The sequence below is a fragment of the Diabrotica virgifera genome, chromosome 7 (genome assembly GCF_917563875.1).
Source record: "Diabrotica virgifera virgifera chromosome 7, PGI_DIABVI_V3a".
NCBI classification, from domain to species: domain Eukaryota; kingdom Metazoa; phylum Arthropoda; class Insecta; order Coleoptera; family Chrysomelidae; genus Diabrotica; species Diabrotica virgifera.
In genome coordinates, this window is record NC_065449.1 from 249633670 (window position 1) to 249777848 (window position 144179).

Genomic DNA, 144179 nt, shown 5'->3' on the forward strand with positions numbered 1-144179 from the left:
ATTTATGCCTGTATATTGATCAGTTTCTTCTTCTTTCTTTCTTCTTCTTCTTAAATTGCCCTCTCCTCATTGGAGGTTGACTACTACAAAATTGTAAACTCTTCTCTGTCTTCAGCTGTTCTTATTAGCTGTTCAATATTTTGGCCCTGTCCATTGTCGGATGTTTCTTAGTTACGATAGTCTTTTCCTTCCTAGTCCTTTCTTTCCCTCGGTCTTTCCTGTCACTATTAGTTGAACATATTGGTACTTATTAGTATTTCTAAGTATGTAGCCTATATAGGTATGATGTTTCTCTAACTTTCATTGTGTTAAAAAGTTCTATTCTATGCAGCGATTCTTCGTTTGAGGTATGCGATGTCCATGAAATTTTGAGGATTATCCGGTATATCCACATTGTGGATCTTGTGGATCTCCACATGTGGACAACCATAAAGACCTCCAATTTATTTACGTTTGATGTTATAAGGGCCCACGTCTCAACTGCATAGAGAAGAGTCGACCATAAGTAGCATTTTGATAAACATGGTCTAATTTAGAGTTTTATTCGAGAATCACATAGCAGTCTTTTGATTCTTTCGAAAAATTTTGTGGCCTGTTCTATTTTCAATCTAATTTCTAGATCAGGATTTAGGTTGCTATCGATCCAACATCCCAGGTACTAAAATCTATTGATCTGTTCTAAGATGTGCCGTTTATTGTGCAAGGTGCAAGGATCATTTAATGATCAGGATTTATAAAATCTACTAAAATATGCATAATATATCTTTTTGAACAACTTCCTTTAAAACCACTGACGAAAATTTTTCCAAAGATATTATTTGATATGGTCTTTCTGATGGACCCAATCTTGATGGAAGACCTATCACACGACTTGTAAATTTAACAATTCTTACATAAATGACGTGTAGCTTTGTCAAGACCCTTAAAGTAATAGCTATTTCTGTTTGTAGCGATCATTTTTGGTTCTGTTTTCTGTTAGAGCATGTCCATAATAATATAATTTCTCGTTTCTAATGATACTAAAATTCTAGACTTTTCCTTTAATATTCTTAATATTACGTTTATATCTCTTGTTTATATTAAGTATATTTGTTTTGAATATTTCATTTCAGGAAGATTGCACAATTGCACAATTATTATCAAATATATTAATTCATTGAATTATGTAAATCATCATTTTCAAAACACTCAAGTACCGGGTATCTTAATAACAAATCGGTAAGTATATGTATTATCTTTACCCATTTTGAAAATAATTTTAAAATTAAATTGCTGTAAACAAAAAATTAAATCTCCAATGATTTCGCCAGTTCTAGCGTTGGTTTTTAAATCTCCCAACGGTTCATGATCAGAGCAGAATGGCTGCTATTAAGCAATCATATCCAGAGCTTTTATTGTTCATTTATCTGAAATATCTGAAATAAAGAAAAATGCAAAAATGAACAAATGAATCCTGCGAAAAATGCAAAAATGAATCATTCTAATACCGTGTCCATAGAAAGGTCTTTAATTTTATATGATATTATGAATCAGCATTCAAATATACTAAAAATTAGACAAAATTACTATTTCAACTAAATCTCTATTAAACATCGTTATCAGTTTAAATATAATAAACTATATAGACACTATAACATATATCAAATTTCGGGACCAACAGCGACATTATCAAATTTGAAATGGACACCAAAACACCCGAAAAAATTTTGATTCCAACATATTATGAACCTACAATAAAGGTTTATTGGAAAAGATGGCTGATACTATTGATGTATATTGTGTCAGGTATTCTGAGCACCTTCCACTGGGTCGAATACTCGATAATTACTAATTTAGTCACCAAGTACTACCATCTTAGTACCAGTCAGTCTGATTGGACCTCGATAGTTTTTGCTTTCGTATGGCCGTTTTCTATGATACCGACGTGTTTCATCATTGATAAAATGGTAAGTTTTATTTTATTTTATTTATTCATTGCTAATTTACAATCTACTTCAATTTTTTTTATCATTTTATTAGGTGCAAATTTACAATCTACTCTAATTACAACACTGAGTATTTAGCAAATAGTACCTAGCAAAGTTTCCTGTAATCCTGGCATGTTTTGGGCACCATCCATCGATGGTTCTCCAATACACCTAATCATTTAGGTTCTCTGGCCATGTCCTTTTTATTCTTCTTCCCACAAGTGGCGGCTGGTAGAGTTGTTGAATAGTTTGGCTTTCATGGGCGGAATTTCTTTCTTGGGCTTTGTTTGCGTGTAGTTTAATAACATCTTCGATTAATGGTATCCCAAGGTCATTATGGATAGTTATATTGGAAACGTACCATGGTGCATTCGCTATCATCCGCAGCGACTTTGATTGAAAAGTTTGCAAGATTTTAGTGTTGCTCGGTTTGCTGCAGCCCCATAACTCTATACCATAACTCCATATCGGCTTTAGTATAATTTTGTATAATAATACCTTGTTTTCTAACGATAACTGGGATCTTTTACCTAGCAGCCAATACGTTTGTCTGACTTTTAAATTTAGTTGAGCTTTCTTGGTTTTGATATGGTTCTTCCATGTCAGCTTTCGGTACAAATGGAGTCCCAGGTACTTGACATCTGATTTTAAGGGGATAGGAATGTTATTAATATGAACCTGTGGGCAGTCGATCCTTCTTGTTGTGAACGTAATTTGTGAAGACTTTTCACCGTTTACTTTAATCTTCCATTTTGTTAACCAAGTTTGAAGTGAATTTAAGTAGTTTGGCAGTTTGTTAGAAGCTCTATCTGGGTTTTCGTCTGATGTAAGGATTCCTGTATCGTCGGCAAATGTGACCATAGTAATGTCATCATCAGCAGGTATATCAGCAGTGTAAAGGAGATAAAGGAAGGGACCGAGGACCCTACCTTGAGGTAACTTGAAAGAAACAAATATAGTCATTTGAGTCAGATAGGTGGGAATATAACAAAACTAATAAATTGAGGTAAAAATAAAATAAAAATCTGTGGCTAACGGACCCGCATCCAAGCCATTTTTTCACATACACACACATACACATACCTTGAGGTACTCTGGATTGTATAGGATAATATTTGGAAAGTGAGGTATTTACTTTGATTTGGAAAAATCGCTCGCTGAGATATGATTTTAATATCAGGTATATTTCATTAGGCATATTCTTTTTCACTTTATAGAACAGGCCTTTATGCCACACCTTATCAAACGCCTTTTCCACATCAAGGAATACTGCTGCACACATTTTCTTTCCCTCTAAAGTTTCTTTTATATAATTTACAATCCTATGGCACTGTTGTATTGTTGAGTGGTTCTGTCGAAAGCCAAATTGATGGTCAGGAATTATGTTATTTATATTTATTCTTTCGAAAATTCGGTCTAAGAGAAGTCTTTCGAAAATTTTTGACATTATTGGTAGAAGGCTTATAGGACGATAGGAGGAGGGTTCTGTAGGCGGTTTGCCCGGTTTCGCAAACATAATGATTTGTGCGTATTTCCATTGAATAGGAAAGTGACAGTCTTATCATGCTGTTATATACAATAGTTAGCAGGACTATCGCTTTTCTAGGCAAATGCTTTAGTATATCACCATTAATTAAGTCATAACCTGGAGCCTTATGAGGGTTTATTTTATTTATCGCCTTCCAGATCTCTGTTGGTGTACATGGTTTCAGTGGTAATGATAATTGACAAGGAGCGTCGAGAAATGTGTATACTTCTTCATCTTCAGCATTGACTTCTGTATGTAGACTAAAAATCTACTTCAATAAAGTAATAAGTAAATATGAAGTTTTTAGCTTGTGGCAGGTGTCGTCCATTGACGACTCTCTGGAATTCACCTAACAGCTAGGTCTTCTGGCCAAAGTCTTTTGCGTCTGTCAATCAGTGGAGGGTTGAATAATTCATCTATGAGATGGTTTGGATGGTTTGTGCTGCGATTCATGTATCTTCTGTAGTGGTCAGCGATCATATAATTGATAAAAGAAATGCCGAGGTCTTCTTCTTCTTCTTCTTAAGTTTATTGGCCTCCACCTACTTGGGTATTTGGCCAGCTCATCGTCGTGAAATAAGGGAAAAATCCCTTATTCACTTACAATTTGGAGTTAGTACATTGTACAATGTGCTTCCTTATCTTCATCTTCTTCTCTTCTTCTTTAGTTAACTGGCAATTTTGGTTGGTGTGGGACAAACATGACAAGATAAAAAAAATTCACGCTAGGGGTAACTGTCTATCAATACACAATCTTCTTTTTCTTCTTTGCTTTAGTAGAAATTTTGAGTTGGCATGAGACAAATACAACAACTAAACTTTTTTTTCAACGACATTAAACTTTTTTCTCTCGGGGGCAACTGCCGACTACTACACAATCTTATTCTTCTACTTCTTTTTTAGTTTACTGGCAATTTTGAGTTGGCATGGGACAAATACAACAAAGACACAAACTTTTTGCTCTCAGGGGCAACTGCCCAACATTACACAATCTTATTCTTCTACTTTTTTTTGAGTTTACTGGCAATTTTGAGTTGGCATGGGACAAATACAACAAGATACAAACTTTTTTCTCTCAGGGGCAACTGTCGACCATTACACAATCTTATTCTTCTATGTCTTTTTTACAGGCAATTTTGAGTTGGCATGGGATAAATACAACAAAGGCACAAACTTCTCTTATATAGGGCAACACCTGACCATTACACAATCCCATGTTGTTGCCTCAGAAAGGTAAAGAGAAAGACCCAGGTGATTACAGAATATTTATAAAGAAAGAAAAGATTATATTATTGGGTTATATGAATTATATTTTCACGTGTACTTTTGACATATTTTTCAAATGATTTATTATTTTATATTATCTATTTATTTTCAATATTTTACTTTCCTCATAACTTAATTTTGTGTATATTCAAAAAATGTATTAAAAGTTTAATAAGAACCAACTGCGGTTTATAAAGAAGAGTTGTAAGGGATATGGGTGTTGGGCACCCATTTTTAGCTAATTCAGTATATAAATCAAAATTTTGCACAGTGTTAATAGGGCATTCAAGAATCACATGTAAATCTGCTAATTGACCACATTCACAATAAGGATGTTCTACTATCCCCATTTTAAATAGGTGATTTGGAACCAATCAGTGACCTGTACGCATTCTGATAATAGTTGTTATATGTCTTCTATCTATGTAATTGACATTGAGATACCAAGGACTATTTTTCGAAACTGGTTGTAGCTGTTGATACCAAATACCTTTATATTTAAAATATTCCTTCCACTCGTTTTTAAATTTATCCCAGTACATTTTTTAAAAAAAGGGAAAATAGTCATCTTTCTCCACCTTTATGTTTACTGGACAATTGAGACAACGACCTCCATTAGCAAGTGAATCAGCTTTAATATTTCCTAATACCCCGGAATGCCCTGGGATCCATGCAATGATAATATCTAAATATTTTTTGCTTCTAATATAAGTCTTTTTGTCATTCCTGAACAACCATTTACTACTTTAAAGTTTTATATTAATTTTCTGGATAGCACTTTGGGAGTCTGTAAAAATGACAGCTTTGTTAATATTTTTTTTCTATGCAAATTGACTTTGCTTGACTGCTTTATTTATTGCGATTATTTCAGCATTGCAAATTTGAGTATGGCTGAATAACTTGGCGGAAAAATTATACTCTAAAGATGGGATATGTACACCCATACCTGAAGTATTTAATATGGGATGCACTGAGCCATCAGTGTAAATCCATGTATATGTATGATATTTTTCACAAAATTCATTATAAAACTTTTGTTGACTATAAAATTCTGTTTTGGTATTTGGTAACTTTAGATGATATAATATTGACTGGTTCTACAAGATATTTTAATTCTATTTCATAAATATGATTTATTTCTGATTGTTTAATATTTATAATTTCATTTTGGGAATTAATGTTAGCTTCTATTAAATATGGATATTGTCTATATTTCCAATAGCCAATATTTGATATACAATAATTTGTAATATTATTAATTGTTTCCTCTGATGGATTACCCTTTAGTTCTTTAATTTTAAGTAACATTTTCATAGAAAGAATTTTTCTTCTATATTCTAGAGACATTTCATCACATTCAGATAATAATGCATTTGTAGGAGTTGAACGCATACAACTAGTAACAATTATTAAAGCTTGAAATTGTATGGAATCCAATTTTTTTAAAACAGTTTTGTTTCCAGGTGTTAAGATACTACCAGCATAGTCTAGATATGATCTCACTAAACCTTTATAAATGGTTATTAGGGTCTTAGAATGCTGAGGTCTGCATGACGGGTTTTGTTTGACACGTACCATGGAGCTTTAGCTAACATACGAATAGTCTTTGACTGGAATGTCTGTAGTATTTTGTCTACTTTATTTTATTATATCCTTTTATATTATACATCTCTATCTTACTACATATATTTATCTTTGTCTTTGATATGTTAAGGCCCAATTGCAGATCGAGTATTTGAGCCGTATAAGATCAATCAGCTCTGCTTGAAGACTGTGTCATCTGCGAAACGTAGGTTGTTTATTTTATGACCATTTATTCAGATCCCCCTTTTCCATCCTTCAAGTGCTGTTCTCATAATATGCTCCCCATATATATTAAATATTTGAATAATTGTGGAGTTAGTATACATCCTTGTCTGGCCCCCCGTTCTGAATGAAATTCGTTCAAAAGTGTGTCAAACACTTTAACTGTGCTCCAGTAGCTATTAAGAGACTCATTAATACCTATTCAGCTCAGCGGAGTGGTATTGTTCGAGGTGTGAAATTACATAAACAAGGGATCATTTCATAAAACAGGTAGATTCCTTGTTTATGGATTCCACACCTCGAAAAATAGCACCCCACTGAGGTGACTATTAATGATTGTCTTAGATAGCTGGTAGGTACTACTATACAACGTTTCTCTCGAGTTATTTCCTATGCTTTAAGTGAGGGCGTACGGGGACTAATCCATGGCTCTAGCCATGTATTCAATAATTCTTCATTTATTGTTTGTTCATTTAGGCGTTAATGCTATTAAGATTAAATGGCAACCTCATATTCAAAACCAATCTGCATAGTTACCCAACCTGGCTCCAACGTGTTTCACCTATTAATTTTTTTTATACCGCAAAATGTTAATATATACATTTGCAATATTCAATAAATCCATTACAATAATTTATCTTTTGTACAAATAGTATTTACAGTAATAAACGGACAAGGAGTTACGCAATAAAATTATTGTACATTAAGGTCACTTTCTTCGTTTATGTGCCTACAGGTTTTCATAATGTAAGTGTGCACCTGAAAATGTTTATGCAAAATGATGTTTATTCATAGTTGTTTTGTCATATGTGTATATAAAATATGTTTTTCTTCTTATTCTTAAGATAATAGCTTTATGTAAGTTAATATTGTTAGAGTCCATTCGTTGAGCTCGAGAATATTATGTTGACAGACTCATAGTCGGAAACCTACAACACAAAAAAACATTCCTATCTAACACTACTAATAGCTTAAATAAACTTACTATTGCAGATTAAATAATGGGAGTGTATACTAAACCAAACCAAAGAGATAACACCTTTGAGCTAGATGTAATGGACAGAATGAGTAAATGATGGACCAAGAATATTATAGTATGAAGTTTATTCTGAAATAACACAGCTAAAGGATGGCAAAACTGCAGGCTCCGATAATATACAAGTAGAACTACTCAAACTAATGGACAACGAATCAATAGAAATAATCACAAAGATACTTAACAACATAACAACTCTGGAGAAATACCAACAGCATGGCTGGAATCTGAATTTATTGCACTTGCAAAAAAACAGGAACCAAAAAATGCGAAGAATATCGATAATACGATAAGTCTTATAAGTCACCTCCTAAAATTGTTCCTAAAATTTCTTCTAAAAAGGAAACAAACTACAAACAGCGCTAGTGGACGTTGAAGAATGGTGTATTAAATGGAAAATAGCCATAAACTCAGAAAAAACATAAGCGGTGCTATTCAAAAAGAGAAGACAAAGCCCAGAAGAACAACTGACGGTGCAAAACAACCCCATCGAGTGGAAATATTACGCGAAATACCTAGGAGTCATAATGGACAAAGGCTTAACATTTCAAAAACACGTAGAAGCCACACTTAGAAAAGCCAATATGGCCAAAGCATCACTAAGAGGACTCGCAGGTAGAAAAAGTAAATTAAGAACTAAAACGAAGATAAGATTAATCAGTAGCATAATAATACCAATTTTGACATATGCATCTCTCGCGTGAGGACACGTATGCAAAACAACAAAAAAGAAGATCCAAGCGGCACACAACACCAGCCTAAGGGAAGCAGCGAACGTCCGAAGATACGTGGCGGAAAGACACCTATTCAGAGAACTCCAACAAATCAGAGTGACCGAAATAATGACGGAAAGAGCCAGGACAAAATTCCCAGCACTGGAAAATCATCCAAGTCCCACACTGCGAGAGATAATGCGATACGACGCCTTCCACCGATGGAAACAACAAATAGTGGATTAAAGAAAATAAACATCAGACATAAAAAAGAAATAAATTAAATGACAGTAAATAAGATATAAAATAAGAAATAAAATAAAAGTGGACAATACGTGGCTCTATCAACAACCACAAGGCAATTAGTGTGGGCCCCATATTCGCTAATTTTTACTAATTAAGATTTTATTTTCAGGACATCCTACAAAAAAATATAAAAAAGCCCAAAATAATCGGCCTCGGTCAAAAAAAAAAAACAAAAAAAAATTACTAACACCGGCGCAAGCCAACAAAAAAAATTTCTAACAAAAAAAAACACAAAAACCCGGGCAAGTAGGGACCAACCCTTGAGCACCAGGTCTTTGAACCGAGCTTAAGTCGGTTCAGAGGCCTGGGGCCCACGCAAGCAATTTTAGTACCGCGGACAAGTCACAAGAAGATAACAGGCATATAGCGCTTCACGCTGGCCTGATTTGCAAATCGATTAGGGCACCACGTTGGTATTCTATTACCCAGGATTCCCACGTGAAGAGCAGTTGGCTGATAGTTGTGCCCCTATCGCGCATCAGCGTGCTATAGGGGGGAAAGGGATGGCCTGGAGCATTGGAGCGCGGTGGAGTGACTCTTAGACTCGGGTTAATACACCTCGCTCCAATGAATTGTTACACCCGAACGTACTTCCATGGCTCCAGTACACGTTGGGCCAACTAGTTGGCCAATGAGTTGGGCCAATAAGTTGGGCCAAGTAAGAACAGTGAATACATGGTGATTACACGTTGGTGGAGTTATCAGTCTGCATTAACCTTTCTTAGTGGATAAACAAAAAACAAACTCTGATTATGGATATGGATGTGGAGACTGTAGCAGCTGCCGCAATTAATTTGTACAATGCGTTCAATGCTTATAGAAAAGTGTACCAAACAAGAGTGATTAAAAAACAATGGCGCAAACGACGGTGCTTTTACACCGAAAAAAGTATTCATATTAAAACACAACCTTAAAATTAATACTGTAAATTAATATACTTAAAATTAATAAACAGTATCAGTATTGTGAGAAGAGAAAACAAATATTTAAACTCAACGACAACAACGTGTTCAGTATTCATAACCAAACAGCTGTTGGGCAGATCGCGCAAGTCCCAAAAATCCTTTGATTTGTGTACCAAATACCGACAAGATTCGGTTTGTAGACCAACGCTGACCGCCAATTGCAAACTCATGCCAAGTGGTCCTGTACACGTTGGCCCAACTCCTTGGCCCAACTGATTGGCCCAACGTGTACTAGCCCCATTAGGGGTGAACAAATCTCACGGGTCGGGTTGAATCAAATTACTTGCTTGTTAATAAATGAAGAATGGACCAACAACCAAGAGATATAGACCAGGGCGCATCTGTAAAAATATTACTACATTTGGACGTTGAGAGGTGACTCACATTTTTTTGCAAAAATTGCTTAGAATTAACTCATATGATAATAATTGAGTTATCCTCCCACTCAAAAAGGCCCGGAACATTGTTTAAATAATCAAAATGTCAAAAAATGAATAAAAAATTCGATTTTGTTCTTCGTTTTGTGATTATAATTTTAAAAGTATTAATTTCCGAGAAAAGTTTTACTGACAGAAAAGTTGCGTAATTAAATTTCCTACAATATAGCATTAGTTAAAAATTTTAAAATCTGTCACCCTTGTTGCCAAATAGAAATAATTGCGAAAAAAACATAAAAAACAGGTATGTATTCGCATTTTAAGTTTTTCAACAATTTATGCTACACATAGGACCTTCACGATTTACCCAGAAAAACTATATGATATAATAAAACAATACTGTGAATTTCATTAAGATCGGTTTAATAGATGTTGCAAAATAAATTTTGCAATCCAGCTTTCGCAAAAAATATTCATATTTTCAAAATGTTGCAGGACTGAAAATAAAGCAGACAGCAAATTGAATTTCTTTTTACATATAGAAGAATACCGTACCTTTCATGTGCAATTTGCAAAATTAAAATCGGTTAACTACCACGGCGTCAGAAATTCTTTTAAATAAACATTAATTTTTGGTGCTACGCGCAGGACAGCGGATACGTTTGCTCTGATTGGGCATCCCAATGACCTTTGATAATGATTGATAAATTTTAATTTTTAGTAAATTTCGATGTAAATAAATAAATTTGTTTATTGCAAAATAAAAACACACACTCTGTCCTTTGAAATAACACTTTTCTTAGCAAAAACTTTCTTTGTTCATAAATTTTAACTTGCAGAATAAAAGTTTATTATTTTTAAACACATGCAATTGTTTAAACAATATTTCACAAACAATAATCAAATTAGTTTGATTTTTGTGGACTTAAAATATTAAAATACAACAAAATATAGAGTAAGAAAATAATATATTAGATAAAGATTAGCAAACATTTTGGTGGAAATCAACTTGTGTGAATCAAACACCGCTATCCTGCGCATAGCACCAAAAAGTAATGTTTATTTAAAAAAATTCATGACGTTGTGGTAATTAATCGATTTTAATTTTGCAAAATGAAAATGAAAGGTACTGTATTCTTCTATATGTGAAAAAATTTCAACTTGCTATCTGCTTTATTTTCAGTCCTGCAACATTTTGAAAAAATGAATTTTTTTGCGAAAGCTGGATTGCAAAATTTATTTTGCAAAATCTATTAAATCGATCTTAACGAAATTTACAGTATTGTTTTAATATATCATAAAGTTTTTCTGGGTGAAATACGAAGGTCCTAAGTTTAGCATAAATAATTGAAATACGTAAAATGCGAATACTTGTTTTTTATGTTTTTTCGCAATTATTGCTATTTTGCAACAAGGGCGACAATTTTAAAAATTTTTAACCAATGCTATATTATATGAAATTTAATTACTCAACTTTTATATCGGTACAACTTTTCTCGAAAATGAATACTTTTAAAGTTATAATCAAAAAACGAAGAAAAAATCGAGTTTTTTTCTTCATTTTTTGATATTTTGATTATTTAAACAATGTTCCGGACCTTTTTGAGTGGGAGGACAACTTAATTAATATCATATGAGTTAATTCTAAACAATTTCTGCAAAAAAATATGAGTCACCTCTCAACGTCTATCTCAAAACAGATGCGCCCTGGACTAATAAGAGCGCGCATTAAAAAGCTAGATCCACCTTCAACCGGATGGGGGCCTTCTTTAAGAGCAAAAACCTCTCTCTTGGTATAAAAGTAAATGCTGCGATGCTGTTTTTTATGGTGTTGAATCGTGGACTTTAAACAAAAATATTTGCAGAAAATTGAAAGTGTTTGAAATGTGGCTATATTAAAGAATACTTAAAATTCCGTGGATTTACTGGGTCACAAATAAAGAGGTCCTCAGAAGAATGTACACGAGCTAAAATAGATGAGTAAGTGATTTTTCTTAATTTCAAGCTAAACACAAGATGCTAAAAATGGTAGTGTTAGAGAACATAGTAAGCTCCCAATATATCAACCTAAAAATGAATATAACAAAAACAATGACAAACAAAGACGATCCCATATTTATGTATAACTATAAACAAGAATAAAAAACGGCTAAACGCCGTAAAAATGAGTGGCGCATAAAATATTCCAGCTACAAAAGATCTGATATGAATGTTACGTGGCGCGAAAATGGATTTTCATTTGATGCAAAACAAAATTCTAGTTTTATTTTAAAAGATTTTTCCATAATATTTGCTAAATTTGAAGTAAAAGTGCCACAAAAGAGTAACTTTGATACAGTTTGAATTTTGAAACTCTTTTGTGGCGCGTTTACTTCAAATTTAGCAAATATTATGGAAAAATCTTTTAAAATAAAACTAGAATTTTGTTTTGCATCAAATGAAAATCCATTTTCGCGCCACGTAACATTCATATCAGATCTTTTGTAGCTGGAATATTTTATGCGCCACTCATTTTTACGGCGTTTAGCGGTTTTTTATTCTTGTATCAGGAGTTTTTCAAAGTTATTTATAAATTAAATGTATGAAGTTGAATGCAATGTTCCTCTATTACACGTCAAGCTTTATAAATGGTCACCTTTGTTGCATTATCTCCCAAATCATCTAGTGTCCATCGAATGTACACTAGATTTTTTTCTATTCGAAATAGATTGAAAAAAAAATATATTGAGATGGCCGGTAAATGAAGTCGGATTGCCGTTGCCAGATCAAATTTAGCGTTGTAACCACTACAACTCATAATCCATTTGGGGAATAATCGTTAATTGGATTATACTTTTGTATCTTAATAACTTCTCTAAACGGCTTAACCGATTTTGATCAGTAAACATGAGTTTGAAACGTATTGACCAGTAGTATCTGATGGATCTAAGGTCAAGTATGATAACTGAAGCTATTAGGTACAGGAATTATTTAGCTTTCGAAACCGTTTTTCCCATAGAAAATAGATTTTATCATATTTATGAAGCCTATAACCTAAAAATTTGAATTTTCCCGGATATGAGGTATACATCGTTAGATTCGTCTTGAGTCCTTATACAAACGCTAAGTTATTGGCACAATTCGTACGTTGAAATGTTGAGTAATTGTCGAAAAACCAAAATTTTCAAAGTTTAGTTTTTCAGTTTTTCGGCTATACTGAGCCGTGTGTATGTCTGATCCTGACGGCTTGGACACCATTTGAAAGCTTAAGTCAACACTATTGATTTGATATATTTACGGTTCTCATGCCTCTTCTTGATCCGAATATATATACCCCCAAAAAATATGCCGTTTTGTACCTACAAAGTCCTATAGCTGGCTTATGGGTGGTCAAAAGTCACAAACTACACCGGTTCTAAATCGGCCCTGACCCCCTCTTTAAATACAGAGAAAAAATATCAAATCGGTTTAACTTTCAAACACACATACATACATATCCACAAACATTTTCCCTTTTTTAAATAAAAATTGAGTCACACTTCTAAGCTCTATAACTTTTGAATGGTATAACCGATTTTCAAAATTAGACATGCGTTGGAAAGGTAATGATCAGTTCTATTAGAAACCGCAAAGGTTGGACTTAAATTTTCGAAGTTTTTGGGAGTTTTGGGGACCAGAACGAAAAACAGACCCTAAATAGGAAGGGCCGTAAAATCGACACCCTTGGACCAAAATGGATGGTTGACATATGAATGGGTGAGTCTTTTTCTGAACTTGAAGATGGGAGTTGGCACAATTTTCAATTCAGTCAGATTTAGAAAATTGAAAATTTCGTGTATATAATAGTGTCGCGTGTAGGGGGGTGTATTTCTGCGCCACTGGCGAGAACTGCCGTTATCTGGTAATCTTTCCGATATAAAACTAACAGCTTCGATAACTAATAAATCGAAAACTATTAATTTTATCAAAAAAATGTATAATGAACATTTTTTGTTTATAATTAATATTTTTACCAGCATTTGCGGTCAAAATATAAAAAAAATTTCCACCCTCGAGATGAGGTGGCAACTACCCCCTTGGTAAAAGCGTCTTTCGGCATCATATAGATTTTGATCCTTGGACTATCCACTACTTATTGTCAAATTTTTAAACAAATCTATCCATTCTGTAAAAATTGCGAAGTGAAAAATTTCAGTTCCTGGACTAATTATACCTTTGGAGCTCTATAATTTCTGAACGGCTTACCTGATGTTGATCACTAAACATGAATTTGAAACGTATTGACAAGTAGTATCTGATGCATCCAAGATCGAGTATGATAACTGAACGTATTACAGGAATTATTGAGCTTGAAAAACCGTTTTTCCCATAAGAAATAGATTTGATCATACTTATGAACCCTATAACTTAAAAATTCGAATTTTCCCAGATATAAGGTATACACCGTTAGACGCGTCCTGAGTCCTTCTACAAACGCTCAGTTATTGGCGCAATTCGTAGGTTGAAATTTTGAGTAATTGTCGAAAAACCTAAATTTTCAAAGTTTAATTTTTCAGTTTTTTGGCTATGGTGAGCAGTGCGTATGTCTCAGCTTGATCGCTTAAGGGCCATTTGAAAGCTTAACTCAACCCTATTAATTTGGTGTATTTGCGGTTTTCCTGCCTTTTCTTGAACCTAAGATATATACGCCCAAAAAATATGCTATTTTGTATTTACTTAGTCCTCTAGCTAACTTACGGGTAGTCAGAAGTCAAAAATTAGACCGGTTCTGAATCGGCCCTCACACCCTCTTGAAACACAGAAAAAAAATTCAGATCGGTTTAACTTTTCCACATACATACTGTTATATTTCTATTTGATATGAAAATTAAATTTTGATAATTATAAACAGAATTCAATTTAATATAAAATATTTTCAATTTTCTCAACCACGGGCATATAAATTTAGAACAACCTGTATACAACAAATTGTTATATTTAATTTTAAGAAGTGATTAAACGAAACTCGGGACAATGCGCTTAGAACAAACAAAGTGAATGGCGCGTACCATTATCGTTGTTCGCGGAAGGTTCGATCATTAGCCTATGCTAAATAAAACTCAAGTGAAATCGATAATAGGTCATTATCGTTGTTCGCGGAAGGTTCGATCATTAGCTTATGCTAAATAAGACTCAGTTGAAGTAGATAATAGATCATTAAATTTTGTAAATAGTAGAAAGTAATTTTAGAATGGGAATTAACTATTTTTTCTTGAAATCCATTAAGCATATTTAGAAAGATTAAAAATTGGTTTTGAGGAATACTGAGAATGAGAGTTGGTGGTGGAAGGTTGATTTGTGAATCTGGAAGGGATATTTAGAAAGTAGGGGAATGAATGACAAATAGAGAGCAGAATGTTTTGAGCTGTCGAGAAGTGAAGTCCAGTAGTAGACGGTAGTGTACGGAGAGTGAGAAAGCCGGTGTAGTTCCGTGAGTGTGGAGTATCTATCGTGGAACGAGAGGTAGGTCAGGTTGAGAGTAAAAGAACCTCCTTGAGCCAAGAGTTCCCGGTAGTTGATTGCAGTTTCGAAAAAGGTAGAACACAGCATCACGACAGAAGCAGGAAACGAGAGCTATACGAGCTAGTTTCAAAGGAGAACATTACTGGAAGCCAGGACGAGGTTTTGATTGCAGCCAAGGATAGCAGGAAACGGGTCTTGTGTGAAGACATTCTCAGTTCACCAGAAAAAGGTCAGTCTCATTTGTTTGGACATGAATGTATGGGTTTTTCGTATTAAATACCACATTTAAAATTGAAGAAACATAATCAATAATATCAGAAAAGCTTCATCAAACTTAAATAGGATTGTTGCTAATAAATCATAATAGTTAAATGTTAATAAAAACTTTCAATTGGAAACCAAAAGGAAATAAGATTCCCATGTGTAAATGTTATGTTTAAGAATAATAAGATATAGCAAATTTTAAGCAGTGATTGCCATTTAAATAAAATAAACAATATTTTGATTACAATTGTAACCCATATGTGTTATTATTTTACTCTTTTCTTTCCTATCCCGATTAGGAACCATTGAGAAATACTTAGAAGCCACGTAAGTAAGTAATTAATTTTATAAAAAGCCCTGAGTGATCTGGTAAATTAATTAGATTATTATTAATGCATTGCTTAAATTAAATGACATATAAGAATATTATCTCATATCAATAATAAAGATCACAACAACTGTCGTCCAACGTGGAAAGCATTGTAAAGTATTTCTAGTGGCAAATTTGAAGGATAGAAAGAGTAAAGCCGGTATTTGAAAATGTATATGCCTGTGGTAAAAAGTGAGATACTTACATTTGATAACATAAAATTTTAGATCTCTTTAGGTACAAATTTTACATAACTGATATTACATAACTTAATATTTTATTTTTACGATATTTACATTTGATATATTTATTGACAATTTATAATATTTGGGTGAGAAAAAGTCGTCTTGGTAACATACTAGTAAAATTTCATATTTGGCGGGGACAGTATTTCTTGAAAACAAATGTCTGTGACAAGAAGCCAAAGCAAAGACAACAAAAAACAAAAAGAACATTCAGACCAAGAAGATATTTTAGACACGACAATCATGGCATCAGAACAGCAAGAATTATCAGGAATAGATAAATTATTACAACTAATGCAACTCCAGTCAAAAAAAATGGATAAAATGCAAGAAAATCAGGAAGAAACATAAAAAAAAATGGATGAATCACAACAAAAAATGGAACAGAAAATGGATAAAGTGGAGAAAAAAATGGATGACAATCAACAGGAAACAAAACAAGCGATAGAAGAGAACAATAAGAAAATAGAGGAACGCATAGAAAAGTATGAAATGAAAATTAAAGATCACATGCAAAAACAAGAAATGAGAATGAAGGTCCACATGAAAGAACAAGAAATGAAAATTCAAAATAAAATGAAGGAGTTAACGAATTGCCAGAAAAAAGAAATGGAAAGTTTGGAAAACAAGTTGCAAAACGCTATTCAAGCAGACATAGAAGAAGTGGAAAGAAAGATTGCGGAAATCAATACTCAACAGAATGTCGGAGAAAGAAGAGAAATGGTTATACATAGCACAGATGACGTGAAGATAAGGTTTGGCGGGGATGTAAGAATATTACACCCAGTGCCGTTCATAAATAGCCAAAAAAAGAAAATACAGCACATCGGAAATTTCGAAACAGCAAAAGAAACTATCAGAAACCATCTCAAATATGAAGCAAGCCTATGGTTCGATAGTAAAGAAGAAGAATTCGGCAATTGGCAACAATTTGAACAAAAATTTTTGAATTATTTCTGGGGAAAAGTCCAACAATTGGAAATTAACAAGGAATTGCAAAATGGGAAATACAATGATAGGATGGGGGTATCAGAAAGGACATATGCTTTGCAAATTTACAATAATGCAAAACATTTACAATATAATTACTCATCGGAACAATTAGTCGAACTGATTGCAAGACATTTCGAAGAAACGCTGGAAGACCATATCACATTGCAAAACTACAAAGACATAGATAGTCTATGCCAATTCTTACAAATAAGAGAATCACGTCTAAGAGAAAGAAAATCAAGAAGGTCGCGAGAAGATTACAGGCCCCGAGAAACACAAGATTACAGAGATAGAAATCAAAATAGGAGGGACTATACAAGACGAGATTTTAATCCCAGAAGGGAAAACGAAAATAGAGACAACGGAAGAGGAAATTATGAACAAAGAAATAGGCAATGGAATGAGGACAGAAATCGAGAATACCAGAATAGAAACACCACACGCTCAAATCAAGAAAACAGAAATAATGGCAGACAAAATGAACAGGGATATCGAGAAAAACGAAACAGATCCGACAGACCAAGAGAAAATAGAAGAGAAGTAAATAATACCCAGACAGATGAATATGACGGAGAGAGACATTATGACGAAAATATAAACAACGATGAGCAACCGGCGTCTTTTCACGACGGCGCTCACTAAAAACCAAAAATCAAACAGGAATCTTTTGTCACCCCAAGGAGTTTATTAAATTGGCAAGAAACAACGAAAAGAAAAATGGAGTTAATTTAAAATTTGTGGATGGATTTATCAACGAGAAACCAATTAAAATTATGATAGACACTGGATCTGAAATAACATTGGTCAACAGAAAACTAATAGAAGAAGTTAACTTAACAAATTTAATTTACAAAATACCTAGGGTAAATTTAGTGGGCGCAAACAAACGGACATTGGCAACTACAAATGAAGGCATACGAGTAATGGTACGACTGGGTAAGAAGATGTATGCACTACAATGTGTAATAATGCCAAACATGTCACATGACATGATAGTAGGAGTTGACGAATTGGCAGAAAAACATGTAGTGATAGATTTTAAAAATAATACGATGAATCTAACAGAAGAAAAAGAAGAAGAACAGGACAAGGAACAGGAGAAACAAAATACGGACGAATCAGGTAAAGAACAAACATTGGAAATGAATTTGGCAACGAAGCACGGACAAAGAAGAAAAGGGAGAAAAAGTCAGAAAAAGACAAAAGAAAATGAAACCTGTGGCTCCTCAAAAGAAGAGTTGAGCCCAGAAGAAGAAAAATTGAGAGTATCAAAACCAAAAGAAAACTGGGATTCCTCAAAAGAAGAGATGAGCTCAGGAGAAGAAGAAATAAAGATAACAAATGAAAGCGAAAAAGATATGATCGAAACAGTGGCATTTGAAGAGGAGGCATATGAAAACGAGGATGCAGAATGCACGGTAAAAGTATGTGAAAAATCTGAGGAAAAAGACAGAAGATTGATATGGGAAAAAGGGAAAGACAACATAATAGCCGACACTCTAACACAGGATGAGGTCACTAAAAATAAGGAAACAATTACTCTACAGGTGGGACTAATTAGAGTAATACAAGAAGAAGGGGTATAAGACGTAGATTAAAGTAAGGAAATATACAGGGAGTTGGTTTTGCCTCGAGAAAATTTATTTAAAATTGCAGATAAATTTTATCGAATACAAGGCGGGGATTTGTTATATTTCTATTTGATATGAAAATTAAATTTTGATAATTATAAACAGAATTCAATTTAATATAAAATATTTTCAATTTTCTCAACCACGGGCATATAAATTTAGAACAACCTGTATACAACAAATTGTTATATTTAATTTTAAGAAGTGATTAAACGAAACTCGGGACAATGCGCTTAGAACAAACAAAGTGAATGGCGCGTACCATTATCGTTGTTCGCGGAAGGTTCGATCATTAGCCTATGCTAAATAAAACTCAAGTGAAATCGATAATAGGTCATTATCGTTGTTCGCGGAAGGTTCGATCATTAGCTTATGCTAAATAAGACTCAGTTGAAGTAGATAATAGATCATTAAATTTTGTAAATAGTAGAAAGTAATTTTAGAATGGGAATTAACTATTTTTTCTTGAAATCCATTAAGCATATTTAGAAAGATTAAAAATTGGTTTTGAGGAATACTGAGAATGAGAGTTGGTGGTGGAAGGTTGATTTGTGAATCTGGAAGGGATATTTAGAAAGTAGGGGAATGAATGACAAATAGAGAGCAGAATGTTTTGAGCTGTCGAGAAGTGAAGTCCAGTAGTAGACGGTAGTGTACGGAGAGTGAGAAAGCCGGTGTAGTTCCGTGAGTGTGGAGTATCTATCGTGGAACGAGAGGTAGGCCAGGTTGAGAGTAAAAGAACCTCCTTGAGCCAAGAGTGTCCCGGTAGCTGATTGCAGTTTCGAAAAAGGTAGAACACAGCATCACGACAGAAGCAGGAAACGAGAGCTATACGAGCTAGTTTCAAAGGAGAACATTACTGGAAGCCAGGACGAGGTTTTGATTGCAGCCAAGGATAGCAGGAAACGGGTCTTGTGTGAAGACATTCTCAGTTCACCAGAAAAAGGTCAGTCTCATTTGTTTGGACATGAATGTATGGGTTTTTCGTATTAAATACCACATTTAAAATTGAAGAAACATAATCAATAATATCAGAAAAGCTTCATCAAACTTAAATAGAATTGTTGCTAATAAATCATAATAGTTAAATGTTAATAAAAACTTTCAATTGGAAACCAAAAGGAAATAAGATTCCCATGTGTAAATGTTATGTTTAAGAATAATAAGATATAGCAAATTTTAAGCAGTGATTGCCATTTAAATAAAATAAACAATATTTTGATTACAATTGTAACCCATATGTGTTATTATTTTACTCTTTTCTTTCCTATCCCGATTAGGAACCATTGAGAAATACTTAGAAGCCACGTAAGTAAGTAATTAATTTTATAAAAAGCCCTGAGATTGAAAACATATTGATATGTGATCTGGTAAATTAATTAGATTATTATTAATGCATTGATTAAATTAAATGACATATAAGAATATTATCTCATATCAATAATAAAGATCACAACAATACATACAAACATACATATCCACAAACATTTTCCATTTTTTAAATAAAAATTGAGTCATATTTCTGAGCTCGATAACTTTTGGATGGTACAACCGATTTTCAAAATTAAACATGCGTTGGAAAGGTAATAATCTATGCTATCAGAAGCCGCAAAGGTCGGGCTTAAATTTTTTAAATTTTTGGGAGTTTTGGGGACGAGAACGAAAAATAGGCTTTAAATGGGAAGGGCCGAAAATTCCACACCCTTGGACCAAAATGGAGAAGTAACATATGGATGGACTAGTCTTTTCGTAAACTTTAAGATGGGATGTGGCCCAATTTTCCATTCAGTCAGGTTTAGAAAATCGAAAATTTCGTGTATATATAGTGTCGCTTGTAGGGGTGTTGTGCGCCACTGGTGAGAACTGCCGTTCTCTGTGGATTGCAATGAGATAGAAAAAGTCCAAAAATAAGTAAATCTAACTAGGCCAAATTCTGAAACTTGACAAAGATAACCAAAGGCAATCACTTAAAACCACGACTGGCATGGGCAGGATTTCAAAAACCCAGTTTAATATTTAAGAACCGCAAAATACCTTAATACTTAAAGAGCAATGTTGTTAACCAGTGCATCCTTCCTATCATGACAAATTGATGTCAAAGTTGGACCCTGACCCAGGCAAATATGAATAAACTAGCCTCAACAGAAAGAGCGATGTTAAGTATACGACTGTAACAGAAAAAGGAGGAACACTGCGTAAGATCAAAAACAAAAGTTCAGGATATCACATCAAAATTTTGGCTCAAAACTTAAATGGAGCTTCGCAGGCCACACAACTAGATAGAAATTCCAACGTTGGATTGCCACATTAGAATATTGGAGATCTTACAAGGATAGACAACCAAGAGGAAGACCAAAGATGAGATGGGTATATGACATAAAAAAAAAACGGAATAAATTGGAAGTATGACGTATGTTGCTCAAGATATAGAACGATGGAAGGAGTTGGGGGAGGCCTATGTCCAAAAATTGACGACAGAAGACTAAGAAGACAACATGGAAAACTATTTTATTATATTAAATAATAGACCAGTGCATACTCCCAAGTCTCACATACGCATGACAAATATGGAACTTGACCAAAGGAAACATGGATAAAATAATGAAGACGCAAAGACCCAAGCAATGTTAGGAGTAAAATTAAAGGATAACTGGATAAGAAACAAAATAAAAGTCAAAGACGCAGGACAGCATACAGACAAATGGACAATAGGTGGAATACCACGATACAACAATGGAGACCATGGACAGGAGAGAGAGCAAGAGGACGACCCAGATGAGATGGGGGGATGACACTAGAAAGATAGGAGGAACACACTGGAAACAGAAAGCACAAAACAGAACAAAATTGGACGAATTAAAGGGCAAAACAAGAAGAAGAAAAAATATTAAGTAAGTTTTCTCAATTTGTGATCACACAAGCTACAACTGTCCGTATTAAATTTCCTATTAAACAATAAACAACACACTAATTATGACATTCTTGTTTTGCGATATAACCAGCCACTACAAATAAATACGAACTTTTTACCTGCCCCCTGTAGCTATTTTTAAGTAAAACTACTTACTACGAAATCAATAGGCAAAGCCAAGACTATTTTATAACCCAAAGATCACATTATAATTGTACATGAGCTAAAATAAATGAGTAAGAAGTGATTTTTCTTAATTCCAAGCAAAACACAAGATGCTAAAGAACGGTTGTGTTAGAGAACATACTAAGCTTCGTTCTGAAAAACCAGATATACGGGTTTATTGGACTCGATGGATGATATTATTTATTTATAATATGTGCGCCTGTTTAAGTACTTTTCAGTGGATTCAGTACTCTATTATTACTAATGTTGTGCTAAAGTACTATCATGTTAGTGAAAGTGAAGTGGACTGGAGTGCCATGTCTTTTAGTGCCATGTGGCCGTTGACTTTTTTTCCCGTGTGCTATATTATAGACAAAACGGTAGGTTCAAAATTTATGGCAGTATATTTAAATTTAATATAGGTATGATTCATTATTTTACTTCATCTGTTACTTTGTTCGATTATTTGTTTCATTATTTTCAAATTTTTTTTTTGAAACGACGGTTATTTAGCAAAAAAAAAACGTTTCTGTCTCTATCTAATCAGCTAAAAGCTTTCATCTTTGGCCATAGACCTCCCCCTCTTTCCATCATAGTTCTCTATCCTGTTCTATTTGTATCCCTCTTGGTCCCTCTTTGTCGTTTGTAATGCGTTAGGTTCCAGTGAATAAGCATTTTGTTCTATCTGTCATCTTTATGTCTCAGGGTATGTCCATCAAATTCTTATTTGTTTCTTCTTCTTCTTTACTATCTTTACTCACTATCTTCACTGACGTCAGTCAACTGCTCGCATCACTTGAAAATGGTTCGGTGATCCCGTACCATGACCAAAATTTATATATTTGTAACGTCTAAGGCTAAGTGGTTGTTCTTACTGTTTTATTATTTTTAATTAAAATCCAGTAATCCAAGAAAAGTAATATTTCATCATCCGGAGTTGCACAGCAGACCAATGTTCTTAATATGCAAACACCTAAAACCCGAAGTAGCCGGTACTTTTTTTTGTTTATACATACTTTGACCATTAGCTCTGATGATGACACATATGTCGAAAGCGCTTAGCTAAGGAAATTAAATATATTTACACATTTTAATATACTTTTTTTACTTTCTTCATTCATTCAAGTGTGTACAAAATTTATCAGTCTTTCAACTAGTTATTAATATTCTTGGTATTTTTCATCTTTCATTCTTTTTAAATGTCCAAACCGTCTCAATCTTAATGCTTTTATTACTTCTCATATCGCAGGATCTTTAAAAAGACTCGTGATCTTGGCATTAGTTTTTTTTTCTGCATACCTCCGCTCTTGAATACCTTCAAAAATTCTCAATATTTTCCTTTCCATTTCAATAACTTTTTTTATATTTCTCCACCTTTCGTCCATACTCCATTTTTCTTCTTTAGCTGCCTTATATTTAAGGTTGCTTCTAGGGTTAGGTTACTTTTACTTTTCTTTCAAATCAAATCTCTATCCGCCTCTGCTGCTCTGTAAGATCTTGTATCTGTTACCATCTTCTCATATTCTTTTTGAATAAGCACATGATTTATTTGATTGATATATTTACCATTTGGAGCTAGCCAGGAACCCTCATGGACGTCTTTATTGGCAAACTTCCGGCTTATAACAGTCCTTCTGTTAGCCTACAACAACGTCTCCAAAAGTCCATTTATTATTAACAGTAGTTTTTTTAATATCCTGTCATTTTACACTCAGCAAAACTTGGACTTAAATTGAATACATTATCAGATAATAGTTCTTTTCTTTGTACCTATAATTGAAAACAAAAAACATGAAACAGAACAAAAAAAATCATATAAAAATCCACGCACTACAAAGGACAAAAATTGTAATCAAACAACCAGATCCTATGTACCAGATAAGGAGTGACTTTTATTGATTGATTACCACAGCCAAAAATAAAGAAACATTAAAATAAACTAAAATTTACAAAGCCGCAAGAAAAATGGGTTGTAGAAATAAAAGCTATTTTCATATTAAGAACCACTGTTTTTATTGTGGGAAGAACCAGCAAGAAAAACTTAGAGGAAAAATAGGAGAAATATTTTTCTGAAGGCTTCTTTTGAGGTCTCCTTGGTTTTTTATACTTTTTTCTTTTCTCTATTTTTTGTTTCCACCCTTATTTGTCTGTGGCTGCTCTTCTCCATACACGAGCTCCTAAAAGGACTTGTGCATCGCTGCTTACTGTGTCTTCCCAGCGCTTTCTTGGCTTTCCAACCGGTCTCTTTCCCTGCATTAAAGCGTTCAGTGCTCTTTTTGGTAGTCTATCCTCTCCCATTCTTATCAGATATCCGGCCCATTGCAATCTTTAAATACAATTGTATTCTAATGAAGTCTGACAGGGGTGTTTCCAGGGGTGTTTTGAGGTCTCCTTGGTTTTTTACACGATTAGCTGATATTACTGTATCTATATTTATCATAAATCACTTCTAATGATCTATACATAAATATACATGAATAGTCTTATAAATATAATTATTATAAAAATAAATTACATAATTGGCAAATTTATAAAGAAGTCAATGATTACATTAACCAAACAATAGATAATTATCATATTAAGTCCGATTCCAATAATAATTATTGATCGGAAAATGGAAAATCCCGCTATTTAAGATAGTATCTCATATGTAATCGATAATATTATATCAAGTGGAAACTACTAAAAATGCTAATACTGGGAAGTTAAGAAAATAGTAATCTCAAATTCTAAATTAAACTATAAGGTTGTATTTTTGTATTTTAAACAGATTATGAGTCATATTAACGAAATAATTAAATTACGAGAGACACTTGAATGGTTGGTTTTCCATGAATATTTATCTTATAACGATAGCTCTCAGTAAAGACGATATTTTTTTAATTCATGGTGTCTTATGCTATACAAAAGATGGGACGTGATGAAAAGAATACTGAAAGAAAGTTATGATTTTCTATTCAGCCCGAACGCTTTATGCGAACGCCTTATCGCACTCTTCACAAGAAATCAGGATAAACGGTCAAAGAGTAAATAACATCCGCTATGCAGATGGCACTGTTTTAATGACTGATTCGGACCATAGTCTCCAGAAAAAACCAAAGTTATGAAAATATTAAGGACCAAAAATGTACCCCTTCCAATATATGTGAACCACCAACAGCTTGAATACGTAAATCAATACAAATACCTTGGCTGCTGGTTTAACAATCAACTTAACAAGAAGTAAGAGCGAGAATAGAGGTAGCCTGACAAGGCTTTATCAACATGAAAAGCTTATTTTGTAACAGTGGCATTAATATCAGCCTTCAATGTCGTTTTCTGCATTGCTATGTATGGTCAATACTTTTGTATGTAACGTAGGCCTGGACCCCTGGACGCTCAACATAACGCTGATGAATAAGTTAGAAACCTTTGAACTCAGGCTTTATAGGAGAATCTTGAAAATTTCTTGGACAATCCACACCACCAACGAAAATGATCTGAGGAGAATAGGTACAGACAGGGAGCTGCTGAAGATCATCAAAATTAGAAAAGTTAGCTACCTGGGACACATAATGAGAATGAGAAACGAAAAGTACCGCCGCCCTCAACTGATCATCCAGGGTAAGATTGAAGGAAAACGGGGTCTCGGTAGGCGTCAGATTTCATGCCTTAGAAACATCCGATAGATTGATAGATCATCAGAAAGACCGATAAAGACGTACACAGCGGAAACAAGAGCAGATACGGCGAAAACATAAAGACTGCTGGAAACAGCAGAAATGGCACTTACGCACGAAGTCTTACGAAAAATAACAAACCAAACTCTAAAAGACAGATAGTGAGGAAATACGAGCGAGATGTGGTATAGAGGAAATTAACATGTGGCCAAAAGAAAAAAGAAATAGAATGGAATCCACGCATAGAAAGAATGACAAAAAAATAGAATAGGGGAGAGTCGGCTATTGGTGCGCACCTAAGGCAAATTCAGGATATTTCACAAACTTAAAACATTTCAGTTTCCAAATTTTTTGAAGAAATACTTCAAAGGCTTAGGTATATTGGTAGGCACCGCATTTAATGAATGGTTGAACAGTAGAAGAGTGTGAGGCGAAATTTCCAATTAGTGTAATGCGCACAATTGCCCGACCTATTCGGCTAATGGTGCGCATATGTCGGATAACTGTGCGCAATAATAGAACTTACAAATAACCTTCGAAAATGTAGCTTATTGAACATAAATATTAAAGGAACAAACAAATATGTGGAAAAAGATAAGAAACCAAGTTACAAATATTTAAAAAAAAATGTAAGTATTGCAGAAGTCATAAATATATCCTTCTGGACCTGGACTATCCTGTCGTATACACATGGCATGAGACCATTGACAATATATCGAACATTTGCACCATACCTCGTCTTTTTTGCTACCATCACCACAATACGCAGAATTCATTTTGGTCTGACACGAGATCGTCCAACTCATCATCATGGCACAGTTCACTTTCTGAAATAACTTCGGAGCTGTTGTGTTCAAAAATTTTCCTTTTTGTAAATTTTTTCAATTTCGTGGTTTTCTCTTTGCCCCTTTCTCTACTTTGACGGTTGTTTAACGCTTGTTTACGTTTTATGACGCAGTCACAAAACGTAAAAAAAGCCTTTATATACCTTGCCGGCTAATGGTGCGCAATGCGCACCATTAGACGACGTTGCATTTCACATAACACAAAATTTGGTAAAAACAAAAAAGAATCGAGCAAAACTAACTATAGTAGGAAAAATGAAAGATTACCCATGAGCGATCATATTAAACACATCTTTTTTATGTTCCAGAAAGTAATGAACCAGTACCAGTATTATAATAACAGTTCATATAATTATTATTACATGTACTTGCGCTGGCCAATTTTTTTTGTGGCACGGTGACAGGAAAATATAGTGTGTTTTATATGTTCGTTCATGGGTAATCTTTCATTTTTCCTACTATACAGGGTGTTTGGTAAAGAATGGGCCATAGCTTAACCTCAGGTTCCTGAGGTTAAAATAGGCCGATTTAAGCTAACTTAGCTTAGTACAAAGTTTATAATAACCGAGATACAGGGTGTCAAAGTTAAACTTTTTTTTATTTATTATTGAATATTTCCTGACAGTTATGAGATAACAACATGAAATTTGGTATGTGAGGGTTTTTTGGGTCGAGAAAACTAAATTCCCTACCAAAAATTACGTATTGCCCAGAGGGCGCCACATACGCCTTTCAGCACTCATTTATTACGTTCAAATTTTTTTATCCCTCACTCTGTATAATTTTGACATTAAAATTTGTATTCTCCTATTAGTTTTACTTAAAAAAGGTATACTTTTTTCATCTCCCTAAACTCAACCGTTTTCGAGATAAACGCATTTTAAATCTGCGATACACCATCATTTTTAGCATAATATCATTGTATGTAGTTCCACCCGAAAAATAACTTAAAACCTGATTATCAATTAAACATGGGAGGTTGATAAATTGTGCTCCTACGCCATACTTTTTAATATGAAATGCCATACTATAAATGAAACGCTTTATTATTGCTTAAACGTTTCGGCTATTTGCCATTTTCAATAAGCACCTTAATAATTGTACAAACATTACACAATACACTCTATATTTTATATGTACATCTGAGCTGTAATGCGAGAATGATATTTGACCCTAAAGCCACATGAAAAATATGTCAAATATGGTTGGTTGAGAGCCGTCTTTAAAAATACCTGCCAATGATGCATTTACAAAATAAAATCAATTTTTCAAATTGTGATATAATATTGGAGAGATACTTGATATTGGTCTTGTTATTGATACAATTTTGATTTTTCTTTACGTGAATCATCTCCAATATACATCTTTTGTTATAGTTATGTTCTTTTTCTAAAATCTGTACATTTTAAAAGCCAACAGCATGATTATTTTTCATAGAATATTTGGCTTAGGCTGTAATGTTTAATTTATTAGTTTGTACACTATGTTTGCGTGTAACAATCCTTCTATGTAGATATTGGTTGGTGTGTTTGCCTAATATATGTTTAAATTTCATTTGGTTGTTTGCCCAATGAATGCGATGTTATAGATTTGAAGAAGACAAACAACATATACAATTTTCATTATCATGATATAGTGGAACCCCGATAGGTCGGCCGCCGATAACCCGGAAGTCCGGCTAACCCGGACCGATTTTCATCAGACAAAACAAACAGTTTTTCACTTTGACTGAGTTTTTTATCAAGAAATAAACAATACTGTACAGGGTGAGCCAAATAAAAGTCCTATTAGAAATATCTCGAGAACTAAAGGAACCAGAATCATGAAAATTGGAATAAAGGGGTTTTGAAAAGTGATCTCTTTAATGAAAATATTTTCATCGATTTTCTACTTCCGGTTATACCGAAAGTGGCTTATAACTTCGTTTTTTTAAATGAAACATCCTGTATATTTTTATATTTTTGGATTCTCCTGGATGTCTTCTTTCTTAAAATATGAGGTTTTGTAATGTTATACAGGGCAGTTTAAAAGATAATTACGTTTTTTTCTTAATTTCCTAGCATTATTCACACCCTGTAGAATTGTAGTAGTTTGACATAAAAAACTCTATTTATGTTCAAATGATTTTTAATATAGTCTACTATTGTTAAAACTTGTTAGTATAGCTAAATGTTGAATTGTACTATACAGGGTTGGTCGAAACTCGGAAAGAGTATTTTCTGAGTTTTCTTAAATGGAACACCCTATATTTTACTATCGTAATGAAATGATATTTTATGCTACTTTTTTATTTCTTAAGCATTTCCTATACATAACTGCTTTAATTTGTGAGTTATTGGTGATTCAAGCCAAACATTAATTTCAACAAAAAATACGTGAAATTTTATTAGGTTGGCCGTGAAAATATTCAATCACAAATAATTTTTCGGAAATAAATACATATTAATCTTGACTGATCTTTAAAATTGCCAATAATGGTTGAGCTATCAAAATACCTACGTAGTTAACATTCTTGGCGCGATTAACAATTAAGCACAAATTAAAGCATTTAGGTATAGGGAATGCTTAAAAATAAAAAAGTACCATAAAATGTCTTTTCATTGCAATACTAAAATACAGGGTCTTCCATTTAAGAAAATTCAGAAAATCCTCATTCCGAGTTTCGACCAACCCTGTATACTAAAATTTAACATTTAGCTATACTAATAATTTTTAATAATAGTAGACTATATTAAAAATTATTTTAACATAAATAGAGTTTTTGATATCCAACTACTACAATTCTACAGGGTGTGAAAATTGCTACGAAATTAATGAAAAAACGTAATTAGCTTTTAAACTACCCTGTATAACATTACAAAACCGCATATTTTAAGAAAGAAGACATCGAGTAGAATCTAAAAATGTAAAAATATGCAGGGTGTCCCATTAAAAAAAAACGAAGTTTTAAGCAACTTCCGGTATAACCGGAAGTGGCAAATTGATGAAAATATTTTCATTAAATAGATCACCTTTCAAAACCTCTTCATTCCAATTTTCATGATTCTGTTGCCTTTAGTTCTCTAAATATTACTAATAGGCCAGTTATCTTAGGCCTCCCCTATATACAACTGTACGTAATTTAGATGTACTGTGCATATGTATTTCATGTTTTTGCAATTATAATGTGTATTTGTTTATTATTTCTATGTATTTTATTAATTTTTACCACATTCTCCGGCTAACCCGGATTTTCGATAACTCAGATCGGCCGCGGTCCCGATTAATCCGACTTATCGAGGTTCCAGTGTACTAAAAAGAATGTGTGTGTACTTTGTAGTCACGTAAGAAGTTATACTTCTATTATTATGATTTCAACGAAATTAATATACTTTCAACAGGTTATTTGTATTTTATTTAAATATTAAACTAACTTTCTTATCTACCACTTTTAAAATTTTTGTATTAAAACGATACCAAAAATTAAAAAAAAAAGAATATGAATCGTCCGGGATTTGAACCCGGGACCTCTCGATCTCCGGTCACACGCTCACCCACTGAGCTATATTCCCTTCGCTTTGACAGGTTACAAGATTTCTCATACATACTGACAAATTTAATAGACCAAGTGAAGTATACAAAAATACTTTTAATATACTTACTATTATAAAATATCTTATTCCCGAGGAAGACAAATCCAAAGACACGGAAATTATAATAAATAATACATTTACTAAAAACACTAATATATCCTTTTAATGACTTACTTGCGCTGACAGCGCTGATACATACATATCTTGAAAGATTAGCAACGAACTACATACTGTCTGTGTGCGCATGCGCCCGGCATTATAAAATTTCACTCTCGATCGTAAAGAACTATAACTTAAAAAATTAAAAGAAGAAGTTCTATAAACTTGATGTTTTCAAAAATTTAATTTTTTTATTATTCTAGGGTTTAAGAGTCGCAGCCCTCATAGGAGCCGTCCTAACTTTGTTAGGAGCTGCAGTCAAAATATTTTCCATAGGAGAAAACCTATTTTGGGTTGTTATGATTGGACAGACCATAGTTGCTGTTTCGCAGATATTCATCTTGACATTACCGTCCAAACTAGCTGTTACGTGGTTTAAACCACAGGAAGTAAGTTAGTAAGTCGTTCATCATCATCCAGAATCTTTAATTCACTGCTGTAATATGCATCTCCCATGATACTGCGTGTTCACTTTATAAATTTTCCAGTTCATCTTTCATGCTTCGTTCATATTTCCATAAGAATCTATATTTCTAGATTAACATCAGAAGACTGTGCAATTTTTTACAGGAAACAATAATATTATAAACTAAAAGGGTAGTTCCCTGGGTTTTCTGTATACCATATAGTTAAACAAACTCTAACATGAAGTAAAACCACTTCCATGTAATAGGTATATTTACTAAAATATAAAATCCCAATGGATTGAATAAAATAGGTTCATTCAGAACGTTTTCGGACCTATCAGTCCATCATCAGTGAATTCATATATACTTGCTAACTAGCCCCAGAACCAAACAATGGTTGTACTTATAATTCAATCTACATTATAGTATTGTAAAATTGAAAAGGCTAAACGCATATGTTAAAAGATTACATCCAGGAATATGGTGAAACTCTAAACGAGAACCCTAACCAACCATCTTGGGCCAACGAGGTCTGCCAAGTCTCGTTGGCCCAAGATGGTTGGTTCATTTTAACCACAGCTATAATACAGTTCTAAAACTCTGAAATTATTTTAATAATTTCGCATATGTACATGACTTAATTGTACAAGCATGTTAATCTAGTATTGTAAATTTACATAATCTACATATACATATAGATTTAGTGTTTCACAGAAATATTGATTTTGTTATAAAATATTTTTGAAATGCAGGTATCGACAGCTTGTTCTCTAGGACTCTTTGGCTTGACGTTTGGCAGTGCCTTAGGATTCGTAATTCCACCGATGATAGTACGAGATAGTGACAATTTAGCCGAGATTGGCAATAACTTCAAGATCATGTGTTGGGCATTAACATTGGCTATGGCACCAGTTACACTAGCTATATTCTTTTGTAAGTAGTTCAGATCAGTCATATATTTATTTAAAGTAAAGAGTAACGCATATATGTTGACGAATCTATTCATCTAAAAATGGGCCTCATCATTGATGACTTCTCGATGAACATTGGTGTTAGTTTCCACATGCTTTAGAGCGTTCTCAGTGAACATTCATCCTCAGAGAGTAAAATTGAAGGCAAAGAGGAATAAAACGCAACAAAATGTCCTGCTCCGAAACATAAGGCAATGGACAGGGATTAATGACATACAATCTCTGATACACATTGCAAGAGACAGAGAGTTAATGGAAAATGTGATCGCCTACATCCATTAGTGGATTTGCATCTGAAGAAGAAGAAGACCCTGTTTTTAAACCAGGAGATGTAATTCAAATTTACCGCGCCATAACACTTGTTTGTAATTGGTCCAACCTCAGGCAAGTTTACTCCACTGTTATGAAATTTTGACACTATTGACATTTATGAAATTTTGACATTATTGGCATTTCATAAGAAGTTAAGTGATATGGTGATTTTTTGTGTTATTCCTTTAATTTTTAGATTTTTAGTTTACTTTTATATAAAAACAGTTATTTTTAGAACTCTTTAGCGACGTATTAGTATAATATAACGCTTGTTTCACAAACAGACACTTAAAAATTTCAACTTTTTCGTCATATGAGTCTACCAATAACGTTTTAGTTTTTCTACTAACCTATACCATATGTTTTATTCTTCGTTGATTTTTACTAATTTATGCGTACTTTCGACAAAATAATCCTAGATATTACGAATTTGTTTACTAATTTCTTCTCATTTATTATTTTGTTTGACGTCAATTACAATGTTACAATGTTAAAATTATCAAATATCTTCCATATATTTTATATTACGTTATATCAGGTTTATTGTTATATGGCGGCATTTCTATTATTCTCTTTGACAAATAAATCTTGTTGAAATAACTACCAAATATTTATATAATATTTAGGCTATGTTTTTCGCGCACCACATATTTTTTGTGTAGGTTAAGGATTATATGTGTCAATTCTACAAGGTAATCTGGTTTGTATTAGGTCTAATAAATACTACAACGAGAGGATAATGTCTTGTCTCCCTCTGACAACTCTTTTATTTTAAAGATAAAACAATATCCCTCGAATACGTCGACTTTTCTATATCTATCTATCTATCTATCTATCTATCTAGAAGTGAGGTTCCTACAGCCTCTGCCGCTTTTTGCATTTCGACCGCCATCGTTTTCTGTCCATCCATTCGTCTTCTTTGATGGCTCTGTCTCTCATTATGTGCCGTACATTTTCTACCCAGACAACTGAAGGCTTCCCCTTCTTCTTCTTTGTTGTCGTATGTAATTTAAAGCTTTCTTTGGCCATCTATCTTTATTCATTCGTTTCACGTCACCATACCACATTATAGTCTAAGAGCTAGTGAACCCTTCGACTAACGGTCGTCCTGTAAGGCTAGAAATTTTTCTAGTGATAATTCATAGCACACCAAGGCTAAAAACCATGACCTGGCAGGCCTCAGCGGTGCACGTGTATCTACCAGGTGAATCGAAAAGTGCAAATTTAGGGGGTGAAATAAACTTTCTCCTGTAAGGTTTAAATTTAAGTATGTGTTTGAGTAAGTCATTTAAAAGAAATGTGTACAATGACAGGCGATTCTGAAGAGCATAAGACCTTGCCAGGCGACGGGAAAGATTAGGGATTTTTCCTAAAATTATTCTTTTTGCATGGAACAATTTTTTTTTAGGTTTTTTGAATCATTCCAAACAGAAAAGGTCCTTAGTGATTTTTCTCTTAAGTTAATATTTTTTGTTATATAAGCGATTGAAAATTTTGAAAATTGCGAAATCGACCATTTTTAACCCTATATCGGACATTTATCTAAAAATTTCAAAGTTGCCAAGGCAGGTGGATATTCTTTAAACATTTACTGATGAAATCCCAAAGAGTTTTTTGCAATACAATATCGGAAACCCCTTTGTTTTTTAATTGCTAATCAAGCGGACGCGACACTGTAGTATAAGTGAGGACGTTTGAGTTGGCATAAATTCATTAGCTCGAGAATGGGCAAATTTCAAGAGCAATCCTCAGACAGGTCGATTTTTATTTTTAAATTAGGACTTTTTGGCATATATATAATACTAGTGACGTCATCCATCTGAGCGTGATGACGTAATCGATGATTTTTTTTAAATGAGAGTAGGGGTTGTGTGACAGCTCATTTGAAAGGTTATTTAATTCTCTACTCACTAATATAAACATTAACATAATTATTTATACAGGGTGTACAAAAAAATTTTTTTTATTAAATTAACTTTGATTAAATTTGACAAATAGAAGAAAAATTTTTTTCTGTACACACTGTATAAATAATTATGTTAATGTTTATATTACTGAATAGAAAATTAAATAACCTTTCAAACGAGCTATCACACAACCCCTACTCTTATTTAAAAAAAGCATCGATTACGTCATCACGCCCAGATGGATGACGTCACTAGTATTATATATATACCAAAAAGTCCTAATTCAAAAATAAAAATCGACCTGTCTGAGGATTTCTCTTGAAATTTGCCCATTCTCGAGATAATGAATTTATGCAAACTCAAACGTCCTCACTTATACAACAGTGTAGTGCCCGCTTGATTAGCAATTAAAAAAACAAAGGGGTTTTCGATATTTTATTGAAAAAAACTCTTCGGGATTTCATCAATCAATGTTTAAGGAATATCTACATACATTGCCAATATTGAAATTTTTAGATAAATGTCCGATTTAGGGTTAAAAATGGTCGATTTCGCAATTTTCAAAATTTTCAATCGTTTATTTAACAAAAACTATTAACTTAAGAGAAAAATCACTAAGGACCTTTTCTGTTTGGAATGATTCAAAAAACCTAAAAAGAATTTGTTCGATGCAAAAAGAATAATTTTAGGAAAAACCCCTAATCTTTCCCCTCGCCTGGCAAGGTCTTATGCTCTTCAGAATCGCCTGTCATTGTACACATTTCTTGTAAATAACTTACTCCAAACACATACTTAAATTTAAACCTTACAGAGAAAGTTTATTTTACCCCCTAAATTTGCACTTTTCGATTCACCTGTTAGATACACGTGCACCTGAGGCCTGCCAGGTCATGGTTTTTAGCCTTGGTGTGCTATGAATTATTACTAGACAAATTTCTAGCCTTACAGGACGACCGTTAGTCGGAGGGTTCACTAGCTCTTAGACTATTAGTTTTCTCATTTCAATTCTATCCACACTGGAATATACAGTATTTGTCCTCCTTCTAATATTTTCATTCCTGATGTGATCTTTTCTGGATATACCACACGCTCTCCTTAGATAATTCAATTCTACTACTTCTATTCATTTTCTATCTCTTTTCGTGATCTGCCAAACTTCTGCTCCATAAGTTATAATAGGCTCTACCAAGGTTTGATACATTGTCAATTTCGTTGTTGGTCTAATATCTTTAGACCATAGTAGAGAACTTAGAATGTTTACCGCTTTTTTCCCTACTACGTTTTGTTTTCAATGTCTCTTTTGGTAGTGCCTTCTTTAGATATTATAGATCTGAGACTATATGCTTGTTAACAAAAGATATCGAAATAGTTTCAACAGTGTTAAAACCTACCAGGCGCTGATATTCAATCTGACCACAATACTTTAGTGGGCATGCATAGAACCAAGTTAAAGAAAATACGCGGAAAAACTGTAAAAAAATGACATGAGAAAACTGAAATGTAGCGACGTGAAGGAAATAGTCAGCAAAACATTAAATAGAAAATCCCGGAACGGAAAGCACAGAAGATAAGATGAATCCCTTAATAAAACGATAGACGACATTAAAGACAATTTTATGAAGAACGAAGAAGGTAATAATAAGACATGGATGACGACAGAGATTCTGCAACTAATGGAAGAAAGAAGGAAAAACAAGAACGATAACTCCATTACAGCGAGAGATACAGAGAAAGATCAGAGAAGATAAACAGAAAGAACTGGAGAAAAAATGCCAAGAAATCGAAATTCTGCAAAGTAAATACGACGCCTTCAACGTGCATAATAAGGTAAGAGAAATTACAGGCAAATGTAAAAACAGAAGAATAAGTAAACTTGTTAATGACAATGGAGAGATAATCGTGGACAAAGAGAGTATCGATAATACCTGGGAAAATTACATACGAAATTTATTTTTTGATGAGAGGGAGAACTAGTCCCCAATACCTACGGAAACAGGACCACCTATACTAGTGGCAGAAATAAGAGCAGCCTTAATATCACTAAAAGAAGGTAGAGCTCCAGGACCAGAAAGAGTAAAATCTGCATTTCTTATACTTCTTGATGATGAATCTTTACGAATACTATGTAAAATCTTCAATGATAGCTAATAAGTCTAATGAGCCATACATTAAAACTTTTTCTTAAATTTATACAGCGTAGAATATACAAGCTATGCGAAGAGAGAATACAAGATACACAGTTTGGATTCATGAAAGGCGTAGGTACAAGAGATGCACTGTTTAGTCTACAGGTTTTATTTAGTTTTAGTAGGTTTTAGTCTACAGGATTTATTTCAAAGATGCAGAGATATGACTTGCGATATTTACACCTGCTTTGTGGACTACCAAAAAGCATTTGATACAGTTCAACACCGAAAAATGATGGATGTTCTAACAAAAGCCCAAATGGACGATAAAGACCGATGTATAATACAAAATTTATACTGGAACCAATCAGCCACAATAAGAACGAATCTTGGAGGTGAACCAGCGGAAGCGATCCAGATTCTAAGAGGCGTTAGACAAGGTTGTATACTTTCACCTATATTATTTAACCTATATTCAGAGGAAATATTTAGTGAAGCCTTGGCAAATAGCGAACATGGAATACTTCTAAATGGAGAACGCCTAAACAACATCCGCTATGCAGACGACACCGTTATTTTTACCCGTGTTGAGCTGGCCCCCCCCCCCCCACTTGCAAAAATTAAAAAACAAATAGCCCTGATTTATGAGCTATTTATGAGCTCTCATATTCCGCAAACTAAAAATTTTGAGCTCGTTCCACTGAGCAGGAATTTAATACCCTAGTGGGGGGGCTGAGTCAGCCCCCCCCCTCTACTTAAAAATAGGAATATTGAATCGGTTTTTGCGGCAGAATTACGAGCTATTTATGAGCTCTTGAAATTATATAGTTTCGATTTTTGAGCTCATCCCCTTCACCCCCAAACAACCCTTTAATTGATTTAACTTAAGAGAAAGATGCTGAGAAAACTTAAAATATATCGTATTGCGAATATAATTCCTATAGCTTATATACTCTAAGAATAAACTATTAAATCAAGAGAATTTCGATTATTGAGCTACAACCCCTTCGCCAGAAAACCACCCTATCTTCCCGGCTTAAGAGAAAGTTGTATTTAAAATGCGTTAAACTAATTATTTGGCGACTACATATCATTTAATAATTTATAAGCTTCCAAATTACGCGCATTTAGATCAGTAAATTGCAATTTATTTTGTATAGTGCAGTCACTGAAGGTAAAAATCAACGATTACTTCAATTTCAGTGAACCTTCATCGATTTTCACGAAAATTGGTCAGTGGTTAGAGGATACGTCAAGAAACAAAGGTGACATGGTACCACCTTGCGCCTTTACCCTGAGGGTGGATACCGCCCCTTCTCGGGGGTGAAAATTATTTTATAAAAAATAAATGCACAAATCAATAAAAGAACAAATTAAAAGCAAAATTTATTATATAAAGTTAATAAAATAAGTCAATACTTTTTAAGTTATTAAAGATCAAAGATTTTAATTATTTGTGAAAAAAATGCATGTTTTGAAGAGGTTTTTTGTAAATCACTGAAAAACTGTAAGTTTTTACAAAAAAGTTAATAGTAGTTTAATTCGTATAGCTTATATTCTAAGAATAAACTCTAAAATCACGCGCCTTTCGATTATTGAACTTCAACCCCTTCGCAAGAAAACCATCCCATATTCCCGGCTTAAGAGAGGGTTGTACTTAAAATAATTTAAATTAATTATTTGTCGACTATATATTGTTTAATAATTTATGAGCTCGCAAAATATACGCATCTCAATTATTGAATTGCCATTTTCTTTCTATAGTGCAGTCACTGAAGGTAAAAATCAACTATGACCTTCGATTTCGGTAAATCTCCATTCATTTTCACGAAAATTGGTGAGCGGATTTTGATACTATCAACTTTTTCTGGATCTTATTTTTCATAGGTATTTTTAAGTACTTTGACAAGTATTTAGTACCTAAGTGTTATAAAATGCATCTCTTTCCCGTTATTTAAGCTTGAACCCTTAGATTTGAACAGTCGCGGAAAAAATATACATTTAATTGCCAATAACTTACTTTAAATTAACATTAAAGGGTTTTTCAAGTAAGCAATTTATTATATTTTTTATTAGCTTCAATTTTAGTAATGAAAACTTTTTTGTAAAAATTTACAGTTTTTGAGTCATTTATGAAAAATCGCTCTAAAGCATTCATTTTCTTTCCAAAAATTAAAATATTTGATCTTTAATAACTCAAAAAGTATTGATTTATTTTAATCACATTATATAACAAATTTGGCTTACAATTTGTCCCTCTCTCGATTTGTGGGGTTATTTTTAATAAAGTAATTTTCACTCCCGAGAAGGGGTGACATATACCCCAGGCTAAAACCCCAAGTTGTTATTGTCAATTCGTGAAAATAAATGGCGATTTACCGAAATCGAAGGTAATAGTTGATTTTTACCTTCAGTGACTGCACTATAGAAAGAAAATGGCAATTCAATAATTGAGATGCGTATATTTTGCAAGCTCATAAATTATTAAACGATATGTAGTCGCCAAATAATTAATTTAAATTATTTTAAGAACAACTCTCTCTTAAGCCGGGAATATGGGGTCGTTTTCTTGCCGAAGGGGTTGTAGCTCTATAATCGAAAGACGCGTGATTTAAGAGTTTATTAGAATATAAGCTATACGAATTAAACTACTATTAACTTTTTTGTAAAAACTTAAAGTTTTTCAGTGATTTACAAAAAACCTCTTCAAAACATGCATTTTTTTCACAAATAATTAAAATCTTTGATCTTTAATAACTTAAAAAGTATTGACTTATTTTATTAACTTTATACAATAAATTTTGCTTTTAATTTGTTCTTTTATTGATTTGTGCATTTATTTTTTATAAAATAATTTTCACCCCCGAGAAGGGGCGGTATCCACCCTCAGGGTAAAGGCGCAAGGTGGTACCATGTCACCTTTGTTTCTTGACGTATCCTCTAACTACTGACCAATTTTCGTGAAAATCGATGAAGGTTCACCGAAATTGAAGGTAATCGTTGATTTTTACCTTCAGTGACTGCACTATACAAAATAAATTGCAATTTACTGATCTAAATGCGCGTAATTTGGAAGGTTATAAATTATTAAATGATATCTAGTCGCCAAATAATTAGTTTAATGCATTTTAAGTACAACTTTCTCTTAAGCCGGGAAGATAGGGTGGTTTTCTTGCGAAGGGGTTGTAGCTCAATAATCGAAATGCTCTTGATTTAATAGTTTATTCTTAGAGTATATAAGCTATATGAATTATATCCGCAATACGATATATTTTAAGTTTTCTCAACATCTTTCTCTTAAGTTAAATCAATTAAAGGGTTGTTTGGGGGTGAAGGGGATGAGCTCAAAAATCGAAAGTATATAATTTCAAGAGCTCATAAATAGCTCGTAATTCTGCCGCAAAAACCGATTCAATATTCCTATTTTTAAGTAGTGGGGGGGGCTGACTCAGCCCCCCCCCCCACTAGGGTATTAAATTCCTGCTCAGTGGAACGAGCTCAAAATTTTTAGTTTGCGGAATATGAGAGCTCATAAATAGCTCATAAATCAGGGCTATTTGTTTTTTAATTTTTGCAAGTGGGGGGTGGGGGGGCAGCTCAACACGGGTGTTATTTTTGCAGACAGTTTGAACAGTTTACAGCAACTACTAAACAAAGTAAATGAAGTAAGTGAAAGAATTGGACTTCAAGTAAATATATCAAAAACTAAATTTATGTTCATCATCAAAAATAAAATTAGAGACGACCAACTACTTATCAATAATACATCAGTGGACCGAATAAAACAGTATAACTATCTTGGAAAAATAGTAAACAAATAGAGAAGGCTAGGAGTGCATTCAATATCTGGAGATAAAAATAAGGCTCCTACGATGTTATATCTTCTCAATATTGTATTACGGAGTTGAATCCTGGAAACTCACTGAAGCAATGGAGAAACAACTTGAAGCCTTCGAGATGTGGCTATACAGGCGAATCCTAAGGATATCATGGACGGACAAGATAACCAACGAAACCGTATTTGGACGAGTGTGCAAAGAAAGAGAGGTGATGTATACCATTAAAAGGAGAAAGTTAGAATATCTCGGACACGTAATGAGAAACGGCACTAAATACAGGTTACTGAAGGTAATCCTTCAAGGTATAGTATTTGGAAAGCGAGGAATTGGGAGAAGAAGAATATCATGGTTAAAGAACCTGAGGAAATGGTTCGCCACAACAACTAATCTACTTAAAGCATCAATTAATAAAATAATTATAGCCAAAATGATCGCCAATATTCGAAACGAATAGGCACTAAAAGAAGAAGAAGATCCGAGATATTTATATTCTTTACATGTTTTTGTGGTTTTAATTTCTAAGTCTGGAGCTTCATCCACTATATTAAGATACTCTGTCTTTGACATATTCATGTCTTTTTCATGTCGACTTTTAAACCTTTAAAATCTAACGGTACCTATTAATTTTCCATCGAATTCTTAAAATATATTAAACTAATAGTAAATTTTAATAAATTTCAATATTAAAACATCAATTATTTCTTTTCCAAAATTCCGTAACATTTCTCAAGTTATGTTGTTACATTCTTGTATAACTCTCACTAACATAGATCAGCAATGTTTTGTCGATTTGTGTGGTATACCTTGATCTTTAGATAACCCCACAAGAAAAAATCTAATTAGGTAAGATCTGGTGATCTCGGTGGCTACTTTATGGGCCCACGTCGTTCTATCCATCATCCGGGAACTGCTATGTTAAATTATTGATGTAGGTATATTATTTTAGATCTGAAGAAGAAGAAGCAGTTACTTCTTTAACTTATAGGGCTAGTATCAGAAGACATGAATTGATCTATTCAGACCATTTTTAATCAGTTTTTGTGAATCATGGCACAATTTTGAAATATATTTGAGATATTTTATTGTAGATTTTCCAGCGGAGCCTCCGTATCCTCCAAGCCAAGCTATGCTGGAAGAACGACAGAACCGACAAACAGTTACGTTCCTGTCTTTCATGAAATCGATAAAAAGTCTACTTCAAAGCAAATCCTTCCTGTTGCACAATTTGTGCTATGCCTGTAATGTAGGCATTTATTGTTCGATTGGTACTTTACTAAACCAATTAATTTTAAGTTATTTTCCGGTAAGTTTATATTATTTATTTCTTTTATATATTTTATTGATTGATTTGACTTTTTGGTGTATTTTAATTTCAATTTGATTACTTACTAGAATCATAACACAACTGTTACTACTGTCGAACCCGCTTATTATGATGCCGGTTATAGGAATATCCTGGTTTAAGGAGTAGAAATTTGAGGTTTTCGAAACGTCTTCATTTACATCTTGATTTTATCCGTTTTGATAAAAATAGTACTGGTTAACAAAAATTTCTCAGGTAAACGAATAACTTTCGATGTACAATTTCTTAAGAATTTAAATGATGTCTGGTTTATTAGGGCCTGTCACGTAATAAATACTTTATTATTTCGTTATGAGCACCAGTTCGACCCTTCTCCGAAACATCCACAGGTCATAAAGTACTTTTTAATTTGTCTAAATATTTCTATTTCCCACTCAATTCGTTAACAATATTGTATAACAAAATTCAAAAATCGATCTGGTCCATAAGAATAATTTCGACAGGGCCGCCGCTACCATGTGTACAAAGTGTGCATCGCACACGGGCGGCCGATTATAGGGGCGGCCAAAAGCAGTCCACTGATGATATTTTTTTTTAAACGAAAATAAATTCAAAAAACAAATAGTAATGATTCAGATACTTCTATAAACTCTACAAACAATCTAAACAAAAATGCCAGAAAATGTTATTTATTATATGAACTGCCCTTTTGCAGCTGTAGTCATAAAGTAGTTCCGGGAATGCTTTTTAATTCAAAGTAGCTGGCGGTTTTCGGACTTGAAGGATATTTTTATCTACGTGGATCATATGCGAATTTTTCAAATTCTGAACATTTATATTTTGTTAAGAAAGTACGACACGACAATAGGATACTTTCCGAGAATTTAGATAAGTGCTTGTTAAGTTGCTCTCATTGAGTAATAAAAAAGTCTTTTTTATTACTCGATGGTTTAAAAACTCTTTTTTATTACTCGATGGTTGCTCTGTTATAATATTGTTCCTTTATGCTTATAGCCAGGGAGGTAGTGTTAAATTTGACCGGAGCATTTTAGCATGGCTCGTTTCTTATTATTTAGGTAGGTGTTCCAAAGCTTATTAACAAATGATGTGTCAGCTGGCCCAAAACCAGGGATTTTAGGCAAGAAAAGCTAAAATATGAAAGTTGATGGACCAACGCTACAGCTTAAATGTCAAATATTTATATACGTTACTCAGAACATTTAATGGACTTGCTTACTTGGCACCTACCTTTCACTCAGAAGATCGGGGTTCAAATCCTGGCTCGGAAAATTCTTTTTGTTTTTTAAATTGACATTTTATTTTGAAAAATATTTATTTTTATAAGACCACGTTTTTATTATTTATACGAGACAATATAAAAAAAATCTGTATGTCTTTTATATAATTATGCATAGAGCTTATGAAATAGCATATATACATTTGATCATAAATATTATGATTGATATGTTGTATCTTTCGGTTCTACAACATATAAAATTAAGAAAAAACAGTTTGTCCAAAAAAATAACAAATAATATCTCCCTTTTCACTTAGATTGTTGGTCTTACCAACTCAGGAACCTTCAGGGGTTCATGTAGGTACAACAAATTTGCTTATTAAGATCAATCATAATATTATGACCAAAAATGCATAGTTTGCGATTCTATAAAAGACATACAGATTTTTTTATATTGTCTCGTATAAATAATAAAAACGTGGTATTATAAAAATAAATATTTTTCAAAATAAAATGTCAATTTAAAAAACAAAAAGAATTTTCCGCGCCAGGATTTGAACCCCGATCTCCTGAGTGAAACGTAGGAGCCAAGTAAGCAAGTCCATTGAATGTTCTGAGTAACGTATATAAATATTTGACATTTAAGCTGTAGCGTTGGTCCATCAACTTTCATATTTTAGCTTTTCTTGCCTAAAATCCCCGGTTTTGGGCCAGCTGACACATCATTTGTTAATAAGCTTTGGAACACCTACCTAAATAATAAGAAACCAGCCATGCTAAAATGCTCCGGTCAAATTTGACACTACCTCCCTGGCTATTATGTATGGTTATAAATGGGTTATAGTTCAGTCTAAGTTGAGAATTTGATGATTTTAGACACGCTTTTGATAAACGATTTTGTTTATAATAGATGTATAGTAGTGTGACCGTTTCTTTTGCACACTACTGTATTTCAAATAGGCCTGGAACCCGCGTGCCAAAAAAAGTCGATTAATAGCAAGCTGAAAATTTGTTAATAGCTTAACGGTGTCTAGTCGTGCAAAGTTTGATGTACGGGAACACTGGAACATGGGAAGTTTTAATTGTGGAACAGTTTAAAAATTTGGAACGTCAGATTACGAAAACCTTCCATGTATTTTGTCGGACATAACTTCCAATTGATTTGTTACCACTTCATTAAACTCTCATGCAACAATCTCAGACTGGTGTTTATCACCAACTGGGCATTTTAATGAGTGGAACACCAAGAACATGTCAAATGACAGGAATCGTGTTGGCTAGTAATAGCAGTCTGATTTTTGCATGAGGGTTTAATGAAATGGTAACAAATCAATTGGAAGTTAGGTCCTACAAAATACAACGTATTCGTAGTCTGACGTTCCAAATGTTTAACCTGCTCCACAATTAAAACTTCCCATACATCAAAGTTTGTCCGACTAGACACCGTTAAGCTATTAACAAATTTTCAGCTTGCTATTAATCAACTTTTTTATAACCGTAACCATAACTTACCCGTTATGGTTACGATGTATCTCCTGCACATTTCTTTAAATACTAGTACCTATGGTGAAACGACTAAAGTGTTAAAAGGGGGGCGGCAAATATTAAGTTGCACACGGGCGGCCAACACTTTAGCGGCGGCCCTGAATTTCGATACTAGGTCTTCTGGCGATTCTTCATCTTTTTATCTTTCACTTCTTTTTTCTAGTCTACAAAGTTTTTAAAAAGTAAAATGTATTACAAAAACGAAATATTTTAGGGGGAACAAGAAGAGGCTGGCCGAATGGGACTAGTAATGATCCTAACAGGAATGGTTGGGTCCATTTTAACGGGTATTGTCTTGGACAAAACCCACAAATACAAGTAAGTTCACTACGAGAAAGTGTTTTTTTTTATAGATGTAAACAATTGTATTTTTTTAGGGAAACTGCGTTTATCATTTTTGTGTTAACTGCTCTTTCCCTGGGAGGGTTAACGCTAGCATTGGAGATGAAATCCAAATGGATGGTTTATCTAGGAATTGGTGTATTTGGGTAAGTAGCGGTAAATATAAAAAATAAAAAAATTCTATCAAAGTAATTGCACTGTCTTATTAAAACCTTTTTATATACCTACTTGGCTTGGTTGGTGTCAGGGACTCCGCAAATTTTATAATCCATTTTAAAAATAGTTCTAGGCTACCTAGACACCTGAAATTTTCAGGATAGCTTAGAACTAGCTAACAATGCAATAGTTTACTGCTATTATACAGGGTGATTAATAATTAGTGGGGTTAAGCTCCGTAGATCCGTTATAGTAATGTATAGCGATAAAACTTAATAACAAAAATTGTAGCGAACTTTGAGCTTCACATTACAAAATTAGTTAGAATGTTACAGGGTGTTCGATAACATAGTGGCAGACCAAACTTATGTTTTTTTAAATAGAACACCCTGTATTTTATTTTATATTATAAATCTTCGTAACTTTTCGATTACAAAAATATAAAGGTTTGGTATGTTATACGGGGTATTTACAAAGTTATAACCCATTTTATATGAAAATCGTAACAAGTTTAACTACCTGTATAAATAAAAGCAAGCACAAGGTCAATGGTTTATTAACGTCATATTTTTTATTTATTGTCAAAATTTTCGAAAATGGCTGTTTTGCTAATTTTCCTTATATTGAATACAGGTGAGTCAAAACGCAAGTACATTATTTTCTCAGTAATTTTAAATAGAACACCCTGTATTTTATATCATTATCGAAAAGTACCATTACCATACTATAATTTTTGTATAACATTCCCTATGCGTAAATTTATTAGTTTTCGAGATAATATCATTTTTCAGAGCAAAATTATTAATAATTAGGGGTCTAAATCTTTCCAAATTTTAAGTGAGCCATGACTAAATAATTGTCTAAAACTTACAATTTACGATTGCTGATTATCAATCTGTAATCAAAGTTGGCTACAATTTTTGTTATTAACTTTTATTACTATCTATTACTTATAACGGATTTACAAAGCTTTATCCCACTGACCAATCAGACTGTATGGATAAATCGATTTTTTTATTTCAAACTATTTTAAAAATGTGACTAATGCAATGATGCATTAGTCTGTGCTTAGTAATTAGCAGTGGCATTAGACTGCAGATCGAGAGGTCCCCAGTTGGAACCCGGCTGTTGCGTATCTTTTTTAAAAATTTTTAATAAATACCTAATTAAAAGTTTATACAGGGCCGCGCCGTCCACGTGTGCAATGTGTGCGGCGCACACAGGCGCCAGCAATTACGGGGCGCCACTAGAGTTGTTACAAAAATTTTACGCAGATCAAAACAACCCGTTTACCGACCTTGCCACCCTGTATATCTCAGTTAACTAACTTCGTTAGCAAAAGTTTACAATCAAAAACAATGAATATGCAGCCTGCCTTAAACGCTTCACAAGAGTTAAGGGCGTAGGCGCAAAATTTTGCGCCAATTGTGCGCCAAATTTATTAACTTCTTTCAAATCCTGAGAAAACTAATAGCTATTTTAAAAAAATTTAAACCCAGAATGAAACATTGCATTATTATCGAGGACCGAAAGTCCCTGAAAACTTCTATAATGTTTATTTTAATAAGTTGCCATAGTAAAAAAAAAAGAGAAAATTTAGTGTGATTTTTAATTTCAAATATCTCATTCAAATAAAACTTTTTGGTTATTCTCCTCGGTAATAATGTAATCTTTCATTCTGTGTTTAAATTTTTCAAAAATACTTTTTAGTTTTCTCATGATTCGAAAAAAATGAATGCATTTAAAACACATTGGAGCGAAATTTTGCGCCTACGCCCTTAAAACAATTTTTGCTCTAGTTTCGGATACTTAGATAGCAAATTTAATGATGTTATTACTACAGCCATAGCCACCTTTACTTTAAGTAAAGGTGGCTATGCTACAGCAAATGAAACTGCAGAGAAACTGGATTTGGTGCCCAGTTTTCAACCAGCCACACAGTTACGGCGTCGGCGTCGGAATAAGAGCAGACAGTTCGATTACGAACATAAAGACGAACCGATTTTGGATCCTAAAGTGTCATACAAAGTTCATTTCTTTTATCGTGTTCTCGACCAAGCATTAATTTCAGTAAATGAAAGATTTTCGATATTGGAAAATCATGTTGATTCTTTCAAATATTTATATAATTTGAACGACAGTACAGAAAACTCACAATTTGTAAAAAATGAGATTCAATGATCATCTAGATATAGACGGAGACGATTTGTTTGAAGAAATTATATAGCTTCTGCCTTTGTTAAAATAATTAAATAATGATGTTTGTAAAATTTTTAAATTTATATTTTTAAACGAATTTACTGTAGTTTGCCCAAATTTAACAATAGCTCTTATCCAATAGCACTATATGGTGCTATCCTCAATAGCACCAATATTATAAAAAGATTTTTCGAACTGAAGGCGCGAAAAGTTAATATTTTATAAAATAGCTAAGTATTTAACCTTTAACTACCCGCGCATCAAGTTATAACATAACTACGCGCGTGGCGTACTTTATACGCCACAAGAAAATACACTTAAAAACAGCGGATTTGTTTATTTTTGTGATTTTTTAAATGAGAAAAAGTATTGTTTATAAAGAAAAATATATATTTTTTGCCATAATGATTAAAAAACAATTGAAATGTGTACTTATATTACTACTTATATTACTATAATCGTAGCGTATATTGTCCACCACCTGAAACAACAAATAATAAACTGTAAATTACGATCTTTCCAGAACGCTGATTATAACGAAACTAAAACCAATTGTAAAGCACATTCCAGTGATAGATTAGATAGATAAACAAGGTCAAAAATTAAATTCTTAAATATATTTGCAGTAGAATTATTAAACATATTTGCAGTAAATACGCCAGCGCGTATAGTTAAAGGTTAACGTTTACATACCTATATCTTTAGTTTTTTATGCTGTTACGCCAAATATTAATTTTTATTTAATTATTTTAACTTTGCATATTTATTTTCCTGTTGCACGTGTAAGAATTTTTAGCTATTTTTTGGTCACAATAAATAATTGTTCATTTTGGGCGCCATTAAATGTTTTGCACACAGGCGCTACCACGTGCTGGCGCGGCACTGAGTTTATACACTTAAAATTATATAAGTATACCAATTTAAACAACCGTGGTATTATAAAAAATACTATTTTATACTAGTGTAATTTTTGGAATCATAATTATAAATAACAGTTAATACACCTACTAAAAAATCAAATTTTATAAGTTAATTATTCTTTCCAAACTTGTTGTGTCCTATATGTACAATAACAAAACCGTGATATTATAAAAAGTACTTTTTTATTAGAGTGTAATTTTTGGAATTTTAAGCATGTTATCGTTAAATCGTTTATCGTTAAATTATTTTATATTCTTGCCTATAAATAATAAAAAGGTTTTAAGTATTATAAAAAAGTTCTTTTTTATAAAAGTGTAATTATTTTTAATTTACAGTTATTTTAACACTATATTAATTCATCTACACTAACACTAAAAACACAATAATTTATAATATACATATATATTTATTACTTGACAATACAAATTTATATTTTAGACTAACTTTCACAATAACAAATTTATTTTATTTTGTGAACCGGACACCGAACACTATTCAGCGTGCAAGTACTGGTTCAGAGGTGCAGAAATGTCAATCCTCTTGTGTACATGTGCTTTATAGACGTTGAAAAAGCATTTGATAAAATTAGACATGGAAAACTGATGGACTACAAAATCTCTATTACCACCAGCAAAGAAATGTCAGACTTGGCCTAGATACTTCTGAATTAATTCAAATTCTACGCGAGCTTGGACAGGGGTACATCTTGTCACCACTGTTTTTTAATCTGTATTTTTACGAAGATAAACATTTTTACATGATTCTTAAATGTGCCAAGTTGGAATTGATGGTACTGGGACAATCCCAGCACTTCCTGAATGGCCAAATGCCAAGACTGATCTTTTCCCGGTAAAATAATTCTCTCAGCCGGTGATTTCCATTTAGCAGGCGATTGGATTCCGCTTCTCGACTTATGTCAATGTAAATAAACAATAAGTATGCTTATTTTTGAGACACAATTATAAAACGACGCCAATCACTAAGTGCTTAGAGTAACTTGTGATTTACAGAGAAAGCGGCGTAAAAGGAATGACGCGATTTAACCAAGGAAATTTGGACTGAGTAAATAAACAATTAAATTTTGTTTATTCTCGTTCAAAGATTCTTAGATGCAATTCGAATGTTTATAAAGAAACTCTCTTTCGGGTATTTGAAATAAAAACCTTATACAGAATGGAACAAAACAAGGCATCAAAATTAACACCAAATATTTCTTGTTTTAGATTCTTCTTAAATGGGTATTTGCCGGCAGGAATTGAATTCGCCATAGAAATGACGTTTCCATCACAAGAGAGTACAGTAACCGGAATACTCCTGACTACATCTCAAGTCGTGGCTGTCATTCTCACCATTGTCTTGGGTATCGTCTTAGAGAAATTCGGTGCCTTAATTTGTATTATAACGATGATTGCTGTGATTGGTACTGGTTGTCTTCTAACTCTATTTACGCCTAATAAACTGAACAGGCAAAAAGCGTTCATGAAGGATAGAAACGTTTCTTTTACTCCTCTTAAACAATAACAATGATATTTGTTACTGTTACATGCAAATATAAGGGGTACAATTATTTAAACTAAGAACTAAATAAAAAAATTACAAAATTTCTTCTTATGATAGGCAAGCGTCACTCATACCTAAAATTTCTTTATGACCAACGGTGTTCTACTGACTTTCGACATTTTTTTTTCTGATTATTTGGGCTAGTTTCTTTATACATACATTTTTCTTTTGTAGTGTCATCCGTTTCTCTTTGGTTTATGTGTTTTTGTTGCTGTGGTCTACCCGTGAGTGTGAGAATTTGTCATAAATACATAAAATAGATTTTGGTTCTCTAAATACACTATTTTTTTAAGTTGTTCTTTGTAACTACTTTGTTATTGTAACAACCGTATTTTTAACTGAGTGTCTTTGGCTTAAATTTATTCTTTGTTGTTCTTAGTTTGTTTTTTATCTCTAGTCTGTCGACATCTCCAATTTTTTCAACATGATCTCTACTTTTCTTTCTTCAGTTACTTTTAGAAAATTATTATCGGTATCTATAAAGCAATTCAATCATTACCTAATCAAACAAGTAATAACTTGTATCTTGCAGATAATAATAATTATTTCCATTATTATTAGTATGTAAATAGTGTAATAAGTATCTTCAGTATTTTTTAGTGGCTTTATACAGCATTTTGTGATATATGTTTTTCTACCGTTATCCTATGGAATTATGGTGGCAATTATAAAATTATTGTAAATAATGTAAATGTTTTATTACTAATAAAAAATATTTTATGTATAACGCGATATAGCAGTTTTTTTTGTAACAGTTACGTAAATGAAATTAAAAGACTAAACAATTATAAATAAAAGCTCTGGAATAACAGAAATATCGGCGGAAATAATAAAAACGGAAGGGAAAAGGCTACATAAAGAGATACATAAGCTGATAAAAAGCACATGGGGAAAAAGAAACAATGCTAAGCGAGTGGGTAGTAGCAAGGATATGCCCAATATACAAAAAATATGTCAAAATCAGACGTGAAATCTACAGAGGCATGGTGTTGCAAAGAATTTAATTACAAAATCTTGACACAAATCAATACACTGAAAAGATATTGGGCGAATATTTTGGTCAGGAATAGAATACTGAACAGGATTTATAAATAATAGATTCACTACAGGCCAAATATTTGAACTAAAAGAAATCCAGACTATGTACGGTAGGGTAGTGTTTAACTAATGGTACCGCAGTAATATTTTAATTGGAACGTACACAAACATTTGGGGGGTTTAAAAGAACAAAACCCTCATAAAATTTTTATGTAAACATATTGAAAAATAAGCCTCAACTCGATAAAAACTGCCTTTTCGAAAAAATACTAAGACAAGGCAAAAAAGTTTTAGTAATATTGAATTTAACTAATGGTACCACAATCATAATTTATTAATTGAGACGTACACAAAAGTTTGGGGGGTTTAAGGGAACAAAATCCCCATAAAATCTTTATGGGGTGCACAAATTTCACTATAATTTTTCTTAAAGATATTTCTGCCATAAGAATGCCACATGTCCATTTTCAATAAAAAATCTCCAACAGTTTTCGATATATTCGAAAAAATCGATTTTCATTTTATAACTTCAAAGGGCTGTAACTTTTTTTATGTGCATATTTGTACTAAGGTAAGTTAGGTTCATTCGGACTATTTTTGGTCCCAGAATATGTGATTTAATTTATGACCTGTATTTTTGTTACACCCTGTATTAAAGGAGGCAAAGAAATTGGCTTGTAATGAATAAGGAAAAGATAAAATACATGACAATGCGAGAAACATATAAAAAAACGAGGACAATTTCCCATTGAGGATAGAAGGAGAAAATACATGCATGTTCAAAAAAGCTTCAAAATTTACTTACCTATGTCTAAAATTAGATGAAAAGCTACATAAGGAAGGGGAGATAAAGGCAAGGACAGCAAAAGCAAAAGGAAACAAAAAGTATGGAGCATTGTGATCATTACTGAAATCCAAATATGTCTAAAGAAAAAAATCAGAAATAGATCTCTTATGCCTGGTTGCATCAACAAATCTTAAGCTCCAGCTTAGCCCAGCTCAGCTTATAGATAGGGTCGCTTTATGTATCACTTACTTTGCACCATAATTTTCGATTCTTATCGATCCAATTCATGTGGCAATCCATTGTAACAAGCTGAAAATTGATCTAAGACTCAATGGTGTAATGGGTATCTTTCGTAAGCTGAGGTTAAGGCACGTCTCAAGCTTAAGATCTGCTGGTGCAACCAGTCATTAATGACACAATCTGGAAGAACAAACACCTAAGACAAGACACAAAAACAAGAATCTATAAAGCACCAATTAGACCTATTGGGACCGTGCAAGTTCGGCAAAGCGACACCTATTTCTACGCTCTGCAACTTTATTCGCACTTTTAATTATATTGGCCAATTATATTAGGCCTGGTTACTGGATAATTGTCAAGGCCATAGCCAAAAAAATAATGAGAAGAAAAAATAAGATTCAGGTTATGTTATTAAAACGTAAACAATAATTGTATGTAGTAAATAAAATTAGTTATTAAAATGCAGTACTGCAATCATATCAATATTGTGGAGCAACATATAATTTTTCTTCTCCAATGGCAGTAGATATGAAATATACGTCAATTCGACAATTTCAATTGACAATATGAATTATTTAAGAAAGTTGCAATATTTCTTCGCTATTCGCGCACGATCGTTTCACGTATCCCTTCCAAGTACTTGCACACCGCGAATATTGACATACACGGCAGAGACAAGACCTGGCACATCTAAAACGAGACGACTACTAGAAATAACACAGATGAAAATACTCCGACGAATATCAGAGAAAAGTCTGTTGGATAGGGAGAGAAGCGAAAACATAAGAAGATCATGTAATGTAGAAGACATAAATGGATGGGTGACAAAAGGGAAACAGAGTGGAACGAACACATTAGTAGAATGACCGAGGATAGGATAGTAAAATTACACGAGATAAGTCACCAAATGGACGAAGAAGTATTGGCAGACCAAGAAAACATGGTGCGATAACTTAAACAATTTAGGCGGCTAATATTGAAGAAGAAACAGGCTTTAAAGCCTACATACAAGAAGGAAGAAGAAGAAGAAGAAGAAGAAAACATTGAAGTAATGGGAAAGGAAAATGTAATCTCACGAAAGCCAATACAAAAAAGAAGAAAAGGTAGACCAAGAGAGAGATAGAAGTAGAACATAAGTATATGAAGACCGATAAAAAAGTGTGGACTGACAAAAGCATTGGACAAAAATCACTGGAAGGATGTGGTAAAAACATGTATGGAAATACTATAAGAAATTTATGCCCGGTTGCACCAACAGATCTTAAGCTTAAGGCGTGCATTAATGAAATATATGCGTGGCACCATTGAGTCTTAGATCAATTTTCAGCTTGCCACAATGGATTGTCAGGTGGATTGCATTGATGAGAGTTGAAAATTATGGTGCAACGTATGTGACACTTAAATCGGCCCTATCTATAAGCTGAGCTGGGTTAAGCTGGAGCTTAAGATTTGTTGGTGTAACCATGCATTATGTACATATTTTATATAAATCAGTGTAAATATTAATTGTAATAAAAAATGTAAACTTTTCAGTAATAGGAAATAAATACTTCTCTTGGAACCAGTTTTTGGTTACGCCTATATTTTTGTGGTTTCTATTACTTGCAAACCAAACAAACGATGAATGAAGGAAGATACGCGGAAGTCTAAAAGTTGCACTTCACTACCTGTCTATTCATTATCCTGCCTGTGCTTCATTCATCGTTCGCTTGGTTTGCAAGTATTAGAAACCGCGAAAAATAAGATTACACTACATGTAAATCAAAATGTAAATTCGTTGGAACAAATTTTATATCAAAGTTTAGGAGAGTACAAAAGATATTTTCAAAAAAGTATCCAAATCATATGAGGGTATCATTGTTTAAATAATTAAAAAGGGGTCATTTTTGCACAATATTTACTTTTTTACCTGCTGAGGTAATTTACATTTTAATGAAGGTCTTTAGGGTATTTTTCTACAAAGCTGAAGGACAAATCTTTCACCTAAGACTTACTAAATTAAATTTGACCCCCAATTTATTTAAATAATTATATATTAAATTTAAAAATCAAATTTGCAAAGAAGTATTTGTTGCGTTTTAAATAAGCACTATCAATTATTTTATTTGATAGGAGAAATTGCCCTATATTACCAGTATTAAGCAAAAAAAATTGGTTAAAAAATATTTAATAATTTATGAGATATTTCATTTGTTTTTCAAATGTTACTATATTTTCAATTGCAAAAACGCGGTTGTTACCAAAAGAATATAAAACTGTGTAAAACCTCGTTACCTTTATTTTTATGCATATTTTTGATAAATGTATTGATAAATTCAAATTTCAATTTAACTCCCCTCTAAATTGACATTTGAAAATTGTTCTAATTTGTTTATAATTTGATTTTTTAATAACGTCACGGAGATTAAACATTTTGAAATGCTGTTCCGATAATCCGGTTCCTGGGAATTTTTCACTAATTAACAAATTTTTTTTGTCGTTTTTTCTTCTTCTTTTTTTCCTTATAGTAAAAGATATAGTTTTGCTTATAGAGGGGGTTTCATTAAGAATGTCCAATTTCTGAGTTGTCGATTCTAGACCTCAAAATATTAAGATTTAACCAAAATCACTTCAATAAAATATGGCTCCTTATTGAGTTACAGGGTGTTTTATTTAAAAATTTAAAAATTATTTTTGCTCAGTATTTTAAAACTATTCGACATATCCTTTTCATACTTGGTAGAAAGTGTAGTTACTGTACACCCTTTGAAATTATGTTAAATACAGGTTTCTGGATATTACCAGAGGCGTACGACAGGCGGACAGGGGAAAGCAAATGGTTGACCCTTCCCAAATTCTACGTCACTGGCGAAATTGCCATTTTAGCGCAATTTCTAGATTCTCCCATACTCTCAATGCAAATAACTTACTTTTCACTCGTCACGATAAACTCATCAGTTTTCGAAATATTTGCAGTTAAACATGTAACGGCACAATTATTTTATTTTTATTAAAGTTTTGTGCCGTTTAATTTTTAATTTCAAATATCTCGAAAGCTAATGATTTTATCGTTAAGACTGAAGAGTATATTATTCATTCTTAACGATAAAATCATTGGTTTTTAATATATTTGAAACTAAAAATTAAGCGGCACAATATAATATAAATATATTAATCAAAATAACTAAATAACTGTGCCGTTACATGTTTAACTTCAAATATCTCGAAAATTGATGACTTTATCGTTACCAGTAAAGAGGATATTATTTACATAGACAGTATTGGAGAATTTAAAAATTGCGCTAAAATGGCAATTTCGCCAGTGACGTAGAATTTGGGAAGGGTCAACCATTTGCTTTCTCCTGTCCGCCTGTCGTACGCCTCTGGTAATAGCCGGAAACCTGTATTTAACATAATTTCGTAGGGTGTATAGTACCTACACTTTCTACCAAGTATGAAAAGGATATGTCGAATAGTTTTAAAATACTGAGCAAAAATAATTTTTAAATTTTTAAATAAAACACCCTGTAACTCAATAAGGAGCCATATTTTACTAAAGTGATTTTAGTTTAATCTTAATATTTTGAGGTCTAGAATCGACAACTCAGAGATTGGACATTCTTAATGAAACCCCCTCTATAAGCAAACCTATATCTTTTACTATAAGGAAAAAAAAAGAAGAAGAAAAACCGACAAAAAAAATTTGTTAATTAGTGAAAAATTACCAGGACCCCGATTACCGGAACAGCATTTTAAAATGTTTAATCCCCGCGACGTTATTAAAAAAACAAATTATAAACAAATTAGAACAATTTTCAAATGTCATTTTAGAGGGGAGTTAAATTGAAATTTCAATTTATCAATACATTTATCGAAATCATATATAAAAATAAAAGTAATGAGATTTTAAGCAGGTTTATATTCTTTTGGTAACAACCGCGTTTTTGCAATTGAAAATATAGTAACAATTGATAAACAAATTAAATATCTCAGAAATTATTAAACATTTTTCAACCAATTTCTTTTGCTTAATACTGGTAATATAGCGCAACTTCTTCTATTAAATAAAATAAATTTATAGTGCTTATTTAAAACGCAAAAATTTTTTTTTTGCAAATTTGATTTTTAAATTTTATATATAATTATTTAAATAAATAGGGGGTCAAATTTAATTTATTAAGTCTTAGGTGAAAGATTTGTCCTTCAGCTTTGTAGAAAAAAACCCTAAAGATCTTTATTAAAATGTAAATTACCTCAGCAATTAAAAAAGTAAATATTGTGCAAAAATGACCCCTTTTTAATTATTTAAACAATGATCCCCTCATATGATTTGGATACTTTTTTGAAAATATCTTTTGTATTCACCTAAACTTTCATATAAAATTTATTCCAACCTGTACGGAATTACATTTTGATTTTTTTTTATTTTATTAGGCTACAAAACAAGTGTTTATTTCTCCGGAAATAAAGCTTCGAATAGTTTTAAGAAGATGTCGCTACAAAATCCATATAGAGTTATTTGTTATAATTCGATATTGGGAGACTAAACTATTTTTCGTTTCGTTCAGAGGTATAGTTCTTCTCAGAGCCTTCTTTCACTCAAAAAACTTTAGTTCGTAATATTGATTAACAGTGATTATTGAATAGTATTTCGTTGTAACAACAATAATTTAATTTGTTGTTTCAACGAACTTTTAGACATTGACGAATGTATTTGGTTATTGTCACAATGATTGAATAATAATTGTGAAAATAACTAGAGTACATTAATCAATAACACTCAATTTATTCAGCCAATAAGTTAGTTTCGTATATTTAATAAATAATTGTAATTCTGGCAGCAAAACACTTTCTTGATTTCGTAGATGCAATTACCTTGGTTTATCGTGACAACGTACAGATTTCATTAAAACAAGGTACAAATGTTGTTAATATAGAGTAATATATGATTATTCCATAGATGTAAACTGATGATGTTTTACTTGACCATTTGAAATGTAACGGCTTTTCCTTATCGTGATACCCCGAGCTTCTCTGTGTTACCATTGTTTAAAAAGAATTCTTTGTTAAACAATGCTATTACCTCTGCCGAAGTGCCGAATAATTTCATTTCGTTTCCAAGTGTAGTCAGTACTGGAAGGAAGTTTTCGTGCTTCTATTATCGTATTCATTTTGTTCGAATCCTGAGAAGACTAATTAGTATTCTTGAAAAATTTAAACGCAGAATAAAATATTACAGTAATATCGAGAGTATGAAGCCCCTGAGAACTTCTATAATGATTATTTTAATAAGTCACAGGGGTGAAAAAGAGAAAATTTAGTATGATTTTTAATTTCAAATATACCATTCAAAAGAAACATTTTGTTTATTCTAAGGAACTTTCAGCCCTCGGTAATAATGTAATCTTTTATTCTGCGTTTACATTTTTCAAAAATACTTATTAATTTTCTCAGGATTAAAAAAAATGCATGAGTTTAAAAATAATTCGATCGAAATTTTGCACCTGAGCTCTCAAAAAGTATTAAAGTGTTATACATTTTTGGAATCACTATTTCAAACGCTTTTAAATGAGCTGTCACATGATGTACTTTCCCATTAAAAAAAGTTGTGCCTTTCACCTGAAGAGGTATCGCGTAAAGTTCGAAACATTGATGTTATAATATACTTTGATTATTTTAAAAATCGACCTATCCGAGCGTTTTGCTTATGTGCTAAAAATAAATAAGTTAATAGGGAGGGGGGAACACTTATTCCAGCGCACTGTATAAGTAACATCATATGAGAAATCACACAGTGTAAAGTCCATTAGGTTTAGGACAAAAAGGGGATTTGCAAAATTATTATTAATCAAAATATCATACATTGAGCTAATGCATTCAGTAATTATTAATATAAAATACGTTCATAGTAGGAATGAACGAAACTGATTGTAGAAATGAATAGGATTGCTTGTAATAATAACCGTATTTATTGTGGGAATCAACGGAATTAATTGTAAGAATAAACGGAAATAATTGTAGAAATAAACGAAATTGATTGAATGCATGAAGCAGTATACGTTAGGAGAAATAACACTGTTATTGACACAACGAATAGTCTTCGTCGGTCAATTAACGACGTTGTTGTTTCAATGAACAGTGTTCGTTGACTCAGTGAACAGTGTTCGTAATATCAATAAAGTGATATTAATATATGGATGTTCATCCATTCAATAAACGTAATATTTACATTGGATCAACTAACGAAAATAATGAATTGATTAACATCGCTTTGTTGTTCCAATAAAACCAAGAATTGGACAAATTTTAAGTATTGCTTTTGTTGTCTGAATTAACATTTTTATTAATATTACGTACCTTTTTCATTGAGTGTTCAATGCGACACAGGTTTTCGATTTCTTTCTCACGCATTCAGTTGGATGTGACGGAAAAAGCGGAAAAACCTCTGTATAACGTCAAAATTAATGGCGTACTGAAAGAAGATTTTGAAAATAACTTTAACCATATATATCCCTCCGATCCCTAATGGAGGTAAAACTTACGTAAGGGCGTTTATGATCCTCTCTGACCCAATTGAAATTTAATAGCTATGTCTGTCATTTTCGTTTTGTAGCGAAATCTTTTAAACAAATAATAATACTTTTTGTGACAGATATTTTTATTCTTTCATAAATAAAATTCAACTGCGCCTATGATTTCGGAACTTTTGATAAAATAATAGGTACTCATTAAAGATAATGATCTTGCTTGATGGTTACCGGGACAGATTTCCGTCTTTACAAGTGCAACAAAGATCTGTACATGTACATCACTCCAATTTATACTGGTCCAATCCAATCTTCCGAAATAGACAGACGATCCAAGGATAGTGCACTCTTTAAAGTCTGCATTTTTATCAAAAACTAAAGTATCTGGCGTGAGATAAGATTTTTTGTATAAATATTTAACTGGTTTAAATACCATTGTTACAAAAACTGTTTGAAATCTTTAATTAGCGAAGTGTTGGTAACAATTATCGACTCACCATCTAATTTTTAAGCTAATAGTGTTCGTACTTTTTTGATGCAGTCATCCACAAGTCTCAAAATCTCAAAGTTACTTGGTTGTATTTTTAGAAATAATTTTTTGGTGAGTATGGATACTTTTTTTTATTTCCAGTTTTACTATATTATGTCAACGTATTAAAATTAAATAAAGTAGGATTGACCATAAAATTTTTAATTTTTTTATTGATGTAAATAATTAGCAACAATATTCAAATACATTATGCGCGTTTGAGAATTTAAGTAGAAACATTATTTATTTTTAGGGGGTTGCAAGATTATTTCAACAAAGTGTTAACGCTATAATATCGTTATAAAAACTTGATTCATGAAAGGGGTTATTTGCTGGTTATAGATTAAAGATTCTAGTAGTTCCAAAAAGGTCATTCAAGAACATCATATATTCATCACTCTGTCTGCTATTATTGCTCTGCGAGGTCAGCTTCCGAAAATAAATTTCGAAAACAAAAATTTCTAGCTTGGGATATACCAATATTAACCCTCTTTACCGACATGTCCTTCATAATGGTCTCCCTCCAGATCTTCTTTGGCCTTTCTCTTCTATATCTCCACCTAACTTGCAAATTAGCAATTCTTCATATTAGGTGACTAACATATAAACGTTGAACATGCCCAAACCATCTTAACCTACACTCCCACGTTCTGGCATCAATTATTATTGGCGCCACTCCTAGGCTTTCGCTACTATATTCATTCTAAATGTTATTATATTTTGTCATTCTATACATATATCTGAGCATTCTCATTTCCGTCACATGAACTCGTTCCTCTTCTTTTTTTTCTGTTCAACATTCAGTTTCGTCATATCATAGCTGGTCTTATGGTAATTTTATAGAATTGTCCCTTCAACCAGACCCGGATTAAGAATCTTGAGGCCCCTAGGCAATCCAAGCTATGAGGCCCCAGGCTTTCTCCATTTTTAATAATTTTCATTTCTGAAAATGTCTGTTCGCCATTACTGTGAAGCAGGAATAAATTGATTTTTCTATTCTCATACTATAATATATCAATTATGATGTCACTATCTGTATCATAATGAACTTCATTATCTGCATATTAATGTCTTAATAATCTTCAAACCTGTATCTTAATGAAAATCTGTATCACAATGAAGTTCATTATGATACATATTTTCATTAAAATACAGATTTTTAACCAATAGAATCGCGATAAAGGTGGTACACGCGCAGTGACCAATGGCGAGTCAAATACATACGCTTTGACAGTTCTCAATATGTAAACAAACTGTCAAACTGACAAACTACTTAATTTGTTTGTGTTACAAAATTAATAAATTTGAATACATTTTTTGTTGTGAATGATCATAGAAAAAATAGTGTATACAACTTGCATTTAATTATCATTATGAAGCTCGTGCTCTATACGAAACTCGCCGCATACGGCTCGTTTCGTATCCCTCATACTCGCTTCATAATGACCATCATTAAATGCTCGTTGCATAATATACTATTACCTATAAGTCTTGCAGCTGGGCTATAAAATATTTAAATTGCTCTAGTTCATCTTCAAGTTCAGATTCAATATCATCAGGATAGTTTTCCTGTAGTTTTGAAGCGCACTTCTTTATTCACTCAATTTTGGAAAAACGCAAAAGACCAAATACTAAGTTCACTGACCCGTACACTGTCAAACGACTCAGCTCAGTTATTATCTTATCGAACATTGGTAGATACGTTTCAACCTTTAACTTTTGTTCATCCTGTAGTAAAATTTTATTGGAATTAGCATCATCAAATTGTAGTTTTATTGCTCTCTTTTTGTTTACTCGAGTCGAAATATTCAGGCATTCTGCTTGCAGTAAGCAAAATTAAGTACCTATCCCTTTGGTATTTTAAGAGCTCCAAAAGTGAATTTAGAAGCTGAACTGCAGTTTGACGTTCACTCTTTGTAATGATTTACTGACAACATTCTAAAATTGTTGACCAAAACTAATTCATATTATGAATGTTTCTTTTTTGACATTTCTTTCAACAAACACTTGGCCTCATGAACTGTTTCAGCTTTCTGATTAGTGTCTTCAGTAAGAGTATGAAGAGCAGATTTGAAAGCGTTATAACCTTTAGACAAAGGTCTTGTTGCATGTGTCCTTGCAGTCCATATGTGCTGCTTGATCTATTAAGGACTAGATCGTGGCGAATGTGATTGCTTAGTTGAGTTTCATTTAAGCATTTGGTCGTAATTTGCCAATGGTGGGTAGAGGCTGACAAAAAGTTATACACGGACTGAACAAACCCAAAATATGATATTCCACTTGAGGGAGAATACGTTAGCCAATCTCTTTTAATTTTTGTTCCACTGATATGTTTTCAAAAAACCGTAGATTGTGTAAAAATGGTAATGCCTTTAAAATTTCTTTATTATGCTGAAAAACTTCCTTCAAAGTTTTTACATTATGAGGACCTTTCCCGATCCAAAATTTCCGTACTTCTTCATTTATTGTATTTCATAATCCTATGTCGTTTTCCGAATTTAGGACCCAATTTATCTTTAACTACAATTTCTATCTTAGTTTTGGTTTCTGGTTCTTTAACTTCTTGAACTGGAATATAACTGTCGTTACATGTTTTTCATCTTCTTTAGTTACGGAGGTTATGCTTCCCTCAGTAATTTTTATTTCATCACGTGTATTTTCATTGGCTGAGCTTCACTAGCTATGGATTTCTGTGTGAAACTGAGTTTAAATAAGTTTTGGTTCTGTTTTAGATCTTGCTTAAGGATCTTTTCTTTCTCCTGCTGTTTCTTGCGTTTTCTGCTCCTCTCTCGAATTTTTTTCTTATTTCCATCTGTAATACTGTTTCTTCTACCAAACGGCATTTGTTAGTGATTTATTCTCACAGCATAGACTTTCTATGTGAATAAAAGTAGGCATTGTAATGTAATTTTATACGTCCACCATCACTTTTATGGTGTTGCGCGATATTTGAATTTTTCAACATAAGTATGATTTATAGTTCTTATTTAAATCTCATTATTATTTTTTCGCTTTGGGCCCTGCGAGGCCCCCTTTGTGGTCGAGGCCCCTAGGCAACTGCCTACTTTGCCTAATGGTTAATCCGGCACTGCCTTCAACTTCCTTGGAACCTTTCTGTCACATAACACACTACTCGCTTCTGTCCACTTCATCCATCCAGCCCTAATTCTACTGCATGCATCTCCATCTATTTTCCATTACGCTGTAATACCGATTCTAGGTATTTGAAACTAACACTTTTCACTATAATTCCATCATTCAAAGATTACTCAACTCAACGATTGAATAAATTCAGCCAGCAGAAACAGCTATCAACAGCTAAAGACATATTATACAGAAAAATGTAGACCATTTATAAAAAAAACATAAAAACATTTGAAATCATGACAACTATCGATGTCAGAAAGATAGATTTATCATCAGTTGAGACAGGAAGCGACGCAATACGCCCATATCGTATGAATAAGCTTGTTCTTCTTCTTCTTCCTCTTTATAAGCAATTCTACTTGTTCATTGGCGGATGGATACCTCTATGGAAGGTTGTCACTCCATATTTTGCGCGGTCGGCCGATACTTCTTCTACCGATTGGTGATTTATCTCTTGCTATTTTGACCACTCGTGTCTCCTCCATTCTGGTTATATGGTTATTCCATTTTCCATTCTTTTTTCTATTTATCGTTCATTCGTTTATACACTGTACGTTACATTGTCTTTTAATGTCTTCATTTCTCTTTCGATCTCTCAGCGTATTTCCTGTAATTATTCTCAGTACTGTCATCTCTACCTTGCCAGTAGTCTTTGTCTTGTGGCTGTATAGGGTCTTGTTTCTGATGCATATGTCATTATTGGTCACTGGTACCTGGTTTTATAAATTCTTGACGTCATCTCAGTGTTAGTAAATCCTTCTTACGAGAGGCTTGTTGGTTCATCTATCTCACACAATTTGAAGCTATTGCGACTATCAGCGATTGGACATAAGAACAAAAGGTTTTTTCTTTGACTACTTATAGTGCTGCTGACTTATGATCGATTTCTCAGGTCCAAGAAAAATGTTATTACATCTTATTCAATCGACTGAAAAAATGCCAAGGATATACCGAATTGAGGATACAGAGGTATACAAGAGATGATTGTGAAGCAGACTTCGAAGTAGATAAAACGCATGCGACATGGATTCTCTTAGTAAGGAATTGGGAGCAAACCCTGGAGCGCATATAGTGCGGCAGATTCGTGCAAATATTATAAGAATTGTGTATTTAATGATAGAAGCATATAATTTGGACGACATATACTACACATATAAAGGTTCAAAATTAGATAGGAGGCCATCTCAGATTTTGCCTTTAAAAAAAATGGCGGGAATTCAAAATGGCGACTATACATATGTGACTAATAGCACGGTAACTTTTGAACGAGACTTCAGATTTCAATCAAATTTGGTATATAGGTTCTTTTTTGATCTATAAGATCGAGGTCTTGAACAGGAATAATCGGTTTACCAAAAGTTGTGTTTTTCCTGGTTTTTATGTAAAAATATGTTGTTTTTTTGTCAATTATTTCACCCTGTTTGTATTAATTTTTCAAATAGTTAATACGGCCATTAACAAGAGCGTAACAATATTTTTTACAAAATATTTTTAACTTTTTAGTTATGTTAATGACCATTTATCAAGTGCAAAACGTATCTTCACATGTACCCATATGCGGCAGATTCGTGCAAATATTATAAGAATTATTGTGCATTTAATGATACAAGCATATAATTTGGACCACACATACTACACATACAAAGATTCAAATTTAGATATGAGGCCATCTCAGATTTAGTCTTTTACAAAAATGGCGGGCATTCAAAATAAATCTGCTGCCCATAGGTACATGAGAACATACGTTATGCATTTCTTCTTTCTTCTTCTTTTGCCCTTTAATTCGTCCAATTCTGAACATAGGCTTCCCCCAGTTTCCTCCATTCGCTTCTGTTTAGTGCTTTCTGTTTCCAGTGCGTTCCTCCTATCTTTTTAATGTCGTCTCCCCATCTCATCTGGGGTCGTCCTCTTGCTCTCTTTCCTGTCCATGGTCTCCATTGTTGTATCGTGCTATTCCACCTATTGTCCGTTTGTCTAGCGTTATGACCTGCGAAGCTCCATTTTAGCCTGGTTATATGTTGGCCTGCGTCTTTGACTTTTGTTCTATTTCTGACCCAGTTGTTTTGCTTTTTGTCTGTCAATTTTACTCCTAACATTGCTCTCTCCATGGCCCTTTGTGTCTTTATTATTTTATCCATGTTTGCCTTGGTCAAGGTCCATGTTTGGCATGCGTATGTGAGAATTGGGAGTATGCACTGGTCAAACACTCTTGTTTTTAAGTATTGTTGTATTTTTTTATTCTTTAGGACCCATTTTAATTTTCCAAATCCTGCCCAGGCTAATCTGACCCTTCTTTTTACCTCCGCTGTTTGGTTTTCCTTATTTATTTTTATAATCTGTCCCAAATATATATAATCATTAACCGCTTCTATTGTGGTGTCGTTTAGTATTACGTTTCTATTGTCTTGTGTGTTTGTCATTGTTTTTGTTTTGGCAAAATTCATTTTTAGACCTATTTGTTCGTATTCATTTGCTAGTTCGGTTAGCATGGTTTGTAGTTCTTCAAAACTTGATGCTATGACTACTACATCGTCTGCATATCTTAGGTGGTTTAGTTTCTTTCCATTTATGTTTATTCCCATGTTTGTCCATTCCATTGTTTTGAAAACATCTTCCAGTGCTAATGTAAATAGTTTAGGAGAAATAACATCTCCCTGTCGCACTCCTCTGTTAATTGGTATGGGTTTTGTGGTTTCTTCCAATTGTACTGTCATTGTTGCTTTCTTATATATATTATGTATTAGCATTCTGTATCTGGAATCTATTCGACAGTTGTTTATAGCTTTTTCTATTGCCCACATTTTCACGCTGTCAAATGCTTTTTCGTAGTCAACGAACGCTAAGTGCAGATCTATATGGTATTCGTTAGCTTTTTCTATTAGTGTCCTAATTGTTAGAAGATGGTCAGTGGTGCTATATCTCTTTCGGAATCCTGCCTGCTCTACTGGTTGATACGAGTCCAATTTGTGTGTTAGTGTGTTGTTGCATTTATTATGCATTATTTATTTATTATGCGTTATGCATTTATTAAATGGTAATTAACACAACTGAAAAGTTCAAAATATTTCTTAAAAAATATATTTACACTCTTTTCAATGGCGTTATTACCTTTTTGAAAAATTTATATATACAGGGTGAAAGAATTGAAAGGGAAACAACATATTATTACATAAAAAAACAGTAAAAACACAAATTCTGGTAAACCGATTCTTCCGGTTCAAGACCTCGATATTATTCATCAAAAAAAGAACCTATATATCAAATTTGGTTGAAATATGACGCTTCGTTCAAAAGTTATCGTGCTATTAGTCACATATGTATAGTCGCCATTTTGAATGCCCGCCATTTTTGTAAAAGGAACAAAAACTGAGAAGGCCTCGTATCTAAATTGGAACCTCTATATTTGTAGTATATGTGGACCAAATTATATGCTTCTACCATTAAATGCACAATAATTCTTATAATATTTGCACGAATCTGCCGCATATAGGTACATGTGAAGATACGTTTTGCATTTATTAAATGGTAATTAACATAACTAAAAAGTTAAAAATATTTTTTAAAAAATAGTTTTACGCTCTTCTCAATGGCGGTATTAACTTTTGGAAAAATTAATACATACAGGGTGAAAGAATTGAAAAAAAAAACAGCATATTTTACATAAAAATCAGGAGAAACACAAATTCTGGTAAACCGATTCTTCCGGTTCAAGACCTCGATCTTATACATAAAAAAAAGAATGTGTGTGTACTTTGTACGCACGTAAGAAGTTATACTTCTATTATATGATTTCAACGAAATTAATATACTTTAAACAGTTTATTTATATTTTATTTAAATATTAAACAAATTTTAATATTTACTACTTCTCAAACATTTTTATTAAAACAGTGCCAAAATTTAAAAGAATAAAAGAATAAAACACACACAAACAAACGCATTGAAAAATGCCACAAATGATTTCTGAACAATGTAGGAAACAATTAAATACGTATTTTCTGAAAAAAATTATATAATAAATAAACTTACAATCATAAAATGTATAAAAAAAGAATGTGTGTGTACTTTGTACGCACGTAAGAAGTTATACTTCTATTATATGATTATAAACGAAATTAATATACTTTTTATTTATATTTTATTTAAATATTAAATTAATTTATACTTACTACTTCTCAAATATTTTTATTAAAACAGTGCCAAAAATTAAAATAATAAAAAAATAAAACACACACAAACACACTAAAAATGCCACAAATGATTTCTGAACATTAATTGTCGGAAAATTTTTTAACTAAATACGTATTTTCTGAAAATAAAATTATATAATAAATATACTTACAATCATAAAATGTATAAAAAAAAATAAAAAAATAAAAGTTTCTATTGGGATTCGAACCAACTTACCACGCGGCTGGTATTTGCGTTGTATTGGGATTCTCTCGCATTAAAACTGCGCCACAGGGACATCTTGTCATTATTTGCGAAGATCGTCTAACTAAACAGATTAACCTTTTGACATTTTTAACTTATGTAAATTAAATTATTTTGATTTTGAATTGAAATGATTTAGAATTGAAAAAATACAACAAAACATAGAGTAAGAAGACAATATATTATGTAAATATAAATATAAATTATGTAAATAAAAGTATTACATACTACTTATGTATTTTGGTAGGTTCAAGGTAGGTATCGGAGCCCGTATAACGACTAATAAATTTCGCAATCACTTGCGTCGTGCAAAGTGGCTATGTTCAAATATCATAACAAAATTTGATCAACTATCTATAAAACACTTACCAGTGAAAGATTCTTTAGCTTTGAATAAGCGAGATCTGCGGCACTCATACTAGGCACAGTTTGATGAGCTTTCACATTGGCATGAAACAATCATCTCTTCTATGTAAATAAGTCCAAAAATATAATATGAAAACTATTTAAAAAGGCAGTATAACCATTAACTAACTTTTTGTTTGTTGTTTCTCTTCCTACAAATTTTAAAACGCAACAAGCATACATTATAACCAAACGCAGTCCCACAGCTGTGCCACAGCTGCCATATTGGATAATTTTTGTCATGTCATTTGAACATCCAATCAGAACAAAGTTATAATGCGCATGCGCCCGGTCGCTAGGTTTTTCCATATAAAATTTCACCGTCATTACGCCCGTAAAGAAGTATAACTTCAAAAAATAAAAAAATAAAAGTTTCCATTGAGGTTCGAACCCGCTTATCAGCGCAGTTAGTATTGAAATTCATTCACCTTAAACTTTTACCCACGGAGACCATGTGTCATCATGTGCGAAGATCAACTAACTAAATGGATTAAAGTTGTGACGGTTCTGAATTTAACCAAATTATTTATTTTGATTTTGAATTGAAATTATTTAGAATTGAAAGAAATATTAAAAACAAAACATAGAGTAAGAAAACAATATATTAGGTGAATATTGATAGAAATTTTGATGGTAATCAAATTATGTAAATCAAAGCATTACATACTATTTTGGTAGGTTCTTTTTAAATTTTCCAAATAGGTAGGAACCTATGAATTTTTTTATTAGGATACTGAAACATTTACAATTATTACGTACCTGTCGCTTTTAAAATCTATTTAAAAAGTCACTACAATATTATAAATTTGTTTTTTGCTCTGCCATTACAACAATAAAAACTAATATACACAATATTAATTTGTTTATCCAAAATCTTCATATTGAACAATTATTGACAGATGATTTTAACACCCAATCAGATCCCGTATAACGTTTATACCATACTCTCTCTGTGCGCATGCGCGCTGTATTATGAAATTTTACTCTCAATCGCGCCTAAAGAAGTATAACTTCAAAAAGAACCTATATACCAAATTTGGTTGAAATCTGAAGTCTCTTTCAAAAGTTATCGTGCTATTAGTCACAATGTATAGTCGCCATTTTGAATCCCCGCCATTTTTGTAAAAAGTAAAATCTGAGATGACCTCATATCTAAATTTGAATCTTTATATGTGCAGTATATGTGGTCCAAATTATATACTTCTATCATTAAATGCACAATTGTTTCACATATCGGCTGCACTAATAGGCAAGATCGCTTCCCTGAAATAGACCAATTTTCAAAAGGGTTCATAGATATTGTTTAGAATAGTATATTATTCAATGAGCATGTAATGATGGCTATTACTCACGATGATGAAGTTTGCGACACGAGCCGTAGGCGAGTGTCGTAATTCATCAGAGTGAGTAATATCCATTACATGCGAGTAGAATACTATACTTTTTTTACGACCTTTTTTTAATTTTAATTAGTAAAAAATATAATTATCAACTACTCGAAATTTAAATTATAGTAATTTACAAAAATAGTACGCGGCTGAATAATTGTTGCCTACTATAACCAAATTCTTATGTATTGTAAAAATACAAGAAATAGTCAGCTCGTTTCCGAAAAATTATAAGCATAAATTTGTACCTACTGTCAATTAATCTAATAAATAGAAAATGGCTATTACCGGTGAACGTATTTCAAAAAATTATAATGTACATTTACATTTAACTATATATAATATAATAATATAACTATATATGATATGTTATAACATATTTAACACAATATAACTTAAAAAATAAACACAATGTTAGTTATAAATTCCAATAATTATTAACACAAACAAAATGCGCTAATGTCACTGTCACTAAAATAAATAATAAACGTCAAAATTTTTAGTAAACAAAATATACCTAAACGTAAAAATATACTGACATTGTTGAAGTTGAAATTCCTTTAAAATTTTTCGAAGTTATTTATTGATACCTATAAATTACAATAATTATTGTATTAAATAAACAAGTCTAAGTAATTTTATTTGCAGTTTATATACGATTAATATTAAAAGTGGATTATGCGCCACTTGAATCTAACTTCAGCCCGTGAGTAATGACCCGTGAGTAACTTCAGCCCGTGAGTAATGAACTATTACTCACGGGTAAAGTAATGGGTGCTATTATCTATTAAAAATTAGCGAATAATGAGCATATTATTAAACGGTCGTAGAAAAATGTATTAAAGGTAATAAAAATGCGTAGTTGTTGAAATTACTGTATATGCGAGAAATGTAATAACCATTACATTTTAATAGTACAATAAAATAATTAAGGTTATTTATATAAATCTGCACGTGATAAGCATACTTAAAATATCACATGCCATTTCTAAATCAAATATAAGTTTTATATTTAAATTATTTCAACAATTGAAGGATGTTATCAAAAAAATAACTAAATCATATTTGAATTATTATATATTTGAAGTGTTTTGAACATAATATGTGTGTTTTTTACTCATTGTTTCATTATCTTTATTGTAAAATCATAGTAAACAATTTAATTTTCCATATATCTGACTTAATTTTATAAAGTTTGAATTTCTTTAATCAAAAGTCTTCTTCTTAATCCTTCTGTTTTGTAATATAATATTTGTTTATCTGATCGATTCTCGTCCATTATTTTTACATATTGTTTCCATTTTGATATGAATCTTCTTTAGAGTATATAGAGTCTTCGATTCTAGAGTTATCTCTTTGCGTCATTACTCAACCTACAATTCCCTATAACAGAGAACGATTGCAAAGAAATCCTACTAATTAGAATGTAAAGACACAGAAAGAGAAAAAACTTATGATATGGAATGAAAACATTCAAACACTTTTCAAACACGTGTCCCATCACCCATCACAATAGAACAAACAAGTGATGCAGTCTAAATAAAAATATCTAGGCATCATCATCTATCGGACTACCTACGTCCATCAAGTTAGCAGAACAAAGTCAGCAGAACACAGTTATTCTTATTAGACCAGGGCGCATCTGTAAAAATATTAGTACATTTGGACGTTGAGAGGTGACTCAAATTTTTTTGCAGAAATTGCTTTAAAATAAATCAAATAATAATATTTGAGTTATCCTCCCTCTCAAAAAGGTCCGGAACATTGTTTAAATAATCAAAATGTCAAAAAATTAAGGAAAAATTCGATTTTTTTCTTGGTTTTTTGATTATAACTTTAAAAGTATTCATTTATGAGAAAAGTTATACTGAGATAAAAGTTGCGTAATTAAATTTCCTACAATATAGAACTGGTTAAAAATTTAAGAAATAGTCACCCTTGTTGAAAAATAGCAAAAATTGTGAAAAAAACATACAAAAACAAGTATTTGCATTTTACGTTTTTCAACCATTTATGCTACATTTAGGACCTTCATATTTCACCCTGAAAAATTTTATGATACAGTAAAACAATATTGTAAATTTCATTAAGATCGGTTTGATAGATTTTGCAAAATAAATTTTGCAATCCAGCTTTCGTAAAAAAAACTCATTTTTTCAAAGTGTTATAGGACTGAAAATAAAGCAGATAGCAAGTTGAAATTTTTTTTGCATATAGAAGTGTACTGTACCTGTCATTTGCAATTTCGCAAAATTAAAATCGCTGAACACCACGGCGTCAGGAATTTTTTTAAATAAACATTAATCATTGGTGCTACGCGCAGGACAGCAGATAGGTTGCTCTGATTGGGCATTCCAATGACCTTTGATAATGATTGATAAATTTTAATTTTTATGACATTTCGATATAAATAAATAAATTTGTTTATTGCAAAATAAAAACACATACTCTATCTTTTGAAAAAACACTTTTATTAGCAAAAACTTTCTTTGTTCATATATTTTAGTTTAAATAATAAAAGTTTATTATTTTTAAACATATGCAATTGTGTAAACAATATTTCACAAACAATAATAAAATTAGTTTGATTTTTGTGGAATTAAAAAATTAAAATACAACAAAATATAGAGTAAGAAAATAATATATTAGATAAAGATTGGAACAAATCTTGGTGGAAATCAACCTGTGTGAATCGAACACCGCTGTCCTGCGCGTAGCACCAAAAATTATTGTTTATTTCAAAAATTTTCTGACGCCGTGGTAATTAATCGATTTTAATTTTGATAATTGCAAATGAAAGGTACAGTACACTTCTATAAGCAAAAAAAAATCAACTTGCTATCTGCTTTATTTTCAGTCCTGTAACATTTTGAATAATTGAATTTTTTTTGCGAAAGCTGTATTGCAAAATTTATTTTGCAAAATCTATTGAACCGATCTTAATGAAATTTACAGTATTGTTTTACTGTATCATAAAGTTTTTCTGGGTGAAATATGAAAGTCCTAAGTGTAGCATAAATGGTTGAAAAACGTAAAATGCGAATACTTGTTTTTGTATGGTTTTTTCGCAATTATTGCTATTTTGCAACTAGGGTGACTATTTTTAAAATTTTTAACCAATTTTATATTGTAGTAAATTGAATTACGCAACTTTTATGTCAGTACAACTTTTATCGGAAATGAATACTGTTAAAGTTATAATCAAAAAACGAAGAAAAAAATCGAATTTTTCCTTCAATTCTTGACATTTTGATTAATTAAACAATGTTCCGGACCTTTTTGAGAGGGAGGATAACTCAAATATTATTATTTGATTTATTTTCAAGCAATTTCTGCAAAAAAATTTGAGTCACTTCTCAACGTCCATCTCAAAACAGATCCGCCCTGGACTATATACCATGATTAAGTGTAAATTAAATGCAAATTTAATGTTGCAAGAAAAAATGTATTGTTCTTCTTCTTTAAAAGTTATCGCATGTTCTGCTAACTTGATAATCAAGCTAGCAGAACAGTAGTTCAAAAATTTGATAAATCATTTATAACTGAATGCCAAAGTATTCTCTGAATTAAATGAAAATTTAATGTTCCAAGAAAAAATTTATTGCTCTTCTTCTTTAAAAGTTATCGCATGTTCTGCTGGCTTGATTATCAAGTTAGCAGAATATGCGATAACTTTTAAAGAAGAAGAGCAATAAATTTTTTCTTGCAACATTAAATTTGAATTTAATTCAGATAGTCGAGGAAATGAAGCTGGAAAAATGGCAAAACCTCGCAATTTTTTCGTCCAGCATCGATTTGTACAAAAATTTGGGATTAGGCTCATTTCACCCTCTAGTTCATTTTCTATATTGAGCCGTTTTACGCTTTTGGTTTTTTAAGGGTGAAAACCACCCCTAATTGTAAAAAAATCTAAAATAACATTTTAAACTTGAATATTGTCAACATTTGCTTCTTATTAGTTACATAATGATTTTTTTGTGCTTTAAAATATAATATCACAATATTTCAACCCTTAAAACCACCCTTGTTGGAGCTATATGGAAAAGTTTACTTATCCTAAAAGAATAATTTCGGCTTGCATCAATTTACATAAAAATTTGGGGTTAGGATCATCTTACCCTGTACTTCATATTCTATATCATGCTCAAGGGTGTTGATTATTTTTAGGGGTGTAAACTACCCTTATTGTCAAAAATTATATAAACACGTAAACTTTAATATAGGTAAAATTTGGTTTTGACTGGTTAAATGATGATTGTTTTATGCTTTAGGATATATCATAATATTTCAACCCTTAAAAACCACCCTTAATAACATTGCAATTTTTGTAAGTAGACAATTTAATAGATCTATACAGAAAAAAAAGTAGAATTAAAGAATTTTAAAAACATTTATTTACACAAAAATACGAATTTACAAATATATAAAAATACACATAAAAATAGTTTTTTAGTCATCCAGTATACGAATGGGCTCTGATGTATTATAAAGGTACATTGAAAATGAGAGCATAAGGGGACTATTCGAATTTTTCGAAAAAAAAAAATTAGTTTTATAAACATAGCTCCTTCATTTTTGGCGGTAAAAAGTTTTTTTAATAATAGTTTTGTAGGATTTTTGAAGAGTAATAAGACTATGTAAATTAAATTCCGTAAGATCCCTTAATTTTTAATTGAGGTGGGTTTAAAGGGCTCGAATAAGGGATGTTTGCTCGTAAATAGATGTTTTAAACAGCTATATCTAGCTAACTGTTCACTGTAATGAAAATCTATGCATAAAAAAATTTTAGCTATTAAAAAAGCTACAATTTAGTAGTCTATAATTTTTTTCGTATCTTCAGTATTTTCGGCGATATTTTGAAGAAAATGATAAAAAATGCAAAATTGCAAAAAATCAATTTTTCTTTAAACTCCATTTTTTCTAAAATTAGGCCTTTCTAATAGCTCAAACTTCTTGGGTGTATTGATAATATAAACATAAAAGCAATTACGGAAAGGCGAAGACCAACTTTTAGTTACAAGGGTAGTTAGGGGGTTGTATTCACTGTTTTTTTCGTAGAGAAAAACAGGTACCGACTTTTTTTTTATCATAAGTTGCTCCATTTTTGTGCTAGAAACTTTTTATTATTTTTTTTGAAAGATCTTATTGTATGCTTGAAAAAACATTATGTAAGTTTTCCTGGAAAAATGCAGTTTTCCCGTTATTTGGCATTGATTATTTCAAATTATGCATTTGACGAAAAAGGTAACCTTTAACAAGCCGTATCTCGGTTTGTATTGGTCGTAAAAATATTATAGAAAAACAGTTTCGTTTGTGTCACTAAAAGATACAATTTTGATATTTACAGTTTTTTTGATTAAATGCATATTTTCGAGTTATTCTCAAAAAATCCTCTAAAAAAGTCGATTTTTCCGCCGAAAAACTGTTACTTTCAACCACGAATAACTCAAAAAATATTAGTTTTACAAAGAAAATGTAAAAAACATTTTTATCTTAAAATTACTTTTTACGTCAATTTACATGGTTAAAATGTAATAAAAAATGCCCACCCACGAGATGGGGTGGCAACTACCCCCAAGGTTTTAGCGTACAGCGGCATGATATAGAAAATTATCCTTGGACTATTCTCTACCTTCTGTGAAAATTTCAAGTAAATCCATGCTGGACGAAAAAATTGCGAGCCAAAATGCTTCATTTCCTCGACTAAGAGAATACTTTGGCATTCAATTATAAATGATTTATTAATTTTTGAACTATTGTTCTGATAGCTTGATTATTAAGTTAGCAGAACATGCGATGACTTTTAAAGAAGAAGAGCAATAAATTTTTTCTTGGAACATTAAATTTGCATTTAATTTACACTTAATCATGGTATAAGAATAACTGTGTTCTGCTGACCTTGTTCTGCTAACTTGATGGACGTATTTAGTCTAAATAAATATCTAGGCATTATCATCTATCGGGCAATCTAGCTACCGATAACTCCAAACAAAAGTGGAAGAGCAAGTGAATAGAGCAAACAGAGCCGCAGGATACCTGAATGAGACCATATGGAGAAATAAAATATTGGGAAAGAAATGAAAGACAACATTTACAAAACAATCATCAGACCAATAACGACATACGTGGTAGAAACACGACCTGACACAGGTAGAACAAAAATAATGTTAGAAACAGAAGAAATGAAAACCCTTAGAAAAAAAATAGAAAGTACTATGGGACAGAGCTAGAAGAACAGATCTGCGACGGAGGTGTAATTGTGTAATTGTGGAGAACATCAAGGACATCAAATGGGGTAGTAAGGATGGCGATAGACGGTTCCCCAATAGGAAGACGATCAGTGGGAAAACCACGAAAACGGTGAAACGACAACTTCTATGGTCCTGTCTACACAAAATTAAGAAGAAACAGAATCAAGAAACCATAATAAGGAATATTTAAAAAACGTATGAAAACTTGAAGAAACAAAATCCGATAGGAAAATGTCTAATAACAGGGTGACTTCTCACCCCATCAGCGCAGGACTACTGATTTTCAAATAAATCTTAAAATTCGTTTACTGGGTGCGACTATTTTTTGATTGACCAAGTACCTAAAAGTTCGTAGAACAATGTAACGGAGTACCAAAAAGAATAATCCATATAAAACAAAATGATTCAATCTTCTTTACTTGTTTTTCATCTATCTCTCTATTTTTCATCAACAAACACTTTAATCATCCAAAAGTCTATTTCGTATAATTTTTATTTCAGTCAAGATGTTACCAGCAGAAAGCAACGATTTATTCGAAAAACATCCGCCAGCTCCCGTTATCAAAGTGTATAAAAGGAGATGGGTGATATTAGCCATATTCATTCTCTATTCTTGCGCCAACGCTTTCCAGTGGATTGAGTACTCTATCATCACCAACATTGTGGTAAAATTTTATAGAGTGAGCACGATTGCCGTGGATTGGACCTCTATTATATATATGGTCATTTATCCTTTTATTGTTGTACCAGCTTCCTATATTATTGATACTCAGGTAAGTCTTGAAATTGTAGATGTCTACACTTGTCATTGTTGCAATAAAAATCTTTAGAATATAATATACAGTGCGTCCATAAAGTAACGCATAAATTCATTATTTCGTAAACCGGCGATATTAAGGAAAAATCCCGAAACCGGTCGATTTTTATTTTTAAATTCCGATTTTTTGGCATATATATCATACTAGTGACGTCATCCATCTGGGCATGATGACGTAATCGATGATTTTTTTAAATGAAAATAGGGGTCATGTGATAGCTCATTTGAAAGGGTATTCAATTCTCTATTCACTAATATAAACATTAACATATTTATTTATACAAGGTGCTTAAAAAAACATTTTTTTCATTAAAATAATTGAGACAAAAAGAAGAATGTATGTAATTTATTTAATTCAAAATACGTTTTACTGTTGTCAGAAAACAGGGAAAAATATTTATTTGACAAATAAATATTGTTTTTCGCTTAAATTCAATGTTACAGCTGCCACCCACCTGTCTCTTGGCAGTTTGAACATTTCGTTTAAACGAAAATCAATGTTTATTTGTCAAACAAAATTTTTTTCTCTTTACTGACAGTAGTAAAATGCATTTTGATTTCAAATAAATTACATATATTCTTCTTTTTGTCTCACTTATTTTAATTTAAAAAATGTTTTTTGAACACCCTGTATAAATAATTATGTTAATGTTTATATTATTGGATAGAGAATTAAATACCCTTTCAAATGAGCTATTACATGACCCCTGTTTCCATTTAAAAAATCATCGATTACGTCATCACGTCCAGATGGATGACGTCACGAGGATGACATATATGCCAAAAAATCGTAATTTAAAAATAAAAATCGACCTGTTTTGGGATTTTTCCTTAAAGTCGCCGGTTTACGAAATAACGAATTTATGCGTTACTTTATGGACGCACTGTATTATATGGATTAATTAGCCTAATGGGCTACACTTAAGGTTTTTGCTAAGAATACTTGACAACCGAATTGGAATAACAGACATACGAGTAATGTGTCTCCTACGACTACTATTTTTCGACGGTCCATGTTATGTTGTTATGTGATTTCGAAAAAGAAATCCTGATGTCACCAGATACTGAAATTGCCGTATTGTATTGTCCGTAGTGTCTGAAAGCTCACCTTACTTCCCTGAATATAGCCAGCTGGGTATGTGCACGGTGAAAATATACGGATAGAACTATTTTTTGAGAAATAAATATTTGGTGACTAACTTTGTGAGAATTTTGAACAATATTTCTTGTATTTTTTAGGGGTTAAGGGTGACCGCATTGATTGGTGGGCTAGGAACTGCCTTAGCCGCTGTCGTTAAAGTTTTTTCTATCAGGCAAGACTTATTTCGGTTGGTACTTTTAGGCCAAGCGATTGGATCTACGGCGCAAGTCTTCGTCATGTGTCTACCTGCAAAAATTGCTGCGGTTTGGTTTAGCCCCAGTGAGGTAAGCACTTTTTTACTTGTTATTTATCGTTACAGATATTTTGGAGAAATAAGGATTATGTGTCTAAGTGAATATCCTTGTCGAACTCCTCTATTGACCTTGGCGAATTTAATCACAAAAATAACATGTTTTTAGGCATCGCTAGCTTGTTCATTGGCTGTATTTGGTACCCAACTAGGGTTTGCACTTGGTTTTGTCCTCCCTCCAACTCTAGTCAAGAACTCTGAAGATCTAAGTGTGATCGGTAGTGGACTTCAGCAACTGTGCTGGGTTTTAGCCATTTATATGATACCAGTCAGCGTGGCTATAATATTTTGTAAGTATATGGGCGTTTTTTATAACTTATATTTTTTGAGTTTTTTAACTAGTCTAAGATCTCTTTGCAATCGATTAACTCTGTGTTAAAAATAAAAAAAATGCAATCAAAAGAGAATATTACACATGCAAAAAGGACACAAAATTTACGATTAGCTAATCCATTTTGGTTTAAACATGTTTAAAATAGAGACTGCAAAAACATATTAATTAACATTAAATACTTAATAATTCCTATCCTCACTTCCACGAAGTGTGGTCTTGGCCACACGGGTGGACCCCGGTAACCTGAGCAACCGTGTTGGAGATTGGGTAACCAACCCCAATGGAAGGCAGGGTCAGGGCAAACGAAGAAGGGAGAACATGGTCCTCCGAAAACTGGGTTTTGCTACGGACCAGCGTTCCATACGTCATGTAAAACAATAATGCTACGAAACGAATGTTATTGCCTCGGAATAGGAGAGACTATAAAAACAAAGGACGAAAGCTACGAACAAAGGATATTCTATTAGGAACATGGAATGTATTAAGTTGGTACCGACCTGGAATTGTCACGACAGTAAAACAACTAAAAGACTTGAGATATGATCTAGTAGCCATTCAGGAAATGAGATGGACAGGATATGGAACAATACACATGGAGAAGTCATTAGTACTGTGGTCTGGACATGAAACTCGACATGGAAGAGGATGTGGCTTTGTAATACTTGAAAGACTGCAATCAGAGTTATTAGACTTTAAACTAGTAAACGAAAGAATCTGCATTATAAGATTAAGTGGTAAATGGTCCGATTTAACTATATGTATTCTCAGTGTATGCACCAACCGAAGACGCATCAGAGGATGATAAAAATGAATTCTACAACTCTCTAAATTAACTAGACACAGAAGCTCCTAACCACGATATTAAAATAATATTAGGTGATCTAAACGCAAAAGTAGGCACAGAAGACTACGCAATACCAGTGGCAGGAAGATATATAGTCTATATACATGAAGTTACAAACGATAATGGATCACGTTTTGTCGATTTTGCGACAGGCTGCAACTTAGCCATCAAAAGCATCCAGTTCGCTAGAAAAAAGATCCACAAGGCAACATGGAGATCAAACGATAGAAGAACAAATAATCAAATAGATCATGTATTGATTGATGGGAGATATTCTAGCAGCATAATAAGCGTAAGAGCTATGAGAGGGCCAGATAGCGACACAGACCATTTTCTCGTAAAGGCCAAGCTCAGAACAAGAATTTTAACACAAACAATAGATAAAGACACAAAGATCGAAAGATGGAATGTGGCGAAGCTGAAAGAAGAAAATAACCAAAGACAGTACCAAGTAGAATTAAGAAATAGGTTTCAGGTTTTGGAAATAAATGAAAATGAAAGTGAAGGTCTAGATCAGCCCATCAACCCTAGAAAAAATCCATATAAAAAGAACTACTACAGAAGCAGCAGAGAAATCTATCGGAAGAACGAAAAAACAAAAAAGAAAAAATGGTTCGACGAGGAATGTGAAAGAACACTAAAAGGAACAAACAAAAGAAGAATTGATTATCTGTCGAACCCATCAGAAGAAAAACGTATACGATTCCACAGAGAGAGAGCCGCAGCTAGAAGAACACTTAGGGCAAAAGAAGAGACAATATCTGCAACAACAAATTGAAAAGGTAGAAGGAGAACACAGACGCAATCAAAGTATAAAATTTCTACAGAGAGGTAAGACAACATAAGAGAAGCTCGTATATAAGGACACCCAACTTCGTGAGAGATAATAATGGAGAAATGCTGGCTGTCGACAACAAAATAATGCTGGTTTTATGGCTTAGACTTGGGTGTCAATAATTAGCCAGTCACAACTTTTTTTCCTATTCATACATAAAAAAGGCAATGAGGTCCTTAGAGTTCCATAGCAAACTCTTCCACAGCTCTCTACTCAGTTCAAAAGCTGCAGCTGGCCGCTATGTAATAGAAAGATGGGCTGAATATTTTGAAGAGCTTCTGAATATAAAAAATTTCACTGAAGAAAACGATGAAAACAATGAAAATGGTGAAAACAATAAAAATCAAACGGCCGAATTAGAAATACCCCACCAAGCATGGAAGAAATTACGCATGCCATAAAAACGCTTAAAAACGATAAATCCCCTGGTCTGGACAATATTGATGCCGAGCTAATTAAAACAGGCGGTCATGAACTCATAAGTAAAATCCATCAATTAATAGAAAAGGCCTGGCAACAAGAAATAATGCCGAAATAATGGTGTGGTAGTATTATTGTACCAATACACAAGTAAGGAAAAAAGGAGTCATGCATGAATTACAGGGGAATCTCACTAATCAACGCTACGAATAAAATTTGGCGTCGATATTATTAAAAATATTACTACTATACGCCGAAGAAATAGTTGGTGACTACCAGTGTGGTTTCAGGCCTGGAAGATCGACTATTGATCAAATATTTACAATAAGACAAATGCTTGAAAAGTATTGGGAACATAATCAGGACTTGCATCAGATCTTTATAGACTTCAAACAGGCTTATGATTCAATTACTCGTGCAACATTATGGACAATTACTCGTGCAACATTATGGAAGGCAACGATCGAGCTCGGCGTACCCAAGAAACTAGCTGCGGTAACACAAATGTGTGTAAGTAACTCCTTTGTACAAGTTAGAATAGGGGGAAAATATCAAATGCTTTCTGCGTAAATTCTGGACTGAGACAGGGAGATCCGCTGTTCCCATCGTTGTTTAACCTAGCCTTAGAATATGTCATGAGAACAATATATCCAAAAATCAAACCAGACATAACTGCTCGGGGAGCAAAAATCATACTCGCCTTTGCCGATGACGTAGAAGCAGTGGCATAATCAACATTAGAAATTAATGATAATTTCTCGAGCTTTGAAAAAGCGGTATTAAACATCGGTCTAAAAATAAATGAAGACAAAACAAAATACATGGTGGTCTCAAGAAGACGGCGAATAAGGCAAAATATTTCTATAAACGATCATAACTTCGAAGTGGTTAAAGAATTTAAATATCTAGGAGCAACAATCACAGATGAGAACAATATAGAGCGAGAAGTTGAAACTCGAATAATGGCAGGAAACAGATCTTTCTTGGCAATGCAACATCTAATGAAGTCTATTTATTTATTTTTTATTTATTTATTATTTATACATATGACCTGGCCTCTAGTGACTAATCCAGGTCGTTTTTTCCTGATGGGATTACAGATATTTTTTTTTTATATTTTTACATTTTTTACTCAACTATTAAATCTATTTTTATAATTAACAATTTGCCATAATCTATTAATTATGTTTAACAAACAAATTTAAATAAACAATTTAAAATATTTTTGGTACTATCAACTCCCTTCTAAGTTATAAAGACAGTCGCTCTATTTTCAGAAGAGAGTTGGTAGTTTTTTTTTTTTTTTAATTTTATGAATTATGTATTGAATTGTTATTTTTATTTATTTATTTTATATTGAATTATTATTATTATAATTGTAAATATCTATTTTTGAATTTATATTTTATTTTATTTATTTTAACTTTATCTTACTCAACTTCATCAGGGTTGGATTATTGGTTGTCTTCTTCTATTATTATAGATTTCTTGTTGTTTTTTAGATATTATTTGTGTGAGATTGTTTAATATTTCAAAATATTCTTCATTTTGTAATATATCTCTTATTTCAATTCTTTCTAATCTTCTTCTCATTTCTCTATGTTCTTCATTTTCTATAGTATTTTCACAATGTAACACTATATGTTCTGGTGTACCTAGTTCTCCACATTCACAATATGCATCATCTTTTAAGTTAAATCTTTCCAAATATGTTGGGTACGGTCCATGTCCTGTTAAAAAGTGTATTAAACCTTGTTTTGGATTAAAATAATTTGGAATTTTTTTCTAATATTGGTATAAAATTGTATAAACGTCTAGATTTTGTTGAATTTTCCCATTCATTTTGTCTTTTTCTATTTATTATTTCTTTTAATTCTCTTTTATTTCTTATATCTAATCCTATTATTTGTATTATTTTTTCATATTTTTCTTTTTTTAGCCAATAATTACATGCTCTTTTTTGTGTTTCTAAATGCATTGGCATTACTCCAGTTAAAACTGTGAGTGCCTGTGTTGCAGTTGTTCCAAATGCTCCCGTCATTCTTACAAGAAATCCTCTCTGAGCGCTATTTAATTTTTCTGCATTTTTTTTATTTATTAATCTATGTGCCCATACACTTGAACCGTACCCTACAATTGATGCAAGTATTGTACTTAGGTATATTCTCATCTAATGAAGTCAAAACTTCTTTCACGAGGTGCAAAAATCCAGATATATAAGACCATACTACGACCAGCAGTCGCGTATGGAAGCGAAAAATGGACGCCAACAAAAAGAGAAGTAAATACTACATACTACAAACTTTATGTGTTTTTTGATCACATACCATCTTGTCAAGACTCCATCAACCTTTAACTATTTAAGGATTGATGGTAGTATATATTAAATTATATACCAAGCAATTCTCATCAGATTGGTCACTCCCAATGGCAAAATGTCTCAGTATACACTCTATAGACTATTACATAAGTTCAATACTATACAGTTGATTGGCTTTATTGTATGTTATTTAAACCAAGACATAGTTGTTTTTTATGTTTTTTTATATATGCATATGTACATGTTTGTCTCTTTTTGTGATCTTAGCTTGTAGTTTGTATTGTGAAGACTTTATGTACTGGGCCTGAAGATGAGTCATCAATTGTAACACTCGAAACCGGTTGCCCCATGATTATATAACAACTATTAAAATACAAACTTAAAATTGAGAGTATTGACTTACAGGGCTGCTTTATCCATTAGGCAATATAGGCAGTTGCCTAGGGCGGCAAATTGTGAGAGGGCGGCAAAAATACTGTACAAAAAAATTTGTATATAAAAATTTAAATCGAAAAACAAGTATGTATTATTGTGTTTTCAATTTTATCAATCAAAGGAAAAATAAAAATTAAAATTTTTTTTTAAATAACGCGGGCACACAAATTTGAAACACCCTGTATATTGAGCTGTAAATATTTATTAGAATTTAGTTTGCATGTAAGTGGATTTCTCTTTTAATGAGCTTTCCGATGAACCATTAAAGACTTTTGTGAATAATTAAAGTGAAAAGGACGATGTATTTAGATTTAAAATGGAAATAGTTTGTTTATTACGAGAACTATAGAATCCATAGGTAGATGTAATTATCACTTTCTGGGAAAGTGGTTTAAAAAGAAAGTTTGGAATTAATAATATTTGTTTCAACCCGAGTAAATGTTGTAGAGTTTCCCCGAAAGTAATTAAGGATGGTCGGAATAATTTTGAAAATGACTGTTTGTTTGTCGAATGGAAAAGTCGATGTTTCTGATTCTTGGCAATGTGGAAGGGGAAAAGTGGATTGGATGATTGAGAGAGTTTTAAAAAGAAGTCATTATGTTTTTGGCATCGCTGAGGAGCAGTTCGACGTTTTCGTGAATAGATAGTTAGCAAGTACCAGTGGTTTGTTTGATAGTGGAGAATAGTGTTGAAAAGTGGAACGAGAGACAGATCAAATTGAGACGAAATACCTCTTTGATTCTGTATTATTGTGAGAAGGAGAGCAGAGAATTTTTGGAGTTTTGTTTGAATCGAGTACTGGTCAAAAGAGGCCCGGCTTGTTGGAGAATTGGTGCTGGTATGCTGATAGTTTTGAAGCTGAAGAACGGAGAGGGCTTTGATGAGTAGCCTTTAACATAGTCAACGAGGGAGAGCTGTTTTGGGTCACGAGAAGACATCAGAGTGAGTGAAGCAAAAGGTCAGTCAACTTATGTGAAAGATATTTTTATGTTCGGAAACTAAAATTTTGAGTAAAAGGCATATGAATTAAAATTCCAATATTTCTAAAAGTAAATAGGAGGTATAGCTAATCTTGCGAATACATAAATTTGTTTTGTTTAGTTTGTTTTACCAAAGTCATCGGGAACAAACCGATAAATTGTTTTTTTTTAACTATAATAAATTTAAGTGGTAAAGATTTCATTCGGACATCTGTGTCCACAGATTTTAGATTTGATATATTTTAGAGTATTGATTTTGACAAATAAAAGACAAATCTGTATGTTTATTTTAATATTTTGCTTTATTTCTTTTCCTTATTTTATCCCGATTAGGATCAACTAAGAGATACTGAACCCACGAGAGAAGATAAGTATAACGTGAGATAATTTAGATTTTTTTTAATAGTATAAAAAGGCACCCTGAGATTTTTTATTCATTTTTATGTATGATTTTCGACAATTAAATAATTAATCAGATAAATAATAATTAATATAAAATTAATAAAAAGCAGATCATAACAGTATGTTCATCCATCAATGAAATAGAAGTGGGCATTCATTTCTAAATAGAAGAAAACAAATTGCATTCATAACAAAAATAAAACAAACATAGCATTCTGTTATCTTTTATAGACTATTCATTCAAAAAGGACGGACGTCATAAATTTAGTGATTATTAGGCCTCCGGCAGCTGTGCAAAGGCGGTGGGCCGTTGAACACTTTAATATTGCACATTTTGCAGAAACTAAAGATCTGACTTGTCTACTGTAAGACATCGAGTTAGAGTTGGGATTTTCAAACTGTATTATTACAAGTAGATAAGGTTCGTGTCGTCGCACAGATATACTCCAGGGAAATAAGCAAGAATTAGACCATGTTCGGGACACTGAAATATCGAGATAGCTGACTACTTTTTTAGTTATTGTTGACTGTTGACCTATAGGATGAAAACCTACATGTTTCCTGTCTAGAGTTCGCATCCGTTTTTTAATTATTAACAATTTAGTGCAATCGACGCGATTTTTTCCATTTTTTGCACTCAATTAAAAAGCTAAATAGTTGACATAAAACTACAAAATTTATTTTTTAATATTTAAAAACCTTCAAAATAACGATTTTTGAAAGTCAAAAGTTAATTTGTTGCCTCGTAAACTGCAAAATAACTGAAAATAGTTATTTATTAATAACTTTTACTAAACCTAACTTAGAACTGTAGTGTTTCACTTAAAGTTGGGTATTGGGGTACATCACAAACCCTCAAAATTTGAGACCGATCCAGAAATTAGTTTAAAATTATTCTGTTTGTTTTTCCCAGAGATCTTTGTTTTGCAATAACAAATGACAGAAAATAACGAAGATAGGACAATTCTGCGGATGCCAAATGAAAGTAGAAAAGTGGTACTATCAAAATGTATTAATAAAATATAAAAAATATCTAATATAGTAAAAAATCCTAGTTTATAAACATTTAGAATAACTTTAAAAATATTGTCCGTAGAAAACATCTTTTTACATATTCGATAAGGTGATATTTTACTCGAATTTTTAAAAATGTAGTTCAAATGTTAACTAGTCATGGTAAGTGAAGGGGGAGCTACTGCTTTGCTTGCACTAAATTGTTAATAATTAAAAAACGGACGCGAACTCTAGGCAGGAAACATGTAGGTTTTCATCCATAGGTCAACAATAACTAAAAAAGTTGTCAGCTACCTGGCGGGAGCCGACAAATGCATGAGTCAAAAACTAAAAAAGCAACTTAAAACTACTATCATTTTCTATATATTGGGATCTACTCAATGGATTTTGATCTTTCTTCTTTTAATTTGTATGTACTTTTGTGTACATTACAAATATGCAATTTGTCTAGACATTTATTAATTAATAAACAGTCTAATTTTTTTAAACAATTTTTGAAAAAAAAATTTTTTCTCAAAAATCCATTTTTTGTAATCATACTATCATTATTAATAGAAAAAGTTAAGGTATACTTTAATAAATAAATTATGTTTAATAAATAATTATTTAATAAAAATAATTTATTTATTAAAATATACTTTAACTTTTTCTGTGATCATTAATGATCTGATTAAAAAAATAAATTTTTGGAAAAAAAATATTTTTTCCAGGAATGTTTAAATAAATTAGACCCTTTATTAATTAATAAATTTATAATAAAATTCCATATTTGCAATGTATGTAGAAATTACATAAAAATTTAAAAAAGATTACATACAAATTAAATAATTGTTAATAATTAAAAAAACGGACGTGAACTCTAGACAGGAAACGGGTAGGTTTTCTTCCTATAGGTCTACCATAACTAAAAAAGTAGTCAGCTACTTGAATATTTCAGTTATTAGGAAAATAATGTCACAGTGTGAAGCAGCTTCAGTGAAATAACAGTTAAAAAATAACGGCTACTGCTATCGCAACACATCCCTATCTTATACCAGTGCAAATTATTCATAATCATAATTTTTCTGGATTTTCATTATTAGTAGTAGTATGTAAAACATTCTGTGTTCACTGGTATTTAAAAAGTGAATTCATACTGTGATTTTTGTTCTATTGAACAATATTTTAGATATTGAAAAATTATTCATAAAATTTTACACAAGAAACCTTATATAAAGATTTTTTTAAAATTAAAACTACAGCTTTTATAACGCTCAAGTCAAAACAGGTCAAAACGCTCAAACATAGGTACTTATAATAGTAATGTGTATCTAACATTACGCCTGATGTAAAATAAAGAATATTTTTAACACATTTCCAAACATTATTTGAAGAACCTAACATTCTTATTTAAATAAAAAATTCTGCTTTCAGTTTTTTTCGCAAAAATGGTACATGTTTTAGGGGCGGCTACTAGAGAATTGCCTAGGGCGTCATTTGACCTAAACGCGGCCCTGTTGACTTATATTATATAAAGGCCACTAGACTCAGATGGGCAGGGAATGTGATGCGCGGTGACGACAATCGTCTTATAAGCAATGTGTTTTGGGAAAGGCGAGATGGAAGAAGGTCTGTAGGACGGCCTAGAAAATGGTGGAAACGTGCAGTCAAAGAAGATCTAGAGAAAATGGGAGTGCGACAATGGGAATTAGTGGCACAGGACTGACAAACATGGAAGGCAATAATAAACGCGGCAAAGACTCACGAATAGTTGTAACGCCATTGATGATGATGATGATGATGGTTGTTTGTTCTTTTAGAACAATACATACATATTTCTGTGCTCTAATCATCAATATCAGATGATATTGGCTTAGATGTACATCTCCAAAAATGCCGCGACCAACATAAAGATATTTATATGGCTTTTAACATATTAAAAACCAAAGACATTGTTGCTAGGGACCTACGTATCATACTAGTATTGGTAGCAGAAAGCAGTAGTAGGAGTCGCGAAAGATTAACCGACGAATGTTACATTCCAAGAGGTGTCAGACAGGGATCCATCCTATCCCCGCTGTTATTTAATATCTATTCTGGTATAATTTTCAACAGACTTTGCAAGATAAAGACCTTGGAGGGAAAATGATGACTGATAATAAAATATGTCCTTTAATAATATATCACAAAAGATTTTAAATATTAAATTATTTCTTTCAAAACTAGATATAAAATATAAGTTTAACCAATCAATTGTTTTACTTGATAAAAAATAATTTCTAATGCATATAATTCTTATTTTAATTTTGTTTTAATTCTTATTTTCTTTAGACTTTCCTGCCCAGCCGCCTCTACCACCAAGCATAGCCCAATTTGACGAAAGGAAACTTAGAAAATCTTCATTCAGAGATTTCTGGAATAAATTTACAAATAGTTTGAAGCATTACGGCTTCGTTTTGCATCTGGCGGCTTACGGAATAAATGTAGGAGTCTATGCCGGCTTTGGCACCTTTTTAAACCAGATAGTTGTACACTTTTTTCCTGTAAGTATTCTTAGAAAAATTATAACGAACCAAAAAGTGCCGATAAAAAAATTTCAAGCTTCGATAATAATGGTGGGCAAGCTTTTTTTGAGTTTATGTAGAAGTCCGATGTGCCACACATTGTCAAAAGCTTGACTGATATTCAAAAAGGCCGCACTACGGCAGCTCTTGTGATCTAGGTTATTATTTATTTATTTTACCAAGCGCTGAACTTGTACTATGGTTCTATAGTCCAGAGCGGATCTGTTTTGAGATAGACGTTGAGAGGTGACTTTATTTTTTTGCAGAAATTGCTTGGAATTAACCCATATAATAATAATTGAGTTATCCTCCCACTCAAAAAGGTCCGGAACATTGTTTAAATAATCAAAATGTAAAAAAATTAAGGAAAAAATCGATTTTTTTCTTCGTATTTTGATTATAACTTTAAAAGTATTCACTTCCGAGATAAGTTGCACTAAAATAAAAGTTGTATAATTAAATGTCTTACAATATAAGATTGATTAAAATTTTTTAAAATTGTTACCCTTGTTGCAAAATAGCAATAATTGCGAAAAAAACATAAAAAGCAAGTATTCGCATTTTACGTTTTTCAACCATTTCTGCTACACTTCATATTTCACTCAGAAAAACTTTATGATATGTTAAAACAATACTGTAAATTTAGTTAAGATCGGTTTAATAGATTTTGCAAAATAAATTTTGAAATCCAGCTTTCGCAAAAAAAATTCATTTTTTCAAAATGTTGCAGGACTGAAAACAAAGCAGATAGCAAGGTATTTTTTTTGCAAATAGAAGAATACTGTACCTTTCATTTTCAATTTGCAAAATTAAAATCGGTTAACTACCACGGCGTCAGGAATTTTTTTAAATTAACATTAATTTTTGGTGCTACGCGCAAGACAGGGGTGCTCGATTCACACAAATTGATTTCCACCAAAATTTCTTCCAATCTTTATCTAATATATTATTTTTTTACTCTATATTTTGTTCTATTGTTCTATATTCATATTTTAATTCCACAAAAATCAAACTAATTTGATTATTGTTTGTAAAAAGTTGTTTAAACAATTGCATATGTTTAAAAATAATACACTTTTATTTTCCAAGTTAAAATATATTAACAAAGAAAGTTTTTGCTAAAAAAGTGTTATTTCAAAGGAAAGAGTATGTGTTTTAATTTTGCAATAAACAAATTTATTTATTTATTTCTAAATGTACTTAAAATTAAAATTTATCAATCATTATCAAAGGCCATTGGAATGCCCAATCAGAGCGAACATATCCGCTGTCCTGAGAGTAGCACCAAAATAGTTATTTATGATATAAGTGTTAAAGGCACGCATGTGAAAGTTTGCAGAATGAGCGATAGCGAGTTCTGCAATTCACATGAGTGCCTTAAAAATGTACTTTTTAACACGCATGTCATACAATATTTTTTCTACAAACGTAATTACAGGACAATATCTACAAAAACTTTTACTTGAACTTGACTGACATTCCATTTTTATATTTTTTTGACATTACATCAAAATTGCCTATACGGTCAATACGAATTGCAGTGCCACAAAGTTTTAAAGCACTAGTGCCTTAAAGTAGCATTTTTAACGCTCGTATCTTCTTCTTCTTCAAATGCAAATCCACTAATGGATGTTGGCGATCACATTTTCCATTAACTCTCTGTTTCTTGCAATATGTATCAGAGATTGTATGTCGTTAATCCCTGTCCATTGCCTTATGTTTCGAAGCCAGGATATTTTCTTGCGTCCTATTCCTCTCTTGCCTTCAATTTTACCCTGGATTATAAGGACGCTCGTATGGAGTGCTAAAAATTGCATTTTTAACACGGTTGTAGAAAAATTAATGTTTATTTAAAAAAATTCCTAACGCTGTGGTAGTTAACCGATTTTAATTTTGCAAATTGCAAATAAAAGGTACAGTATTCTTTTATATGTAAAAAAAATTCAACTTGCTGTCTGCTGTATTTTCAATGCTGCAACATTTTGAAAAAATAATTTTTTTTTGCGAAGGCTGGATTGCAAAATTTATTTTGCAAAATTTATTAAACCGATCTTAATGAAATTTATAGTAGTATAGAGACAGTCTTTGGCCGCGGAGTCAGTCGGTTGTGTTTTGATTTGATCGGCCAGCTGCTCATTGTTTAAATGTTTTGTTTTGTTATTGTTTTATTGTTTTGTTTTGGAGTGTTGTGAAACTAGTGTAAGTGTTCAACTTTTTTTTGTTTATTTTCATTCGACCCAGTTTATTGCATATCTAACCTTTAAACCATGTTTTACAACTGTGACAACTGCCTTGAAAAGTTTGCGGGTTCAGATAAATATAATCGATTGCGGTGCGATGGAGATTGCCGCAGAAATTTCTGTATGCGATGCACAAAATTAAACAAGTCCACCACTAAAGCCCTATTGGAACAAAAATTTCCCCATCTAAGATTCTTTTGTACAGTATGTGACTCGCCTAGCTTAAGATATTTAAACGAAAAGATAACCAACTTATCAAAAAATCAAATACCACTAGAGAACTTTGAAGCTTTAACTCAAGTTACTAAGAAACTTACTGATAATTTGCCTATTTTCATTGAGACTTACGATTTGTTGACAAAAAATGAAGACAAACTGGACTATCTTACGGAAAAAATTGATGAGATCCATAAACTAAATAACCTGCTGAATCCTGAAAAGGTTTTAAAATCTGTTAGGCAGATGGAGCATGATATTTTTAATATATCGTCAGTTTTTTTCGGGGGTTCAGATGAGACTATTAAGGTTCAAATCCAAGAATCAAATTCAACTGATATTAAGTTGGGATTAGATAGGCTCTCTTCAAACATCAATGAAATATCGAATCAAATGAGCAATCTTACCAAAAGTCTATCTACCATACCAACGAAAAAAGAGGTATTGAAGAAAAATACATGTTATGCCACCTCAAGTACCCAGACTGAAGAGCCTCAACATTTCGAAGCAAATGCAGAGCAAAAGTAAAAAATTACAGAAGATAAGTGTCACTTTGTAGTTATTAGTAACTTGAGCCCAATATACACCCCTATACAAGTGGTTCACTATATTAAAGAGAAGCTAGGTATCAAGGAATTTATAAGATGTTATGCCCTCCTTAAAGATGCCGACACAACAACTGGTTCTTCATTCAAAATAGGTATAAAATCTAGAACATCTATTAACCTATTATTTAATAAGGGCATTTGGCCACCTGGTGTAAACATTAAATGGTCTATCGAATCTTCATATTCCGAACCAACGCTTTCATCTGAGTCACATAAGAATCCGAAGAATATCAGAAGTCCTATTAGCCTGGAAAATTCAAATAGCAGTTTATGCAACAACAAAGATGAAGTTCAGAGCACAAACATAAAAACAGACAAACAGGCCATCGAAATTTGCAAAACTAAGAATCCGTTCCATACCCAAATTAATTTCATTAAGAAAGATACTTTAGAACCATCGACTAATCTGGATCCATTGACCCCACCAAGAGTTAGATTAACCAATAACTCTAATAGTCGATATCTTTTAGCCAGATTAAGGGAACCGGATATCTTAAAGGCCATTAAACTTCATCTTGCTTATTTACACGACCAACCTGCATCAGTATTTTATGATGGGTATACCAACACAAGTGTTAAATTGTTTCTGGCTTCCGAAGGACTTCCTACAAAGAGTGAAGATCTACGAAAAATTCTTCTAGATTTTAATGATGCTTATGGAATTGGTGCAGATGAGGTAGACGCTGATCTTGCTGCTTTTAGGTCTTTTCTAACTTCGGAAAGAATTATTCACCTACAAAAATCAAGGGAATGCCACCGAAACTACTATTCCGCTGCCTCTCCAAGACGAAATTTTTAAACATCACGACGTGTTCTGAGGGACTAGAATCCTCAAATTATTTTAGTGATAACAACTTTAGCATGGTTCTGATTAATATTCGTTCTATAAGATATAAAACTGATGAATTATTTCTGTTTCTAGAGGAATTAGGGTTTCCACCGATAGTTGCGGTTACTGAGCACTGGCTTGAAGTTAACGAGCCTTTTTTTGTAGAAAAATATTCCACTATTGCTAGGTATGACCGTCCAAGTTCAGCTCATGGAGTCACCCTAATTCTTTCTACAAATAATGATTTTTCTCTAGTAACAAAATATGACTTTCTATTAAGTGAAGCATTCTTTGAGTTTTCCTTAGTTTACAGTAAGAACCTTAATCTTTATATTATTTGCATTTATAGATCACCTGACTCTTCCGTGGAACTATTTTTTCAGAACCTGCTTAATTTGTTAGATGACCTGCCACATAAAAGCAGAAAAATTTTATGCGGGGACTTCAACATTAATTATGCTGCTGCTGGTGCTACACAAATATCCCTGGTCAACATATTTGAATCATATGGTCTATCAATGCACATTGATTCTCCTACAAGGATTTCAAAGACTTCATCTACCATAATTGATTATATTGTCTCAGATTTCTCACCCCTTGATGTCTGTGCTACAACTGTTAATGCGGGACTATCTGATCATGAAGCGGTTTATACGAAGTTTAACATCTTTAGCAAGTCCTCCTCGAAAACTCGACGTTTAGGCAGGATTTTTTCCGGTCGGAACTTTCGTAAATTCCAAAATTTATGCTTAACCTCTGAGTGGCACTTTCCTTCCTTGGACGTCGATAATAATTTCAGTGATTTTTTGAATAAGCTTGTCTGTATCTTCAATAAAGCATTTCCTTTAATCACAATTAAGCAAAAACATCGCAAACCCTGGACTACCAAAGGTGTCCGCATATCAGCCAAAAACATGCGTTCACTACTGTATATCAAGAAATTTACTACCAACGTCTCTGTTATTGAATATATCACCAAGTACAGGGCAATCTATTTAAAACTTATAAAATCGGCTAAAAAATTGTATTATCAAAATCGTCTCAGAAGCTCCAAAAGTGTTGCAAAAGAAACTTGGTCCATAATAAACGATCTTCGAAGTAAAACTCACACAGCTCAAACATTTTCCCTTCCAGACCCAGAAAATCTAAATGAATACTTTGTTAATGTGAGTAAAAATATAACATCAACTATTGTGTCACAACAAGATCCCATTTCCTATCTCCCTAATTCAAGAAAGGTTTCGAATTCATTCTTTATAAGACCGATTGGTAAATCTGAACTGATCCAAACAATCAAGAGTATCAAAAGCAAATCTTCCTGTAGTACCGATGGACTATCCATAAAAATTTTCTCAAATCTCCCAGACAATGTGTTGGGAGTCCTCATCTCTCTAATAAATGATTCTTTTGAGAAAGGTAAATTTCCAGAGTGCCTAAAGACGGCCATCATTATTCCTCTTCATAAGGGTGGTGAAAAATCATTGCCTGCAATTATAGACCTATTGCATTACTACCGGTACTCTCCAAAATTACCAAAATTATTGAAAGACTCATAAAAGCCCGACTTATGTCCTTTCTCGTTGATAACAAGATTTTATCACAAAATCAGTTCGGCTTTTTAAATAATAAATGTACCACCGATGCCATGTTTTCTGTACTACATGAGGTTTATCAAGCATTAAACAATAATCTCCACACTTCCACTGTTTTTTGTGATTATGCCAAAGCTTTTGATTGTGTAAATCACGACATTTTGATAAAAAAACTAGATTTCTATGGAATTCGAGGTATTTCTTTGAACTGGTTTCAATCTTACTTGGAAAATAGGAAACAACTGGTTAGAGCAAATGATACAGACTCTAGTCTCAGAAATGTTGTATGTGGGGTACCACAAGGTTCAGTATTGGGTCCTTTACTTTTCCTTATCTTTATAAATGACATCAATAGTTTAAAAATCGATGGAAAAGTTTTTCTTTTTGCTGACGATACCAGTATCACTTGGAGCAACTCAAATATCGCAACTCGTCATGCTACTATAACTTCTGATCTACTCACAATAAAATCCTGGTCAGATTCTAATTTACTCTCTTTTAACGTAGATAAAACAGTCGCATTACCCTATAAAGGAACTCTTCAACCCTTACCTCTTCATAACAGCCAGATCAGTATCGTTGATTCTGTAAAGTTTCTTGGTATTTTTTTAGATAGCAACCTTAAATGGTCCTTTCATATCGATGTGTTAAGCAAGAAACTATCCTCAGCTTGCTTTGCAATAAGATCTGTCTCGAAGGAAATGGATTTAGCCTCTTCCAAAATAACATACTTTTCATTGTTCGAGTCCCATCTTCGATATGGTCTGCCTTTTTAGGTTTTGGTACAGCTGCCCAATCCGATGTTATTTTTAAATTGCAAAAAAGAGCAATCAGATATCTGTTTGGCCTCAGAAGAACAACACATTGCAGAAGCTACTTTAAAGATCACAGAATTCTAACATTACCTTCTTTATATATTTTAGAAACTGTTTGCTTAATTCGTAAACATCTACATGTCTTTCCAGAAAGACCTAGACATGACTATTCCACCAGAAATTCTACTTTTGACATCTATTTACCGATCCCGTCCAGTGAGTTAGTAAAGAAATCTATATTATATTCTGCAAAAAAACTATACAACCATCTCCCTCTACAACTTAAATCTGCAACATCTTTCCCCAAGTTCCGTAAAATGACAAAAGCCTATTTATCTGAAAGACCATATTATTCAATAGCAGAGTTTCTTAACCAATAACTAAGAAATTGCAGTATTCTTATGTATAAGTAGAATCTTAATCTATATTTGAGTGTTATATGCAGCAGCATAACTTATTAAATCACTTATTAAATTTCTTAAGGTAGATTACGCAATTTGCAATTTTTTTAAATTTTGCAATAGATTGTTACTGATTTTTATTTGACTTTATTATGTTTTATTTATATTGACGATTTGTATAATTTTAGTAAATTGTATTTGTTATTGTTTTTATTTATGATTCTTGTAAGCTTTGTCTATAAAATTGTTAAATTTTTCATGACAATAAAGCATATTTCTATTCTATTCTATTATGTATTGTTTTATCATATCATAAAGTTTTTCTGGGTGAAATATGAAGATCCTAAGTGTAGCATAAATGGTTGAAAAACGTAAAATGCGAATACTTGTTTTTTTATGGTTTTTTCGAAATTATTGCTATTTTGCAACAAGGATGACAATTTTTAAAATTTTCAGTTAATCCTGTATTGTAGGAAATTTATTTACGCAACTTTTATGTCGGTGCAACTTTTCTCGAAAATGAATACTTTTAAAGTTATAATCAAAAAACCAAGAAAAAAATCGAATTTTTCTTTAACTTTTTGACATTTTGATTATTTAAACAATGGACCTTTTTGAGTGGGAGGATAACTCAAATATTATTATATGAGATATTTTCAAGCAATTTCTTCAAAAAAATATGAGTTACCTCTCAACGCCTGTCCTTCTTCTGATTTCTTCGTTTCTGACCCTGTCTCTGAGAGTCAGTCCAAGTAGTGACCGTTCCATTCTTCTTTGGGCCACTCTAAGTTTCGTTGCTGTGGCCTGGGTTAACGATAATGTTTCGGCGCCGTAAGTCATGACTTTAAGCACACATTGGTTGAACGTCTTCCTTTTCAAATAATTTGGCAAGTTGCTCTTGAAGATGTCTGATAGAGCTCCATATGCGGCCCATGCTAAGGTGATCCTTCTCTGTAATTCGGCAGTTTGATTGTCCCTGGCAATTTGGATTTCATGCCCTAAGTGTTTATATGTATGGACCAATGCTATTTCGTTGACGTCGACTTTTGGATTTTCGCTTGGTACCAGATTTGTCATGTATTGTGTCTTTCCAAAATTTATGTTTAAACCAACTTTTTTACAGGCGGCATCTAACTCAGTAAGCATAGTTCTAATCTCTTTTAAGTTATCTGTTATAAGAACTATGTGGTCTATGAATCGTAGGTGGGAGAGCCTTTCACCGTCGACATTTATTCCTTTGGCGTCCCACTCCAATTGTCTGATTGAAAGCATGTTCAAGTACTGCCGTAAAGAGTTTGGGAGATAACGTGTCTCCCTTGAGAAATAAGATGGATATAAATATGTTGCAGTCTTTTTATTGGTACCCAACCAGAAATCCTTAATTGTCTTTGCCTTTGTTTTTTGATGTTTATTTCCAAGCTACGTAATCTTATTCAATAATTGACAGTTTGCCATTGATAGTTGGCTTGTGTGGAGTGTTGTATTTCGCTAGTAAAAGGAGAATCTGCTGAATGTATAATTTTTTGATGTGTTTGATTTATTATCAATTTGTTCAATGTGTTTCATCGAAATCATACACTGATTTTATTGCAGCATGGAGAAGAAGACGCTGGTAGAATGGGTCTGTTGGCAGTCGTGTTCGGTATGATCGGATCTATCCTCTTGGGAATATTCCTGGATAAGACACATCGTTACAAGTAATTATAGAAATTAGATAAATATCTTTTGATACTTGTTTGACACGTTTCAGAGAAACCACCCTGTTCGTGTATTGCATGGCAGCCGTAGGAATGTTGGCGATGGCAGGGGCCCTTAGAATGCGAAGCCTGCCGTTGACTTACGCTACTTGTATTTTTGCTGGGTAAGTGTTCTTACAAATATAATATTTATTTATTTAAAAATGAATAACCATTTTCAATTTCGTTGCAAAACGAAAACACAGCCGAACCATATTCTAGTCCAATCAGAGAGTGCAGCAAGCACCTCTACCGGTTTCTAAACTTATTTGTCTCTCATCAGGAGGCACATATGCTGATCTCTCTGATCCACCCAAAACAAACCCCAGCGTGCAGTCCCGGATTGCAACGAACGAAATGGCATAGATGCCCTAGCGGCAATCTAGGACATCTAATTACCGCTAGGGCATATATGCCATTTCGTTCGTTGCAATCCAGGACTGCACGCTGGGGTTTGTTTTGGTTGAATCAGAGAGAGCAGCATATGTGCCTCCTGATGAGAGACTAATAAGTTTCGAAACCGGTAGAGGTGCTTGCTGCACTCTCTGATTGGACTAGAATATGGTTCGGCTGTGTTTTCGTTTTGAAACGAAATTGAAAATGGTTATTCATTTTTGATTTACATTTACTCTGATTGGAGTACGAAGGGAACCATTCTTGTTGGAACTTTACTGCGCTGAGCAGATGGGACGTGAATTGTAAATTGTAGAATTCCCTCATCTTCCTTAGTCTCAGCATCCGTATGGCTTGCAAATTGTAGAAGCTTCGGAGGTGTAACCAGAGAAGGTTCCCATTGTTTTCATTCTGGTCGGATGTAGAATAGCATTATGTTGTTTTATATGCCATTAGATTGAAAACGTAGTCTATTTATTTATTTATTTATTTATTTTTATTTATTTATTTCTTCTTCTTCCTCTTTCTAAGCAATTCCGCTTGTTCATTAGCGGATTGATAGGTACCTCTGTGGAAGGTTGTCACTTCATCTTTTGGGCGGTCAACCGATACTTCTTCTACCGATTGGTGATTTATCTCTTGCTATTTTCACCACACGTGTCTCCCCCATTCTGCTTATATGGTTATTCCATTCTTTTTTTCTATTTAATGTCCATTCGTATATACACTGTACGTTTCGTCTTCTAATGTCTTCACTCTTCTTTCGACCTCTCAACGTATTTCTTGTAATTTTTCTCAGTACACTCATCTCTGCCGTTTCCATTATAGTCCAGTCGGGTTAGACGAATAACAGGCCTAACCTTGCATTAGGAGCTGCCCCAAATTTTATTTTTATAATCTTTACGGGGAGTCAATGGTAGTGTAAATTTAAAATTTCGACTGAATTCCGCTGTTGCGTTAGCCGTCATCTTGATTTCAAATGAGAACTGTTTTTGCTCAATATCTCTGCCATTTTCAACTTTTCGACAAAAAGTATAAGAACTAAAATTGTTGAAAATGTGATTTTCTATATTTTCTTTTATTACAATTTTTTCGTGCGGTCGACATTTTCCGAGTTATTGGGGGAAAAAGTGACAGAGCATAATTATTGAATTATCTCGTTTATTATTAGTTTTACAACAAATATGCACCTACACAAAAATGAAGAGAATTAAATTTTGTACAAATTTGATCTGTTTAATTTTTTTGATAAAATCAATAATTAAGGTAGTACGTATGCGGTAAAAGTGCTAGCGTAAGACCTGATTGATTTTATAGCAATTGTTTTTGTTCAATATTTCCGTCATTTTCAACTTTTCGACAAAAAGTTTCTAAGGACTGAAATTGTTGCAATTACGATTTACTACAATTTTTTGAGAGAAGCAGTGGCGGGTCTAAGATGGAGGGGGAGAATGGGGAAATTCTCCCCAACAGGGTCCAAAATTTAAAAAAAAATTGTTGAAATATAAAACATGTCATTAGCTGACATGAAACTTAAAATATCGACACACAAATTCAACCAATAAAACCCGCTAGTTAATAAATTTAAGTGAACTTAATGCACATAAGTTATTATTTATGTCTTTTATGTACTTAGTTTGGTTGGTGTTTCATTGGAAGTTTCAAAAATTGTATAAAATATAATTCTCTTTATTTTTGTTTATGTACAATTATGTCGTAAAGTTCATATATAATAAATGAGACAATTTAATAATTATTATGCTTCCCCTCCGCTTCCACTATTTTCCCCCTTAACTCGGAAAATATTGATCGCATAAAAAAATTGTGCAAAAGAAATTATAAACAATTTTAGTTCCAGCGTTTTTGTCGAAAACAAACAAACAACCGATCTCCTTTAAAATCAAGACGGCGGCTAATGCAACCGCGGAATTCAGTCGCGTTTTTAAATTTACACTACTATCTATCTCCCCTAAAGGTTAGAATTATAAAATTTTGGGCAGCTCGGATAGAAGATTCAATTCAATAATTATGCTCCCCCCACCACTTTTCACTATTTTCCCACTTAACCCGGAAAATATCAACCGCATGAAAAAAATTATTAAAAAGAAATTGTAGGAAATCATATTTGAAACAATTTAATTTAAAAATGGCATAGATATTGAACAAAAACAATTGCTATAAAATCAATCAGGTCTTACGCTCGCGCCATTACCGCATACGTATTACCTTAAATATTGATTTTAGCAAAAAAATTATAAATATCAAAATTGTGTATAATTTAATTCTTTCTCTTTTTGTATAGGCACATTTTTGTAGTAAAACTAATAATAAATGAGATAATTCAATAAATATGCTGTCACTATTTTCCGGCATAACTCGGAAAATATCGATCGCACGAAAAAATTGTAATAATATAAATTATATAAAATCACATTTTGAACAATTTTAGTTTTTATAATTTTTGTCGAAAAGTCGAAAAACGTTTCTAGTTTAAAATCAAGATGGCGGCTAACGTAACGGCGGAATTGAATTTAGTCGAGATTTTAAATTTACATTACTATCGACCACCCCTAAAGGTTAGAAAAATAAAATTTGGGGCAGCTCGTAATGCAAGGTCAAAAATGCTATCCCGACTGTGCTATTAGTCTTTATGTTGTGGCTGTATCGGGTCTTGTGTCTGATGCATAATATTCATTATTAATCTTACACTGGCTTTATCAATTCTTAACTTTATCTCTGTATTAATAGGTTGGTTTCGCCATATAGTGTTAATAAGACATCCTACCAGTCTATTTTCTTTTTGTACTTGATTTCTCACTTCTTTGTCTAGGTCTCCGTAGCGAACAGTGTAAATCTGAGGTATTTTATTTCCATTACTTGTTCAATACTGATACCATAAATTTCTATTTTAAATCTGATTGGTTCTTAACAGTCGATCCGGATTATTTACATGATATGAAACAGTTTGAAAACGCTCTACAAAAACAATCGACACTTTCATATTGTAATAATCCAATTTTTGTTTTTTTAAGATTTTTCTTCAACTGCTACATGCCTATAGGATTTGAACTAGCAGTAGAACTAACATTTCCTTCAGAAGAAAGTACAACTACTGGTCTAATGAATGCAGTGACTCAATCTATGGGCGTAATAGTAACACTAGCTCTAGGAAAACTAAATCATCAGATAGGTATGAATTGTTATGAAATTTTTGATGTTAATATAGCAGTATGCACAGCGCAACATGATAGAGACGAGATTATTTAATGGATAATGAATGATAAGGCAAGGCTTTCTCACGTATTGCGTCTCTTTATTAATATTTAAGTGAGATAAATATTCAGATATTGAATTGCCCCCCTCACAGTCCCGACATGAATCCTATTGATCACTTATGAGGGCTTCATCAGCCCCTTCCTGCTTCCCTGCAAGATAACTATGGTTATTACTATCTGAAACTCCTTAAACCAAAATCAAATAGCCCGCTTAATATCCAGAGGCCTAGGCCCTAGGCGATGTGAAGCTGATATTAGAAGTAGAGGTAAAACACTAAATATTAGTATATGTCATGTTTCTGTCTGTTTTTAAAAATTTGTTAACTGTTATTTTTTATTGTTAATTTAGTATTGTTTTTGTTAAAACACATGGTAAAGAAAAAACCGTCTATTTTCTTTGTTTTTAAAGATATCCGGGAAATTCAAAAAACAAAATGTTAAAAAATATGAAACTACATCATTTTAATAAATACCCACCCTTGAATCTTGTCCTCCCTACAGGGTCTCTCAAACTTAACATAAGAAAAACGTATATATTTTTTCTTCCACCCGGTATAAACGCAAAAAAGAGGTTTGCGTCAACCTTTGCCAACAGTATAAATGGCAAAGAAAGATCTAAAAAAATAAAAAGAATTGAGGAATTTGCATTCGCAAGATGGGACGTGAATTACAAATTTTAAAATTCCTTTATCTTCCGACAGTCTTGGCTTCTGCATAGCTTATAATTTTTAAAAGCCGCGGAGGTTGTTACCAGAATAGGTTCCCACTGTTTTCAGTCTGGTGGTATGTGGTATGTAGAATGATATTTTATTGTCATTTTATGTATTATTAGATTGAAAACTTCGTTTTTCTACGAGCGTGCAAAAATGTCTACTTTCGCGCACGCGTTTTAGTTTAGAAAGTTTTACTTTTCCGCATGCGTTTTACTTTTCCGCACGCGTTTTACTTTTAGGCACGCGTTTAGATATTTTAATATGGGCCTTAAATAATTATAATAAGTACATGCAGTAAACTAATATTTAGATATTATTTACTATTTTATTTCAAATGTATCTTATTGTGTTCCTGTTTTAATGAAATTAACGCGATTATTTCATTCATAGGAGATTCTGACCAATAGAAAGCTACAGAAATCTGAATTAAATTGATAATTTTGATAATTGCCCGTCGTTAAGTATATTACGTCAGATGCCCTTCTTTGCTACGAAAAAATACATTCAGTGACATTAATGACAATTAATGTTTTAAAAATTATAAAAGAGATGACTTTCAATCGTCAAATATTTATAAAAACTTTGTGTTTAATTGTACTAATTTGTACTTACATAAATAAATTACAATAAAATTTTGGTTTTGAACAGTTCTATTCATGAAATAATCGCAACAAATTGCACTCGAACTCTAAAATTAATATAGAATTTTAGAGCTCTTGTGCAATTACTACTGACAATTCGATGAAATAAAATTATTTTGACATAATATTCGAAAGTCAATCGGTAGACAATAGGTTTGTTCTAGCAAACAGTCAAACTAGTCAGAAACCGTCAGCAAACAGTTGTTCAGTGAGAGAACATAATATAGTCACCAGTGCTATCTCCTCTACTCGCGCTGGTCGACTATTCGCTGATGGTTTCAAACCGTTTGAAACTGATGCTAGAACAAACCTAATAACAGTCGTTTTGAATCATCGTCATGGAAACCAAGATCGTCGTCATGCTAACTAATTATACTTATTGAAAGTTTGGTTTTGACAACCTTGTCAAAGAATTAATTTGTGTATGTATTTTCATATTAATTAAATTAATTGATTAAGATTTGGTCATTTTTTAAAGACTCGTAGAAAAAATATTGTTCCTAACTCTTGCAGAAAGTCTCTTTTCCGTACTCGACTGCTTGCCGAACTTCCGCTTCGCGTCGTTCGGCAAACTGCAGTCGCGTGCGCAAAAGTATGACTTTCTGCACTTGTTAGGAAAATAACTATTGTTTCTTAGTAAAGGTCGCTACGATACCCCACCCATTTCGTTCGTTGCAATCCGGGACGGCATACGTTGGAGTTTCTTAGTTCAGTCAGAGAGAAGAGCATATGTGTCTACTGATGAAGAGCAAAAAGGCCCCGAAACCGGTATAAATGCTTGCTTCACTCTCTGATTGAACTAGAATATAATGCTGCTGCGTGTTCGGGTTGCAAAGAAATTGAAAATGTTTATACATTTTTAATCGTGAAATATACTTAATTTTCGTTTCAATTGGATGTATTTCTAAATGTCTTATGTCTTTTTCAGGACCACTATTGTCTTTGGTGTTTCTTGGACTGTTTCTGGTAATAGGTGCTATACTCACGCAGAATATACCAAATGTCAAAAGAAGGCAAGACGAGTTCGAAAAGAATAAACGACAAGAAGAAGAAATGTTGGCTTTGAAAGCATAGAGTGTTAAGATGTATTTAATTAAATAATTAAAAACGACAAGAAGGGGAAATATTGTCTTCGAAAGTGTAGTGTTGTAAATATGTAAAAATATATTTAAGTGATCTGAATGTTGTTTTAATAAAATTTGCTTTTCTGTACTTCTCTGTACAGTTTATATACTGTACTCTTCCAATACACTCTAAAAGGTCTTCAATGTTTTGCCCGTTTACCTCAATAAGCTTATCAGTCCTTTTTGTGCCACTTCACTTTTAACTTCAATATATCGAAAAATAATGATTTTATCGTTACGAATGAAGAGTATGTTATTTATAGGCTATTGATTATGTACTATAGAAAGGAACTACAACGTTAACGGGGTTTTATTATTTCATATAGTCAATGGACCTTTAAGTATGAAAAAACCGCGGAGTGCTACCATTTACAGGGGTGCGTTTTTAAGAAAGGGGTGAATTAGTCCCTAGGCACAGGGCGAATTAGGGTGAGTTCTATGCACGTTTGGTACAAACACGTCTACAGGAAAAATTTTCCAGGTTAAATTTACTATAGAAATATCACATTTTAAAGTCAAAAAGAATTTTTTTTACAAAATTATATTCAAAAGAAAAGCAAGAAAAAAACACGAAAGGTAGCATTTTTGTTTCTTGCCCTATAACTTTTTTCCACGGGGATATAGGTATAGGCATTGCTTCACAGAAAAAAAACTTCCATCCTTCCTCTTTAAAATGATGTTTGGTTTTAGTCTGTTTGATTTATAGTTTCCAAAATATGATTTTTCAAATTTCGCCACTCACAACAATTTTGGGCCATTTTCGTTGTTACTTCGCAAACATTGTTCTGTAACTTTTTTTTACGCAGCTTTAGGTATATGCAATGTTACATTAAGTAGGAAGAAAAGTCAATTACCTTTAAAACGGTCTATCATAGAAGGCTGTATGACTATTTTTCAGTAAGATATGGATTTTCAAAATTTTATACCTTTAATGATTTTTGATATATTTTACGATTATTTTTAAATTTCTCATTATAAATTTTTTATTGTGTATTTAGGTATATACATTGTGCAATAAAAGGAAATCTTATTATTTTTAATTTAAAATGGTGTATTGCAATCACCTCTAGGTCTATTTTTAAACAAGGTATGCTTTTTCAAAGTTTGACATATTATACACATGCAATAGGTCCCACTAAGTTGGAACCATATGGAAAACTTTTTATTATTAACTTAATGAAAAAAATTATTCTTTATAAAATGCTCTGCATAGTCTAAAACCTAAGATGTAATCATCAGATATAAAATTTTATCAATAGTGTACGAGGTATGTTAAAAAATATGAATTTCGCTCAAGAGTAAAGTACCTTTATATTTCACAATATCAGAAAGTGTTATTAAGAAAAGTTATTTGGAATTAAAAATGATGTTACAATATGCAATTATATTCTTCTAATTGAAAAAAATAAAAATGTTTAAAATTTTTCTCAAATTACGGATACACTTGGATATCCTGCGGATATCTTGTTTAAAAATAGTCCTAGAGGTGATTTCAATACACCATTTTAAAGTAAAGAAAATAAGCTTTTTTATTCCAGAACGTATATACCTAAATGTACAAGCAAAAAAGTCATAATGAGAAATTTAAAAAATAATCATAAAAAATATCAAAAATCATTAAAAGTATAAAACCTTGAAAAAGCATAACTTGTTTAAAAATAGTCGTACGGTCTTGCACAGCAGACGATTTTATAGGTGATTGACTTCTCTTTCTACCAAATGTACCATTGCATATACCTAGAAAGGCGTAGAAAAAAGTTACAGAACAATGTTTGCGAAATAATGGGGAAAATGGCTCAAAAATTCTGTGAGCGGCATACTTTGAAAAATCCTAATTCGGAAAATATAAATTCTAGAGACTTCTATCAGACGTCATTTTAAAGAGGAAGGATGGAAGTTATTTTTTGCTGAAGCAATGCCTATACCTATATCGCTGTGGAAAAAAATTATGGGGCAAAAAACAAAATTGTGTTCTTTCGTGTTTTTTTTGCTTTTCTTTTGAATGTATTTTTGTAAAAAAAATACTTTTGACTTTAAAATATGATATTTCGATAGTAAATTTATCCTGGAACAATTTTCCTGTAGAAGTGTTTGTACCAAAAGTGAATGGAACTCACCTTAATTCACCCTGTGCCTAGGGACTAATTCACCCCTTTCTCAAAAACGCACCCATTTAAATGGTAGCACTCCGCGGTTTTTGAAGTTATACTTCTTTACCGGCGATAGAGGGTGATTTTTTTATATGTTAAAACCTATCAGCCCGGCGCATGCGCATTATAACTTTGTTCTGATTGGATGTTCAAATGACATGTCAAAAATTATCCGATATGGCAGCTGTGGTTTGGAGGTAAAGGTAAAGGTAAACAAATGTATAATATATTAGTTTTATTGTTGTGAGGACAGAAACAAAAAAGTTTATAATATTGTAGTGACTTTTAAATAGTTTTTAAAAGCAACAGGTACGTAATAATTGTTAATGTATCATGGGTATAAACCTACTTATTTGATCTGCCAAAATACATAGTATGTAATACTTTTATTTATATAATTTGATTACCATCAAAATTTCTATCAATATTCACCTAATATATTGTTTTTTTACTCTATGTTTTGTTGTATTTTTTCAATTCTAAATCATTTCAATTCAAAATTAAAATAATTTGATCAATTTTCAAAATATCAAAATATCACAAGTTTAATCCGTTTAGTTAGTCGATCTTCGTAAATAATGACACATAGTGTCCGTGGCTAAGCGGAGAAGGTGAATGAATTCCAATACCAACCGCTCTTATCAGCGCTGGTTCGAGTCCCAATAGAAACTTTCTTTTTTGTTTTTTTTAATACATTTTATGATTGTAAGTATATTTATTATATAATTGTATTTTCAGAAAATACGTATTTAGTTAAAACAATTTTCGACAATTAATGTTCAGACATCATTTGTGGCTTGTTTAATGTGTTTGTGTGTGTTTTATTCTTTTATTATTTTAATTTTTGGCACTATTCTAATAAAAATGTTTGAGAAGTAGTAAGTATAAATTAGTTTAATATTTAAACAAAATATAAATAAAAAGTATATTAATTTCGTTTAAATCATATAATAGAAGTATAACTTTTACGTGCGTACAAAGTACACACACATTCTTTTTTTAAAATATAGAGGTCCTTTGACCATATGAGACAATAAAATCTCGTTAACTTTGTAGTTCCTTTTAGCTCTCTTATTTTGAACATAATCAATAGCCTATTACATTGAAAGTATTGTAAAATAAAAAAATTGCATAAAATAGCAATTCCGCCAGTGGCGTAGAAATTGGGAAGGGTCAACCGTTCACTCACTGGGTAGTAGCCAGAAACTTTTATTTAACATAATTTAGTAGGCTGTACAGTACATACACTTTCTACCAAGTATGACAAGAATATGCCAAATTGTTTTGAAGTACTGGGTACAAGTATTTTTTAATTTTTAAATAAAATACACTGTAACTCAGTAAGAAGTCACATTTTAAAGTGATATTGGTTAAATCGTAATATTTTGAGCCCAGGAATCTACAGTTAAAATATTTCCAATTATTAATGATACACCCTGTATAATATTATAAAATATAAAATAAACTTAGCTAATAACCGCAAACTATTCAAACTAAACCCATGTTAGGCATAGTATGTATGCTATATGTATGTAAACTCGCTTTTTTCCAACTACGTCACGACTTTAATCGCATCTCTCTTTAGTATGTGCATGTGCAATATCTTATCTTGTTAGTCATAATATCATGCTCTAGACTACTGGACTGTGCACTTGACAAATCCATTTTATTTGAAACAATATGTCGTGTTCAGAGGAAGTTATTTTAGAAATTGAAGGAACACCTGTCAAATGTAAAAGAGATGTACTTATTTCCAATAGTGATTACTTTAAGGCGATGTTGGAAGGAAACTTTATAGAAAAGGATCAAGAAACTGTTTCCATTAAGGTACTATTTTTATTCTTTGTAGAAAGTTTAATAAACTTTTTATACAGGGTGTTTCTAAATAAATGTTAAAAACTCTAAAGGAAATACTACTTGAAAAAATAATGCCAGTTGCTCTATACTCTATATACTGATGTGATCTTGATTATTGATATGAGATAATATTCTTATATGTCACTTAATTTAATCAATGTATTAATACTAATCTAATTAATTAACCAGATCACATATCAATATGTTTTCAATCTCAGGGCGAATTATAAATTAATTACTTACTTTCGTGGCTTCTAAATATTTCTTAATGGTTCCTAATCGGGATAGAAAAGAAAAGAGTAAAAAAAATACACATATGGGTTACAATTATAATCAAAATATTTTTTATTTTATTTAAAAGGCAATCAATGCTTAATATTTGCTATTTCTTATTATTCTTAAACATAACATTTACAAATGGGAATCTTATTTCCTTTTGGTTTTCAATTGAAAGTTTTTATTAACATTTAACTATTAGGAGTTATTAGGAACAACTCTATTTAAGTTTGATGAAGCTTTTCTGATATTATTGATTATGTTATTCAATTTTTTATGTGGAATTTAATACGAAAAACCCATACATTCATGTCCAAACAAATGAGACTGACCTTTTCCTGGTGAACTGAAAATGTCCTCACACAAGACCCGTTTCCTGCTATCCTTGGCTGCGATCAAACCTCGTCCTGGCTTCCAGTAATGTTCTCCTTTGAAAAACTAGCTCGAATAGCTCTCGTTCCTGCGTCTGTCGTGATGCTGTGTTCTACCTTTCTCGAAACTGCTATCAGCTACCGGGACACTCTTGGCTCAAGGAGGTTCTTTTACTCTCGACCTGGCCTACTTCTCGTTCCACGATAGATACTCCAACCTCACGGAACTACCGGCTTTCTCACTCTCCGTACACTACCGTCTACTACTCGACTTCACTTCTCGACAGCTCAAAACATTCTGATCTCTATTTGTCATTCATTCCCCTACTTTCTAAATATCCCTTCCAGATTCACAAATCAAAATTCCATCACCAACTCTCATTCGCAGTATTCCTCAAAACCAATTTTTAATCTTTCTAAATATGCTTAATGGATTTCAAAGAAAATAGTTAATTCCCATTCTAAAATTACTTTCTACTATATACAAATTTTAATGACCTATTCTCTATTTCCACTTAGTCTTATTTAGCATCGGCTAATGATCGATCCTTCCGCGAACAACGATAATGACCTGTTATCGATTTCACTTGAGTCTTATTTAATCACTTCTTAAAATTAAATATAACAATTTGTTGTATACAGGTTGTTCTAAATTTATATGCCCGTGGTTGAGAAAATTGAAAATATTTTATATTAAATTGAATTCTGTTTATAATTATCACAATTTAATTTTCATATCAAATAGAAATATAACAATACATATGTGTCCGCAAATGCTTCGTTTAGGAGATATGAAGTGTTGAAATTTGTCTTACAAAATTTTTTATGCTGTTTATTTAATGCAACAATCTAATCAAAGACCAGTCAGTAACATTTTTATAGATTCTAACTTACTATATAACGGGTTGTCTACAGCTAATGCCGTTTCCCTTCCGTCAGCCAGGATTTCCATTTTTTTCGATCTTCCCAGTCTCCCTCTTCCAATCCTTTATTAGACAATGCTTCGTCGACTTCACTTTTCCAAGATCTTCTCGGTCGTCCTCTTCTTCTTGTTCCTCTTGGGCTCCATTCTGCAACCTTGTTTATCCAAGTGTTTTCTGCTCTGCGTACGTGGCCGTACCATTTTAGTCTTCTCTCGTCTATATATTGTAGGGCATCTTTTTCCACTTAGATTCTTCTCCTTATCTCCTCATTTGTTATTCTGTCTCTTCTGGTGACTCCAGAGCACCTTCTCCAGTATTCCATTTCGGTTGCCAGAATGCTCTTTTGGGTTTTTTGTTTATGAGCCACATTTCTGCGGCATATGTCATGATGCTTCTTATTATTGTTTGGTATATCATTTCTTTTGTTTTTCCCTTTATGTTCTTATTCCAGATTACATTATGGAGTTGTCTGATGCAAGATCTTGTTTGTCCCAATCTATTTTTTATGTCGTTGGAACTTTACCGCGCTGAGCAGATGGGACGTGAATTATAAATTGTATAATTCCCTCATCTTCCTTAGTCTCAGCATCCGTTATGGCTTGCAAATTGTAGAAGCCTCGGAGGTGTTACCAGAGAAGGTTCCCATTGTTTTCAGTCTGGTAGGATGTAGAATGACATTTTTGGATGTTGTTTTATGTGCTATTAGATTGAAAACTTAGTTTTTTGATAGCAGTTGCAGCTAGGGCATCCCTGCCATTTCGTTCGTTGCAATCCGTGACTGCACGCCGGGGTTTGTCCTAGTTGGGTCAGAGACAGCAGCATATGTGCCTCCTGATGAGAGACTAATAAGTTTCGAAACCGGTAGAGGTGCTTGCTGCACTCTCTGATTGAACTGTAATAATGATGCGGCTGTAGTTTCGTGTTGCAACGAAATTGAAAATGGTTATTCATTTTTGTTTTTTTTTTATTTTTTATGTCTTCTTCTGTTGTTCCGGTTTTCGACATTATAAAGCCCAAATATTTAAAATTCTTCGTTCCTTTTATTTCAACTTCTTCTATTTCTAAGTTTTTTACGTCTTCTTCCGATATTGGTAAGTATTCCGTTTTCTTCATATTTATTTCCAGGCCCACCTTTTTGTATTCCTTTTAGTTTTCTTACCATGTAACTGATATCCTCTTCATCTTGAGCCATCACCACCTGATCGTCTGCGAAACATATTGTGAAGAGATAACCGTCCCTTATCAGTATTCCCATACCCCTACATTTTGTCTTCCAAGTTGTTAGTGCGTGTTCTAAAAATATTTTAAATAGAGTTGGTGACGTTGGTCATCCCTGTAATAATCCTTTTGTTTTGAAGTTAGCAACTACTTTATTGTTTCCGATTTTTATATTTACTTCATTTCCACTGTACATGTTCTTGATTGCTTGTGCTAGGTTAGGTGGAATCCCTATTTTAGTCATTTCTTTGTACAGTTCTTTCCTTGACATGGTGTCATATGCCTTCCTAAGGTCTGTAAACGCCATGTGTACATCTTTGTTCTTAGCTATTTTTTTCTCTATTGGGGCTATTGAATAAAAAGAAGTATTTGCTTTTACTTACAAGTATTTAAGTATTTACTTAATAGTAATTGAATAAAGTCATTTCTTTAATGCTTGATTTAATTACTATTAAGTAAATACTTAAATACGAGGAAGTAAAAGCAAATACTACTTTTTATTCAATAGACCCCATGTCTGTTGTATTGTATGGAATAGATTCTATCTAGACATGATTTCCCTGCTGTGAAACCTGCTTGTTCTTCTCCGATTTTACCTTCTATATTTTTCTCTATTTTGTTCCTGAGGATCATGCCATACAGTCTTCCCATTGTAGCGATGACGCTTATCCCCCTGTAATTTTCGCAATCTTTTCTGTACCTTTTTTGTATACCGATATTATGTAAGCTTCCTGCCATTGTTTAGGAATGTCCTCTCCATTTATTACTCTTTCCATGATTCGGCATATCATTCTTCTTAATTTCTCTGTTCCGTATTTGATTAGTTCCGCCACAATTCCTCCTGGTCCTCCAGCTTTATTGTTCTTCATGGAATCTATTGCTTGTTTCATCTCTTTGTCTGTTATGACTATTTTTTCTTCCTCTGTGGTCATTATTTTTTGTTCGTTTTCATCGATGCTGAATTCTGGTCTTTGCTCTATCAGTAGATTTTTATAGTGGTTCTCCCACTCTTCGTCTTGTATGTATTGTATAAAAGTTTTCTCTTTCCTGTTAGTTCGTAATGATTTCACAATTTTCCAGGCTTCTGAACTTCTTGTCCCTCCCATATTCTGTTCTACACTTCTACATGACCTTTCCCATTGTTCATTTTTTTCTTCCGTTGTAATAGGCCTAACTTATCTGTTCTTATCAATATATTCCTAACCTATTATCTACAGTTGAGTCCGCGAATCTTTACCCGTGCGTCATCATTTAAAGCATACGAAAGAAGTCGATGCTAAGTCGGAAATTGAAATTTACTAAACGCAACAGCAAGTGACAGTAGATGACTTGCTGTTGCGTTTAGTAAATTTAAATTTCCGACTTATCATCGACTTATTTCGTATGCTTTAAATGATGACGCACGGGTAAAGATTCCCGGACTGAACTGTACCTAATTAAATCTAAGAATCACCAAGTGGTGTATTCTTAGCTTGTTCTAATTTTTAAAGCGCTTTTTTCTTTTATACCAATAATAATAGATGTTTCACTTAACTTATAATATGCACTACACCAACTCATATGGTTTTGTCCTATTGAGTCTTCTTTTTTGGCTAGAGTTATCCAGATCTGAATGGCCTCGACGTTTTCCTTCGGCCTTTCGACCAAGAAAGCCTTTCTTGGTGCCTACAGGAGATTTTCTGTATTTCTTCATCAACATACCCACCCCTAGGTTTCTGTCGGTATATTGGTTGCGGATGTGCATTAACAATGCGCCTTAATACTTTATTTTGGAAAGCTTGGAATATTGTAATATTAGCTTTTAAGGTAGGCCCACAGTTGGATGCCATACGTCCACTTAGGTTTTAGAATCTGGTTGTAGAGTAAAAGCGTATTATGAATTGAGAGCTACTGTCATCTATTCTGGCAAAGATATAAACTCAGACAAAGAAAAAGGGGTGGCATTAATGTTAAATAAAGTATCGGGTCAAGCATTGGTGGAGTGGGAGAATGTCTCTGAGAGAATTATATTGGGAATATTTCAAAGCAAATTTAGAAACTTAATAATAATTAATGTGTATGCTCCAACAAATCAACAAGAAGATGAAACAAAGGAAGAGTTCTACGACCAGATGTATATGTTGCTAGCAAAAATACAAAAAACATATAAACGGGATATAAAAATCGTTTTGGGGGATTGGAACGCCAAAGTAGGATCTAATAATAATGGAAAGGAACATGTAATGGGGATTCATGGCATGGGAGAAAGGATTGACAATGGCACGAGATTAATAGAACTTTGCTCGACAAATGATATGATGATTGGGGGAACATTATTCCAACATAAAGATATCCATAAAACAACATGGACGTCACCAGGAGGAAAATTTAAGAACCAAATTGACCACATTCTCATTGAAAAGAAGTGGAAAAATTCCTTACAAGATGTGAGAGCAATGAGAGGAGCCGACTGTGCATCAGACCACCACGAATTAGTGAGAGCAAAAATAAATATTAAAGGCTAATTATAAATCAAACAAAAAACATAGAAAATTCAATACAAATAAATTAAGAGACTCTAGCATAACAAACAAATACCAACAAACGTTGGAGAGGCATGTGGGGAACTTGGAACAAGTAGGAAAATCTAGCATTGAAGGTATATGGGAAATATATAAAAACGCGTACATGGAAGCAGGGAAAGAGATATTAGGGTGCAAGAAATATAGGGTGCAATGGCAGAAAAAGCAGAGGAAGCAGCGATAATACATGACACAAAAACACTTTACTCAATAACCAAAGAAATTAAAGGGGGTAAGAGCCAGCAAAGAACGAAACTAATGGGGAAAGAAGGAGAAACACTCATAACTCAAAAATAAATTGCCCAAAGATGGACACAATTCTTCGCAGAACTCTATGAAGAAGGAATTGAATCACAAATAGAGATGGAAGAAACAGAGGGAAACGAAACATTAATCATAAGAAACGACGAATTTACGAAGGACGAAATAAGGTATGCTATAAACCTTTTAAAAAACGACAAAGCGGCTGGTGTTGATGGAATTCCCGCAGAACTGATAAAATCACACTTAAACTTCTCAGTGGATATGTACTACTTACTATTTCAAAAAATTTGGATCGAGGAAAAGATACCAAAAGATTGGGGTGAACGAGTTATAATAAAGCTACCAAAGAAAGGAAATCTCACACTATGCGAAAACTGGAGACCAAACACTCTTCTCACTGTAGCTACCAAAATAATGGCCAGAATAATATTGGAGAGAATTAAAGATCCCATAAATAAAAAATTAAGAATTAACCAAATAGGATTCAGACCGAACAGTTCCTGTATTGACCATATAAATACCCTAGGAATCATCTTGGAACAATCAGCGGAAATGAATCAGGAAGTTTATATCAACTTTGTAGACTTCGAAAAAGCATTTGATTCAATAAATCGTAATATGATGTGGAGAATATTAAAACTCTATGGAATACCAGATAAATATATAAGAGCAATAAGGCTTTTCTACGACGAATGTTTTGCCAGAGTTGAACATGAAGGGGAACTATCCCAACAAATAAGCATCAAAAAAGGAGTAAGACAGGGGTGTGTCTTGTCACCGACGTTGTTTATAATAGTCATAGATTGGATAATGAAACAAACTGAAGATAAAAAAACAGGTATACAATGGTCACCATTTAAAAAACTAGAGGATCTAGAGTTCGCTGACGACATATGCCTCATAACATCAAACAGACAACACATGCAAAACAAAATCACCAGATTGAACAACATAGCAAAAACAACCGGTTTAAAAATAAATCCCAAAAAAACGAAAAAACTATCAAATGGGGAAACGAACGGAAACAATATATATTTGGAAGGGAAACAAATAGAAGAAGTAAAAGAATTCTGTTATTTGGGCAGTCTGCTAAACACAACAGTAGGCACAGAAAAGGACATAACACAAAGAATAATCTTCGCACAAAACGCTTTCAACTCTTTGCGCAAGATATGGGCCTCGACAAACATCAGCAGAAGAACAAAGCTACGATTATTTGAAACTAATGTAAAGTCTGTCCTGTTATATGGAGCAGAAACATGGAAACACCATAAACAATTCTTTCAGAAAATACAATCATTCATTAACAGGTGCCTACGTATTATACTGAGAATATTTTGGCCAAACAAAATTACTAATGACGAATTGTGGAGAATAACAAATGAAGAAAGGATAGAACATACAATAAAAAACGGAAATGGAAGTGGATAGGACACACCTTACGAAAACCAGCAAAAAATATTGCTAGACAAGCTCTACATTACAATACTCAAGGCAAAAGAAGAATGGGTAGACCATCTTATACGTGGAAAAGAACAATAGAGAAAGAACTCAAAGAAAATAATTTAACATGGAACGATGCAAAAAAAAATAGCAAAAAACAGAAGAGAATGGAGAAAACTAGTAAACAAAATTGGACGGAACTCAACAGATGATGCGTGGGACTAGCAACCTCACTATCATTCTTGATGCTACTTAAAACACCGCAAGGTGCCCTTTGCTCCACTTGGAGATGTATGATTATGATGAATTGACAACGCTAAATGTCTTTTCAGAAGATAATACATCTTTTTGAATCTGATACCCAATTCTTCCCGTTTTTTCTTTACGTGTGCTTTCCAGTTCAGCTTTGCATCTAGGGTTAAACCTAGATATTTGGCTGTATTAGCAATAGGTAGTATATAAAATTTCATATCCGTTTATGTATATTATACACGTCTGTGTTCCTAACGTTGTTTGTTAGTAAATTCTATATGAACCGATTTAACTTCATTTAGGGAGATTTTCCACTTTCTAGTCCAGTTATGGAATTTATTGAGTGCATTATAGTCGAGGAAATGAAGCATTCTGGCTCGCAATTTTTTCGTCCAGCATGGATTTACTTGAAATTTTCACAGAAGGTAGGGAATAGTCCAAGGATCATTTTCTATATCATGCCGCTGTACGCTAAAACCTTGGGGGTGATTGCCACCCCATCTCGGGGGTGGGAATTTTTTATTACATTTTAACCATGTAAATCGATGTAAAGAGTGATTATAAGAAAAAAATGTTTTTTACATTTTCTTCGTAAAACTAATATCTTTCGAGTTATTCGTGGTTGAAAGTAATAGTTTTTCGACGGAAAATTCAACTTTTTTAGAGGATTTTTTGAGAATAACTCGAAAAATATGCATTTAGTCAAAAAACTGTAAATACCAAAATTGTATCTTGTAGTAACACAAACCGAACTGTTTTTTTATCATATTTTTACGACCCATACAAACCGAGATACGGCATGGTAAAGGTTAGCTTTTTTCGTCAAATGCATAATTTAAAATAATCAAAGCCAAATAACGGGAAAACTTTGCATTTTTCCAGGAAAACTTACATGATGTTTTTTTCAAGCATACAATAAGATCTGTCAAAAAAATAATTAAAAGTTTCTAGCATAAAAATTGAGCAACTTATGATAAAAAAATGTCGGTACCTGTTTTTCTCTACGAAAAAAACAGTGAAAACAACCCCCTAACTACCCTCATAATTAAAAATTGGTCTTTGCCTTTCTGTTAATTCCTTTTATATTTGTATTTTTAATACACCCAAGAAGTTTGACCTATTTATAAGGCCTAATTTTAGAAACATTGGAGTTTAAAGAAGAATTGATTTTTTGCAATTTCGCATTTTTTATCATTTTCTTCAAAATATCTCCGAAATTACTGGAGATACGAAAAAAATGATAGACTACTAAATTGTAGCTTTTTTAAAACCTAAAATTTCCTTATGCGTAGATTTTCATTACAGTGAATAGTTAGCGAGATATAGCTGTTTACAACATCTATTTACGAGCAAACACCCCCTTATTCGAGCCCTTTAAACCCACCTCAATTAAAAATTAAGGGATGTTGCTGAATTTAATTTACATAGTCTTATAACTCTTCAAAAATCCTACAAAACCATTATTGAAAAAACTTTTTATCGCCAAAAATGAAGGGAGCTATGTTTATAAAACTAATTTTTTTTTTCGAAAAATGCGAATAGTCTTCCTAGAGCCTCTTCAATTTATATAATACCACAGAACCGGTTCGTATACTGGATTATGACTAAAAAACTATTTGTAAGTGTATTTTTACATATTTGTAAATTCGTATTTTTGTGTAAATAAATGTTTTTGTAATTCTTTAATTCTACTTTTTTTCTGTATAGATCTATTAAATTATCTATTTTAAAAATTGCAATGTTATTAAGGGTGGTTTTTAAGGGTTGAAATATTATGATATTATATCCTACAGCACAAAACAATCATTATTTAACCAGTTAAAACCAAATTTTACCCATATTAAAGTTTACAATGTTTTTATATATCTTTTGACAATAAGGGATAGTTTACACCCCTAAAAATAATCAACACCCTTGAGCATGATATAGAATATGAAGTACGGGGTAAGATGATCCTAACCCTAAATTTTTATGTACATTGATGCAAGCCGAAATTATTCTTTTAGGATAAGTAAACTTTTTATATATAGCTCTAACAAGGGTGGTTTTGAGGGTTGAAATATTATGATATTATATCTTAAAGCATAAAACAATCATTATGTAACTAATAAGAAGCAAAACTTGACAATATTAAAGTTTAAAATGTTATATTAAAATTTTTTACAATTAGGGGTGTAACCCCAATCCCAAATTTTTGTACAAATCGATGCTGGGCGAAAAAATTGCGAGGTTTTGCCATTTTTCTAGCTTCATTTCCTCGACTATTATGTAGACTAATAGTTGAGTCTGTATTATCTTTACCAACTTCCAGAAGGGCAGTGTCATCTACGAAAGTGGCTATAGTGTTGTCTTCTAACTCTGGTATGTCTTTCCGGAGAAATAAAACCTCTAATGAGATCAAGTTTTGTGGTTACGCCTTCGTGGTTTCTATTACTTGCAAACCAAACTAATGCTGAATAAAAGAAGACACGGGGAGGTCTATAACTTGCACCTCACTTCCTGCCTATTCAGCGTCGCAAAATTTCAACGAAAACTTGGTCTCGATACTGAGTTAGGAGTAAAACTAATACAGAATGAATTCTTTTATTGGTTTGCAAGTCATAGAAACAACGAAGGGGTAGCCAGAAACTTGGTCTCGGTAGAGGTTTTATTTCTCCGGAAATAAAACTCGAATTGTTTTAGGCAGATGTCGCTACGGCATCCATATCGAGTTATTTTGTCGTGATTCAGTACTATAAGGCTTGGTTTGTTTCAGTTGATAGCTATGATGATACCTAATAAATAGTTTCATTGATAGCCATGATGATCTCTAATGAGAGTGAAACTGAAACGAACTGAAATATAAAACATCTCTTGATTTTGTTTTACGGGAAATTCTTCTTAATAATCTAAAAAAAAATATGAAAAAAAATTTAAGAAACGCTTTTCTTTAGTTACGAGTGACTAAAATTAAAAATATTATGAAAAAAAATCAACTAAAAAGCAAAAAATAAAAAAATTGAAAAAATCTAACACATTCGTCAAAGAAAAGCGTGGTGCAAAGAAAATTTGTAGAAAGTTTGTTCGTAATCAGATTATGTAAATTAAAGCATTGCCTACTAGGGGTATAGCATAACAAGTACTAGGTAAGTACATTATTTTTTTTTACATTTTCCAAATAGATATGAAGATAATTTTTTATTGGAATACAACTGAAACATTTAGAATTACATACCTGTGGCTTTTCAAAACTATTTAAAAAGTCACTATAATTATAAATTTGATTTTATTTCTGTCCTCACAACAATAAAAACTAATATATTATACAACATTTTTGTTTACCGATAACCTCCATATTGAACAATTATTGACAGATCATTTCAACACCCAATCAGAGCCCGTATAAAGACTAATACCAAACTGTCGGTGTGCGCATGCGCGCAGATCAATATAAATTCACCCTCAATCTCAATCGCGTCTAAAGAAGTATAACTTCAAAAATATGTTTCTGCATAGTTAGCAAGGTAGTGCCATGGCTCTATGGCACTACCTCACGGGCCGCCACTGGGACGAGCCTACCTTTGAACTTCATCACAAGCCACGCCAACGTTGTCAATTATTCTTCATGTCTGTCAGGTGTCATGTCTGATTTCTTTCATCTGTTGCCTTAGACCACCTTGATGGCAATGTATTATTTTTATGTCGTCGCATTCTATTTGTTAAATCCTATCATGTATAGAGACATCACAGATCCCTATGGTATCTCTTAAGATCATTATGGTAAAATATGCCATAATGGCAGTATGAACAAATAACCTTTTCTTACTAAAGAAGTAAAACTTCACTTGTAGGTAGATGGTATATACATTTATTAATAATTTTTATCTAAAAAGATCCAAATTGGATTGAAGTGGGTACATCACTAGTACAAAAACACAAACGTTTTCGCACCAATCAGTCCATCATCAGGTTGAAAACTTCAGATCCAAAATAGTTGGAACTAGCTACATAGTTAGGTCGAAACTTAGTATTACAAGAATTAGGCCATTTCGGCTAAAACAATGTCGACCATAAGTCGATGTTAAAAGAATATAAAAATGTAATAAGACTGTAATGGAGTCTTCATCTTGGGTTCAAACTGACAGTTAGTTGGATCTTTTTAGATAAAAATTTTTAATAAATTTATATACCATCTACCTACAAGTGAAGTTTTACTTCTTTAGTAAGTTTTTTATTATGGCATACAGCCAATGAGAGGAATCTTTTCCTTTATATTTTAAATAACCTTTTCTTGTTAAAATTTTTTAAAGCTTTTAATACAATCCCTTCAATAAGAGAATTCACACGCATAGATGGTGACAAAAAGACTTGCATTGACAATATTTCAGGTCAGGCCAATATAAAACGTCAGGTTAATACAGAAAACAAACAACATTTGTTGTCTAATGTCGTGTCCTTTCTTATGTGTTCCACTAGATCTTCTGGCTGACCTCCTCTAAAAATTCTTCTCAGTGGCATATTCAAATTTTCACATCATAATTCGTAATTAGCGAGGCCAAAAATTTTATGGTACCTACTTATCCAAGCGATGGTGAATGTAGTGATTTTTAAATCACGCCGTGATCAGTGCTCGTAAATTTTAGATTACGGTGATTTTAAACAGTGACCTTGATCGTCGTTCTTTTATGTACAGTAACAGGTAGTCACAATATTAATTGTAAACTAAAAACGATCACTATTACTCTATATTATAAAAACATATTGCTGATATTGAAGATGTTTAACGCAACTAAATGGTTGACTTATTTATAATATAAATTTAAGTACAATACTAACAGTAAAGTAATCCATTTAAAAAGCACTACGAAACTTTCTTGACAATGCTTCCTCTTTAAATAAAACTAAAAATAACTCTAAAATATCAAGTAAATTTTTTGTATATACCTACATACTTTTAAGAATATTTTTATGAAAGAAAAAATTATTCAATACGGTTGCAATAACATAAAACACCTCGTATTTCACAGTTCCTAAAATTCACTGTTGGTAAATCCGCAGTTGTTAATTATCGTTGTTCCTCAAATCACGATTACCTAGAATACCGTAATATTTGTATTATATCAACAAGTATTGTGAGACAGCGACCGTGAAATTGATATCTGATACTGAAATAAATATCTGGTCACTGATCACCGTTATCGAAGTTCGGCAGGTACAACAGTTATCAGTGATTTATAAATCACCAGGATTAAATCACGGGGAGTTAAATCACGTCCCATAATAATCCAAAATATATTAAATTTGACCATTCGTCTGACTGAGCAGCTGGAATTGTGGACTTATTTAATAGTTCACGGTGTCAGATTTCGTTTTTGAGAGTGCCTCGCCCTCTCCAATATATTGTTAGACTATATTCACATTTTGTTTATAATAACTGCAACGTAAGATAGATATTTTTTATTAAAAACAGTTTTATACAAAATAAATAAATCCTAAATCGCACATCCTAAGCTTAATTGTAAATAAATCTTACAATAACGTTTGCTATTCAAAACACAACAAATTTCATATATTATTATGAACTCATTTATTAACAACAATTTATTGTACAACAATAAATCCAGAAAGTTGCAGATAAATGATTATATATCAATACGAAAACAAACATGGGGTGAAAAATTGTACAGCAATTAGTAAATAGGAAAATACACTGCGGTGCAAAAAAAATCGATCCACTAAAAATTTGATAATTTTTGATGTTTCGAATTTCCTAAACCTGTTGTCCGATTTAAGTGATTGTTTACCACTTTATAGCCTTATTCATTGACAATATTGCAGTAATAATATTGTTGCTAGACAGTCAAACTGTCATTGTATACCGGGTGTACAAGTTCGCATCAACCTGTGGATTATTCTAGCATTTATAAAATACTGAAATTAAAACCCAACAATAGCCTCGGGTTTTCTTAACATTTTGTCTTTCGATTCATTCGCTTATGTTGGATAATAAAAAAGTTAGGTACTTTAACAACTGGCCATGTTCGTCATCAGTAAAGAGTGTTTCTAAATAAGTGCGACAAACTTTAAGGGGTAATTTTACATGAGAAAATAATGACAATTTGCTTTATACTCATATGTCCGCAAACGCTTCGTTTCCGAGATACGGGATGTTCAATTTTTTTACAAACTGACGATTTATTTATTGCTATTCACCATTGGCGCGCAAACGGGTATTATGACCGATAATATTACCCGTACGCATGCCAATGGTGAATATACAATTTTAATTGTATGTTAAAAAATTTGCAATAACTACGTCTTAAAACCCACCAAATTTCATTTGCATATCTTAATTGGTTTTAAAGCAATAAATAAATCGTCAGTTTGTAAAAAAAATTGAACATCCCGTATCTCAGAAACGAAGCGTTTGCGGACATATGATTATAAAGCAAATTGTCATTATTCTCTCATCTAAAATTACCCCTTAAAGTTTGTCGCACTTATTTAGAAAACACCCTGTACTGATGACGAACATGGCCAGTTGTTACAGTACCTAACTTTTTTATTATCGAACATAAGCGAATGAATCGAAAGACAAAATGTTAAAAAACCTGAGGCTATAGTTGGGTTTTAATTTCAGTATTTTATAAATGATAGAATAATCCACAGCGTGATGCGAACTTTGAGAAAAAAAAGTGAAAACCAATATTTTAAATTTCTCCGAACAAAATATTAGTTTCTAGCGTTTTTTTTTCATTAAAGTTCTACTGTAGTTCACCTACTATTCAGACGTGTTTATCGGCAAGAGTAAAACCAAATTAAACAGTATCCGATTAAAATTGTGTCTTAAAATAGTTGTTCAAATTTGGTGGTATATAAGGAAGTTTGGATAGAGTGTTCAAAACCAATTAAATGGACCTGCAAGTCGGGGGAAACCCCCTGACCCTGTACCCCCAGATATACCTCAAAAAAATATAAGTTTAATTAAAGATGTAAGTATGGATATTTGTCCAGTCAGACAGGTGACAACCTTTAATAAAAATAGCATTTCCAATGAAAATAATCCGGTAAGTACTGATAATAATTTATTAATTAATCAAAATTCGTCAACAAATGATAAAATCGACAATATTATGTCAAAAGAAAGAGAGGAATTTTTGTATGTAAGTACTGATTTAGGGCCATACCATATTTATGTTGAAAATAATACAGCTGAATTCAAAGGCAAATTAAATGCTCTTAAAATCGGAGATATAATTCTCTCTAACTTCCCGCAAATAGACAACAAAATTATTAGTATTGATTCTATAGGTCGGAATAGGATTAGAATCAAGTTAAAAGATTATAAATCAGCGAATTTTCTAATAACTCATAAAAACGATAACATTTTTGTTAAAAATAACTTTGTATTGTACATTCCAAAATTTATTCTTCATAGACAGGGCGTCATTAGAGATATTGAACAAGACTTTTCGGATGCGTATATAAAAGATAAAATAAAACCATTTGATCAACATTGCAATTTTGAAGTTTCTAACGTCAAAAGAATAAACCGTAAAGTAGAAAAAATTACAGATGAAGGTAAGTCAATAGAATATGTAGCCACTAAGTCTTGCATTGTTACTTTTAAATCTCAAATTTTGCCAAAATATATTTCTATTAATAAGGTTATTAAGGAAGTAGAACCCTACAAACAAAAGGTATTATTATGTTATAACTGCCTTCGGTTCGGCCACCTAGGTAGTCAGTGTAGAAGTAGACCGAGATGTAGTAAATGTCAGGAATCCCACACCACAAAAGATTGTACTAGTACTGACTACCTATCATGTTGCTTTAGCTGTCAAGGAAATCACCTTACAACTAATTTATCTTCTTGTCCAGAATTTAAAAGGCAAAAAATTGTGAAGGAAACCATGAGCGCTTCCAATGTTAATTTCTTTGATGCAAATAAACAGGTCCCAAAAAATACATACGCCAACATAGTCGCTCTTAATACCTCTGCCATGGAAAATAGTGTAATTTCCTCGACAAATTATCCCCAACGGATTCAATCTGGACTTACCCCATCTAGCATAATACAGTCTCATTCTTCTCAACCCCAATTCTCGCAGACCCAGAATTTACAACCCAAATCGTATAAAAATAATTTTACTAATTACATGTTTTCTTCTCCTACATCTTCAAGCCCAAACAAAAGGCACAGGCCAATTAGCCCTAATCCCATTGAAATTTCAAGACAAGAAATTCTTTCTCAACCAAACTCATCTTTTGTCTCGGGAGGAATTTTTAATAGTCAACATTATTTAAAAAACTCAGTTGGAGTAAAATCGCAATCAGAGGAATTAAATTCAACAATAAGTTTAGTTTTAGAAGTAGTTCTCAATATTATAAATAATATAAAACATACAAACAATTTTAATGTATCAGAGTCAGAAATAGTTCAATTAATTAGTAATCATGTAAACTAACCCTTGTCTTCAAATTCGCAGACATCACAAATATGAATATGCTGCAATGGAATTGTCGTTCAGCAGTAGCTAATAAAGTAAATTTAGAATATCTGCTATATCAAAATCAAATTTCCATAGCATTACTCTCAGAAACCTGGTTTAAATCAAAATACTATTATAATTTTAAAGGTTATAATTGCTTTAGATCAGATCGTGCAGACGGGTATGGTGGAACTGCCATTTTATTAAAATCAAACATAAGATGTGAAGAAATAAATCTTAAAAATAGACATCCTTTCACTCATAAATGTATTTCAGTTCAAATTTTTCGAAACAAAAATCCTATTACTATTGTCTCAGTATACATTGAACCAAAAACCCAGATATCTGAAAGACAATGGTTGGAATTCTTTACAGACATTCCTAAACCTTTTATTATTGGTGGCGATTTTAATGCCCACAGTATAGCATGGGGCTGTGAAATTGAAGACAATTATGGTACAAAACTTTTAGAAAGTATTAATCATTGTAATTTGATATGTCTGAATGATGGGTCGCCCACATTAGCAACTAGTAACAGTCCATCTGCTATTGACTTAACATTTTGTACTCAAGATATTTCAAATTTTTTAACGTGGAATGTCTTACAAGATCCTCATGGATCCAATCATCTTCCGATTATCATAAACATGGAAACAGATAATACAGTTCATCTCCAACTGAAAACTTTCACAAGATCTGGAATCTTAACAAGGCCGATTGGGACTTATACACATCTGTACTAGAAGCTAAAATTCTCCCGGTAATTATCAACAGTTAATAGCAAACATCAATAAAGCAGCCAATTTAGCAATACCGAAGTTTTCATCTAACGTCATACATAAGAGACAAATTTCAAACCAATGGTGATGCGAAAGTTGTAAAACTGCTGCTGATAACCGTAAAATTGCATACGGAAAATATAAACAAAGCCCTACAAGGAATAATTTATTTGAATTTAAGAGACTTGATGCTGTCGCAAAAAAAACTCTTCAAGCAAAAGAAAAAACAGAATTGGATAGAGTACTGTGAAAGCCTTAATTCCAAAACAAAAATCAGTGAAGTATGGAAGAAAGTAAACGCCTTTAAAAACCGCAAACAGTCCAACAAGTTTCCAATAAATCCAAATTCAAGCTGGCTAGATGAATTTCATAATAAAATATCTCCTCAGTGGGTACCTTCCCAATATTTTCCAGAATACAGCGAAACAGTTTCAAGGGATAAGTTTGGCTTAGAACAACCATTTAAATTGTGGGAGTTAGATCGAGTACTTAGTCAACAAAATAGCAGTGCTCCAGGTAAAGACAATATTTCATATTCCATGATATACCATATACCACTTCAATATAAAATATCATTATTACATATTTTTAATGAAATTTGGAATGACACGTCACAAATTCCAGAGAGTTGGAAGGAATATATTCTAATACCTATTAAAAAACCTGGAAAACCAGAAAATTCTTATAGTTCATATAGACCAATATCCCTAGCTTCTTGCTTCCTAAAGACGTTAGAAAGATTAATAAAAAATAGAATTGAACACTGGTTAGAGCAAGAAGATATTTTCCCAAAATCTCAGTATGGATTTCGAAAATCAAAATCAACTCAAGATGCGATAACTTCCTTAGTCTCATCTATACTAGTAAACTTTACTGATAATGCGTATACTATGGCTGCTTTTCTAGATGTCTCTTCTGCATTCGATACCGTTAATTTGGACATTATGTATAAAAAACTAGTAGACATTGGTTTTCTCATCAACTTAGCTAGATTTCTGAGGACACTGTACACTAATAGATGGACGGTTTTAAAAATCAACAATTCCATCTCCACTCCACGTCTTACAAATATAGGACTACCACAGGGTAGCATATTAAGTCCAATGTTATATATTTTATATAATATTGATTTAGAAAATTGTATTAATAGCACAACAAAGATTATTCAATATGCTGATGATGTAGTAGTTTACACATCCCACAAATCATTGGATATATGTAAAAATAATTTTAATGTCTCAATTAAGGCTGTTCTGAATCACTATCAAAATATTGGTTTAGCAATATCAGAATCTAAAACAGAAATTTGCATTTTCTCCAGAAATCGTCAAATTCCACAAGGTCATTTGGCAGTAGGTCAAATTCAATATCCTATTAAAAATTGTATAAAATATCTCGGTACTTATTTAGACAGAAAACTTCTATGGAAGGATCACATGCATCATATCATAAAAAAGTCTGAGAATGCAATGAATATTCTAAGAGCCTTTTGTAGAACTAGTTAGGGTGCCGATCCAAATATAGCGCTTTTATTTTACCGTACTATGATTCGTCCTATTTTCGATTACAGTTGTCATCTGTATGGAACTGCTGCAAACACACATTTGAATAAATTAGAAATACAAAAAAATAAATGTCTTCGACTTTGTCTTGGATATTTGAAGTCTACACCCGTTAATATAATGGAAGTTGAGGCGATAGAACCACCCCTGGAATTTCGACGACAGTTTTTAAGTGATAAATTTATTACTAGAACCATAGGAAAAAATACAAACTATCTGCAGGATATACATAAGTTATCAATTTTAGATCTAACTCATAAATATTGGACAAAGAAAAAATGTCCCCTTCTTGTAGATAGTTACTTGAAAATATCTCAATACCGAAGTACTTTCTATACTTATGAAAATCAAGTTTCACCTATGGATTCCCATGTATTAGAAGAAATTTTCTCAAAACAAATTAATACTTTTTTTACGGATATTAATTTAAATCCAGCCGTTTTTCAATCATTTATACTTCATAAATGGCCACACTATCAGTTTTACTATACAGATGCATCCAAAGTACAAAACAAAGTAGGATGTGCAATAATCAATATTCAAAGTGGATTTAAAAAATTATTCAAATTGCCTTGTGAATCATCGATATACACCGCTGAAATGATAGCGATACTTTTTGATTTAAGACACATATTTAGTAACGAACCCTATAGCTGCATAATATTTACAGACAGTAAGAGTGTCGTGATAGACTAACTAACGTACATAAGTACCAATAACTCAATCATATAGAACTGGAAATTATGACTCTTTATAATAAAATTCCAAATTTAGGAAAAAACATCATTATTTCATGGATAAAGGGACACGCAGGCATTAGGGGTAACGAAATAGTAGACAGGCTAGCCAAATCCGCTCTAGAAATAGGCGAAGAACTTCCCATGAACTTACACCCATTTCGGATATTGATATTATTAGTAGACGACACCAAAAAGAAAATTGGCAAAGGTATTATCGAAACACGAGAACTGGTAGTAATTACAAACAAATGCAGCCTGAAATTCCCATTAAAAGATGGTTTCATTCTGTATCAAATCGCCATTTCATAAGAGTTATAAATAGAATGAGATGTAATCATGCTCTTACCCCCCTTCATATGTACAGTTTGTACATATGATAATCTTAATATATTAAAAATTCCACTTCCCGTCTACCTGAACAATTTGATATTTTCTGAAGATATTAATATATTAAAAACAATTTACGAGCATATCAAAAACTGTAAATATAGATTGTAGCAATAAAATTTACCCTGTATTTAAGAAATTTTGTTAAAACAAAGCAGGCAAGTTTGTTAAAACAAAACAAACATGTTTGTTTTGTTGTTATTTTGTTTTAAACCCTGTAGATTTAAGTAATTATTGTATATTATAATTGAAAAAAGAAAAGAACAAAAAAAGAGAAAAGAAAAGAAAAAAAAAAACAGAAAAAATAAAAAAAGCAAAAAAAAAAACTAAAAAGATGTAAACCTCCGCGAGGATGAATCGGGTTTACGTCTTAGCGTAGTAAAAAAAAACAATTTATAAAAAATAACAATAAAAAAAAATAATAAAAAAAAAAACAAATTAACAATATAAAAAAAATGCAACAAAAAATACAAAAAAAAAATAAAAATTTACAAAAAAAATGAACAACCAAAACAGAGTATTATTTAGATAATAATTGTAGATAATAATGTTAGTTTGTTATGTATTTAGAGTTAGAAATACAGAAAAAATTCCTCTGATTGAAAAATCAAATTTGTTTGTTTTTAAAATAACAAAATGTCTGGCTAATTAGCTCGGCCAAGGCCATCAAATTCACTCAAAAAAAAAACTTTGAGAGAAAAGCACAGTTTGATTCGTACACCCGGTATACAATGACAGTTTGACTGTCTAGAAACAATATTATTACAGCGATATTGTCAATGAATAAGGCTATAACGTGGTAAAAAATCGCTTAAATCGGACAACAGGTTTAGGAAATTCGAAACATCAAAAATGACAAAATTTTTAGTGGATCGATTTTTTGCACCACAGTGTATTTCATCAATGTTGTCCATCAATGGACAGTAGGTATATAAACACGTTCTTTAAATTTTTAAATAACAGAGGCGTAACTAAATAACTTGTCAAAAACTTTCGTATTTTTAGACTTACAAAGAATTGCTTTGATTCTAGAATCTCAGCTGATCAGATCTGTCCTGAATATGTCATCAAGTTCTACTGTATATAAACTAATCTTGAAGACCTATGGTGTTCCAATCTCTTTGACCCGTAATTTATTTGATTGAGAGCATCTTGTCGTAGTAATACGTTACTAGGAACGAATAAGTGAACTAATGCTCCTATTGACAGAAGAAAAGCTTGACTGGCTAAAGCCCAAAAGCACCCAAGATTTTTGTTTAAAACGCCCAACGAAATGGTGAATACTACACCCAAGATTTGTGTCATCGCCATCAATATACCAGAAGTTGTGCTTTCTTCGGCTGGATATGTCATCTCCATTGCGAATTCAAAGCCTACTGGCATGAAAGCTGTGGTAAATAATCTGGAAGAAGAGAATAGAATATTAGTAATAATAATATACAATAATGTTGTAATATTTATGTTAATTTATTTATTTTAATAATTAAAAATATTTTCGGAATCCAGTGGAGTTCTCTGGGCGCACGTCAGCGCTTCTCCAATCGCCGCAAACGTTCAATCAGGCGTGTAGCAAGGGCTTGAATTAACATTTCCCCCATCTTAAGAGATGTTTCCATGGAAGAAGTTTGAAATTGATATTAATTATTATTTACTTATTTAGAGTTTACTTTTGGCAGAACTTACCCCACAGAAGCACAGCTCAAATATGTCAACCATTTGATTCTGGATTCCAGAGCGTACATGAAGAAGACTACACTGATGATCGAGAACATGTATATGACTATAGTTATTGCTTTAAATTTAAGTGTTTTATCCAGCACAATGCTAAATCCAATTGCACCACACAGTCCTGCCAGGACCATACAACATCCCATCCTACCAACATCGGTGTCAGCATCCTAAAATAAAGGATATCTGATCGTTATACAAATTTTAAATGGTGTGTGTTCTAAGAGAAAAAGTTGACTGCATTGATTTATATAGTTGTTCCATTTTATCTTTGCCCAAAAGTCATGATTCATTTTCAAACAAGTTAAATTAAAACATTAAGTGAAACTGACGTCGATGTGTAATATAATTGACACGTACTGTCAATGTAATAGTTAGGAAATGGCTATTATTCCGGTGGACGTATTTTATAAAGTTATTTTATTGAAGTGTGATTGAAGCAGGGTTGTTGTATTTCGCCTACCCTTTTTAAAATTTATCTGGAACAAGCACTCAAGCTGTGGAAAAGAAAATGTAATAGCATGGGAATCCCTCTCAATGACGACACAACACTATACATTTTATGTTTCGCTGATGACCAAATTCTGATTGCTCAGGATCATGACGACGTGAGTTACATGACGCGGAAGCTGATAGAGGAATATAAAAAATGGGGTCTCGAAGTCAACATTAAGAAAACTGAAGCCATGTGTATTGGAGGAACAAAGCAGTCCATTACATTAGACGATGGGGTAGAAATTAAACACTGCGATGAATAAAGGTACCTGGGCGTGAAGATAACTCAAGATGGAACACTCGATGCTGCTGTAAAAGACAGAAACATACAGGGTAGAAAAGCCATATCCATGATGAACGGCATTCTGTGGGACCAGACAATATCTAAAGCGAAAAAACAGCTCATATACAATAGCATACTTAAAGTATAATCACATATGGCAGTGAAGTTTGGCCACTGAAACAAAGAACGGAGAAAATGTTACTAGTAACAGAAATGGATTTCTGGAGAAGAGCAGCAGGCAAATCAAGAAGAGATCGGATACCAAATGAGAAAATACGAGAAATGATGGGAGTCACACATACAATAATTGAAGACATAAAAACAAAACAACTAGTATGGTACGGCCATGTACAGAGAATGCCAGATGACAGGATCACTAAGCAGATTTTGGCATGGACCTCACAAGGGAAAAGAAAAAGAGGAAGGCCGAGAAGAAGCTGGAGGGAGGGAATTGACAAAGAACTAGAGGAAAGAGAAATCCCTCCAGGTCTATGATTAAATGGAGAAGAATGGCGGTTAGGAGTCGGAAGGCTCAGAAGAACCCTCTAAACTGATAGTAGTAGTAGTATTTTATTGAAGTGTTTTAGAATGCATCAGCAAATATGGGAACAGTGTGTTAGGCAAATTGAAAATTATTTACAAGGAAGACCAACTTTGCTTAAAAATGAAAAACAAATCGGCAAAAAAAGATACTGTGGCATATCCCTATAGCAGTAGAATTAAAGGGGACTTAGAAGAGCGATCTTCATTAGTAATTATATCATCATCAGGCAGCCTCAAAAGTCTACTGCTGAACATAGGCATTTTCCTCGTGTTTCCAGCCTCGTCTATCTTGTGTCGCTCTCATGCAGTTTTTATTATTAAGACAGTCTAACGTATATGTGGTGGACTAATGCTTTTCTTGTCTTCCCTTGGTCTTCATTCCAAAAACCTCTTTGTCCATCTCTCATCAACCATTCTAGCTATGAGCTCTGCCCATCTCCATTTTAGTCTCGCTATCCTTTCGATGACGTCAGCCACATTGGTTCTTCTCCTGATCTCTTCTTTTTTTATTTTGTCTTGCAGTTATTTCATACATGGATGGCACCATTCTTCTCTGTATGACTCTTAGTTTGGTAGTCGAAGCTTTTGTTAAGGTAAGTGTTTCTGCTTTCTATGTCAACACCGGGAGGACGCATTGTTCAAATACTTTTCTCTTCAGGCATGCGGGCAGCTCGCTTATAAAAGTTTCTCAGTTTTTTACCTGCTACGCACCAAAGATAGATATTTCTCTTTAGTTCATAAAAAATGAAAAACTTCTTTTGCCTTGGTCGCATAAAAACCCATTTCAACCTATTTACCTTAACATTTTAAATGTACTATCTAAAAATGTGATATTTTAAATGCCATATCTCATATCTCACCTCGAAATACTGAAGGATGAACTGGTTTAAAAGTGTAGATACAGCTGAATAAACGCCAATATTGATACCATAAGCGACCATAAGTATCACGAATGGTTTGTTCAAAAATAAGTCTTTCAATGAATTGAAGAAAACCTTGTTTTGGAAATCTTCCTTGGAGTCTCGGATTTTCGCTTGGACTATACTAGGAGGTACTGGCGGTTCATTGGGAAAATCTAAAATAAAACAAGTGTTACTGAAGCAATTAACAAATTGTGGTTCTGAAATTGTTTTTCTGTAGTATCTTTAAGTTAAATATTATTTTATAAGGAACTAATCATTTCTAAAAGTTACACAACGCGCCATGGAAAGATTAATGTGTGGTATTACCATCAGAGATACAGTACCAAAGGTAAATGGCTAAATGGACTTGAGCCGGACATTTTGCCAGATTGACGGATGGTATATGGACCAGAAAATTCCAGAATGACTACCAAGACAAGAGCAGAAGACAACCACCGAGTAGATGGAAGGATGATTTAAAGCGCATCACCACAAATTGGATACAAGAAGCTCAAGATAGAGATAGGCGGAAAATTTTTCAGGAGATCTACATTAAGCAATGTAGGCAAATATAGGCTAATTGCTAACCATTTCTGGCCAGTTTTGGTCAGCCTAGTTCTTTCTTTGTTGTCGGAATAGTAGGTTAGAGCTACACCTAAGGATGTTTCAGTGTTACGTGTTCTCTACTCTTCTTTATGGCTTGGAAGCATGGCCACTAAAACAAGTGCATCTGAATAAGTTGGTTGCCTTTGAATTTTTTTTTGTTACAGAAGAATCCTACAAATATCTTGGATTCAAAGAATGTCAAACGTGGAAGTAACTAGAAGGATAAGAAATGGAGCAGAAATACTATTAACTATCAAAAGACGAAAACGTGAGTACATGAGGGAACAAAAATACTCATTATTACAAATTATTGTAATGAATGAATGTAATACTCTACAGGACCTGGACTCTAGAAGCCAATAATTTTATTGGAGAGTAGTTATCTCTTTTTTGAGTTAAAGTTAAATTTGTTTACAGAATATTAGACATAACCATTTTAAAACTAAAAGAAAATATGTACTTACAACATAGAACGCCAGTGGTCACTGGTGCTGCTATTAAAACTAGCAACCAAGTTAAGTTTCTTAATCCTTCACCTATCGTTTCCGGACTGTCATGGTTATTTACTATCACCGAAGGAAAAATGTATCCCAAAGCTACTCCAATTTGGGATCCAAATACTCCGAGAGAGCATGCTATTGTTACCTGAAATTTCAGTAATGTTGCAGTAATTTCAATAAATCAATAATATGATTACTTTATGCCCGGTTGCACCAACAGATCTTAAGCTTAAGTCGAGAATATCATAAGAATTAATATAATATAATTATAATTTATTACAAAGAATACCATAATATAATAATAGATATAATTGATAATAAGGTAAGAATCTAAAATTATGGTGTAACGTAAGTGATACTCAATGAGGCCCTATTTATAAGTAGAGCTCAGCTAAGCTGGAGCTTAAGATCTGTTGGTGCAACCAGGCATAAATCTTGTCATATACTTGATGCAGCCTTCATAGCATTCTTGATGTAGCTACATCCAGAGCTAGGTCGGGTACTGATAAATTGTACTCGGGTACAGAATACCGGGTACTTTTCATATTTGAGGAACAAGTACAGAGTATCGAGTACATTTCTCAAGAAAAGTACTCAGAGTACAATACTCAAAGTACAATTACCCGAATTTTTCGGGTACCTACTTATTTCGAGTACATTTGAATATAGAACCAGAAAAAGGTAAGAAGGTAATAATTATCTCTCCATCTCTAAATTTTAAAAATTTTAAGCCATGCCGTTCTTCCTCGTCCTGGCCCTCTTCTTCCGTCTACCTTGCCTTGTATTATTAAATAGAGTATATTTTATCTATCTGGGTGTCGCATAACATGGCCAAAATAACATCTCCAAGATCTGCATACATATTATTTATAGTTCTCAGTGTTTGAAGCTTTAACTTCTCCCATTTTTTCCTTAAAGATAGCAGACCTTGGAAGTAAGTACCCATAATAGGCACATTCTTCTCCTTGCAGAACATCGAGGGTTGTAGCGAGAGGTTTTAAAACCATACAGTACTCCTCCACGTACAGCAACTCGGTTTCTTTAAAGATTTTTAATATCAAGCCTTTGAAAAAGAGACGGTAGCTTTTCTTTTTCACGCGTTTTCTGAAAACGGCGTTTATGCGTGTTGCTATTAATTTGCTCTCCCGTATGCAGCGACAAGTTTAGACTTGCAATTGCTCAGATCTTCGCAAGGAGAAAATTTTTCAAGTCTTAGATTAAAGCAAAGATTATTTTGTTTGCTCTTTAAGGGAATCAATAAATACCTCCTGAGAATTATACTTACTTCTTTAGTGCTGAACCAAACAGCAGCTAACTTTGAAGGGAGACAGGCCACAAGAACATTCGAGATGGCCAGAATGATTTGTCCGATGACTACAACGTAAAATCGATCACGATGGAAAGAAAACAGTTTCAGGCTAGTTCCCAAAAAGGTCAGGCAGCATCCCAGGACTCCGGCTGCTCTAAGCCCCTAGAAAAATTATAAAAGTTAGTTACATACTAAATAAAAAAAAGTTTCTCTTCGGCCGTGTATTGAACCCCGGTCCTCCACGTGCAAGGTAAAAAAAGTAAATAAACGTGAAGACAGCCACAGTTTTAGTGACATCAATCCAAAGAAGTATATAACAGTTTGTATAGGAAATAAAATTGTTGCTTATACTCTTTTCCTTACAATTTCATATTTTTTCACATTTTAAACCTTCCTTGGATTTCTACAAATATTACAAAATCCAAAATTAGCCAAATTCATCCAGTCGTTCTCGAGTTGTTATAAAAAAAGTTATAAACAATTAAAATGGCGTTATCCAATGAGTGGATAGGGTTGTGTGTTATCCCCAACTCTGCTTAACGTTTAGTCAGAAATAATAATTTATTGACGAAGCCTTGGAAGGGCAATGTGGAGTTCGAATTGAGGGAGAAACTAATAACAACATCAGAAATGCAGATGACACAGCGATTATGGCTGAAAGTATCGAAGATCTTCAATTCGAGTCACGTTATAGATCGAGTCATTAGAGTCACTCCAATAACGGACTTAGCATAAATACAACAGAGACAAAGTTACTTGTGGTTAGTAAACAAGACGTCAGCCCTATGCAACTGTAATTGTCAGTAATGAACCGATAACAAAAGTTAAATATTTTAAATAACTAGATGTTGAAATTCGATATCAGGCTATTAAAAGACCAAAACACTAAACAGAGTGTAAAACGGTACTTATATACAGAACAACTTAAATACCGTTATTCAATCGGATGTAATGGACCAGGAGATAGAAAAGTTGCATACAGTTTCACAAGACATACGTGAGAAATTCCTCAAACCACCAAAAATAAAGAAGAAATCGTGGATGACAAACGAGATTTTAGATATGATGGAAGAGAGGCGAAAGTCCAAAGATTAGGACATGTCATTATACAAAAGAATAGATAAAGAGATCAAAAAAGCAATTAGAATAGCTAAGGATACACGACTAAGAGAACAGTGTGCGGAAATCCAGCAATTGCAACATAAACACGATTCATTCAACATGCACAAAAAAGTTAAAGAAGCTGCAGGCTTATACAAACATAGAAGAGTTGAGTGTTTGGCAGATAACCAAGGCAAACCACTGTTAAGTGTGGAAGAAAAACTAGACACGTGGAAGAAATATGTGGAAGTAACTTTTGCAGATGAAAGGCAGAATACCATTGAAGACACTGAATGCCAAACAGGATCCCCGATTTCCATTGAAGAAGTCACGTCAGCTATTAAAACAACTAAAGATAGTAAAGCTGTAGGGCCTGACCAGTTTTATGTAGAATTCCTAAAACTTATGGATGAACAAGGAATAAAATGGATAACAACTGTATTCAATAAAATATACGTAACTGGAAAAATACCCCAAAGCTGGTTAAAGTCGACCTTCGTAACTTTACCCAAAAAAGTTAATGCCAAAACATGTGAAGGCTACAGAAGAATTACCCTAATGAGCCACTTACTCAAAACGTTTCTGAAAGTGATACACGGCAGAATATATAAAAAATGCGAAGAACAGGTATCATGGACGCAGTTTGGATTCCGCGATGCTTTAGGCAGGCACCCGAGAGGCTCTATTCGCTGTCCAAGTGCTTATGCAAAGATGCAGTGATATTGGCTTTGACGTGTGGACCAGTGGGACCACTCAAGTGAAATAAAACAACGCATAGGAAAAGCGAGATCAGCGTTCATAATGATGAAGTCTCTTTTCAGAAGCCACGATTTACCTCTTCCTACCAAAATCTCTATCATTAGATGCTATGTATTTTCTACGTTATTATACGGAGTAGAGGTCTGGACACTTTCCGAGGCTTCTTTGAGAAAACTCGAGGCATTCGAGATGTGGTGTTACAGGCGCATTTTGAGAATTTCGTTGGTGGATCGTGTGACTAATGTTGAGGTTCTACGTAGAATAGGCAAGGAATGCGAGATTATTAACACAATCAAAGAGCGCAAACTAGAATATCTTGGCCATGTTATGAGGAATGAACAGAGATATGGCTTGTTGCAACTTATTCTTCAAGGCAAGGTATTTGGAAAGAGAGGACCAGGGAGAAGAAAAATATCTTGGCTTCAAAACCTGAGAAAGTGGTTTAATACATCGACAACCGGACTATTCAGAATAGCAGCAGGCAAAGTTAGGATAGCCATGCTGATCGCCAACATCCGGAACGGATAGGCACCTTAAGAAGAAGATGTTGGATAAGCGAGACACTAAATCTTGATGAAATTGCAAGAGGAGCATTTATGAAACTTAGATCAATTATGAGCAATTCTCAGCTGAACTTACAACTAAGAATCAAGTTCCCAAAATGTTATGTGTATCCTGTATTACTATATGGATGTGAAACTTGAATCATGAAGGTTAATATGACGAACAAACAGAAGCCTTCGAGATGTGGTCATATCGTAGAATGTTCAGAATATCATGGGTTCAACGTATTTTAAACACAGAAGTCCTAAACAGTGTAGGTCAAGGCGAAGGTGACTTAATCAAGTTAATAAAAAAGAGAAAACTTGAATATCTAAGGCATATAATGATAGTTAGCAGATACTGAATACTGCAGCTAATACTCAATGGAAAGATCGACGGAAAAAGAGGGATTGGTAGGAAGAAACATTCATGGCTCCGAAACCTTTGTCAATGGACTGGCTTATCAGCATATGAATTGTTACATGGCGAGCAAGATCGAGGACGATATCGGCAAATTGTCATGGAAGCTCCCCACATCTAAAATTTGGGCACGGTACTCAAAGAAGAAGAACTATAAAAACCTACCTGTTTGTCGATAATATAGGAAGCCGGCACAACTAGCAATGGATAGATAGCGTTGTACGCTATAGAAGTCCAGTCCACCAAAATGCTGTTAACACCATAGTACTCCACCACCAGATTGGTAATGCTAGAATAACAAATCCACTGGAAAGACCCAAGGGCGTTGTAAATCATGTACATCAACAAAATAAACCACCGTCGTTTATACGTTCTTAGTTTCGGACTGTCTCCTTCTTCAATAAGCGGCCCTTGAGACTCTTCTCTTTTTTCCATTGCCATTTGAAAATACTATCGCCGCGTTTCTTCTGTTTTTGTTGTCGTATAGACAAAATATCATATTAATTTTTTTTGTAAAAAATCAACGCGAAAATGCTCTATATATTAAAATGGATTGTTTGATTTTCGGTGTTGATAAGTACACATACACAGTACACAGATACATACAGGATGGATATATTTTTAAATTTTCTATTTTTAAAATTGCTACATCTCTTTCTATTTGTTATATTTATACATTAGCTTCGGTCTTTCATTTGTTCTATTTTACTTGTTGTTATAATTCTGTTGACACTTGTTTGTTTATTTTGCTGGGTATTTCATCTTCTATCCTTTCTCTCCCTACTGTCTTCCCTCTTTATGGAACATTGGGCACGTTTCTTAGCCAAAAGTGAAAGATAGCTGATTGGCTGGATCAGCACATCCTCTTCTGTTCTATTCCTGCCAAATTTATTTTCATCCCAGGCCAATTCTTTCATGCTCTCTATTTCTCTTTCTTTTTTACATATTCAGCCCTGTGATGGATGACCGAAGTTATCTTTAACGTTTGAGTTAAAGTTAAGATAACTCTCAGGGATAACTATGCCCATAACTATTTACGTAAATTCGATGTGACGTATCCGTCACCGTTATGAGCTAGTTATTTCTTAAACGTTAAATGAGAAATATCATTTGAGTAACAAAGTTTGAAGTAACAAAGAGAACCTTATGTAGAAATAATATAAGTTGGAGTGAGTGCGAGAGATTGTTCGGAACGTGGTACAGGATGGGTAGATAACCGTAAAAGTAAATACCCGTCGTCGGCCACCGCCGATGACCGAACAGTGCCGATATTCGGTGGTGTATCAAAAAGTAGATAGAAACAGGGTTGCCAGATTGGTGTATTTTCCCACAATTTTGGGGTAATTTGAAAGCATCTAGGGAAATTTTTCTAAGCAGAAATTGTAGTGGGATTTTTTGGGGGCGGAAAACTATGAAGGATTTTAAGGGGTCATGGTAAATTAAATTTGCGAATGTACATAGAACTGTATATTATACTCCCATATGTATAATCGAAGACGATAGGATCTATGAATTATTTCCAGTGCCCTCGTTGATAAGAAGTAGTATAATTTTGGTTTACTGTTCTCTTCATTTGACTACTATTTTATTAAAATGCGGCAAAAATTTAAATTTGGGGGATATCAGTTTTTAAGTGGGGGATTTATAAAATTTCATCTGACAACTCTGGATAGAAAGAACAGTAGGTACTTAAAATAAAATCCCTATGTTACTAAAATTTCATTTTATATCTCTCGATTTGATTTTTGTATAATTTTTATAATTGTATTACCCTTCTATTCTTAATTGTTAAATTATTAGTTTCTAAATTTACTTGATTTCTGTCTAGAAACAAGTCAAAAGATGAACCTAACCTTACACATCCTTACATAACTATAAAGTTATCTCATAACTTGAGGCTTAACGTCGCGTTATAAAGTGACAGTTGATATATCAGATAACTCAAGCACTGCCAAGAAATAACGCAAGTATTTAAGTTAAATATGATACATCACACCGATTTGACGATTATAACTTAACTACAGGATAACTTTACGTTATATTTAACGTGAGTGATTCATCACAGGGCTAATTATTCGGTCTTCCTCTTCTTCTTCCACTTCCATGAATTGGTATTCGAGTGACTCTCTGGTTATATTATTTTGGTCTTTCCTTAGTGTACCTATGTCTAAACCATTTCCATTTCCTTCTGCTATGTTCGGTTAGGAGTCAAAAAACGAGATAGGATTGCGAACTACCATCCTCCAGCTGGTTGTGCAAGTTTCAACTACCTAATCACAATAATCGCTTAATTTCTCCCATGATCCAATCCGTTATGAATAGGAATAGTGTCTGGGAGAGTGTGCATTCAATTTATATAGCGAAGTTAAACAAGGTAATCTTCTACAATTTCTCCCGCATGTTCCAGTCTAGCTTTTTATCCTTTGTAGAATAGTCTGAACGGATTGATGTGTTTCATCGGTAGTCCACATTGTTTCAGAATCTTCCACAATTACTTTCTGTTTATACTACCAAAGGCCTTTTCGATGTCAATATACATTATATTTATATATATTTGCCATTTGCTAGTTTCCTCCAATATAATTGGAGTGGACAGATAATAGTGGAGGGTTTAGCGCGAAAGCCTGCTTCCTAGTTTCTTGTCTAAATCTGGCCTCAGTCTATTCAATATGATCTTGGATATTATTTTGGATGTGACGCTCATCAGTGATATGGTTTGCAAGTTCTCTGTATTCGGCAGTAACGTAACTCCTTTTATTTTTCTGGCTTGCTTTTTAACTACTATATTTTTTTTGTATTGTCTTTCTAGCGCTTTTTTTAGACCCTGATAGATAGTTATTCATTTTATGGATTTCACGATGTATCCTCTGCACTCTGTTTCTGGAGAGGATATCCTTGATCTTAAGGAGCCTTCTTCTGATTTGGCGGAAGGATTTTCTGGTCCTGTTCACGGTCAACTCCATCAGTGGTGTGCACTAGCGCCTTTCTTGGATGGTTAGATATGAAAATTTTTCTTGACATGAAGATTTATCTATTATCGTGTAGCATGCTGATTCTGTTCTTACAAGCTTCTTCCTGTTGATGTCTGCTGTTGAAGTTCATACTAGAACCTCATATAACATTACCGCTTTGACGCAGGACTCGTATAATTTAATCTTATTGGCCTGCGATAGCGAACTGGTCCTGTAACCAGGAGGATGTATATGTAGGGTTGAATCAATCTCTTCGTCGCTAATGTGACTTATTGAATGGGTTTTGTAAAGTTTAATCTTCTGTCAAGATGAACTCCTAGGTATTTGAAGAGCTCTTCTAACTGGATTCTGCTGGTTAATTCTGACAGAAGAGGTCCTAGCATACAAAAAATGACCTGGTACGTAACATCAAGGAATCGACAACCAAAGTGGACTTCATGGATGCTCACTGAGGCACCTAAACAAGAAGAAAAGTACATTTTCAACGAAAACTTTTCGTTTATAAATTCGCAAAGTCGTAGTCGTCGTTATGTAGTTTTTTCTTCTGAATCCAAATCTGAAAACGGCATTTCGATATCTCTAACCGTCTTTGAGATAATCGGCCTCAAAATCTAAAATGTGACGTCACAATCCTTTTATTTTCTGCCGACACACTAAACGTCAGCTGAAATCGTTGCTAGTAAGTAGGCTAGTTTTTTAATCTCGAGTTGTTAAGCAAAGCATAGGTTATTTACATTTGAGTTTGACACTTCGTGAATGTCAAACTAATATTTTACATTAAGTATTAATAAAATATCAATGACATTTGATAGTGAATTTAATTATTATGTAAAATAAATAAAATGTTCAAAAACACAATTTGAGTATATTTTAAAAGCAATAATTTATTAACAGCTTTAAAAAGGTTTATACGAGTATACGGCCTCCCCTTTAATGGGAGTACCTAATGATGGACTGTTCCATTTGTTATGAAATGAAAATTGTTATTATAGTCGGTTCGCTAAGCTAGACGCAACTGGATAGTGATTTTAGTAGGTAATTTTTTTGTTTTTTTGCGAATTTTGACATATTGGCAAAATTACTAATTATTTAGTAATTATTAATTATTTAGTAATTATTTTATTTTGCCAAATTAGCAAAATTATTGACTAAAATCACTAGCCAGTTGTGTCTGAGTTTAGCGAACCGACTACATGAAATAATATTGATTGGAATAAAAAATTATGGTCTGCTATGTGCAATTACATCCTTCTAAGGGAAAAAAATATTTTAAGATTTTTCTCAAATTATGGATACCAACAACATTTTCATTTATAATTTTTTTATTTTTAATTTGACGAAGAAAAGTTATTCTTCATAAAAAGCTCTTCATGTTCTAAGATTTATGCTGCAACCATCATATATAAAATTTTATTAATTTTATACGAGGTATAGGTATAAAAAATATGAATTTCGATCAACAGTAAAGTTCAACCTTTATAGTTCATAACATTTAAATTATAATGATATAATTGCACATTAAAACATAATTATTAATTCTAAACAACTTTTCATTATAGCAATTTTCCATATTATGAATTGAAATACCTACGTAAATAAAGAAAGTTTTCGTTATGATAATGCTCGCATTTTCAGCTTGTTCATTTTACAGTTGAAACCAATTGTTCAATAAATTGTTTCACCCTGTAAAGTACGGCTAAAATAAGAACCATTCTAACTTTGGTACCTTAGATAAATATACATAGTGGCTGTATCCATTTTCAAAAAGATGTTTACTCAAAATTTAACATGACAATAGTCGTCATGGAAAATACACTGTGTACATTATTGTTCCATTCCTCAACGCGAGCAACGTCACAAATATTTGATTTGTTTAATAAATTAAAACTTTTGTTTATAAGAAGATCAGAAAAACCATTGTAACTGGTTATTTCTGGAAAGACGTTTTAAGTAAACTACACAAACGGACATGTTATCAAATAAAGGATTATTGTGGTAAAGTTTGTTGCATGACCTTTTAGGTAACTGTCGTTCGATAACTAAGTGGCATAACAATGAAATTATATTTCTACATAGTCTCCTGCTTACCTAACACACTCAAATATTCCAACGATATTTCATCTTTACTATAGGTAGAGAAAATAAGATTTCCAAATTGGTTTTTCTTATTCTTCTTCTTTATAAGAAATTTTGCTTGTTCATTGGCGGATTGAGGAAGGCTGTCACTCCACTATCTTTTGCGATACTTCAACCGATTGGTGATTTCTCTCTTGCTATTTGACCACAAGTGTCTCCCCCATTCTGCTTATATGGTTTTTTTCATTCTTTTTTTTTATATTTAGTGTCCATTCGTTTATACACTGTGGGTTACATTGTCTTCTTATATCTTTACTCCTCTCTCGATCTCTCAGCACATTTCTTGTGATTCTTCTTAGTACTCTCATCTCTGTTAGCCCAGTCGGGATAGCATTTGACCTTGCATTAGGAGCTGCCCCAAATTTTATTTTTCTAATATTTAGGGAGGGTCAATATTAGTATAAATTTAAAATCTCGACTGAATTCCACCGTTGCGTTAGCCGACATCTTGATTTTAAACGAGAAACGTTTTTGCTCAATATCTCCGCCATTTTCAATTTTTTGACAAAAAGTGTAGAAACTGAAATTGTTGAAAATGCGATTTTATATAATTTCATTTATTGTAATTTTTTTCGTGCGGTCGATATTTTCCGAGTTATGAGGGGAAAATTGTGACAGTTGTAGCATAATTATTAAATTATTGAATTATCTCGTTTATTATTAGTTTTACAACAAATATTTACCTATACAAAAATAAAGAAAATAAAATTTTGTACAATTTTGATGCCGTTCATTTTTTTGATAAAATCAATATTTAAGGTAGTACGTATGTGGTAAAGGTGCGAGCGTAAGACCTGATTGATTTTGTAGCAATTGTTTTTGTTCAATATCTCCGCCATTTTCAACTTTTCGACAAAAAGTGTAAGAACTGAAATTGTTGCAATTACGATTTACTACAATTTTTCGAGAGAACCAGTGGCGGGTCTACCAGGGGGGAAATGGGAAAATTCCCCCCAACAGGGTCCAAAATTTAAAAGAAAATTGTTGGAACATCACGATATATTAGCTGACATAAAACTTAAAATATCGACAGACAAATTCAACCAATAAAACCCGCTAGTTAATAAAATTAAGTGAACTTAATGTATATAATGTCTTTTTATGTCTCTTATATACTTAGTTTGGTTGATGTTTCATTGGAAGTTTCAACAATTGTATAAAATATAATTCTCTTTATTTTTGTTTATGTACAATTATGTCGTAAAGTTAATAATAAATGAGACAATTCAATAATTATGCTTCCCCTCCGCTTCCATTATTTTCCCCCTTAACTCGGAGAATATTGATCGTATAAAAAATTGTACCAAATATATTGTAGGAAATTGCATTTCCAACAACTTTCTTTCCCACCATTTATGTCGAAAAGTTGAAAATGGCGGAGATATTAAGCAACAACAGTTCTCATTTAAAATCAATATGGCGGCTAATGCAACCGCGGAATTCAGTCGAGATTTTAAATTTACACTACTACTGATCTCTTCTAAAGGATATAATTATAAAATTTGGGGCAGCTCGGATACAAAATTCAATTCAATAATTATGCTCCCCCCACCACTTTTTACTATTTTCCCATGTAACTCGGAAAATATCAACCGCATGAAAAAAATTGTTAAAAAGAAATTGTAGGAAATTATATTTTGAACAATTTTAGTTGAAAATGGCGTAGATATTGAACAAAAACAATTGCTATAAAATCAATACGGTTTTACGCTCGCGGCATTACCGCATACGTACTACCTTAAATATTAATTTAAGCAAAAAAATGAAAGAGATTAAAATTGTGTAGAATTTAATTCTCTTCATTTTTGTACAGGTACATATTTGTTGTAAAACTAATAATAAACGAGATAATTCAATAATTCCATAATTATGCTCCAACTGTCACTATTTTCCCCTCATAACTCGGAAAATATTGACCGCACGAAACAAATTATAATAAATAAAATTATAAAAAATCGTATTTTCAACAATTTCAGTTTGACACTTTTTGTCAAAAAATTGAAAATGACGGAGATATTGAGCAAAAACAGTTCTCGTTTAAAATCAAGATGGCGGCTAACGCAATGGTGGAATTCAGTCGAGATTTTAAATTTATACTAATATTGACCCTCCCTAAATATTAGAAAAATAAAATTTGGGGCAGCTCCTAATGCAAGGTTAGGCCTGTTATTCGTCTAACCCGACTGAACTATGTCGTTTCCAGTAGTATTTGTGTTGTAGCTACATCGGGTCTTGTTTCTGATGCATATGTCATTAATGGTCTTACACTGGCTTTATAAACTCTTGACTTCATCTCAGTGTTAATAATGTCGGTTTTGTCATATAATGTCTATCGGCATCCTGCCAGCCTATTTACTTTTTGTACTTGATTTCTCACTTCTTAGTCAAGGTCTCCATAGCTGGACAATGTAATTCCAAGGTATTTTATTTCCATTATTTGTTCAATACTAATGCCATCAATTTCTATTTTACATCTGATTGGTTTTTTACTGTTTAGGTACTATTATTTTAGTTTTCTGGGATGAAACTGTCATATTAAAAATTACTTTTTACAGCAGTAAATTATGCTACCCTGAAAGTTGAGTGCTTCTTCTTCTTCTTCTTCAATTGCTGAATAGTTTGATATGAACCCAAACCACTTCCACAGATTCTGAAGCCACGAATGAATGTCTTCTTCTGTGGCTCCTGCCTGATGCCTAATTTTCCGTAGATAATATAGATAAGCACTTGGAGGAAGGAAAGTAACGTACAATAACTTATAAAAAAGGAAAACTCCAAATTTGAAGAAAAGACGAAAGCCTTTAAATAACAATTCCAGCGATATCAATAAAACATGATGAGATAAAAAATCTTTGAAAACCCTACATGATACATAATCCATTCATAAAAATTGAAAGAACAGAGTACGTGCTGTTATAGAATCTTATTCTTAATAAATACAACAGGAAAATACGAATGACCAATAAAAATCTTCAAATTGGTATGGAATCAACGAATAACTTAAAAAACAGGCTCAAATACTGACGAATTATTAATTTCGACCCTATAAAAATATTATATTAAATATTATAGACTTTTAAAACATGTTTTCATGTCACGGATCACGATTAAAAAAACGATAAACCTTATTCATACTCTTGAAAGAAATATATTAAGGAGGATGTTGGGACCCATTTGCGACAATGGTATATGGAGAATACGGTTCAATCACGAGTTCTACCAATATTACAAAGAACCCTCTATTGCAAATTATGTAAAAATATAAAGATTGAGCTGGGCAGGTCACCTTATAAGAATGGATAACGACAGAACACCTAGTAAAACGCTTAGCGGAATTATGGCGAGACGCAGGTCAGTAGGAAGACCAAGGAAGAGATGGATAGACCAAGTGGGAACTTAGGCTAACGAGATATTAAGAGTGGACAACTGTAGGAGAGCAGCTAGGGACAGAGATACTTGGAGGCGGATATTGGGGGAGGCCAGGGCCCGACTTATGCTGCAGCGCCATAGGAGAGAGAAAACATGCTTTCTTTTCACCTAGTTACCACGTAGCACGTTAAAAACAATTTAGTTTTATTTAAGGTTTATAAAGGTTTAAATAAGAAGATGATGGTTTTAAAGTTACCTTGTAGATATACTGCCAGAACTTTAAAACTGTTAAGCATTTATCACTAGTTTTAAAGTATCTAATAAGAGTATCAAATAAGACTAATTAATCTTAATAGATAATTTGTCTTATTGTAGTTTTAAAAGGTTTATTCTCAGTTCACTTTAAAACTAATCAGTTTTATGAAGAACTTCCGGACTGTTTGGTTTTATTAGATTCTAGTATGTTACCTTTTAGTTTTATTGCAGTTTTAAAGATTCTCCTAATATGACTAATAAAACCTATTATTACTTGATCTCAAGACTATTATGTCAGTAAAACATATGCCTTAAAACTATTTTTTTAGTTTTTTTAAAGTTGCTTTCATAAAAACAATTAGTATTCTATATTAAAACCAAACGCTCTTAACTGAATCAATTTGTTTACCGTAAAGACTAAACTATGCTTCTTGTTAGAAACAATAAAACTAAACTCATCCCCTCTTCTTTCATATCCAAAATGGTCGGCTATTTGTTTTAGAGCGAAATAGTGATGTAGTGTGTTGTAAAAAGTGGAAGTACAGTTAGTATGGAAGAAATAAGTCGCAAGTACTTAAAATTTAACGAGCTGGTCATTTTTAAAGAAAAATACAACACACACAGCACTGCGATGGCTCGATTTTAGCTTAGATTCACATTAAAACTGTGTGTCATTATTGGCAGCAGCCTTAAAACTAAACGGTTTTAATTCCAAGGCAACCTTGCTTTTATGTAGGATACATACTCTTGGAAAGGTATAAAATAAAACCATTTGATCTTAACAATTCTCTGTCGATAGACCAAATAGTTTTATTTGGATTTCGGCCATATTGCTTTCTGGAGATGCTGAAAGCCATGATAGATTACAATATAAGGCTTACATAAAAATTATAAATAAGCGTCTTAAAGACATAAATTCGATTTATTTTAACATTAAAGCATTAAAATTGCAGATAAAATTATTTTAATGTAAAATTGAAAATTAATTAAAAAATACAGAAATTGTAGGGGGCGTGAGTTATTTAGACCTATTTTTGTTAACATTATTAATAAAGTTGGGTGCGCAAGTGTTTTTCTACCTTAACAGTCCGAAATAACCAAGTACTTTTTGTTATTTTATGATTACAAATACGTATCTACCTATCATAATACATGTAAAAAATTGTTGGCCTATATGGAGTATATGGGTTTAAAGAATCATTTAATATGGTAAATTGTCTTTAAAAGTCTCCATTTAAGAAACCTTTTTAAGTTTGCTATAAAACTGTCTGCACTTAAAGTGTCTTTTAACATGGTTTTAAAAGCGCCTTTACAGCAGCTTTAAAACCAGTTGCTTAAGAAAACAAAGTTTTAAAAAGATTTTTATTTTTGGTTTTATTGACCTCTTTCAGAGTGGGCCCTTTTATGCTGAAAGCGGTTTTATTGCAAACCAATATGCAAAACAAGTAAACCTTAAGGTTTACTAAAAACCAAATGGTTTTAATTTAATTTTATTCTAGAGTTTTAAAGCATCCTTAAAAGACTTAATAAACCCGTTCGGTGCTACTTGGGCTACTACGTCCATTTAGAAATGTAATTTAAATATCTTCATTTTTTTCCAATAAAACACCACAAGTGTCTTGAAAGTTTATGGCATATTTAACGTTTCAAAAAAGTGGATGTAAATACATTTTATTTATTACACAAATAAAATCAGATAAGCCAGATTTATTTAACATTAACCTTAAAAAATATAGGTTCAAGAAACAGTAAAAATATCACGACACTCCAAAAATACTCGATTATAAAAAAATCATGCCTTATAAGTCAATTATGATTTATACCCAGAAAATTAAGAGCAAGAAGTTGCATTTAGATTTGTTTAACTGTGGATCTCGGAATCCATGTTCATTTGCCATGGACCTTCGGCTTTTTCAGCCAGACCCTTACCAACCTTTCCAACCCATATGCCCGCTAGTTGAGCAGTTAAGTTGTCACAACTTTTAAACCATTTTTCATCCTTCTACCCGTACCCTGGTCAATTTTTTATTTCGCTCGTGGCTTTTCCCCTCTTGCAGCCTCTTTCGAATGCTTCTTCTACTTCTTCTCCTTTTGTATAGACATGACTCTGTCTGTTTTTTCAATGTGCCTCTAGTAAGTTGTCGTTCCATCGTTTTCGTTGTCTTTCCACTGATCGTCTCCCTATGGGGGAACCGTCTCTCCCGTCCTTACTACTCT

The 144179-nt window shown here is 32.7% G+C and overlaps 3 protein-coding genes across 4 annotated transcripts; 2 read left to right on the forward strand and 1 right to left on the reverse strand.

The window, feature by feature from the left end:
• The first annotated feature begins 1640 nt into the window (after positions 1-1640).
• LOC114325273 (uncharacterized MFS-type transporter C09D4.1-like) lies at positions 1641-49816 on the forward strand. Of its 2 annotated transcripts, none has more exons than XM_050656638.1 (7): positions 1641-1946; positions 30463-30648; positions 31419-31599; positions 40910-41124; positions 44121-44224; positions 44284-44394; positions 48748-49816. In XM_050656638.1, exons 1-7 carry the CDS (start codon positions 1680-1682, stop codon positions 49043-49045), a joined length of 1362 nt encoding a protein of 453 aa, XP_050512595.1. In that variant the 5' UTR covers positions 1641-1679; the 3' UTR covers positions 49046-49816. The 2 variants fall into 2 exon arrangements, with proteins under 2 accessions (XP_050512595.1, XP_050512594.1); XM_050656637.1 differs by lacking the exon at positions 1641-1946 and adding an exon at positions 22112-22404.
• An 8091-nt stretch (positions 49817-57907) lies between these two features.
• On the forward strand, positions 57908-100845 carry LOC114325275 (feline leukemia virus subgroup C receptor-related protein 1). Its single transcript, XM_050656636.1, has 9 exons — positions 57908-58256; positions 74311-74582; positions 75866-76051; positions 76187-76367; positions 85972-86183; positions 94499-94602; positions 94656-94766; positions 98067-98224; positions 100592-100845. Exons 2-9 carry the CDS (start codon positions 74316-74318, stop codon positions 100735-100737), a joined length of 1365 nt encoding a protein of 454 aa, XP_050512593.1. The 5' UTR covers positions 57908-58256; positions 74311-74315; the 3' UTR covers positions 100738-100845.
• Positions 100846-117523: 16678 nt separating this feature from the next.
• LOC126888398 (uncharacterized MFS-type transporter C09D4.1-like) lies at positions 117524-133738 on the reverse strand. The gene is made up of 6 exons (XM_050656632.1): positions 133396-133738; positions 130384-130569; positions 129063-129243; positions 127951-128165; positions 125725-125939; positions 117524-125443 (listed from the first exon to the last, which is right to left on the reverse strand). Exons 1-6 carry the CDS (start codon positions 133669-133671, stop codon positions 125116-125118), a joined length of 1401 nt encoding a protein of 466 aa, XP_050512589.1. The 5' UTR covers positions 133672-133738; the 3' UTR covers positions 117524-125115.
• Between the last annotated feature and the right edge of the window lie 10441 nt (positions 133739-144179).

Coding starts and splice junctions, on each gene's coding strand:
- LOC114325273 (XM_050656637.1), top strand. CDS start 22,135: ATGCTAAAGAACGGTTGTGTTAGAGAACATACTAAGCTTCGTTCTGAA. Junction 31,600..40,909: donor TACACTAGCTATATTCTTTT/GTAAGTAGTTCA, acceptor ATTTTATTGTAG/ATTTTCCAGCGGAGCCTCCG. Junction 41,125..44,120: donor TAATTTTAAGTTATTTTCCG/GTAAGTTTATAT, acceptor GAAATATTTTAG/GGGGAACAAGAAGAGGCTGG.
- LOC114325275 (XM_050656636.1), top strand. CDS start 74,316: ATGTTACCAGCAGAAAGCAACGATTTATTCGAAAAACATCCGCCAGCT. Junction 76,368..85,971: donor CAGCGTGGCTATAATATTTT/GTAAGTATATGG, acceptor TATTTTCTTTAG/ACTTTCCTGCCCAGCCGCCT. Junction 86,184..94,498: donor TAGTTGTACACTTTTTTCCT/GTAAGTATTCTT, acceptor ATTTTATTGCAG/CATGGAGAAGAAGACGCTGG.
- LOC126888398 (XM_050656632.1), bottom strand. CDS start 133,671: ATGGCAATGGAAAAAAGAGAAGAGTCTCAAGGGCCGCTTATTGAAGAA. Junction 128,166..129,062: donor GACCACTGGCGTTCTATGTT/GTAAGTACATAT, acceptor GTTTTATTTTAG/ATTTTCCCAATGAACCGCCA. Junction 125,940..127,950: donor TCATCCTTCAGTATTTCGAG/GTGAGATATGAG, acceptor CCTTTATTTTAG/GATGCTGACACCGATGTTGG.